This window comes from Molossus molossus, unplaced genomic scaffold (genome assembly GCF_014108415.1).
Source record: "Molossus molossus isolate mMolMol1 unplaced genomic scaffold, mMolMol1.p scaffold_m16_p_12, whole genome shotgun sequence".
In the NCBI taxonomy this organism is placed as follows: Eukaryota; Metazoa; Chordata; class Mammalia; order Chiroptera; family Molossidae; genus Molossus; species Molossus molossus.
The window spans coordinates 36,786,229-36,921,558 of NW_023425347.1; the positions used below are offsets into that span (position 1 = coordinate 36,786,229).

The 135,330-nt window shown below is 37.5% G+C and overlaps 2 protein-coding genes and 1 non-coding gene across 5 annotated transcripts; all 3 read right to left on the reverse strand.

The window, feature by feature from the left end:
- Positions 1-13,241: 13,241 nt before the first annotated feature.
- On the reverse strand, positions 13,242-13,371 carry LOC118627418. The gene has a single exon (XR_004959163.1). It is a non-coding gene; the product is annotated as a small nucleolar RNA SNORA33 (small nucleolar RNA).
- An 11,769-nt stretch (positions 13,372-25,140) lies between these two features.
- Positions 25,141-63,520, reverse strand: SH3GLB1 (SH3 domain containing GRB2 like, endophilin B1). Of its 3 annotated transcripts, none has more exons than XM_036255861.1 (11): positions 63,265-63,520; positions 51,300-51,441; positions 48,322-48,450; positions 46,122-46,255; positions 44,569-44,661; positions 40,266-40,304; positions 38,636-38,659; positions 33,724-33,813; positions 33,239-33,339; positions 29,001-29,229; positions 25,141-28,623 (listed from the first exon to the last, which is right to left on the reverse strand). In XM_036255861.1, exons 1-11 carry the CDS (start codon positions 63,334-63,336, stop codon positions 28,516-28,518), a joined length of 1,161 nt encoding a protein of 386 aa, XP_036111754.1. In that variant the 5' UTR covers positions 63,337-63,520; the 3' UTR covers positions 25,141-28,515. The 3 variants fall into 3 exon arrangements, with proteins under 3 accessions (XP_036111754.1, XP_036111753.1, XP_036111755.1); XM_036255860.1 differs by having other exon boundaries at positions 40,218-40,304; positions 63,265-63,392; XM_036255862.1 differs by lacking the exons at positions 38,636-38,659; positions 40,266-40,304 and having other exon boundaries at positions 28,433-28,623.
- Positions 63,521-63,659: 139 nt separating this feature from the next.
- On the reverse strand, positions 63,660-120,661 carry LOC118626730 (calcium-activated chloride channel regulator 1-like). The gene is given in 11 exon segments (XM_036256774.1): positions 63,660-63,865; positions 101,714-101,953; positions 105,189-105,366; positions 108,193-108,290; positions 108,293-108,416; positions 115,447-115,674; positions 118,393-118,493; positions 118,854-118,914; positions 118,916-119,002; positions 119,204-119,344; positions 120,503-120,661. Coding segments are annotated over 11 exon segments (1,623 nt in total).
- Positions 120,662-135,330: the final 14,669 nt, after the last annotated feature.

Sequence of the window (135,330 nt, forward strand, 5' to 3'; positions counted from 1 at the left end):
CAGTATTTATTCATTTACTCTATCCATTTACAAATGCACGAACACTGCATGCCTACATATGTTGTTATTTCAGGAGCGACACTAGGGACTGGAGATAAAGAAATGAATAGAACGCAGTATTTTTGTTGTTGTTAATCTAACAGTCTAATAGAGAAGACTGAACAGGCAGACGACAGTGGAAGGTAACAGAGGCTTTGATGAGCTATGGAATGAACAGCAGTCAGGAAAGGTCATTGGTGGGGTCTTGGATGAGGAGTAGAAATTTGACTTCCCATTCTAATATAACTATGCCTTTTATTTTACTTTTTATGTTTCTGTGTCTTATCTCCCTTCCCACTACATGTGTGCATGTGGCAAGCCCTCAAATTGTTGTTGAATGAAAGCTTTGAACAGGACTGTGCCGGTAATGTTATAAAGTATCCGTACTTAATTCTTACATAAAAATCTCAGTAGTCAAACAGATGGTTGTTCATTACTCATACCAGAATACTCCTCAGTATAATATATTTCCTCCCTGTTTGGTAAGGGAAGAAATTATGGGGCATTGAAGGTGAGTGACTTTTGCAAGGTCGCTCAGTGCCAGAAACCCGAGCAGGGTCTGCTCCCGGGTGCTCACCTTTGTAGCAATCAATATCTGAGAGTCCCCATCCCTTCAGGAGCAGCTGGAGACGGGCTGAGCTGAAACAGATGTGTATTTCATCACTGTGGGCAAGACAAGGGTCCACAAAAGTGCATCCAGGGTAGAGATGCTAATGGCTTATTAGGATCTCGCAATTCAGCCAATTTCTTACCACCTGGATGTTAATGGCTGCAATTAGTTATCCACCTTGGTCTGACCCTGGGAAAACCTGCCAGGTGCTGTCCTGCCCTATAGAAACCACTTTGCTGCCAAAGAGAAAAGGCCCTCCTTCTTTTCTTTAGCCACTGTATTTATACGGGGTTGGGGGGGAGGCAGTTCGTTCTCATAGGTCTGGAACCTGAAGTTTCATAAAGAGCAGCTTATCCCCCAGCTTTCTCATATGTCTTCATCTGTTCCGTTGACTCTCTTTGATGGAATATACCAGCAGGTGCTACAAAGTGCTTTTTAATACTTTAGTAAACAGCTGGGAGAGGAACCTCATTACGGATAAAGTGAGAAGTGAAGTCGGGCAGCCCATCCGTCTTGCTCAAGATGAAATAAGGGCTATTGTTCAATTAGGCTCATAGAAAGTCTCTCATGTTTCCCTCTTAATGTCTTCTTCTGGGGGCAGAGGAATGGGGCTGGAGGAAGCAAGTGGCAGGATGAGTAAGCTTCTGAAATATTGCCCAAGAATGTGACAACAGAAAAATATCCTCTTTTGAGGAGGGGTGACGGGCTCTGGCAGGAGGGGAATGGGCCCTGGCAGCTGCTCCTACAAAAGTTGCTTTGCATTGATCTCTGCCGGCATGTCCAATTAGGAAACAGGGGCTGGAGGTCGTTAAGGACCATCAGAGAGAGCCAGCTCCAGTCCCTTTTCAGTCCTGGCCATGGAACTTTAATTAGCATGACTGGGAAAGGGACAGGGAGGAGGGAGGCAGATGACACAGGATTATCATTCAGCTTTAGGAAGAGCAGTTAAGAAGAGTCAGTTTCATCCAAACTTAAAATGTATGAAGATTGTACATCTGCTCTAATCCTTTAGCCATTAATCATAGCAAATTTTTTATTTTTCATTTTTAATGGGGATGGAGTGGGGAAGAGGGTTGGGGTGGAGGGTGGGGTGCAGGACTTGGGAAAGCCTGGTGGTAGGGGAGGAGAGAAATAAAGCTCACTTCGTTGGCGAAGCTTGCACCTGGCCCGCTCAGCTGCTGTGTTGGTAAGGAGAATGCTTTCGTTTTTTTCTCCCTCGGATAAACATGTTTATACTAAAAAATTGGGGGTTGGTGGGTGGATCTCATTTTTGCTTCCAGACTGTTCATCTGGTGGAAGGCTAAGAACTTTCCTAGGTGATACCTTTCCCCTCTAACTTTTTCACTTTGCTTCAATCAGATCAAATTTAGCATAAGATATATGATACATTAAGAAAGAAAGAAAGAAAGAAAGAAAGAAAGAAAGAAAGGAAGGAAGGAAGGAAGGAAGGAAGGAAGGAAGGAAGGAAGGAAGGAAGGAAGGGCAGCCAGAATAAGGCCCAAGTTCTGGCTCATTCACTTGATGTTTCAGAACTTTCAGGTACAAAAACCCTTTCCTGCTCTCAGCAGTAATCTTTTAAGTATGATATCTAGGGCCATAAGCACTTCCATTCCGTTGATTATAACTCCAGCATTTTTAAAAGTATATTTTTTATTGGTTTTTTTTCTAGAGAGACAGGAAGGGAGAGAGAGAGAGAAACATCCATGTGAGAGGGAGGAACATCAACTGGTTGCTTCCTACACCCCCCTACTGGAGATGGAGCCCACAACCCAGGCATGTGCCCTGACTGGGAATCGAACCAGGACCTCTTGGTCCATGGGACAACCCTCAATCCACTGAGCCACACTGGCTGGGCCAGTATTTTTTAAAAAAAATTTATCTAGATAGGAAATGCAAATTCATTACCTATTTCATCAAAACTTTTTTGTTAGCCTTAGAGAATTACACATGAAGGTATTGCCAAATGGTATTCTGATTCAGTTCCTGATTAAATTCTTAAAATAAGAGGATTTTACTTCAAAACTTCCTCTCCTTCAAAGGATAACCAGGTATTCCAGCGGGAAGGACAGCAACATCCCCGTGAGCTGGCCCACAGGAGAGTGAAAACCACAGCAACTGTCACTACACCAAACCCTGTCTGGGAGCTCCTGCGTGTCCCAGAAGCTCCAGATTCATGTCCCAAAGCAAAGTCTCGCGAGCCCTCAGGAAAGAGAAAACACTTCAGAAATCACTTAGAATGCTTGACTCATCATATTATCTATAGCACAGGCTGGGAAACCTGGATTGGGTGTACAGAATGGTAAAGAAATAGTATCTTGTTATCAGGATACTATTTTGAGATTAATTTACCAGGAATGTGCCACGAAGCAACACTAAAGAACCAGTGGGAAGTTCTTCGTGAAGTTATTCACTTTTGAGGGGAGAATTAAACTCGGATACTGATTGGGATAGGTAGAACTGGGCAAGAACCAGGAGAGGCCCAGATCGTGGAGCCAAGTGGCCAACTTCCAATGCCTCTTGAAAACCATTTTGAAGCAGCCCTTGGGTAGGTGGTTAGAGTAACAGCCGTTGTAACTGCAGTTGTATGTATAAACCTCAGCCTCACCGATGATCTGTGAGCTCCTTCAGGGCAGAAATCCTGTCTCTTTCATTTTATTAGCGGGCACACAGAGTGTATACATGTGTCTACACTGAATTAGACCCGGTGGACAGCTTGACATGTCTGGCTACTGTAGACTACAGCAAATACAGCATTTTCTACCTTTCTAGCAAGTCCAGTAGGAAATCTTTATAAAGCGGAAGGCTGAAATCTCCCTGGAATAGGAAGCATGTTTTGCTACAAACACTCCTATCTCTCCAGAGGGGCTTGTGGTCTGGGTTGGGCAGGGGGCGTGGCTCAGGCTTTACCCCAGCTGCGTCCAGTAACTTCAGGTCCGTAAGGTATTTGACTGTGATTCATATAAGACCATCGAACTCCAAATTCAGCGTCTCCATTCACCAACCCATCCCTAAATTACTAAGGTAGTTTTTCAGATAATTTTCAACCAAGAAAAAGATGCCTCGGCCAGAATATTCTTTTCAGAGAAAGGAGAAGAAAAGCTGAAATAAGTTTTCACAACCTCTTCATTTGAGGAGTTTTAACCTCCATCCAGGAAACAAAATGAAAATGAGTCATAGTTAATGGACAACAGAAAATGTGGAGGAATTAAGTGTATAACCATAAGAGAGTTTCTTAAAACCAAGATATGGGTCCAAAATCTGGCGAGCTTTATAATGCTCTAACACGCCCAAATCCACGTGTGGGTTAGACCGGAGCCTCTTCATGGGACGTCAGGCTGGTGGTGCACAACCCAGGGAATGCCTACCCGTTGGAGGAGAACAAGTGACTCTCCATGGGGCCCTGAAAGTAATTTTAAGGGACTCAATTTCTAGATCCTCAATTTCCAACTGTACTTTTTCCTGCTGAGTCTGTGATCTGTTGGTTCTTTTCACCTTTGTTAAATCTCCTTCTTTACAAATGAAAAACATTCTAAGTCTTATGAATGTGATTGACCCCGGGCACCAACAAAGGGGCAATTACTGGGTGCCTTGCTCCTAAGGGGAGTCCTGTGAGCATCAGCAGAAAATATTGAAGCGGGTAGGCCCTTATTTCAGCGAAGAGACAAACTCTTGTTAAGACTCTGAGGGCTTGTTTATCCATCCATCCATCCATCCATCCATCCATTCATCCATCCATCCATTTGCCTCCTAATTAGATTTCAAAAGTGAGATGGTTTTCACAGCGGTTGGCCTTCACATGCTTGTTTGAATTGAAAAGTGAAGTAAGACTTTTTCTGACAGAAAGTGGTTCTGATTGAGATGATTGACTTGACAATGAAAACTGGGCTTGCCAAGTTATGTGGTGGATACTGTCTATAAATTGAATAAACTAAGTATGCAGCTCCAAGATTTTGACAAAAAATATATTCAGAGCTTATAGGCATCATGGAATACGTTGGAAATTAGATATATGATGAAAAAAAATTTTTTAATGGGGGAAAAGCACATTTTTTTTTATTATTGACAGTATTACAAATGTCCCCCATTTCCCCCCAATTTTGCCTTCTTCTACCAAGCCCCACTCCCCCCGCCCCCAGCCTTCACCACATTGTTGTCTGTGTCCATTGGCTATGCATATATGTTCTTTGATTAAAATTTTTTGATGTCAGTTTAAAATTATGTAGGGTGCACATAGATTTTTTTTTTTTTTTTTAAGTTATAAGGGAATATGCAGGAAAATTTGAAGAGAACTGTTTTTGGGGTTCAGCGTGGACCAGATGAGTCTGGAGCAATCTGAGAAGATTTGGAGGAGGCTGGGCTGGGCGTCCGAGCACGCTAGACTGGCTCAGAGTGAAGAGGCAGGTGAAGGATATCTGGTCATTTGTTCCGTGTTGGTAGCATGTACCAGGACTTCGAGATTATACCAAATGTGTCCATTGGGAGAATGGTAATGGTAAGCCTTGTCTTAGGGCAGGAATCAATGGCATGGCAGGAATCTGAAAAGATCTGATATGTTTCTTACTGGGGAGCAGAAGGAGGGCAGATTGGACAGCAGGGAAGATTGAAAGAGGCGTTGAAAGCCCCGTGAAGAAATTTGGATTTTAAGCCAGGTGAACAAAGCAGGATTTAATCAGTGTTAATCTGTCACCTTTTAAAATTCTCCTAAAATTATTTCAGATTTTCTATTATGGGATGTTTCTCATGCCATGGCAATTCTTTGTTTACATGTTGGTCTCTTCCATTATTAGTGAGTCCACTCTTCAAAAACATGCATTTTTCTTTTATATTTTTCCAACACTCATTAGTGCCTAGCACATCTCTCAAGTGACAGGATCTTAATACATTAAAAAATAAATAAGTGAAATAATAAACAAAGGAAATTCAAAAGTAAGGCCAAGAGGGATGAGATAGGAAAAGAAGACTAATACTACGATAGTCCTGTGTACCAGGGACTGTGCCAGTCCTCCCAAATCTCCCCAGCTGGAAATAGACACTTTCTCCTCTGACCAGCTGTTGACCTTTGTCCATAGCTTTGCACTTTCAACCTGTTGCATAATCACTTATTTGTCACAAATTATCACTATGTTGTTGGGTATATGAAGTCTGATACATGTAACTTACACATAGATGGCATGCAGTAGTTAAAAAGCTACACTTTAAGGAAACAACTAGGTTTAAAAATTAATTTTTCCTGTAATCATTGGGTCATTGCAGCTGACAGAACAGCCTTAAAGAGCAACCCTAGAAAAGTAATTTGTTTCCTTTTTTTAAATTTAGTACTTAAGTTATTTTCACCTTAAAAGTTCTGTCAAATCTTTCATAATAGACACTACTGGTTCCTTGCTTCTTTGCTAAGAAAATCTTGGTTTTCTTTTCAGTTACCTACTCTTGCCCTGTACGACTCAGGGAACTGCCTCCCCAGCTTTTAGGATAGATCGTGTAGGTGTGAGCCAATTATCAAAATTCCATTCCCCTTACAAGTGCTTGGTTCAGAAATGGCTAGAGAACACTGAACAGAAGCATCCTTGTGGAATGAAGCTTACTGCAGGAAAAAACCTAATCTCTTCAGCCTAAATACAATTTTAAGGGAAGGAGGAAGATTCTCTTTAGGACATTGACCAGACGTTAGGTAAGAGCAGAGCATTTTTTTTTTTTTTTTAAGTTGGTGAGGTCAGCAAGGATCTTAATTTATTTCTCATGCTTTGCTTAGACAAGAAAATGCACTTAGTACTGCTTGGTTGGTCTCAAAGTCTTGGCCAACTCTCAAAGAGCATTTGATTTGGGGAAAGGATAAAACAGGGCGTTCCCAGCCAGCCTTATCAGGACCAGACAGTACTTAGAACTGCAGCCTTGATTATGTGCCCTTTTGTGAATCTGTAAAAGGCTGTATCTGCTTACAGGGCCATTAACCATGGGGTCCCCAAAGTCACCTTACAGGAATGGTTGAGTAACCGTCTCCTGAGTGCACACCAATCATCAAGCAGGAGCCTCTCTTAACCATTTTCAACCCAATGCATACTTAATAGATGCAGGGAGAGTCACCAGATCTGTGTGGAAATAATAAGTTTTGTTAATCCTGTTAACATATTAACTGACCCTGAAATGGGATGGCCAGAGAAGGCAGCTTGGAAGAAGTGGGATTTTTTTTTTTTTATTCTCACCCAAGGATATTTTTCCATTTTTTGTACAGATAGAGTGGGAGGGAGAGAGAGGAAGAGAGAGAGAGAGAAACATCGATGTGAAGGGACACATCGAGTGGCTGCCACCCGCACGACCAACCAGGGCCGGGGACAAACTGCAACCGAGGTACATGCCCTTAGCGGGAACCGAACCCAGGTCTCTCCGGACCGCAGGCCGACGCTCTAACCGTTGAGCCAAACTGGCCAGGGCAAGAAGTGGGATTTTTATCCATTCATCCATTCTCAATCAGACTTCCTCATCTAAACCACAGCACACAGAAAGTGATTTGATTGATTGATTGATATTTTCTCCTTCCAAGAATGGGGCATAAGCAGTGTCATTCTTTTTGTTGTTGTTGATCCCCGCCCGAGGATATTTTTCCATTGATTTTTAGAGAGAGTGGAGGGGAGGAAGGGAGAGAGAGAAACATTGATGTGAGTGGGACACAGTGATATTGGTTGCCTCTCACTCCACTCAGACTGGGGCCAGGGATCAAACCCAAAGCCCAGGCACATGCTATTGACTGGGAATTGAACCCGAGACACTTAGGTCCATGTACTGACTCTCCAACCTTTGAGCCAAACTGGCCAGGTCAGCAGTGCCAGTCTCGATGCATGGGAGATAAGTTAATTCACGCAGTGGGTGACGGGCATTATGACCTAATTCTCTCATGAAACTACAATTTGTTTAGTCAATATATTTATTGAGGGCCTACTATGTGCCAGACACTCTTATAGGTGCTGGTTATACAGCAGTGAACGAAACAGATCCCTGCCCTCATGGAGCTTACACTCTAATGGAGAATTCAGATTCAGGATGGATATATGTGTGTATCTATATCTATCTATCTATCTATCTATCTATCTATCTATCTATCTATCTATCTACCTACCTATCATCCATCTATCGAGAGACAGAGACAGAGACCCAGTAGACCCTTAAGTCAACCCTCTGCAAACTCAGATTCCCAACCTCCAGCTGCCCGTCAAACAGCAGGTTTAAACTGCACATGTGGGTTTGAACTTCGCAGGTCAACTGAAAAAAATCACCGTGTATGTGAATTTGTGAATCTGTGCAGTTCAAACCCATGTTGTGTAAGGGTCAGCTGAATAAACAGTAAGTGTGCTATATACCTGGGCCTTTTTTTCCCATTTAATTTTTAAAATCACAGTTGACATAAATATTATATTAGTTTTAGGTGTACTGTATACCTCAGTCTTAAAGACAGAGATGGATCTGGATCGTGGAAGGAAAAGGACGGCTATTTAACATGGTCTGGGAAGATCAGGCTATATGGAAATGAATCCAGGACCTGCCTGGTTTCTGCTCATTTACCCCAACAAGAAGGGCTTAAATGGAAGGTTCCCCCCATCTCTAACCCACTGAACCTCCTAATCCCTAAGCACATGTGTCCACAGGGCTATGACCAGGCTACACTTTTAGGGGGCAAATGGTCCTGGAGTCAGGAATTTGTTGAGAACTGGACATCTTGAGTGGATCCCCACCGACGTGGTGTGTCTTAGGTCTCCCGAAAGGGTCCTTCTCCCCACACGTACCTCTCCTCAGAGGTTTCTAAGGTTCTCCAAATGTTACCTGTAGCTACTTCTTTGGCCTAAGGTAGAATTTCCCAAACTTTCTCAGTTCATTCACATTTCTTTCTTTCATGGTTCTTATAGGGTGAAAGAAACATCTGACAGTTCTGTTTATTAAGTAGTAAAGTCCAAATAACTCAATTTGTAGTACTTTGGAAAGACTCTCATAGACGTCTCTGTGTTTTCCTCTAAAATTCAAAATATCCCACAGTACCCCTGTGAATTCACTATGGAAATCTTAGCATGTACTTGTCATTGTAGACTTAAGGTACACAAAGTCCTTATTAAGATATAAATGATCCTTATCTCTGCGAAAGCCAGATGCATCCTCTGGTTTGTTGGAGAGTTGCTCTGAGCTCACAGAGATGGGACACAGGGTGGTTATAATTGGATGGAGAGAAAAGGAGGTAAAGGTTGGGTTATGAAGTGCAATGGGAGTCAGATAGACCTGTGCAGGTGGTGGGGTGGGTGAGAAGGCTGCATTCAAGGAGGGAAAAAAGAGGGCACTGAGAACCCTGTGTGGAGAGACCTTAGGGCCACAAGAAGTGTAGGTAAGTAGGTCTGCAACGAAGTAGATGCAAATTACCTACCCCCTGGAGGGTCTGCATTCTTTTAAGCCACTAAATTTTGGCATAATTTGTTATGCAGCAGTAGCCACTTAGTCATCTTGCCCCACTCTCTCAGGTCAATTCTGACAATAGGCAGAAAAGGATTAAGTAGTTCTGGTCTACCACTGTGTAGTGGCTGATGGTCTGGCCCTGTAGATCCTGAAGAAAAGGGTTCTGTGTTCATCCCTGTAATAGTTATTGCCACATCCCTTGTCAGAGGGTTAGGTATATTTCATTCCACAAATATTTCCTAAGGACCTACTCTATGCTAGGACTGTGCTCAAATTAAATGATGTTGAAGGATCCTTGCTGTCAAGGACTGCAAGCTAGTGGAAATGACAAACAATAAACATATCAGTTGCAGTAAGGTCAATGAAGGAAAATAACCAGGTGTGTTTAGAAAGAATTAACAGAGATATAATTCAGATTGATGGAGAGTCAGGGCAGGGGTCTCTGAGAAAGTGGCATTGAAGTTGAGACTGGAAGGATGAGAAGGCATGAACCTTCTACTGGAAGAATCCAGGCAAGAGCAATGCCAGCATAGGAGATAGCACTTGTGAAGGCCGTGAAGCCCCCAAGAACTTGCTATGGATAATATACTCAAGTTGCTATGGATAATATACTTGCTGTGCATAGTGTAATATACTATGTGTGGCTGCCCAGGCTTGCTCAGAGCTGTAGGTGTGGTCCAGGTAGGACCCATCATGTCTCTTCCTGTTTGAACTAGTGCTAGCAGGGCAGGCTCTTCTCATGGTGCTGGCACAGGCCCAGCTGTGTGAGCCTGTGACAAGCCTCTGCTCATCTGCCTGCTAGCAGCCATCAGACAAAGCAGGTCACATGACCAAGGTCCACATTAATGGGGTGGGGCAGTCCACGGAGGTAAGGGAAAGGAATATGCTCACTCTTGGGGACAATCCTCTGCATCTGTAAACGCTCTGTATCAACTGTTGTAACTGTTGTCTGGGTTCTCCCTTTCCATCTGTGCCACCATGTTTGTAGATTGTACTGACACCACTAGACTGTTCTTCCTGACACTTCCATCTGGGTCGCGCCCCTCGCCTGGCCCCTGCAGCCATCCACAGTGGCCCATGGCAATGCCTTGTTCCCGTCTCCCTTCTCCTCGGTCTGCCCCACTCGGCGGCTTGTGCCAGCTGCGTCCTGCGAGGACGAGAAGGTCTGATGAAAATGTAGGTGCTGGTAAAAATCATTTCATGGAGATAGATTAAAATTAAATTGCCTAGGCTGATTAAAACACTAAAGAAGAATTGAATTGGAACAGGATAATACAACTCACTTATCTTATAGAGGTGCCACGAAAATTAGCTAGTCAGTATTCATGGTTTGAACACAAAAGAAAAATTGTTATTGATTTACATATAATGTCTCTTGTGTCTTCTAAAAGCCTCCTCCGCGAATACATACAGGGGGAGGCGGCACCAAAAGTTAACTTTAGGAGCCATCCATCGTGCCTCTATTTTTTTTGCCATCAAAGAATAACATCAGTGGCAAAGACAGCAATGCTTCTCTCGGCAGCAGGACGGGAGCGAGCAGAGAAAGCTGGCTCTGGACCTAGACATTGTTTTTTTTAACATTTCAAATTTATTGTTCATTATTGTGAAAAGCACCCTGAAGCTGCCCAGGAAATAGAAATTGAGCTAGAACTTAATAAAGAGATGGTCAGTCACCCTGGCCAGTTTGTCTCAGCGGTTAGAGCGTTGGCCCGCAGACCAGCGAGTCCCGGGTTCGGTTCCCGCTAAGGGCACGTACCTCGATTGCAGTTTGTCCCCGGGCCCCGGTTGGGGTCCTGTGGGTGGCAACTGGTTGATGTGTCTCTCTCACATCGATATTTCTCTCTCTCTCTCTTCCTCCCTCTCTCCCTCTTGCTCTATCTGAGGATAAAGGCAAAAATATCCTTGGGTGAGGATAAAAAAAAAAAAGAGAGAGATGGCGAGTCTTCTTCCAACAGAAATGAAGAGATCAGTTTCAAAGATGACCCTGAATTAATAATCCTCATTTATAATAAAAGAAAATGTACAGTATTGAAGAGATTTTTTCCCCTTAGTCAAAGGGGCCTAATTCAGTGTGATACTTACTTTGATTTTATTTTTAAAAGTATGTTTTTATTAATTTTATGGAGAGAGGAAGGAAGAAGGAGAGAGAGAGAAACATCGATTGTTTGCCTCCCAACTGGGGACGGAACCAGCAACGGGCATATGCTGACTGGGAATTGAACTGGTGACCTTCAGCCAGACCAGCCGGGGCCCATTGTGATACTTAGTTTTATAGCCAGATGAGTGCAGTTTGAACTTGAGATACAGTCAGATCAATTGAATCTTTGCTAGGGCCTTAATCAACATAAAGACAATAATTTTTTTTTTATCCTCACCAGAGGTCTTTTTTTTTTGCATTTATCTTCAGATAGAGTGGGAGGGAGAAAGGGAGGAAAAGAGAGAGATATCAATGTGAGAGAGGCACATCAAGTGGTTGCCACCCACACGACCCCAACTGGGGCTGGGGATAAACTGCAACCAAGGTCCATACCCTTAGCGGGAACCGAACCTGGGACCCTCTGGTCCGCGGGCCGACACTCTAGGCGCTGAGCCAAACCGGCCCGGGCAACAATTAATAATTTTTACCTAATTATATAAATTGCCTTTTTAAAGTGACATGTGATTGGCATTTTAAATTGCTTGTTTGCTATTTAAATATAAACTTTTCCTGCCTCAGTTTCTAAAGAAAGGGTCTTTTTATTTAGCACTTGATGGGTTCTTCACGAGGAAAAGTGCTGGGTGATGTACCTGGTAGACAAGCCTGTTAATCTATTAAAATTGCAAAGGTAACTTCCTATCATTATTCTTTCTCAACTGTTTACTTTCCTAAATTCCCAAAGAAATCTTTCCTTCTTGAAAATATTTTAAAAATAAATTATATTGTTGTAAAGTATTATAGTTTGTCTCATTTATAGGAAATGTAATAAACTGACTTGTTTCACTAATAAAATCTTCTATGTACTATTTGGTTTTCTTGTAAGAATTGAATTTTTAAAAAATATGTTTTTATAAAAAAAATCTTCACTCAAGGATACTTTTTTTTTTTTTTTTTAATTGATTTTAGAGAGAGAAGAAGGGGCGGGGAGAGAAACATCAATCTGTCGCCTCCCATGTGCCCTGACCGTGTATTGAACCTGTGCCCTTTGGTGTATGAGATGACGCTCCCACCAACCACAGCCACCCAGTCATGACAAGAATTGATTTTTGATACTTCAAAGATACAGTGCCTTATTTGAAGCCAAAGAACAATATTTGTTCAATAACATTGCACAGATACAAAACATTGAAATCTCCGTTATTGAATAAATATTTATTGAGATACTACCGTGTGCCAGAATACTCTTAATTGACTACAGTTTCCCATCAGGGGATCCTGGTATATTTATAAACCTTTAAGCACTGGTGGAAAAGGATCTGTACTTCAGAATACCATTGTTAATACACGTTAGTCATTTTAAGAAAAGCAGAATTGAAATGGAGTCTCTTTCCAGTGCAAAAATAAACATCAGTTGTAAAATTTGGTACAGAGAATAGCTCTGTATGTTGGCTTGCCTATTAATTTGCTTTGGAAAGCTTAGGACTATATCCCCTGTAAGATTCTGTAGCATTTATATATGTGTGATAAATACCTTGCTTTAAAAAGATCTTTGAGTGTAACAGCAGTGTTTAATTCAATCAATATTTAATATTTATTAAATGTCTATCATGGGGCAGGCACTGTTCTCACTTTTCAAAGTGTAGAAGATACAGTCATGCCCTGGCCGATTTGGCTCAGAGGTTAGAGCATCGGCCCGTGGACTAAAGAAGATACAGTCATTAACAAGATAAACAAAGTCCTGCTCTCACGGAGGAAGTAAACAAGTAAGAAAGATGATTTCAGCTCATGGGTGTTATTCAGAAAGGAACTAGACTGATATGGTAAACATGTAATAAAAAGGGGTGCTATTTTAGCTGCAGTGATCTGGACAGGCCTGGGGGTCGACACTGAGCTGAGAACTGGGTGGGAAAAAAGGCAGCAGAGTAAAGATCTTGTAGCTGTGTATTGCAGAGAACGTTAGCCCCTCAGGCTGGAACAAGCTTTGGAGAGTGTTGGGTATTTTATGTTTATTTTATTGTTGTTGTTTTTTATAGCCATTTTCAGGGACCTTAATGACTTCAATGTCTTTAAGGCTCGTAACATGGCTTTACTATTGCCAGCTTTCTCTAAATTTTTGTGGAAACACACTCAGGTAAGCAGACTCACTGGCTGGTTTTGGACCTGGACGTTTTAAAGAATTGCAGAACAGATCATAAGTCACCATTGCGTTCATGAAGTATGGCTCATTAGCTTTTGAAGAAAAACTTCAAGGGGCATCCGTTTTCCCTTCCCTTTACCATGACCATTTACCACGAGAGACCATTTCGGAGCCAGTTATGCCTGTTCTCCAGCCTGATCGTTCTGAGTCTGCTTGGCTGGACGGCCTGCTTGGCTGGACGGCCTGCTTGGCTGGACGGCCTTCTTCCCCCTGCCAACCTGTGCTCCTCCATCTCATAGCTTCTTAGCCCTACATCTGAGGGCGCAGGAGGAACGAAGAGGAAGGACTCAAGCCAGTTCACGGTGCATCTTGTGGTGCTGCTGGTAGGAGGTTTGCTGGGAAGGGAGACAGGTTTGAGGGTGCCGGGCTGTGGTGCTATTCGGGCAGAACCTCCTTCCCCTCAGGCTTGCCTTAGCCCAGTCTATTGGGGCTTTCCAGAGGGGCTTGGCCTTTTCCAGAGTCCAATGACATCATGCTGTAATGACAACGGTCAAATTATTAGGGATGTGTTCAGTGAAAGGTGCCAGGCCCAGAGCAGCGCACTCCAGGTGAAGTATACGGTACCGAGCTGGCACGAACTTGCCCAAAGGCTCGGCTCAGAGCAGCGGTGGAAGCTGTAGAGAAGAGCAGCCTGTTCTCCACTACCAGCAACTCCATCACCTCTGGGGCTGCCACACTGACCCCTCCTCTCCCTGAGGCACAGAAGCCTGTGTGGCAGTCACATGGCGAGGGGGTCACCACGGGGCTCCCTCCCAGTCACTTCCTACCGGCTTGTTCATGTGATTTCCCCACACATCATGGCAGAGCCTCTGCGGGTCCCTTCCCCAACCCTCAGATTGCAAAAACGGCCCAGTGAGGTAACGTACAACACCCTGGTTAGTCACATGGTTTTAGATCCACACGACCTGGGCTTCGTTCCTACCTCTACTGTGACCCTTATCTCCCCTGTGACCTTGGGAAGTCACTTACCTCCTCTGTGCCTCAGTTAGTTGAACCTCATCACATCCGCTTTCTAGAATTGCTATGAAGGTCAAATGTATGTACAACAGTTGTCAAGCACTTGGTAAATGCTCAATAAATGCTAGCTGTTATTTACTACATTCTTGTCATTCTCCTGGGACTATGGGCCATGAAAAAGCCTGGGCTCAGAGAAATTTAGGGGTCTTCAGCAGCCCTACATTCTTCTGGGCTGCTCTAACTATTAACACTATTTCAGGCACATTACCGGTTAAATGGATTTTGGTGCCCGGACTTGGGAGCCTTGTCATCATTTGTAGATGTGCTCTGAGTTCCAAGCAACTGACTTTCAAAAGCCCCTTTGGAAAGCTCAGGTACTGGAATGAGCTGAGTGGACTGCAGACAGGATAGGAGAGGTGCTCCTTTCCCGCGCGAGTGATGAGCCAGCAAGGTCCTGCTTGCCCTGGGAGAGGGGCTTTCTCAGCGCATGGAGGCCCCAACATAGTGGGCTCCACGTGGGGTCAAGAAACAAGAGGAAAGGGAAGCCGTTCCCTGGAATAGCACCCATTGGGCAGGGCCCATCCAACTGGTTGAGGACTCTGCACTCTATCTTGATTATAGAAAGAGTAAGTCTCTGCTGCCATTTGTTTTAAACACTGGTTAGGCTGAATGGTATAATCGTGCCTTGGGGGAACCCTCAGTGTAGAAATCAAGAGCAAGGCAAAGCTTTTGGAATTAGGGAGCCCTGGGTCAAAGCCAAGCTTGGCTGCTCTGTTGGCTGTGTGATTCAAGAGCCTTCATTTCCCCCTTTGTGAAACAGGAAGCGTGGTACCCACCTCACAGGGGGTTAGAAGTAGGTAATGGGTATAAATCACGTTTAGCACAATGCCTGGCATGCAGGCAGCTTTTAAATCATTGTAGCGATTACTATTTCTCTTCTCTCTTTTTCTCTAAAGTTGCAAGGTCTCTGTTGATAAGACTTTTGAGACAAAGTGGAAAAGGGATAGGGAAGACAGAGAAAGGAGTCCCTGCCCGCCGCCTGCCCAGGACTGTGGTGCCGGGACAGTGAGGTGAAGCTGTTACAGAACAGCAGGCGTTCATCCAAGCAGAGCTAGCAGAGCCGAACACCGGCCACCGAGGACTGCAGTGGAGAAGTATTGGCTCTTTTATTATGAATGGTGCCATCCAGGAGAACGGGATGCCAATGCTCAAAAGCTGGAACTCTCCAGTGGCATGTAGGTTACAGATTATGTGGGGCGAAATCATAAGACATCATGGGTTAGGGGTTCAGGGTCGTGCTGGGAGCTGATTGGCTGGAGGTGAGGTGAGGTAAGGATAATAAATCATTTCTTCAGGTCCTGAGGACAGCTCTGAGGTCTGTTCTGGTTTCATGGGAAAGTAGCCAGGGGATGGTTCCACCTCAGGGCTCAGGAGCTGAAACATAACTTGGGTGAGGATGTCATCTTTAGCCTGCCAAGGGTCCCAACCCTGTGACCCAGTCAGGTTTGGGCTACTGTCTTCTGCTGCCTTGGGGGTAGTTGATTATCCAGGAGGAAAGCTAGGTCTCTGAGGGGTGTAGATAGAAGGAGAGAGAGAGTATTTCTAGAGCAAGGATTTAAAACAAAATTTAATCAAAGTTAAAAGGGCTCTTGGTTCCAAAGCAAAGCTATCACAGACAAACAAGTGAGTACGTGCAATAGAAGGGGGTCTCCTTCCCGCAGCTGGGTGGGTTTCCGAGGTAGACCCCTGGCTGCTAAGAGCTTAACAAGGTTCTGGATCAGCACCAATATCTGTCCATAACAAAACTAAGGGGATTTTTTCTCTCACATTTTTGCCTTGGAAGTATGCACCGTTGATGGATATGTGTTTTCTAATTTACGAAAATAAAGATATGACCAGCGGTTCTTCCAGCTTCAAAGTAGTGAGCAGGCAGCTGGGCTATGTGTTCAGCACACTCAAGTGTGGCACTGTCACAGTGGTAAAGGCCTCACTATTCCAACAAAACAATGCATGAACTTATTCTAACCCGTTTAATAATTTGCACACTAGCTGCTTTGCTATATGGTAGTGAAGTACATACATATGGTAACCTGTTCATAAAAATGACCATACACTCCATGATTTCCCTACTGACCACTCATATTTTCCATTGTCTCTTTGCTAGTTGTTTAGTATCTCTCTGTTCAGTATCACCGTTGATGCATTCTCCCACATTGTACTAGCCATGTCTCCTGCTACTATTGCTGCTCTTCTTTCTTCCCCCTCCCAGGGGACAATCCTTGTCCCCCAGCCTTCCTGGGGCTTTGAGTCTCAGCAGCCCTTCCAGATCGGCTGTCTGGGAGTTCGAAGGCTGGAGTTTGCAGGAATTGGGCTTCAGATGAACCACGGTGGGCGCCATGTGGAGGCAAAGCAAGCGTGGGATGGAAGGCCTGGAGCACTGGCTTCCAGGGCCTGGCCGTCTGGGGACTGAAGGAATGGGAGGGATCCCTGTTAGAGAAGGGACAGGAAGGCTTAGACAGTTTACTGTCTCAGAGACTCCAGACCTTGACATGAGCAGAGCAGTTTCACCACTTAGTGGTTTTCTCTAAGCTGCAGTTGTCTCGTCCGCCTTGTGAGGACAACAATCTCTACCCCATGGTGTTGTAAGAACGAAATTAGAGCATGTATATAGAGTACTCTGTACAGTGACTGGCATATTGTAAATGCTAGTGACTGGCACCTTTTTTTTTTTTTTTAATGAGATAGTGCTCTAACCCCTGAACTACGGAGCCTCCTGTGTTTTTTTTTTAAATGGTGTTCTCTTGTCCTACCAAACAGGGCATATAAGCCCATCAGTGGAAATTAAGACTCTGGCTAGAAAGAACAACAACGATTATATAGATTTGTTACCTTAAAACCAAAGAACTTACATGCATATAGACACAAGCAATCTACACGGACAGGCAGGAGGGGGTGGGAGTGGGAAGGAGGGGGTCCATGGGGAAAAATGGGGGACATCTGTAATTCTTTCAACAATAAAAAAGTAAATAAATAAAAGAGACAAATTTATACAGCATATATGCCCTTACAGCTGGAATTTGGAACCAACGCTTCCAATCCATGGGTTCTTTTCCTTCTTCCTGGCAAAACTATATTCTAAACATTTTCACATGCTCATCAAATTACTTGTTAGCAATGCCCTGTTTAATCAACAGAATCAGTGAAGTGGTATTCAAGTTCAGCTTACTTTAATAGCTCGTGGCAATATTTTGGGGTCTGTCATTCTCTTTTATTGTTTCTGTAGGTAAATCGGCGTTAAAGCGAAAGACAAAAAGGTGGTTTTTCATCTCTGTGTTTTTTTTTTTTTTAAAACAGGTGGTTCTCAAAGGTGCATCAGAGGCAACTGGCGGACTTGACACACAAGACGGCTGGGTCCCACCCCCAGAGATTCCGGACCACACGTGGGCACCGCTGCTTTAAGCCAAGGCTGATCTCTGCACTTTCAGCTGTGGTGGGAATGGGGCTGAAGATCCCTATTTGGCTTCAATGAACTTTTTTTTTTTTTCCTTTACTGATTTTAGAGAGAGAGGAAGGGAGAGGGAGAGATAGAAATATTGATGAGAGAGAACATGGATTGGCCACCTCCTGCATGCCCCCCACTGGGGATTTGGCCCACAACCCGGGCATGTGCCCTGACCGGGAATCGAACCGGCAACCTCTTGGTGCATGGGTCGATGCTCAACCACTGAGCCACACCTGCCAGACTTTAATGAACTCTGTAGATTTTTTTTTCAGTTGGCTAAGCAATAGTTTACAGACACTTTATGTTAAAAAATTTTTTTCTGACTCCAAGAGAAATTACTAGCCCAGAAGTACAGGAAATAACAGGCCACTGACCATATTTTGGGGGCAAGTATAAAAAATTGGTGTCTGTGTTAGACACAGATTAAGAGCTTGGGTTTTGGAATTGGGACGATAAGGAACGAGACCTCGCTCTGCCACTTTCTGCCTCCCTAAACTCTGTTTCCTTGTCTGTAATAGGGTCTCAAGCACACTTACCTTCTCACCAGGTTTAAAGAAGGTAACAAGCCCTGGCCGGTTTGGCTCAGCGGTTAGAGCATTGGCCTGCGGTCCAGAGAGACCCGGGTTCGGTTCCCACTAAGGGCATATACATCGGTTGCAGTTTGTCCCCGGCCCTGGTTGGGTCGTGCGGGTGGCAGCCACTCAATGTGTCCCTTTCACATCGATGTTTCTCTCTCTCTCTCTCTCTCTCTCTCTCTCTCTCTCTCCCCCTTTCTCTCCCTCCCACTTTATCTGAACAAAAAATTGGAAAAATGTCCTCGGGTGAGGATTAAAAAAAACAACAGAAAAAAAGAAGGTGACAAACATAAACTGCTTAATCAATGTTAGCAATTTTTTCAAGGAGATGTAAGCACTCAAGAGTGTCTAAGATTGTGAGTGTCACTGTTCATATGTGCTCATTAGAACCCTTTAGAAAGTCCGAGCACAAAGTACCTCCTCTGAGGTCCAGGGAGAGGGGGATTTCCAAAGGAATCTCTCACAAGTTAGCAGTCATTTTCTTCTAGAACATATAGACTGAAGAATCTTTGTTATCTGAAATTAAATATAAAGAAAACGGTCCCATCAACTACATACTAAACGGTGCATGCTTTTTAAGTTAATTAAGAACTTAGGGTTTAGTCTGGCTGGTGTGGCTCAGTGATTGAGCCTGGACCCATGGCACTAAGAGGTCACCGGTTCGATTCTCGGTCCGGACGCATGCCCAGATTGTGGGCCCAATCCCCAGTGGGGGGCATGCAGGAGGTGGCCAGTCAATGTTCTCTCTCATTGATGTTTCTATCTCTCCCTCTCCCTTCCTCTCTCTCTAAAATCAATAAAGGAAAAAAAATTTAAAAGAACTTAGGGTTTAGTATTTGTGAACAACTTTACCTTGTTTAGAGCATCTTAGGATGCAAAAGTTAGAAAGACCTTAGAGATCATCTGGTTTAGTCCTTTCACTTTACAGATTAGAAGTCTGTGAGCCTTCAAGATTAAGTGAATAATTTGCCTGAGGCTACATAACCACAAATTTAATTTCTACTGGACTTGCTATCTAAATGCTCTGAGAAAGAATGGCTTATGACAAACTATTCTAAAACCACAATTATTTTAATTGTCTCTTGCAACATGTAATTGGTTTATATCCAAGCACATAAAGGTAAACTCATTTAGTTTCCTAGGGTTACATTATGAAACAAATTTATCTAGAGGCACTCATCAGGGAATAAAGTTAGTCATTTTATGAGTGCACGATTGAAACTGTTTTGTAACCACAGCATGCGATTAGTAACATATGCTCTGGAAAACTTCAGGTCCAAAAGGTCGTGTGTGTATTTAGGTACAGGACATGAAAGTTTCTGTGTCTCATTTTCCCACATGTATAAGCATACTCTGACTGTTTTCTGAGAAAAATCTTAACCCTTTCTCCAAGTGCTGTTTTGCAGAGATAGGATGACTGTTTATATGGATTTTAGTTGATTCATTTTTGGTAAAAATTATTTCAATTCATTTTCTACATGATGGACTAAAGTATAGGGATTTGTACTTTATATTCTCATTATAGAACTTCAAACCTTCAGCTGCCAAACTCTTACAAAATGATGGGTGATGAGAAATATATTTGAAACTTTTTGCCTGAAGGGTGTGTAGTTCATTCATTACTTCAGACATTCTGAGAGTCAGGATAATAATAAAAATTGTTAGGTGTTTATGATGTGCTAATTACTGAGTCAAGCCCTATCATGCTTTGTTTTACTTAATCCTCACAGCCAGTAGTTCCCCAAACTCAGCATCAAACTACCTGAAGGCTTGTGGAAACACAAACTGTTTCAGATTCACTAGGGGGCTGAGAGTTCGCATTTCCAATAAATTCCTTAGGTGATGCTGACATTGCTGGTCGGGGGACCATGTTTTGAGACCTACTGCTTGCCACACACCTAGGAGGCAGGTATTTCAATCTGTGTTTTGCAGGTGAAGACACAGGAATTGAAGTTAAATCATCTGGTCAACCCACAGCTAATCATTAGCAAAGTGGGGATTTGAAAATTTGCTTCTTTGATTTCAGTATGATTCTGTCTGGGCAGAGGAATATTTTATAGCCGAGAGGATTCTTATTGCTCTCAACATCAAGGTTCAAATATGATAAAAAGTGTGGATGTTGTGAGATGGTTGTGATCAAAGCCAGACTGTTGGATAGAATAATACGGCCCCTAGAAGGAACTTACGGTGAAGGTAGAAGTAGACTAGACTGGTGAGCAGCTTCCCCACACCGGAGGCTACGGGATGAAGGGGAGCCTTGGTTCCAGGTCTGCACAGTGTCCAGTACTGGAATTTGTCTTCCACCGCTGTCCTCATCGGGACGTGTTCCTGAAAGAATTGGCTGTGTGTGTAAACGGGAAAAGCCCCTCACGTAGGGGGTTGTGCTCTGAGAGACCCTCAGCTGAGCGTAAGAGGGAGGGAGGAAATGACGTCTCCTGATGCCGCAGTGCCCTGATTCCCTCTGTCCGAAGGAGCCGTGATCCAGGCACTGGGGACTGTAGATGGCACCGAGGAAGGGGTGGGTTAGGGTTAGCGAGAAGCACAGGTGTCTGGGGAAGATCCCTGTCCCCGGGAGGTGGTAGATCCCCATGAGACTGTAGGAGAGGAAAATAATTCTATCATGTAATTACTATAAGACTTTGAGTCATAGTGAGCGACCTTGCTGCCTGTAATTAAACTGCATTTATTAAAACAGCATTCCATACCCACCTGTGTAGAATGCTGCATCAGAGACCAGCGGTGACTCCCGCTTTTAACCGGTTTACAGCCTGCTACACCCAGCCTCACTGGCAGTGGCCACGGCAACTGGGGTGGCAGTGTGGGAGGGGAGGAGGCCAAGCTGTCCTGGAGTGAGGCAGGAGGGTGGCCCTTGAGTTTCCTCTCCATCAGTAGGTAGGAGGGGGAGAATTGGTTTGTGGACATAAGTATCCCTGGAGATTGTTAGTCAATTGTAGGGAAGGAGAATCCTTCACTTCCTCGTGATCTGACAAAGGAAGCCTCAGAGCCATTGTATTTCAGGGTGTTCAAGGGAGGCATTTTGTGCTCATTTGTACTCCCAGGGTGATGAACACTGCAATGCAGCCGTCATGTCCCATTTAATCCTGAATCAGGGCCAGAGGCGTAGTCTCCTAAGTCAGCTGTGCTTTGGCGCGCGTGTCTTCAGTGTCCGCTGTAGTGCGCGGCCCTCTGCTGAGAACCAGCGTGGTTCTCTGTGTGAGCAGTTTGAAGTCTCATCACACTTTGCTTCCTTCTCTGCTTTGGCTGCCAGACCCCGAGTCAGACCTGGCGCTCACGCGTAGCGACTGAGCAAGATTGGTCGTGCATTTTTGGGCTGTTTTATCATTTTTCCTTTGCACATGTACCTTTCCCCTGTGATATGGTATATCTTTTTCTAACTATCTATCTTTTTTGAAAGAAGAAAGAGGAAGTATGTCCAAAAATGTAAAAAAGGAAGGCTGGAAAAGAGGTAGAGAGGAGAAAGGAAGGAAAGTTAACCCTTTTTACAGACATTTACATAGAACAGCTTTAACAATGTAAATAGCCCAATCCTGACTTTATAGAGGTGCCTGATCCTAAATTAACTTGGAGTATAACTATAACCAGCAAAAAAGTCCATCCCCTAATAAATTACTGTTCTGCAAAATACAAGTCAGTGATGAGCACTGTGTGAAACGAACCAGGGTCAACGGGAGGTAATGATGAGGGGCTGGGATTTACTTGCCATGAGAAGCAAACGTGTGTTTTCTATCACATTGCTGTCCAAAAGGGGCTGTTTCTTAAGGGCAACACACAATACAGCACCAAGTCTGAATCATTAATAGATGGTTGGTAGAAATCAGAATGCTGCAAGCAGCTACGGGAATCGCTGCAACTCCTTTCAGTATACTAGCAGTCAGGGGACACAAAGTTCCTGTCCTTGAGCTCTGCTAGGTTAGCAATTGCAATTCAAATGTATAAATGTATATGTTCATGAATAATTAATTCTGCCTGAGGGGGTCCAGGTTACCTTCAGAGAGGAGCTTTTGAGCTTACTCTGAAGAGAGGAAATGCATACAGAAGGCAAGGAAGCGTCAAGTGGGCGGATGTCTGGGACTGCCCATTATAGCTCGTTTCTCTAGAACGTGGGACTAGACAGAAACACGTGCCCTAAACCATAGTCATCAGGCTTCCAGAGAAGTTGCTTAGTATAGTATCCCATCTTTTTTCACCTCTTAGTCACTTAATTTGTTTATTCTCACAAACCTGAAGCCTTCCTTATTTTCAGCCCTTTGAAGTTCTTACTACTCACTTTTTATTGGCTGAGTAGTTCCGAGTTAGAATCAACAAACCAGATGCTAATAGAAACTTAGCAGCGTTCATCCCAATGTAGAAATGGGTTTGTATCTGGGGTTTTGTCTATCATTGATAGCTGGTAAGCCTGAACGTCTATCTTTTGGAAGTACTGCTGAGCAAATGTTAGAATTCGGATACTTCTCTGAACAAGCTTCTTTCATAGTGGACGAATCCATTATGTTCTCTGGTTCTGGAGATGCTATTGGGACTTAGCTAATCACTATTTCCATGACTGAGCTGAGCCCCAAGTCAGGCCCTCACAGTCAGAGACAAGCCCCCCAAAGCACAAAGGTCCGCTGTGGGCCGATGCAGACAATTTCAATGCCAAGGGGGAGGTTTGGCATGACTGACACACCCAGCTGACCATTTCAGAACGATGACCACTTTGATATACTACCATAAAAGCATACTAGTTGAATTCTTCCATTAGCCACCTTGTTGGAGAGTTTTGTCTGGTTAGTTTAATTCTGGAGTGTGGAAAGATGAGACACAATCTTGAAGAACTATATTTTTCAGGTCCAGGATGTAGGAGGCACTGTCCATTTATTGGGACAGCTCCCAAGGCAGATTTCACTTGGCAATGGCAATGGCATTTACTCCAGAGGCTGATAATAGAAACTGCTCTAACATACTAACCTTTTCAACCCTAAGTTATTACCTACTAGGTGCCAGGCACTGTGTCCATAACATGGCTAACCTTTTCAACCCTACAAGGTAGGCTTATGATATTCTTTCCAGAGATAAGCAAACAGGCTCAAAGAGGCTGACTGACACGAAGCCAGAAACCAAGTGGGAAAGCCAGTGTTCTGCCTGCCCTCCAAAATTCCTCCTTGCCCTATTATGGCCACACTCCCCCAAACCAACAGTCAGCCTGCATCAAAATTACAAGATTTAAGATTGTACTCGTACTATTTCAGCAGAAGTCAGAAAGGTGCTAGTGCTTCCAGGAAACTGAATAAAAGAGGCAAGCTAATAATACAAACATTCCCAAAGACAAAATACAAAATTGAGGCAGACCAGTAAACCATGTCGTGTCAGAATGATTTATGATTGATCTCGGTTTTAATTTTGCAGGGTCTTTTTATCTTACTGGTAGCCTTTATTTTTAAACAGAAGGCTGTAAGAACATTCAATTGGAAGCCCTTCAAAAAGAAGCAATTTCATACACTGCTGATAAAAGTGTAAGTTGATGAGTTTCCTAGGGGGTCAAAGTGGCAGTAACAAGTGCTTTTAAAAACTGGCATACTGTCTGCACTAGCAATTCCACATCCATCTTAAGGAAATATTAAGAACACGTAAAAGATTAGTAACACAATGTTCTTTAAAGCAGTTTATTAGTGAAAAATTAGAAACAAACTGGAAATCAACAGTTTAATAAAATGTGGCACATATGACGGAATACCATGCAGCCCTTAAGAACGATGCAGTAATACATTGGACACGGCAGGAGTCATGGTGTTGTCAAGTGAAAAAGTTACAAAACAGTATGTACAATTTGATCCCACTTAAAAAACCTATAAAAGCATGGAAAAGTCTGGAAAGTTATACACCTAAATAACAGTTCTCCCTGAATGGTGGTATTATAGGTGATTTTTACCTTTTAAACTATATTTTCATGTTTTTTCCTTTTTACCAACACATCTGACTTGTATTATTAAGCATTAACAATTCTTTAACAAGTGTCTTTTGAAGTGGAATTAGAGCAGAACTTAGTAACCAGAGTCACAGGGACATACACGTCAGCCTGATGCCACTTGAATGGTTTGTCAGGGTGCTTTGATGTCAAATTGTCACTGTACTGAGTGGAAATGTGGGTGGTAGAGCTTACCCTTCTTCAGACCATTCTAGTACCCCCCCCCAATCAAGTACTGGCATTCCAACCAATACTTCCCGAACACTTGGCTAACCACACCCTCTGCCTTCAACCCACTCACAGCCCAGCAAGGCTCCCCTGCAGTTAAGACAGCATTGCTGTTGGTGCAGGGCGGAAGGCAGCCATCTCTCAGGTCACGCCAGATGATAGGTCTGAAGGTGAGGGCACGTTTGCTTTGTTCTACTGAAGTGGCTCTCTACCTTCACAGTGGAACAATCACCCATATGGTTTGTAAAAACAGACTGCTAGGTCCTACACCCAGAGTCTGATTCAGTAAAGCTCAGAAAAGGCTTAGGAATAGCTTTTTTTTTTTTTCACTCAACAAATATTTATTGAGTCCATACTATGTCCTAGGTCTCATGCTAATAAGTGTGATCAAAAGATTTATGATCTGTATCTCAGAATGCCTACATTCTGAAGTGATCAATATACACTAAACAAATAAATTATAAAAGTAACTATATAATTATAATTTTGATTAATGCTAGAACAGGGTAAAGACAATTTTTGTCTTAAAATATTTAAAAAAATGTTACATGAAGAACTATGACTAGTTCTACAGCCCCTTGAAGACCAAAAAAGAAAGAAAAAAAAATCAAGGTAGAAAGTACTCAGAAACATGAATGAGCATTTCTAACGAGTTCCCAGGTGATGCTGCTGTTGCCCGTCCTGGGGTCTCACACTGAGGACTCGGCCCTGCTGAGCAGACGTTCTAATTAGGACACTGGGAAAAGGGCTGGTTGCTCTGAATATCCCTCCTCCTCTTCTGAGTGTCATGAGGTGGAGAGGCTGAGACAAAGCTGGCTGCAGGTCAAACTTGAAAACCATCTATCTATAATGGCTCCTCATCCAGGCTTGACGTGCTACATACTAGGGCTACATATTTCATAATTTCAGGCATTTGGGAGGCACAGTAAATGTTTTAGGAATTCTGTCAGCTTCTTGTCCAGCACTCCATCACCTCCCCCACAGTTCATCTCAGAAATGTTCTCCCAACACCAGCTCCTACATTCACCTTCTGTCCGCTTATTTGGGTGGAGGGTAACAGCAGACTGTGAGGATGGACTCTAACCCACGGATTCAGGTTCTTATTGCTCGTTACCCGGGGTGAGGCACATTCCCATTGCAGACCGAACCTACAATATGAATTCTTCTAATTAGCACCACAAAAATGATTTAACACCACAGCCTTTTAGGTTAGATTACTGTGAGGACAAATGTAGAGAATCCAATCACTTATTTTGCTGTGTGTAAAAGAGCCTACAGTTACTCCCTTTACTTTATTCGTATGTGTCCTTCACATGTTACTATACCTAACCTCGGGGGCACAGAGTTTATTTAAATAATTCTGAATTGCACCATGAATTAATAGGCTTCCCAAGCTTTTCTTTCAGGCCTAAGAACCTTTATGGGCCTTTACCTGAGTAAAACTTAAACCTATGACTTTATAAAATAAGCCACAACCAAAATAAAACCAACCAAAAAAAAACCCCAACCAACCAATCGCACAAAACCCAACTAAAATAAAAAGCAATAAAAAGAAAAACAAATCCACGTGTGGTAGATTTGTGGTAGACAAAGGCACAAGGAGCCTTTGAACCGTAACATTATTAAAGGCTAATGTACATTACTGGGTTACTATAATCAATATTCATTTAGAAGGCGGAAGATTCTGATAAAAGTTTACAGACTGTGGTGAGGTTAAACCTGGATCTGATTTAAAGAGGGTGGAGGACAGGAGTAGAACAGAGCAGATCATGTGTATAAAAGAGGTATCTCTGGTACAGTCATAAACGAGGTCTTACAGTCTCTGCAGGTCAGGAAGCTCCTTGTAGCTAATGAGGGGAAACTGGTATTTAGAGAATGTTTCTATTACATGCCAAAACTTCCCTAAAAATTGCCTAACATGCAAGATAATCATCATCTTAAGGCAGCACAATTATCTCCATTTTACTAATAAGGAAATGACAGTTTATGCATCATCTGAGTCGAAGTTCAAACAGCACAGTGAGACTGGATTTGAATCCAGGACCATTCCATTCCAGTGTCCATAGTCTTTCCCCTTTACCACGCTTCCTATAAACCTTATTTATAGTTGCTGTTTAAGTTGACCTGAATTTCTTTGTATGACCTTTAAAGCCTAAATCTTGACTTCTATAACCTAATAGATATTACTCTAGGCTGTCTGTAGAACTTCCTTTCAGGGGGGAAAAAAGTTTTGCTCACTTGGTTCTACAGCTAACCAGCCTGAGTAGTTTTGGGGGTTAAGAGTATGGCGATTCACAGTGTAAATCAAAGCGACCTGTACAACTTTAAAACGTAGAGGAATATGTCTCATAGCACCGAAATTAAAGGGTAAAAACTGTTGAAGTTTAGACTGTGAGCTAAATTATCAACATGTTTACCATTTTCAAATATCCTTTTGTGTTAAGTATTTATCATTTTTTAAAGTACCAAAAATATCATTTTGATACATTAACATTCCCTGAAGAAATGGCTACACCTTTGCACTTCACCTGTAAGTCAGCCTGAACTACTTTGTTGTCAGCATGAGCTATGTACGCTCTTTTGGCTCCAGGCCTTTTCCCAGCTGAAGCACTTCCTCTTCAAACCAGCTCCCACATACCAAATGAGAAATCAGGTGACCCCAAAGCCCCGAGACACAGTACCCTGTATTTCTTCTATCATGACACTGACACTGATTCTGCATCTTGTTCAGGGTAGTATCCCCAGATGATCAACACAGTACCAGGACCTCAACAAATGCTTAATGAATGAATGAAGAAGACAGCAGAAGTTCTAACATGGAAACAATCTGTTGACTCAACAATGATCCGCATAACAATTTTCTGACTCAAAATGTGTCACTAATGATTTCATTAGTGTGTGTTTCATAACAACAGATCTCGATCAAGATGACCTAAGTTCATTAAGACATTTTCAAAATTTTATTAGTAGGCTCAGAGTAACCAAAAGTGGATTGTTTGTATATACTTTACTGTGATGAACGTAGCTGCACTAGTCTGTATTTCTATAAAGATTTGTTGCTCATTAACAACAAAGTCTCTTCACTGTACTGCAGTATGTTCTTAATGAGTCCAATTCTGATATGCATTAAACTGTGCCAACTGAACAATCTTAAAACATTGCTTAGTGAACTGAACTTGTCACAGATGTTTCAGAACCTTCACTGCAAACATACCAGAGAAATATGATAGTACTTTTAAAGACTAGTTTTTCTTAAATTTAAAAGAAATCATTCAGTAGTGTTTAATAAACATTCCTTACCCCAAATAACCCATTAAAATATGGTACTGAAATCATTCAATTTCTGTTGGAAAACAAGGTAAACATGGTATAACTGCATTTCTGTTCATGAAAACATTCAAAAACATATTCTTCACAAAAGAGGTTTATATCCTAGATCTTTTTAAAACCAACAGTTAAAATCAAATTTTAATTTTATTCTTTGGCTATACCTAATAAATGAGTCACTGGTATCAATCCACAATAAATTTATTTTACATAAAAGAAAAAGCTTGCCATTAATGAAAATTTCAGTAGAAAACAGTTCTCCTGCTTTAAGTTGGGGCTCAAAAGTAGAAGCTGCTTATTATTAGTGAAACCTCAGTAGAAAGAGAATTTTGTAAGAAAACATTCTTGGCATGAAAGCTCTAACATAAATTCTGTAATGAAATAGTTACCATGCAATTTTATTGGCAGAAAGCTGGTTTCTGATGGCTGGTATTTTCTTTTCAGTCTCTTTAAGACATTAACATGGAAGATACTAAACTTGCTGTATTTAGAGTTAATTGTATATAAATACGGTGTCATGATGGATAATCTTTCCATAGTCCACCTATTTAATTGAGCAGTTCTAAGTAGGTAATTGGCACCCTGCCCTTCTGATTTCCTCTCTCCCCCATTAGCCAGTCTGAATCCATTCCAACGACACTGAACACAGTGATCACCTACAAAATAAAAATACTTTCAGTTACTATGTTAAAAAATAAACACATTAGAAAACTAATCAGATTTGTATTTATTCACTATCAAAGCACTTTAAACATAATTGTCAATTTTGCTGAAAGTTAAAGGATTTTGTTAGAGGCAGTTTTAGAAACCTTCTAGTTATTTAGCAGTCAAAAGCTTTAACTATTTCTGAGATGTTATTTTGTTAAAGCATAGTAGTTAAAATTCTATAGAATGTTATTATAATCATCTGAAATCTATGAAAGCATTCATGATAAACTATTTCCACATAGGTAACGAGGAATTTGCATTTTGTTACAATACCAGAAGCTATGTCAATCTATGACACAGTTTCTTCTTACACCCACCTACTTACCTCATCTGCCAGAAGTGATAATTCAGTACTGTTTGCAGCATCATAATCGTATAGAACCCTGGCCTTCCTGCTGCCACTGCCCTCCTTAAGGTCAATAAGGTTGGAAGGAGAGGTCATTACTAGGCCACTTGTTGAAGTCAAGGCAGAAGAACCAATTATATTTGATGAAGCAGATGGTACAGGTGGCACAGAAGTTTGATTGTTGTTACAATGATAATTGGATGGAAAACTGTTGGGGGAAAAAAAAGGCTAATTACCTATTTCCAAGTGACCAAAGCTCCTGAATACCACCACTTGATGGCAGTGTTTACTTTCTACCAACCTCCACTGTGAATCAAGATTTACAGATGTTAATAATATTTTAATGACAGAATGTGCTGTCTAGTTCACCCTTCTTGCAGTAATTCTTGACTCCTCTAAGCCTCATACACATGAATTCTGTCAACAAATCCTACTGGCTCTACGTCTAAAATACACACCCAGGGTCTGACCACTTCTACCCCATCTACCACAATCACCCTGACCCAAGCCTCCATCACCTCCTGAGTGACTAAATCATTCCAAAAGGTTCCAAACAAGTCCATCAGATTCCATTCCATGCCCTCCAACACCTATCCTCAACAGAGCAGCAAGAACGATCCTGTAAAAAGCTCAAATCAAATCATTTCACTCTTAGCCCTGGCCAATTTGGCTCAATGGTCCAAGCATCAGCCTGCGAATCAAAGATTTGCAGGTTTGATTCCGGTCAAGGGCATGTTGCAGTTTGATCTCTGGTTGGGGTCCTGCAGGAGAGGCAGCCAATTGATGTGTCTTTCTCACATCGATGTTTCCTTCTTTCTCCCTCTCTTTCCCTCCCACTCTATCTGAAAATCAATGGAAAAATATCCTTGAGTGTAGATTTAAAAAAAAAAAAAAAAAGTAACTAGCTCAAAACCCTCCAAAGGGTCCTCATCTCTGAGTAATGGCCTAAGTCCAAACAGTGGCTTCCAAAGCCCTGTGTTCCAGCTGTCTCCTCGATTCATCTCCACCCAAGCCCTCCTTGTTGTTGCCTGAATATAACAGCTATGTTCCTGCTTCAGAGTTTGTGTACTTGCTGTAACCCTCCTGCAGCATCTTCCCTCAGATGCTGCATACTTTGCTTTCTTCTATCTTCTAAGTCTCTGTCTTTCCTGATTACTGCAAACCTACCCCTAACCAAGGTACTACCTTGCTATATTTTTTCCTATAGCATTTATCATCTTCTAATATACTACATAATTCATATATATATGTGTGTGTATATATATATGTATGTGTACACACACACACACACACACACTGATTTTCTACTCTCCAAGAAGGAAGGAATTTGGTCTGTTTTGTTTATATTATATACTTATGCTTAGAATAGTGCATTTAAAAAAATTAAAAGCAAGTATTTCTTTGACGAATAAAAGGATTTTAATGATAAAAGGAATGCATTTCTAATTCAGGTTTTCCTGTAAAGAATACATTTCCTAGCATGCCTTCCTAAGTGAACTCACTCCTCAAAAGTGATTAAATATACACGTTTCTGAAGACAGAAATTAAGCCCTCTCTCCTCACACATGGGGTTTTAAAAGTCTCTAACCATGAAATTTTACTTTCAAATTTACTAGTGGTTTAGCCTTTGTTTAGCTGCTAAGTTCTATCTATGCCAATTTTTGGAAATTAATGGAAAATCAAACAAACAAACAATCACAAAAAACACTAACCATCCAAAAAACCTGAAAGGCCATTTTTACCTTCTAAGAACATGTATTACTAACACATTAAAAAAACTACAGACTTCCTGGTGTAACTTGATATGTTAAAACCTCCCAAGTATTTAAGAGTAAAATACATTTACTAATCTTGTGACTAGTGCTTCTGTTTTCTCTCCTGTAAAATGTAGATATAACAGTACCTACCTCAGTGGTGTGAGGATGGTAACATCATTACATAGGAGGTGTCTAAAAGAGAGCCTGGGGACACAGGCCCTTCCTGAGTGACTGCTGTTAGTCAGTTACTACTACAAACAACAATGCTACTTTAGCCATTAACATAATCTGGTTCTGCTCTTCAGAAACAACTTTTGAATTTGTTACTGTGGATCTGGATGATTTTTAAGTTCTGCGTTTGAATATTTTAATATTCTGTCTTGAAAAGGATAACCTGTAACAAATTAAAGGCCTAAAATTTCTCCCGGTCTCTATCATTGGTCATTACCAGTAATAATAGTCTTTGAGGGCAGAGAGACAGCTACACATTCTTTCCCAGAATAATAGCACTAGTTTCACATTGTAATGTCGGAGCTTATCTTAAAGTGCAGCAATAACCAGTTTTGTTTGAATGGCTGAGTTTGTGTGGCCTTAAGCAGAAAGCAGGTATGAATAGTAACAATAGCAACCCCTTTGATGCACTCCCAGAGTATTAGGACAAAGAGAATAGGAAGCACTAAAGCTTTTCAGGCTTAAAATGGTTGTAAATATGTGGGGAAGAAAGTGGTATTCTGCTTTCAGATATTAATGCCACTAACAAAACCTCAAATATAATAGTAAACCCTTCTGCAAATCCTATTAGAATAACTAATGGTATTAGGCTACAGCTAATTTTTAAAAAAATATATATATTATCCTCACCTGAGGACATTTTTGCATTTATTTTCAGATAGAGGAGGAGGGAGAGAGAGAGAGAAACATCGACATGACAGAGCCACATTGAGTGGCCACCACCCACACTACCCTAACCAGGGCCAGGGATAAACTGCAACCAAGGTACGTGCTCTTAGCGGGAACCGAACCCAGGTCTCTCTGGTCCGTGGTCCGACACTCTAACTGCTGAGCCAAACTGGCCAGGGCTACAACTAATTTTAAGATCTAAAATTGGTTTTGTAAATGTGCTTAATTTTTATCTAAGTCTAATTTTGAAAGATTAATATGAGAAAGGAACATTAAAGTGATGAGGGCATTTTTTGCCTTATTCTTTGAATAACTTTTCTTGATATTCCTCCTTCAAATGTTATACATCATTTCCCTGCTTTCATAGTTTCTCACTGTATAAATCTTAAACTCTTTACCACTTATAAGGCAGAGCTCAGTGGTTAAACAAAGGGCACTCATAACATGACCCTGCTTCACTCTTCTAGCCTCTTCTACATCCCGTTCTTAACTTGAACATCACGCTCCAACCAGAATAAACTACTCTTGGTTCCCTGACCTCGTCACACTCCCCTTCCTCTGGCCCTTTTATACACATACAGAGTGGGCAAAAGTAGCTAACAGTTTTGAGTACGCAGAACAGTTTATTGGTATATTATTATTATCGTATTATTTTCCATCTACTTTTACCCTCCCCTGTATTCTTCTTTTGCCTGGAATATACATTCCTGTCCCTTTGTTTATCCAGATTATTCCTACGAAAATAATTTAATCTGTGATACTCTGCTAAACCCACCCGAGTCATAGTTAGATGTCCCTCACTGTAACCTGTACTTCTACCTTGCCACGTATCACATGGCCTGTCCACCCATGTCCTGTGTCGTGAGAGCAGAGACCATGTTTGTCTTGTACATCATTTTATTTCGTGTCACATTACAACATAAAGAGCTGCGTAAGGGTAAGCAATTTTGACATATAATACTAAATTTGCTCATATATTACTAAAGTATAAAACAGTTCAATAATATTTAAACTTTAAATATTGAATGAATATTTGGCAGGTATTCAATAAGTATCTAAATAAATGACAGCCTATATGTTTTATTATTTTGCATTAAAGTATATCAGCACACTCAAATAATATCAATGGGCTTAAAATCTTACATAATATTCTAAAACCATTTTGTGTTTTTTTTTTAAACAACAGTGAACAAGTAAGTAATGAATAAGTATTAATTTGTTTATCTCTAGGGGCAGCTGTCAATTTACTTATCTCCTTCAATCAACTGCAAAGATACTCAAGAGAAAAGTGAACTTCAAACATTTTTAAAGCTTTCTTTATACGGCACTAAAAAGGTATTCACTTAAATTATCCTCTCATCCATTAACATTCTTCTGTGCCAGAAGAGCTCAAAATGTTTTTATAACCTCAGAAGTCTGATACTTATTTTTCTTTTAAAAAATCTGATGTTAACCAAGCTAATAAAAGCCTTAATTTTTCTAATCTTCGCCTCTATTATTAGTTTATATGCAAAAACTTAATTTCTTCTGGAATTTCATGTGTGAAAAGGAAATTACCACCTTCCCAGTTGTTTCTGGAGGTCTAACATGTACTGGTAACATTGTGCATAGTAAGTCATCTGGGCTTCTACAAAGTCATTCAGACAGCGGAGGTGATGGGCCTGTAAAGGAAAGTTACAGTCACATCTTAGCTCTATAATCTACTCACACTGGTAAATCATAGAGGGAAACAGAATACAACACTGTACTCAGGGAGAATCACTGGAATCTAGCATCTTACTCTAAGGCTTACTAAGATTGACCTTGATCAACAGTGTATTAACTACTTAGCCAACAAAAACCAACAAATGGTTGTTTATGGTGGGAGAATTAGGTGATGAGGTGTAAACAAAAATTTAAAATATTTGTTCAAATATCTTAAAATGTTATCAGTTTAAATGTCCCTGATAAATGACTCAAAAGGAAGTTCAGGTTTATTCCCCAAACTGCTTTAGGACCATTAAAGTCTTTTGCTCCAAACAGATTTCCAGTAAGAGAACACTCACGTGTGTACTGCTGATTCCTTCTAGCAGAAGTCTGGTAATCTCTGCCTGACGATCGAATTCACTTTGAGTTATTCTTAATTCCTGTTCAGACTTAAATTGGGACATAGTTTTAATACCTCATTAAGAGGACTTAGTCCATTTCACATACACTCATGTTAAAAATATCCCCCAAACGTCAAATAAGAATCTGCCAATTCTCTGATTCTGCTTTGTATCTAAAGTGATCCCTCCCTGGTTCCTAGACATTAGTTTTTTTCTATATTACTCAATCTAGACAGAACCGATGCTTTCCCAGTACTTGACTCAAAACAATCTATTAACGCCAAAGTTAAATGGCATATACATAAAAGCCTAGAAAAACTACTATGGGACAATCAATATATTTCCAAGTATAGATTTTGCTAAATTTTACCATTTTATAAAATCTTAAAACCACCAGTTTACATGTACAAATATGTTTTTAAAAAACTCATTACTACAGGGACTTTACTTTGAAGTTAAAGACAACCTTGAATCTCAAACGAGCTACTTAGAAATGAAACCATAGGATTTTAGTCTCTTGTGTTTAGTTACCAAACTTATATTTGTTTCTACAAACATAGTTTTTAGCTTCCTTCAAAGGATTTTTTTTTCTACATAAATGTCTTTTACGTTTTCTTTCCAAACTTTGCATGAAATGTTTTAAGCAGAAATATTATCCATAAGATATACTAGGGTTTTTCTGCAAGTTATAGGTGACCTTTAATCAGTGGTGTGTTGGGGTAAACTAGCTTTCTGGGGGGGGGGGAGCACAAATGTATTGATTTTCATGGTATAAATACTCCAACAGCAATTGATTTCAAGCTACCAAGGTGACGTCCCTGAACTTGGAGCCTGAAAAGGTGTGTGTATAATAGTATATCACTCCTAGCTTCAACCACTGATACAGGTTTAGTGCAGAACAAAACAGAAAACAGTTCACCAAAAAAACAAACAAAAAAAACAAACAAAATCCATGATGTAAAAATAGTAAATACTGGCAAAAACCATCTTGTCAAACCTTTAACAAGAGTTGGTTGGTAGAAAGTGAGGAGGTCACTCAAATAGTTAGCTTTCTCTCATTGGGAATAATCATTGATAATAATATCATTATAATGATATTTTCGACCTCTCTAGAATAAATAGCTTCCCGCCCCCAGCTAAATAATTACAATACTTTCAAGACTGTAAAAAAGTACAGTTAAGTATAAAAACAAGCAAGTATAAAAATAAGGTCTGCAATTTTTCCTTTCATACCATCTCTTTCTCTTTCACCCTTGGTGGCAATAGTTAACCTAGTGAATCACTCCACAAGGAAGTAGCAGCAAAATAGAAAATAAGTTGCTATAATTACTGTCATTTTATTGGCAACAGGGATTAAGAATTGACCACTAGATTGGATTTATAGAAATAAGCTTAAATTACTCAATAAGTCAAGTGTTAAAATTAAATTTACTTGACTAAAACCAGAATGAATACATGGTGCTTTGATAACAGGGTTGAAGTAAGCCTCATTTGGAAGCTAGTAAGAAGTAGAAAAAAAGTCCCAGGAGAAGAATCAATGTTCTTCCTAAGAAAAAGATTAAAGAAAACCAATCACTTCAGTGTTACATTTGCACTATTTACTGTTCTATTTGCTTGAACGTGAAAAGTTTTGATTAACAGAAGTAAAAATAACAAACCAAAACAAAGTAAACGAGGCTAGTTCCATGTAGATCTTTGATTGTGCAAGTATAACTTATTTTTTAAATATGTTTTTATTAATTTTTTAGAGAGAAGAAGGGAGAGAGGTAGAAACATCAATATGAGAGAGAAACATTGCTCAGCTGCCTCTTGCACACTCCCTACTTGGGATCTAGTCTAAAACCCAGGTATGTACCCTGACTGGGAAAGGAACCAGGGCTCTCAGTCCATGGGACGACGATCAATCCACTAAACCACACCGGCTGGGCAAAATAATTGATTTAATAGCCCTTAGAAGAAATGGCAGAAAGCCCACGAAATGACAATACTTCTGTACAAGGTATAAGCAAGTATGCTAAGTAGAAGATTAAAAGTGGCCTGTAAGCTTGAGTCTGAAGTGGAAATAATGTGGTTTTTCTTTTCCTCTTTCAAATAATTTTAACTTGGCAGTGAGTTAAAATATGAAAAGAAGACTCAAATTTGTTCCCTTGAAGGGTGATGCTACCATTACTGCTTCGCACAAGCATGATCAAAGCAATGACGACGCTGGACTCCAAAGAGCAAGGGTGCCGAGAAGGCTTCAAGGCCCACAGATTGAAGAGCTTGGTTTCTGGGAGATCTCAGAGGGGTAGCAGCTGGCTGGACAGATATGAGATTTAAGAAACCTTCAGGGTACAGGGTGTGGTGGCTTGGTCATCAGCACGTTGAAATATTTTCTGATGATGATTTGGTGTTGAGATGTGGAAATAATGTTTTAAAGCTAAAACACGGAATAAAAAAGTATATAAAATGATCTTAAGAACAAGGGATCATCTTCCATGTTTGAGCAAAGTTTAATTAACTGTGAAGAAAGGTACCATGTTACACAGCTTAGGAAGTCATTCTTCTGTAAAATCTAGACTTTATATTTAGAAAAGTAAATGACAGGAAGTAAGCAAATCTCATTTTTTTTTAAAAACAAGTTTCAGTGTATGACTCGGGTAGTTGCAAACAGATTAAAGTCCTAAATCATTTCTACTTTGACACATATAACTGACCATAATAATTAATCTGAGAGGCTGAAGTTAACTGAAATTAGGTTCAACATAATCAATTTACTTAGGAAGAAAATGATCCATATTAGATAGGTAAAAAGGGTTTGAAGAAAGACAATAAACTTAAAGGGTTTTTATTCTGTCCTCCAGAAGAAATCATTCCCTGACTTACTTTGTATGTAGAGTTCTAGGGAAAAGACCTGCCACCTAGAATTACTATTACTGGGCTAACTGATCTAGAGTATATGATAGCATAGCTTGGATTAGGAAAGCAAGAAGAGTTCTTTTCAGATGTAACTTGGAAAGGGGCAAGAATTTGTTGGTCTGTGATATCAGCTAGATTTTTAGGTCATGCACTTGCTATGACAAACTTGGCCAGTGTTACTTTATCGTATGGGCTTAAATCTTAAAATATTCCAGAAATATAAATCTTCAAAATTAAACATTTTAAAATTGTGACAAAAGTGAGATTTATAGAGGAAAACTTCCCAGATCAATTTTGATATATATATTTTTACGTTCCTCTCATATATATATAAGTAATATAAATATCTGTTTCATGAATTGCTTCCCATTATATCAAATATTTCCCAAAGTTGTAGAGACTACAGAATCAAATAAAAAAAATTTGGTATACCTACATGCTACCCAAAGTGGAAGAGACTCTGGTTTTCTTGTTTAACCTATATTCTCTTCTATATTGCTCTGTCATCCTTTCATGCTAGAGGTTCAAAAATAAATCAGTGGCCAGGGTGAAACTATAACTAAATTGATGAAAAGATTCCACAAAGGAGATGGGAGCAAATTAATCACTGGATTTCCAAGTTACAGAATCAACAGCTCTATACACGGAACAGACTATATAGTCAGTGATGCTACAAAGTCAGAAAATAAAGTTAAAGTGTGTAAAACTATTAATAGTCAGGAGCCACCATTACTACCTGCCTTCAATCCTCAACAATGTCCTCATCTGAAGGTCAGATTTTGTACATGAAAAATGCTTTTCTGAAGACTTCCAATAGCATTTGAAACAAATCTGCACTAAATAGAGTCATAGTCCTATTTATTAAAATCTTGCTTATGTATGATTTTCCAGCCCAGAAAGATTAGAAATGGTAACAATCGGCTAGTAGCAGTCATATGGACAGCTTCTAAAAGTGACAATTTGGCACTAAGGGAGAAGACAACACACTTCAAAAACAAACAACAGATCCAATTTTTACACAGTACAATAATGAATATTCACATTAAAGACCCTAACTTTAATTAAACATATGCTATCCTATATTTAATGCACAGTGAAATACTTTCTAAAAAATATGTTTTTACTGATTTTTTTAGAGAGAGAAAGGAAGGGAGAGAAACATTAATGTGAGAGAGAAACATCGATCAGCTGGCTCCTGCACTGGGGACTGAGCCCAAAACCCGGTCTGTGCCCTAACTGGGAATCGAACCAGGACCTCTCAGTCTATGGGGTGATGCTCAATCCACTGAGCCACAACGGCTGGGTTGAAATACTTTTTTTTTTTTTTTATCCTCACCCGAGGACATTTTTTGTTCAGATAGAGTAGGAGGGAGAGAGAGAGAGAGAGAGAGAAACATCGATGTGAAAGGGACACATCGAGTGGCTGCCACCCGCACAACCAACCAGGGCCGGGGACAAACTGCAACCAAGGTACATGCCCTTAGCGGGAACCAAACCCGGGTCTCTCGGGACCGCAGGCTGATGCTCTAACCGCTGAGCCAAACCGGCCAGGGCTTGAAATACTTTTTTACAAATGTTTTCAACTAAAGTGACAAAAAAATTAGCTTTGGTGCTGGAGAGAACAAGCTTCATTTCTGTGACACACAACATTCAATTCTCTGAAGACAGAGAACATAGTGTTAACTCTATGTTACATAATTGCCATATGAATAAACAGGTATTTAAACTGTCTTCTGGCAAGGCACTGTAAAGATTGCCACTTAGTATAACAGGTGTCAATAGTGTGTGCAAACAATATCCTTGTTGGACTGTTCATGGCTCTGTGAACCTGAGTGTTCCATAATCATTTTCAGATTTTTTAAGATACTATAACAAAGACTGTGACTGGTCCCACAGTTATTGCCCAATGTTTTCTGAGTGAATGACAAATAAATTTTTGTTTCATAATTCTGTAGTTTAATAATTTACTTACTTTTGTCACTTCCTCTGCCCAAATCTAGCCAGCATTAAAAATCAGAGAAAAATATACAGCATGAAAGAAAGTTGGAATTGAACATTTTCTACAACTTAGTATAGAGAAATACAAATATTTTAATTCAAATGGCATACTCCTTTTCCAGAATCACATTAGCAGATTAAATACAGTAGTAACTAAATAGTACAGCTTAACATACTGTGAAAGTATGCCTTCATATGTATAATACTATCAACTTTTGAATCTTATACTAATTCTATAAATTAATAAGAATAACAGTTTTCTAAAACTGGGATTATTTAACCCTTCTTAGTTCTGTTTTCTCATCTGTAAAATGAGAAGTTTGAACCAAATGATTTCTAATTTCTCATTAGTCCTAAAATTCTACAATTTTAGGAAATTAAAATAAAGCAAAGATAATGGACACTGAACATTGATACAGTCATTGGGATGGGGGGTGGCCAATAAACTAGAGATATAATGAGCTTAAAATAACCAGAGTTAAATACATCTTCTTATAAGTAGATGGTATCAGTAATAAAACAAACTCCCAATAAATGAAACAGTCTTGCTAACTGTTTAGGATATTTTTACAAAAGAAAACCTATGATTTATATACTAAATTACCAATGACTGAAAGAAAGAGTCTCACATTTTTCATTTACCTACAGATAAGACAATGGAAATAAATGACTGCATTCTCTTGCTATCCAAGGAAAGCCCTCATTTAGCCAGGGCTTCATAGAATTTTCTCCTTGCTTTTAATTCAATGCTAATATCAGGTATAAAGCAGTCAGTTAACCGCCAATTTATTACTACTTGTACTACAGTTTCCATGTCGCTTCTATGGAAGAAATGTGTCTAGGAGTATATCAAACACTCATAAGTCTTTTTCAGCCAACATTTTAAGATTTGGGCAATGTTCAGGTTTTTCGTATTTCTATTTTGTTAAAATATAAAAAATGCCTAACATTTCTAAAATTTCTTCAAATCAAGCACAATATATACACTGGATACTATATAACATTTCGTACCCTCAATTCTTGCTCAAGGTTATCACTATGCTGCAACTTTCTTTAGTGAATTAGCACATGGGGGAATGGCTTTGCCACTGCAAAAATATATGAACTACTGGGGTTTGTCTTGGCCTGGAATTGTAAAACAAATTAATTCTATATTGTCTGGGTGAAAATTAAGGGAACATCAAAGGTACCGAGACATAAAGTAAATTTGTATATCATATGCCTTTCTCTAAGTTAAGAATATTTTGTTAATTTTCTTGGCTAAAAGTGAACACATAAAGTGCAACTAAATTAACATCTTTTATTGGGTATAAAAGGCACAATAAATTTATGTGTAAATTCAGATTCTAAAGTCTCAAGTTTGGCATAGCTAATATATTTGGCAATTAAAACACATACTTTATTGTTTTTTTGGTTGCAATTATTACTTCAGCTGGTATTCCCTAATATCTTGTTAAACTAATGAATGCTTTAAACATTTTGAAGCTTTACATGCAAATTAATAGCAAGAGAAGGCACTTGATTCAAGATGTAGAAAACACAGTAGGCCAACAAACCTTTAGCCATTTTACATGCAGGAAGTTGAGCATGTAAGAGAAATTTACCATAATGTTATCTCCTTCTAGGCGAGCTGAGTTTAGTTGCTTAAATACATAGGTAAGAGACAAAGAACACATTATACCAATGAACACAGTGAAACAAGTTATTTTGCACGATAAAGAACACACAAACAGGCATTAAAACAGCTAATAAAATCATTTTCTACTTAAAAAATAACTGTATTTGTTCTATGGAATTTCATATAGTGATGCTTATTCAATGTTTCCAAAAGATTCAAATTTTCGAAGACAAAAAACATGGTCGATGCCTGATTTTAAATGAGAATAATTTAGGGAAGATGCATCATTTTAGAAACTGCCACCATTATCTATGATTTTTATTAAATTTTCACCTATGAAAACCCTTCTGACTACCCACAGCTTTCCTATTCAAAGATCATTTCTATTTTATGAACATATGATGCCTTCAACCACATTCTCTTTCAATCAACCTCAGTCAGGTCTTAACATACCCTGAAGAAATATGAAAGGCATGTCAATCCTTATATTTTTAATAAACTTCAAATTCGCATATGTGTACCTTAAAGTTAAAGTTGTTTGCTAGTGCTATAAATTCATTCATTTTATAGATTAAAGATTTAGAGTGCTGTGGAAATGCTTAAGTGAGCAGAGGGACAGATTAGCTGTATTATGTTATTTGAAGACATATTTTCCATCACATTTGTGTACCCAAAAGTAACAGAGTTAGACATCTAAACCTCTAAATAGTAGAGAGATTTGAAACCAGGTGATTTTTACTTCCCATTAAGAACTCAAAAGTAATGAAAAAAACTTTATATAAGACTAAGCTTAGATTAATAAATGTCAGTGCCTTAAAATTTAAATGTAAAAGTTCTATTTGTCTGATACACATTTTATACTATTTTTTTCTTTAAAAAAGTTTTTTAAAAATGTACTGAGAGAGAGACATCTATTTGTTGTTCCACTTATTTATATATTCATTGGTTGATTCTTGTATGTGTTGTATGTGCCCTGACCAGGGATTGAACTCACAACTTTGGCGTATCTGGTAGATGCTCTAACCAACTGAGCTACTTGGCCAGGGCTAAATTTTGTACTATATTCAAAACTGTATTTTTGCTCATTGTGAAACATTCAAGCAGGTTTTCTCTTTCCTACTCAATTGGTATATTTCAGAAATGCCTTTGATGTTGCTTTATCATTCTTCATTAGTAATTAGTAACCATTAATTACTAATGCTAATAAAAACGTTAGTAGAGTAGCAATATTGGATACAAGCACAAATATTTTACGGATAGGGCTAAATCATCAAAATGTTCAATCTGTTATATGAAATTGTGTATCAAGAATGGCAGAGATTTTGCATTATTTATCTATGAATACACCTCCTCAGCCAAGTACATTGTACAAAATTAGCATTCAGTAAATATAAAATTTAAAAAGAGTCACAAGCCTGGCCAGTGGGCCCAATCCCCACTTGGGGGCATCCAGGAGGCGGCCAATCGATGTTCTCTCTCATTGATGTTTCTATCTCTCGCTCCTCTCCCTTCCTCTCTCTCTAAAAATCAATAAAGAAAAAAACATATATTTTTAAATAAAAAAATAAATAAAAATTAAAAAGAGGTCACCAGAGCCTGGCTGGTGTGGCTCAGTGGTTGAGTGTCGACCCAAGCACCAGGAGGTTGATGGGTCAATTCCCAGTCGGGGCATATGCCTTGGTTGTGGGCCCAATCCCCCCTGGGAGGCATGGAGGAGGCAACCAATGGATGTTCTCTCTCATCAGTGTTTCTCTCTTTCTCTAAAATCAATAAAATAAACAAACAAATAAATAAATAAAAAGAGGTCACGAGAAATTAGTAAATGAATTTTCAAAAAGTAATGATATGTACACATCTCAAACTTTACTTGCAAAATCCCAAAACAATCCATGGAAATTTATAAATAAGTGAAATCAAAGAAAGTCTGAGGTTAGAGTAACCTCTTCTGCTGCCAATTAGTAACCAGGAAATGTGTCAAAGAAGAAAACAATAAAGCAAACCCAAACTTCTGGTGGTTTCTATTTTTCTGTATTCTCTACGTAAATAAAAGAGAGATACAGAAAAAAAAACAAACACACACACAATAAAGGCATGCCTCCAGTTTTTACGTAATAACAAACTAAAAGGACTTTTCCTTTCCAAAGTATTTCAGACTTACTACTATAAAATTTGAAGAAAATGAGTTGGTTATCTAGGGGAAAAGAACACAACTAAAATCACAAAATGTAAATTTTTGTCTAAACAAAAATAATTGGCTACAGTTAAATTTTGTTTCATGCAATATATAAATCTAGAAAAGCTGTGTATAAATGACATTGTTGAATAAAATCATTTGTATATTTCATTTTAAATGCAAATTTTCATTAAAAAAATTTTTGTCCTTAACAATACACAGCACAGAAAAACTGATGAGATCTTCTATGGATATATCAAAAGGTAACATCTCTCAAAATTTGTCTCAATTATTTTTAGCTCTTATATAGTTAATAGCAGTGGTAAAGTAATTTAAAATAATCAATGAAACTTTTATACTGCTAAATCTATGAGCTTCCTAACACATTTCCAGGTAAAAATGTAGACTACCATTATCCTGTAATAGTACTTGTTAAAGGCAGTTTTGTACTGACACTTGACAACAGTATTTATTCCATGATCATCACTGGGCAATGTAGGCATTTTTTTTTTTATCCTCACCTGAGGACATTTTTCCATATTTTGTTCAGATAGAGTAGGAGGGAGAAAAAAGAGAGAAACATCGACGTGAAAAGGACACATCGAGTGGTTGTCACCTGCACAACCCAACCAGGGCCGGGGACAAACTGCAACCGAGGTACATGTAGGCATTTTGAATAAAGAGATTCTGTTCTAGTTCAAACATTTATTTCCAAATGATCCTTATTTATCTTAACTTTCTTTCCTGATTAGAAAATTAGTATCTTAAAAACCAATTTATATTTTACTATATAAATTTATTACTAGCAACTAGAAATGAATATCCCGAGTCTCTTGCTAACCACAGAGTTCATTTTTAAAGTTCTGATTCGGCAAAAAGCCTGTTTAAGAAAGTTAGGCTGTTCTTGATGATGTCAAGATAATTCTGAGGGAAAATTGACAGTGAATTTGGAATTAATGTCTTGTCAAAAACAGCTCTTTTTCTGCAGTAACAAACATAGAATCTCTAAAAGGGGAACCGTCTAAAAGAAAATAATTTATTTCACTCATACAAGGCATTAGGGTAATCTCATAAGGCATCACTGTCCAACACCAAGTTATCAGTTTTAAATTTCATTCATAACCAAGTTTCCACCTTTTCTTTCCCAAAACAAGAGACCTACAACAGACTTTCACCAGTATGGTGATAATATGCTCCTTAAGGCAATGATTTTTGATGGTGGTAGTGGTAGTGAGTTGGGAACAGAAGGCAGTGGAAATGTCAGGCTCTTAACAAAACATATCTCTTAGCTCAAATTAAAAATGAACTTATTAGCTTCCTCTAATAAATCCAAACTTGTTTATATTGTACTATCTTAAAGAAGTTCCAATTAAAATATGATTAATCTCTTCAAACTTTGGAATAAAGATTTAAACAATATAAATAATATAAATTGTTAACAATATAAATGTTAGATCAAATAAAAAGCTTATAAATAAAACCTTTAAAAAAAGTAATATATATATCAATGAATTACTATGTTTAATACATACCCACTCAGTATTACCTGAGGTTGTTTTTATGAAAAAGATACCAGAATTTATTTATCCAAATAGGTTTCCTCCCCTGCAAAATAGCCACCTGTCCGTCCATGCTGCCACTGTTTGAATGTTTTGGAACTATTCTTTGTGACAATTCCTTTAGTCAATTTGAGCCACATGTGGAAAGGGAGTCGTATCCACTTTTTAAGTCACACACAAGCATTCTCAAACATGATTCTTTCTCATCTTAATTACTATTTATTTTTCTATTTCAAATGTGATAAATCTATCTCCAAAAAACCTATTTGCCATCACTGGTGACTAAAGATTTTTAAATAACATAACACAGCTTGAGGAGCTCATTTTTTTTTTTTTTTTTTAGCAATAGGGGTATTACTGAAATAAGAGTATTGTCTATTGATATGACTACTTTACACTGATTTGGATGTATTAAGTTCTGATAGACAAAACAATACCCCCTAAAGTCATATTCTAGTCTTAATGACAGATTGTAGAATGCATAGTAGATAAGTAAAATATTTTGCAAGTCTGAAAGTTACTAATCTAATTTTTTTCCATTAAGAAACACTACTTACTGAAGCTCTAGTTTCTGCAGCTTTTGCCTTTTTTAGTCTGGTTTTTGCAGCATCCAAATCCAACCTCTTATTTTGTAGCAGTTTCCTTTCTTTCTATAAGTTTAGGAAAGAAAAACATAAAGGTTAATGATGTTAACCAGTAAGAGCATACTTTTAAAGCATTATTTTCCATTAAATATGTGAATCATCTGATAAACTGATATATCTATAATTACAAAATTGGCTATAATGTGACCATTTTGGGTATTTGACTTCCTTTTCTTACTGTTCGCAATTTAAAAATAACAGACATTCTAGATATCTGGGAAAGATGGCAGATGTTGATAGAAACAAGGGAATATGAGTTTTAATATTTTGGGATTTTGCTCCATAGGGAACATTCCTTGGTTATCACAGCTAGGGGAGGAATATTACCAGCATCCACTGGGTAGAAGCCAGAGACACTGCTAAACATCCCACAATGCAATATAGCTTCCACAAGAAAGATTTATTTGGCCCAAAATGTCAGTAGTTTCCAGGATGACAAAATTTTCAAATTGTTACTGTTTATCTAGAAAGTGCCTATTATGAAGGAAGTATGGGCCTAGGGTAAAGCTGCTTGAGAGAGAGGAAGTGAGAGGGAGAGAAAGATAGGAATGTCGATGAGCAAGAACACTGATTGGCCGCCTCCTGCATGCCCTCCACTGGGGATTTGGCTCACAACCTGGGCATGTGCCATGTCTGGGAAGCAAACTGGCGATATCATGGTACATGGGTTGACACTCAGCCGCTGGGTCAGATTTCATATATTAAATTCCACCTTATTGACAATCTATTATCTTTTAAAACATATTTCAACTTGGTGACTTTTCCATTGTCGCAGATTAAATACTTTTACCCAGAGACAAATTCATTGTAAACATATTTTCCGTAATATTTTATAATAAGAAATCTTCAAATTAAATTTTGACATAGTATTTAAAATACAGCAGTATTGCAATAATCTCAGAAAAATATATCCACCTAAATTTCCATTGTCCATCACTTAAATTACAAATTAAATGAAAAATAACAGACGAATAGATTAGGTTTGGGAAAGTGATTATTTCTTTCTTATACATCAGCAATAAAACACAACTATGTGAAAAGAAAATAAGACTTCTAAGGATGCAAAAAGGAAGTCTAGTAGCCAGAAATATAGATTCTAATAATTAGGGTTCTGGCTCCCAGTTTAAATTAATAGTTACATGGCTATACTATGGTGATATTTTGTGCCATATTTTTATAATCATTCCAGGAACCTCTGTCTACAGATTTTAGTGCTGGTAATAAGTAAGAATGGATTTAAGGGTATCTCAATAACACTACAGGGATACAAAAGTGGAATCCATATCACAAATAGTTCTTTATTTTGGTTAGTTTTATGTTCTGTTGAATATATACCTATCTAGATTATTTAAAATTTCTAATCTTTGTGATATTTACACAGTTGGGAAGATGGCAAATTATTCATTAAAAACTGTAAATATATATCTAAATATTTTATTAAAAAATGGAAACACTTTTCAACTCACAGCAATTGTTTTGTAATCTCCTTCTATAAAGTTTCTTAATGGAGTGAGAAAATTTAAAGCTGATGTCTGAATCAGTTCTCTGTCTGCGGTTCCAATTCGTTTTTGTGTTTCTCCACATTTAATAAGAGCATTACCTGAAAAGAAAAAAACGTGTTTTTTTTTTAAATCACTGTCTGGTAATGTCAGAAAACAGAAACATGTTAAGATAAATCAGCAATTTGATCTGTCTCATAGTTGTCATTTGTCTACTTAAGTAAAAATCAAATAGAATTAACTGTAGTTAAGGCCGTTTTATTTAAAAAGTAGTAAGATTATAAATATCTAAATAAAAATGACGAAGATAAACTCCTTATCATATCATACTAATTCTACCAAAGGGACAAAAGAGGATACACTAAAATGTATGTACAGTAACAGTTCAAATAGTGTAGATATGTTTAGAAAAGTATAATGCTTAAAATATTTTAATAAGTAGATCAAGTAAAAATTTGACTTCTGTTTCTATATTTATGCACTTATATCAGGAATCTATAAATAACAGTATATATTTGTATTTTAAGTTAAAGAAAAAAAATCCATGTTTTGATAGAAAAGCACTATGGAAAATAGAGTGAAAGAAAAGGGAACCACAAGACCAAGATTCTACTCCCAGTTCTATCTCTAATAAGCTTTAATTCTGTGGATCTTAATTCCTTCATGTTAGGATGAGATTAGATTTGACTGGTAAGGAAGTTAGTAATATAACAGTAATTAAGAGCTCAATTTCTGGATACAGATTTACATTTAAATTACTAGCTGTGTGATCATGGATGAATTATGTAACCTCTCTAAGACTCAATTTCCTTTCTTTAAAATGGAGAAAGAATTTATATAAGTAGGATATAAAGTGAGGACTTAATGAAATAATACAGTATTCCAATGCCTGGAATACTCAATTGTTAACTATTATCAATTAATAATATAGATTTACAAAGCCCAATTCCAATAATCAGGGTACATTCAATGGAATTATTAGAGATGCAAACAGATTAAGTGAATTAAAAAAGAAAAATATAACAGAAGCATTTCAAATGATCATGCTCCACTAGGCCTTCAATTTGGTGAAGGAAAGCGTTGGGTCTCCTTCTTATACCTTTATGACTCCAGCATCTAACTATATCAGGCACAAGCAGGCAATAAAAAAATCTGTTTAACGTATAAAGTTTTTCTAAAATGTAGAAATAAAACTATAAAAATTTAAAGTATTTCCCAACTTCTGAAAACAATTATAGTTTGAAGAACACAATGTAAAAAATTTAAAATTGTACATCTAGATGGATTAAATGCACTCATTACACAGTAGTTAGGTTATTTCCTTCTGACATAAAGACACCTTTAAGTTCATTTAGTTCCAGAATTTATGAGCTATTTCATAAATCAGGACTATATGTAAAAAAGCATTTAATTTACCTATCATTTCATATCCATTTAAGAACCAATTTCTTGCAGAAGTCTTAATAAAGAGAATTATTAGACATGAACAATAGGAAAAAAGCTATAGCAACCCCAAATAGTCTTATGTTCTGAGAAAATTAGATTTGAAGGACAATGGTGTATAATGTTGAGCTTCAGAGTTATACAATAAAAAAGTGAGTACAACAGCTAACAAAGCTAGAGAAACTATAAAACATAATTATAAAAAAATTAAACTATATGAAGAAAACAGAAATAAAAAGCAATCCAAATATCCAGAGATAACCATTGTTAACATTTCTGTATTAATGACATTATGTATACTAATGAAAGCACTAGTGATTTGTTCAAACACTTATTATGTGCCAGATACTTTTCTACAGAAATAAATAAGCCGCCAAGAAAGCTTAAAAAGAAAAAAAATAGAGAAGACATGTAAACAAAAACTGCAATATATCATAAGTACCACAACAGATGAGGGTACAAGTGAAGAATTCATTCAAGTTTTTAAACCTAGAAAGATCATATCAAAATCTCACAACAATATAGGCTTAAATAAATTATTAAATTGAACAGTACATATTTATTTGTAACTGATAATTCTTACTTCATCCAAAATTTTAACATAAAAATTTGAAGTTAAAAGTGATTACACTAATATTAGGTAAATGTTAATACTGTCTCTAAGTAGTTAAAATCTAAAAGTAAAGGTATTTGTTAATATGTAGATCTTTTGCCTCTTGCTTACCATAAGCTGTTCCTGGGCCAAACTCAGTTCCTGCATCAATCATATATTGTCCCAAAAGTTCTGGGTTGTTTATACGACTTGGAGCTTTTCTATCCAATTTCTCATAAACAAATTCTTCTATCCTGGCATCTACAAAAAAAGTTTAAAATTAAAATAGCAAAACTATTTTTTATTTTACTTTTTAATATGTTTTATTGATTTTAGAGAGGGAGGGAGAGGGAGAGGGAAAGGAAGAAAAACATTGATGTGAGAGAAAACCATCAATGGGCTGCCTGCCTCCTGCTCACCTCATACTGGAGATTGAGCCAGAAACCTGGGCATATGCTCTGACCAGGAATCGAACTGCCATGGGACAACCCTCAACCAACTGTGCCACACTGGCCAGTGCATAAAACTATTTAATAGAATTTTTTGTTCCACTACCAGCCATTTATCACCTTGTAAAAATTAACATAAAATTAGCATGTTTCCAAGTACTTTTCTTAATATATAATTTTTAATTTATATGTTAGAAAATTATAAAGCTCTAAGAAACTATTTTAAAAATATGAAAAACGTTTTAGAAAAAAAATATTTTAAAATAAAGTAAAACTATTACAAGAGTATTTTATGTGATTCTAAGTTCCCCGAAATGGCTGGTATTCACTTTAAAGTTAGTGAAATTGCATTTGCCCCATTCATATCATGTCTAACTTTTAACTTTGAATATATGTTTTTAATTTTAAAAGCAGGGATTTCCAACTATGAAAATAAGGATATAAAGTACCTAGAAGAACCAGAGTCACATACTTCTGTCATCTTTTTTGGCCTTTTGCTTGCTCAAAAGCTTTCTCTCCCTCTTAATAGTTTAAATATAGGCATAGTGGTTTAAGAATAGAGTAATCCAGGCTTGGAACAGTCTACAGACAGAGATCAGCAATATGATGCCTTGGCTTACTTTTTAATGATATTTAATTATATTAAAGTATATAGATACCTCTGAGTATATATTCACTCAAAAGATTCCACCATTAAAAATAAGATTAAAACACAAGACAAAAATTTAGAGACAATTATACAACATTAGTATAGATGGAAAGAAAAGAAAAATGAATAAACATTTTAGTGTAATATTCAAGAAACTCACATTTACATTGCTATCTAACAGTGAGGTATTTCAGAGACAAATGAGAAAAAGTCCAAATTTCCAGAAACAATAATTAAATATAAATTAAAATTATAATCCAAAAAGAAGTTAAATATGTTCCCTTCAAAAAAGAAGTTAAATGTGTTCCCTTTAAGGGAACATAACTCCTCCAGTGGAAGTTCTATACAGTGCACTGAAATTTCAAAAATGAGCTGAACCAACACAGAAATACTTCAGGAGATGGCAAAAGTGTTAATTATAGAAACATAAAATAGGCTGTTGGTATAATACTTGCTTTTGTGGTAGACAATGGTGCAGCATCAGAAGAGTTTTTAGGCAGGGATTTAATAACCATTAAATTAGTTAAAACCAAAATGAGTCAGTTTAAAACTAATCATTTAGATGATGTTACCTAAATTTCAGAATCTCACTTTATGACTATGAGAGTAATTCTTAGCTTTGTTGCTTTCTACCTATTTGGTCAAAAGTATAAATCCCATGTTGATTTCATTCAGTTAATAAAACATTTGATATATTTTAAATAAATGTTTCATTTCAATAAGTCTTAAAAAATATGTAGGCAACTCCGCTATAATTCAATAAACATTTCTGAAAAACCCTATATTCTGAAAAATCATACACTAAAAATGACAGGGCTTACAGGAAAAGAGTTGTGTTTGACCATTCACAATCTAAGTAACTTTATAACCAGAGCACAAACAAAAAGCAAAAAGAATTCTGTTACTACTTCTGATTTAGAACCCTAATATAAAATTGTATTTATTAGCCATTATAACTTCTTTATATTAACATCATTACCATTTACCAGCTGTACACAACTGTATTTGCCATTCTGGAAAATATGTTTTAGAACAGACTATGTACATGGGGAACTCTGGATAGAGCAAGGAAGAAGAGAAAAAATGTCTACTACTTTTTTTTTAGATGGATAATTTAGGTATATAATTTAAGTAACCTTAAAAGAATAACAAATGTCACATGTATCCAAAAATGAGGCCTCAAAGTATAAAAGGCATAGTTTAGAAAGTCACTGCAATTTAAATAAAACAGCAAAGAATTACTAATAATTTGTGTAGTGCTAGAGTTTTATGTAATAGCAACAAAGTTGGAATTTTAAGTATCTAAAAGTAAGTTTATGGCACTCACAACACGGTCACAACAACAGGAAAAGGGGAAGGAAAGCATGCACTGCTGCCTTTGTCCTTCAGTTTTAATATATAAAGCTGGCAGTGAAAAGACTGGGTGTCAATACACTTGGTTCTAGTTCAAGTTCAAGTTCCCCTTCTAATTAGCTATGCTACATTGGACAAAATGCTAACTTGTGAGTTTCAATGAATAAACAATTATTATACACCTTATTTACAAGGTTATTTAGTTGAGTGATCTGCTTAGAATTGTCAAAAAATCAAATGGAATAATTTATGTAAAAACATAAAACTTAACATGAACATAAATAATTGGTAACGAAATAACTTTTCACCTTAATTATTTAGGGACAATTCTCCCCTGGATGAAAGAGGAAGATTAATTTAATTTATTTTCATAGCCCTTCATAACTCTTAAAATTCAGTCACAGCACGAAATTGAGTTTTCATGAGGATTCTACAAAAGCCCAAAAAGTTATTTGTCAGTTTATTAGGGGATACAAAAAGATGTGTTTATCACCCTCTTCTTCACCGAAATTGTATTTAATAACCACAAACCTCAAAGCCACAAACCAAAAAATTCTGTTTTCCAATAGTAATTAAACTTTTTTTAAAACATTAAAAACCCTAACAAGAAACTTTTAATAAGGTTAGTCAGTCAATAAGTCAGACATAAAGTTTCTTACTTGGATTTGGCTGCAATAACACTTCAGTTTGTTTCATTATTTTCTCTGTCCATATTTTGGTACATTCAGCTTTGCTAAGGAGGTTCTCTAAGTGAGCGTCCAATTCTGTCTTCTCTGCCTGGCCAAGCTTTTCTTCTGTGAACTGTTATTGATTATTAAAAAAAAATTTAAATATACCTCAAATACATTTTAGGAATCTATATCAATAATTAAAAACAAAACTCAAATCCAAACAATCCCAAACATACAAACAATTGTTTGTAAACCACTGCATATGAATGCTGCATTTTTTGCCCCTATGGTAATTTTGCCCTTATCTAGACCTCTTTTGTAGCACTTTTTATGATTCTATCTTATAGTTAATACATTCTTAGTTCTGCTAAAATGTATGGTGTGAATTCTGTAGAAAATTTAGCACACTGTCTGGTATATAAAGTATATAAATATTTTTGACTTATAAAGATAGGATAGCATAGTGCCAAGGAGTAAGAGCTCTGAGTCAGTTGGATATGAATTCATATCCTGACTGCAATGTTAACTGTGTGACCTGAGTAAGCTTTTGAATATTTTTTTCTTAGGTATCCTCTATCATAAAAGAGAGCCAATATATATCTTACAGTACTTTGAGAATTAATTAAGAGTATATATGTAAATCACTTTGTTCAGTGCTTGATAATTATTATTTTGAATTTAAAAAGGGCTGTTTATGTTTAATGTGGCATTGTATTACTGGCACTTTAATCACACCTAGTTAGATAGGCTTTTATGAGATGTTCTGGGAAACTATCATTTAAGTTGTTTCTTCAGGATATGTTCCAGCAATTGATTTATGACTAACTTTTGGAATACATCCTATTCATACTAGGATGAAGGCTCTTTTTTTTTTTTTAATCCTCGCCCGAGGACATTTTTTGACATTTTGTTCAGATAGAGTAGGAGGGAAAGAGAGAGAGAGAAACATCGACGTGAAAGGGACACATCGAGTGTTGCCACCCGCAAGACCCAACCAGGGCTGGGGACAAACTGCAACTGAGGTATGCGCCCCTAGTGGAACCGAACCCGGGTCTCTCCAGACCGTAGGCCAATGCTTTAACCGCTGAGCCAAACTGGCCAGGGCTACGAAGGCTCTTTTAAAGGTCATAAAATGTAGTTAAATGCACTCAATGTAGCCTGGCCAGTGTGGCTCAGTAGTTGAGCGTCAACCCATTCACTAAGAGTCTCTGGTTCAATTCCCAGTCAGGGCACATGCCCAGGTGTGGGTCCAATCCCCAGTGGGGGGCATGCAGGAGGCAGCCAATTAATGTTTTTTCTCATCAATGTTTCTCTCTCTCTCTCCCTCTGTCTGTAAACTCAATAAACAATAAAAACAAACTATATATATATACACATACATATATTCAACCTATATTATCTTGTGTTGGTTTTTGAGGAAAGGCAGCATTGCCCATACAGTAACAAAGAAGTAAAAATATTTCCGTGTAGATTTTATGGAGACTTCTGGATACTTTTAATTAAATACTAGGAGTGATGACTCAGGCTGCTTATCATGCATGTTTTTCTAGAATATGTGGCTTTTACCCATCATAACACAGGTATATCACTAGCACTAATGCTTATTAGTCAATACTCATTTCTGGCTAACAAAATGTAATGTTTACCTTGCCCTTTCTCCCCTCTCATTTCTTAAAATATCTTCTGCTGCTCTACTTTTCTGAGTTTTATTATGTTTCCTCCAGCATTCTTGTTTTTGGTCTAATACTTTCAACTGATTATCACTTAGCACTTTTAGCCGAAAGGTTATCCAGAATAACAACCAAAAGTCTATTTTTAGACTTCTGGTTACAACCCCCACCAAAGGTCTTGTTCAGGAGCTAGAAATAACAGCTTTAATAGTTTTTGTAAAGTCTTAGGTCTTACTGAGACTGGCCTTAGCCGAGCCCTGACCCAATGGGTGGAACTGAGAAAAGCAGTTCCAAAGCTACTGCTTAAGCCCATAAACTTGAGTGCACTATAACTGAACATAGGAGAGGCACTGGGCAAAAGATCAAAACCTCGATCCCAAGGTCAGTTGGGTAACTATGCAATCTCAATCTCAAGAGAGACCTCTGGTCTTCCCTTCAGATCCCTGAGATTTTAAGCAATAGACCTACTGTAGAGGTATAGATTAGAATTGTACTTGTTTTGAAGTCTGTCTCCAATAGTTAGATCATCTCCCAAATAAAGCAATACACCCAGGTGGACATTATCTATAAAGAATGGTCTACCAGTAGAGCAAAATTCTTCACTTAGCACCTTAAAAAGCAAATGTATCTATTTGTTCACTGCATTCATTCCTTCAACAAATAATATTTATTAAGCATCTACATATGTACTAGGCACTATTATAAGCACATTGGTTTCAGCAGCCAAAAAACACAAGGTTTCTGCTCTTAGGAAGCTTACATTATAATGGGGAAGACAGACAATAAATAAGTAAATACTTTGATAATAAGGATACAAAGATAAAAAGAAGGTGGAAAGAGGAACAACATAGGTGGTCCTATTGTTTCTTGAGTGAATTACTAAGTGATTAACTGCTTGAACTAATGAAGTCAGGTGTAGAGGACAGAAGAATTCATTCCACACAGAGAGGCTGTGGTACAGCAGAATATGAAGGCTTCAAAGGTGGAAGGATATGCAAAGCTGGGTCTGGAAGAGAGCAGGAGTTTGAAGATTGCCAGATGAGAGCAGTAAGAAAATAGCCTCTCTGAGCAGGTAACAATTAACCTGAGATGCAATGGTAAGAAATGAGCTATGTAAAGATTCAAGGGAAGAGTACAGAGTCCTCTGATGATTTATCTTCCTCTTGCATTTCTGGAGGATCATCAGCACCACTTTTAACCATGCTAAATACTACTTTTTGATGGAAATTTATATTTTATATTAATTTATATTTTAAAACCAAGAACAGATTAATACAACAATAAATAGATTAATAATTTAAAAATCAGTATGTATCAGGTCAGTCTTCCTGCAAGGCACTCTAAGAACTAGAAGACATGGTCTCTGTTACAGGAGAGCTAAATGAAAAATATTATCCAAATAGTATAAACCTGCAGGCCTTCTTTTTTCAGTACATAAAATCGTGTAAACTTTAATAGTTGTTTTATAGAAACACACTGGAATTAAATAAATAGGCTAGAACTTACTAAAAAATGTTCATAAATAGTGATTTAAGAACTAGTCTTTGAGTTTATCTGATAATGATTAGGTTTCAGGGCAAGTTTTTTCCCCAATAATATTACAGAGAACCAACAATTAGAAAGTTAATTATCGGGAAAACAAAACATTTCAATCTTCAGGTCAAAAGGTTTGTTTGTTTAATTATTTAATATTTTCTTTGTCATTCTCATGACACTACCTTACAGGCATCTCTCATTAAATATACTTTTTTTTTAGTGTAAAAGTGTAATAGAGCAAAGATGAGTATTTGTAACAAGTCATTTATTTGTATGAGTCTGACTTACAAAGTAAGATTATACAAACATAGTGAGCAGATTTTTTACTATTTCAGTTCAGAAGGGTAAAAAACAATAAATAAAACAAAAACTAAAAACAGTATAAGGAATGCTTAAGGTATGAGTAAGATAGAGTCTGATTACAGAAAACCTGTTTATAAAAAAGCAATTTTGTAGAGGCCCACATGAGCAATGTATTTAAGTAACAGTAGTAAAACTCTCTCTGATGTTTATTTATTTGCTTTTTTTTTTTTACTCTAACTACATCTGCTTCATATTTCAGTACATTATATGTGGTCATTTATCATCTAATTTGTTTAAAAATAATTTTTTTTTCTCAAGATCATTTACAAGACCCTTTTTATATTTCTGTATTCTTAACAGGGTTAGGGCTTTCGTATATGTTAGAAAATGCCACATACTAAGCTGTGCATTTTATATCAAATACTCTAAACATCATTATATAAGTGAGAATCATAATTTCAGTGATGAAATTGAGGATCAGAACTATGTAACATTATGCCAAGGTGCCAGTGTTGACATTCAATCTTACATCTGTTTGAATCATAATTACATTATACTACCTTTACAATAAGTACTTGCTATAAAAAACAGTTAATTCTTTAAATTAATACTTTCTATCACCATTATCCAAACATATTCTGTGCTTCCCCTGCCCCTGTGTCTTTCACAGCACTCTGGTCAGCTGAATCCTACAGTTTACCTCTGCTTCCTACATGATTGTCAATAATCAAATTACGGGTAACCTTCATCTTATGCAGAATAAACAAACAAACAAAAAGGGTAGAATGAAAAGGGAACTCACCGTATGGAAAAACATATTTGCCAATGACACACTGGATAAGGGGTTTACTTTCCTAAATATATAGAGTACTCAATACTACTCAACAACAGGAAGACAAACAATCCAATTAAAAAATGGGCAGAGCCCGGCCACTGTGGCTCAGTGGTTGAGCATTGACCCATGTGATCACCAGTTCGATTCCCGGTCAGGGCACATGCCCAGGTTGTGGGCCAAATCCCCAGTGGGGGACATGCAGGAGGCAGCCAATCGATGTTCTCTCTCACTGATGTTTCTATCTCTCTCCCTCTCCCTTCCTCTCTCTCTAAAATCAATAAAGAAAAAAATTTTTTTTTTTAAATGGGCAGAGGACCTGAATAGACACTTCTCCAAACAGGACATACAAATGGCCCAGAGACATATGAAAAAAATGCTCAACGCCACTAATCATCAGAGAGATGCAAATTAAAACAACTATGAGGTATCACCTCATACCTGCAAGAATGGCTACCATCAACAAATCATCAAACAAGTGCTTGTGAGGATGTGGAGAGAAGGATATTCTAGTACACTGATGGTGGCAATGCAAACTGGTACAGCCACTATGGAAAACACTATGGTGTTTCCTAGAAAAATTCAAAATAAAACTGCCATTTGACCCAGTGATCCCACTTCTAGGAATATATCCTAAGAAACCTGAAACAACAATCAGAAAGAATATACGCACCCTTATGTTCATAGCAGCGCTATTTACAAAAGCTAAGATCTGGAAACAGCCTAAGAGTCCATCAGTAGATGAGTGCATAAAAAAGCTGTGGTACATTTACACAATGGAATACTATGCAGCAGTAAGAAAGAAAGATCTCTCACCCTTTGAGATGATATGGAGGGACTTTATGACAAGCAAAATAATCTAATCAGAGAAAGACAAATATCACATGATCTCACTTATTTGTGGAATATAATGAACAAAATAACCTGATGAACAAAATAGCTCCAGAGACATGGAAATAGGGAACAGATTGACAAACCTCAGAAGGAAGGAGGTGGGGCAGGAAGAGATAAACCAAAGAACTTATATGCATAACCAATGGACAAAGACAACAGTACGGTGGGAGGGTGGGGGGTAGCAGGAGGAAGGTGTCAAAGGGGGAAAAAGGAGGGACATCTCTAATAAAAATTAAGTACTAAAAAATAAAATTAAGTATTAATAAATTATTTAAAAATTAAAATAAAATAGATATAAAAAAGGGTGGAGAGTGACATAAGCATATTGCTAATGTTATATGTTTAAGCTGAAATTATAAATTTAAATTATTATTACTTAAATGTGTAACTGTAGAAGGCTTAATAATTCCCATGATTTTTTATTATTGAGAGGACTTAAGGATTTTTTCCATTGTTAATCAGAAGGTACGACATATTAAGATAATAACACAGTACAATATTTAATAGATACAGTTTTGTCTAAAACATTTTTAAGAATGCATCTACTGCAGAAAATGATGAGTTATAGCACATAAATTAAAGAGGTTTAGATTAATAAAAATATTTATGGTGAATACAGTATGTCTTTTCTTCTACTGTATGTGATGCATAATCAACATATGACATGGTTCTTGCCCTCAAGGCTTTTATGATCTTAACAATACTGCCTAAAGATAAAAATAAATTTATAATAATGATATCCTTTTCAGGATGACAAAAAAACCTATTACTTCTTAAAAAGATTCTTTTCCTAATTACCAAAAATTTTAAATTTTACCTTAAAAATTTCAGTTTTCAACATCTTTTGGTTCATAATAATTACTAACTTTGTAGTCTCTTGATGATCATAGTTGTTGATTGGAAACTACAGTTGACATTAAGCATGTATTTTAATGAATAGTATAACAGTACCATTTAATAACAAATTTTCTCTTAATATTTCATTACTAATACAGTAAAATGACATGAGAACAGCAAGTTTAATTCTCTCTTTATATATTTTCTCTAAACATTGCTTTAAGTAAAGAATTGTCTTTGAGTCAGCCATATTTTGCCAAGCACTGTAATCCTTGCTTTACTATAGGAGAGGAATGTAGTATATAGTATGACATAAGGATCCTGGATTCCCTACCCTGCTTTACTAGAAAGAAAAAAGGACCACAAGTAAAAAGGCTATGTGAGCAAGGACATCTATTTCATATAAACTCTAACCATCAATTCTCTGGGTAAATATTTTAAAAGTAACACAAACTTCTTGGGGGAAAATGTGTAACAAATTCTAAACATAATGTATTAGTAAACTGTAAAGTAGATTCTTCCCAAATGGTACTCAATTCGGCCTGCTTTTTGGAATTACTTGGGGGAGCTTTCAAAAACATTGATGCCAAGTCTAACCCCAAGGATTCTAATTTAATTGGACTGGGGTGTAGCCTGTCCAGATTCCTCAGGTACTTCTAAGTGCAGCTAAGGCTCGAGACCCACTGTTTTAAGCTCATACATAATTATTTTTACATCAGATTAACAGATCATCTTCTATTTAGTAGTCTATTAAGTTAATGCCAATAGCACCACATGATGTGAACAGTTTTGGGTAGCACTAAATACACAGAGTTTTTACATAATGAGTAAATGTATAGACTTTGAATGTCACATGTATTATTTATTAGAATTTGAGAGACACGGTGAAGTTATTTGCAGTTTAAATTGTATAAAAGAAATGAATTTCAGAAGGGCTTGAGAGAAAGTATTTGGCCAAGTTGGAATTCCATTCAAATAGCACCTGACAGGAGCTGGTTGAGGGCAGCATCTCATTCATCTGTACATCCCAAGCTTAGGCACACCATTAATGCTTGCTAAGTTAAGCATTAAGGCCAAGCTTGCAACTAAATTTTATACACATTTTCTTCCCTCAGAAAATAATACCTGGCAGTCATGAATTTCACAGTGTAACTTCAGCAGTCAGTTCAAAGGAAATTTTAGAATATTAAAATAAGTCCCCTCTCTAAGTAATTTAGAGAATTTTTTTTGAAAGTATATTCTCTGATTTTAAAGATGGTGAGCAATATTTTGCTTCAATATCAATTCTGAATTTAAAATGTGCCCACTTGAAATATTAAGCCAAGAGAAGTAATTCACAAAGTGGATATTTACTAAAACAAGTAAAATATCTAATTATGACAAATTAGGACTAGACTATGAAGTCCTTGAGGGAAGCAACTAGGTCTCATTCATCTTTGAATTCTTCAAAGTCAAGCACTCTAGGAGGTATTCAGTAAATATAAGTTGAATTAAACAGTTTAATATTTTAGACTTGCATCAATCAACTTCAAGGTCAGCAGATATACTGTTAAAAAATAATAAAAACAACAAAGTTATTTAACATGTTAAATGATTCAAAGAATAAACTTTACTTATGGTTAGTTACTACCTTGCTTGGAGAAAATAATACAAAAAATTAAAAACCATGTTGGATGTTTTGTGAAGGAAATGAGAAACACAACTGATTCTTTAGGACAAATTTTTTTTGTGTGTTAATCTTCACCTGAGTATATTTTTTTCATTGATTTTTAAAGAAAGAGTGTGTGTGTGTGTGTCTCCCCCCCCCCCCCCACACACACACACATTGACTGGTTGCCTCCCTCATGCACCCTGGTATCCGGGTGACGCTTTAACCACTAAGCAATGCTGGCCAGAGCAGGACACTCTTATTAAAGATGTAAAAGTCACAGAATAAAAGAATTTTAGAGCTCCAAGGGACCTTACACTATTGTTCATTAGGAGAAAACTGCCACAGATGTAAGTGATAAATGACACAGTATTTCACACCAAGCATCTATGGTCTGAGATGGACTTGAAGTTATATCTCAAGAGCAAGAAACACTACACAGAGAGGCAGCAGAGAGCATTCAAGATGAGTTTAACTTAGGAACAAAAGCCTAGAGTTATAGAAGTACAAGATATTTTTGAAATTAAAAAATCATTTGATAGGAATGGTGTTTATATATGAATGAGAAAAAGACAAGGCTGGAAGGGAGTATTTAATACTCAACAAAGGAGTTTGGACTGAAAAGAAAAATTCCATGAACAAATGGTATTTAAGACACTAATAAAGTAACAATTGATCGAAGATAAGTATCTTGTATTTGATTGTTTTGAGGGAGTTAAGAACAAAACCACCCAAATGGACTGTTAAGGAATGAATACTCCTATCCATTTATGCATTTTACCTTAACATACTTTTTAAAGTACCAAGGCACATAAACAAATTTTAGAAGGGTGAGAACAGAGTGATGAGATCCATGTATATGCTTTAATAGTTTGATTTTACTTTTTATAAAACGGGAGACATTTTCAATTTTTAATTAAAAAATTTTTAAAAGGAAATGAAAAAAATGTATGGCAGTTGGCCAACCAGAGACTGGCCTATTCTTTAAGGTAAAAAGGGGAACTCTGAATTCCATTCCTATTGTTCTTATTATTTATAATGAATAAAATGGCAGACAGCTCTTACTCTATTCTTAGCATGAAATTTGGCACGTTAGCACTATACTGATGTCAACTCAATTTAGAGTAGGAACTCAGTTCCTAAATACTGAAATAAAAAAGCAGTGTTGTGTTGAAAATTGTCAGACAGCATTCTAAATTTTACATTACATTTTGGAACTATCTTTTTTTTCTTATATATTTTATTTTTAAAAAGTACTGTAAAAAATGTCAAACATATACAGAAGCATAATCGTATAATGACACCTCATGAACTTATAACCCAGCTTCAAACTATCACCATTCTGCCAATGTTGTTTTATCTACCCCCACCTTTTTCTTCTGAAATATTTTAAAGCAATTCTCAGACATGACATAGCTTAGACATAAATATTTCAGAATGTATCTCTAACAGATACACTTAATATAAAGATACAATAAAGGAGCCTGCTCCTCCTGAAATATTTCCTTTCTTAGTAAATGGCTCAAGCCAAAACATTGGAGTCATCCTTGACTCATTTTTCTGACATAGCTCAAAGCCAATCTAACAAGCAATACTGGATAGATTCTGAACCTCCCCTGCTATTACTCTTATGTCACATCACCTTTTACTTTTTGCCTATGTCCACAGCTCCCTAACTGGTCTCCCTAGTATCCCTTGCAACCTCAGTCTTTACACTTGTTCCTGATGACTGAAATGTTTTCTCTTCAAAAACAATGGAAACTGTCACTTTCTTGAGGCCTTAGAATTTGATCCTATTAGAAAGGCTTGCCCTAACCATCATGTCTATACAACATGGAAACCACCACCACTTCCGCCATTAAGTTATCCCTGCTGGCCTTTTGCTCTATCACCAATGGACAAAGACAACAGTACGGTGAAGGTGGGGGGTGGGGGTGGTATATTTATATATTTACTAGTTTGCTAGAGGAGGGCAGACGTTTTCTTGATTTTATTCATTACTATATCACCAGTGTTCAAAATAGTAATTATAGGCAGTCATGGAGTAGGCAGTTAAGTATTTAAGACTGAAAATTATTTGATAGCTAACTGAGTGGAACAGAATTTAAAAACTCTTTCCTAAAGAATATGAAACAATCGGTAATTAAAATTCATTTGGAAAGTAGTACATCTTTTGAGAGCCTTGACAAACTTTAAAAATTGATTCTACTGATAATATTCAAATCAAATTCTAGTATGTGTCCTATATTTAAGCAGTATGGATTATGTACCTGAAAATATATCTAACTGTATTTAAAACAGTGGCATTATATAGTATAATATCTACATTCAGCATCTAGATAGGGAATCAGCACTGAATCCATACCAAAGTCTCTGTCTCTTTTGCAGTCAACAGTAAATCTCACAAATCAAACTTAATTTTAGACCCTCACATTCCTTCTTTTGCACCTTGTCTTTGAACTATTAGAACTAGGCTAATTTAAACTTAAAATATTTTAACTATAAGGTTCAATGTCTTTACAATATATGTCATATTTTAGTGGAGGAAAGGAAGAGGGTTAAGGCAGCTAGCTTATTACTCACCAGGCTGATTGTGGAACTTTGAAATCAAGATCTATAAGGAATTTCCCATCTCTTAGATGTTACTTGCCTAAGTGTTATTGAAATGCTCGGATTGTACAAGGTGATGTTCAAGCCCTCTCTAGGCTGTAACATTCTATTATTCTATATATCCTAAAGCTGCAATGCTTATCCAGGAAGAGAGCTTGCAATAAGTAGTAGGTCAGACAGCACTTGCTATTTACTAGCTATGCAAGTTAAGCAAGTTACTCACCTCTTTGAGGCTGCTGCCTCATATATAAAGGGGGCTAATAACATCTGTCTGGCAAAGACAGAAAGGACTGGAGATAATCTGTCAAATGTCCAGCGAAATGTTTGACATAGTTTATTCACAATATAAGGCAGCTATTACCTTGTTCTAGTTCTACCTTTTTTTTTAATCCTCACTGGAGGATATTTTTCTATTTATCTTCAGATAGAGTGGGAGGGAGAGAGAAACACTGACTTGAGAGGGACAGATCCGACTGGATGCCTCCCACCCTACCTCCACCGGGTACATGCCCTTGGGGCCCTTGACCGGAATCCAACCCTAGGGTCCACCGGCCAGGCTGCTGCTCTGACCACTGAGCCACCGGCCAGGGCTAGTCCTACTATTCTTTTGCTAAGAACGGTGCAATGTAAGATCGACTACGCTAAAAAAAATTGGGGTAAAGTAGTAAAGCAATACAACTGTTTTACATTTCAGGATCAACTTGGTATGCATATTAGAAAGCTATTTTTGTTTTCTCTTTACAAAAGAGCATGTTGTCATTACTGTGACTATGTCATTAACTTAAACACCAGACTGTTTATAACCCGTGCTGTGAAATTTACATCTGTTCACAGATTTAACCGAGCTGCCGTCCTGTGGGTGATGACTGCCGAACACCGTCCAGGTCTCCCAGCTCTGACGTTTGCTTGACTGGGGAGTAAGGACCAGGAGATGATTTCCTTTCCCCTTCAAGGGTATGTGAAGCAACCTCTGTGACTACAGGCACAACAGGAATCTCTCCCCGCGCTCTCCTGCCCACAGCCGGTGCTTCCCATTTTGAGAATGTGCGGGAACCCCCAAACCCCAGGCTTCCTGCGGCCTCAGCACAGCCCGGACGACCTCCATTTCCCCGGCGGACTGCCCAGTCCAGGAACCGTGTTGGCAGCTCTCTGGGTTGAAGGGCAGGAAAAGGAAACTTCCTTCTGAGACTTGGCGAGGAGGGTGCGGGAGAGGAGAGGAGAGGGGAGGGGAGGAAAGGGTGGGGGTGGTGCAAGAATCGTCTGGCTCCGTGTTACCCCGCGGGGCTCGCCAGGCCTCCGCCCGCCCGGGAGGGAGGTCACCCCGTCGTGGGTCAGAAAGGCGGGCGGTGCTGTCTGCGCCTCGGCTCGTGGCCGGACTCCAGGTGTCCTCCGGGGCGAGGAAGCCCCGGGCCCCGTCGCCACCCCGCCTCACCTCCCGGGGAGCGGCGGTGGGCTGGAGGGGACGGGAGGCGGCTGCCAGGCCCGCAGGGGCGCCAGGCCGCGCCATCGCCCGGGCCTCCGGCCGCCGCAGGCCCGCCGAGCGGTCGGGAGGCCGGGGCGGGGCGCTCCAGCCGCTCCTCCGTGGCCCTCGGGACCCCGCCACCCCTTCCGCCAGCGCAGTACCTGCACGGCACGGCTGAGGAAAGTGCCCGCGTCGGCCGCCAACTTCTTCACGTTGAAGTCCATAATGTTCATCCTGGGAGGCAGCCGGGCGGAGCTGCCGGCCGACCGAGCGGGTGGGCGGAGGCGCCGCGGCGGGCTGGGGCGCCGGCCGGGAGTGGCGGGGGCAGACGTGGTAGGTGGAGGGAGGCGGCGCCAGCCCCGCTGCCGCAGCTGTCGTTTCCGCCCAGGCGGGGAGAGGGTGGGGCGAGGCGGGAACGAGCGCCTCCCAGCGGGCCACGCGTGCGGGCGGCCGCGGCCGAGGCGCCGGCCCGTCCTTCCGGAGAGCGCTGGCCAGCGTGGGCGTCGGCCGCGGTGGGCGAGCAGGAAGCAAGCGGGGTGGCGTTCTGGCCTCTGGGTCAGGCTCCCCCGCCGAGGAAGCCTGCGACGCCGCGAGGCGGAGCCAGAAGGGAGGAGACCGCGGGAACAGCGACCCCTTCAGGCTCGCCGCGGTGCAGCCGCCGGGCGCCCGCGAGCTCGGCCCGCTCGGCCCGAGGGAAGGTCGCGCTCGCTGCGCCGGGCGCGCCGCGGGTCCGCGGCACCGCTGCACGTTTGTACTTGGTCCCTGAGAACAAGAGCAGAGACGACTCAGACCCCCTTTTTGTTTGGAGAAACATATGGGTATTGGAGCACAGAATTGCGTATCCGTGTCATTAGCATCAACAGGTCCCTGTCATCTTGCATACCCAGCCCTCTGGTCTCCGAGGCCGGGATGGCGCGGGGGCAAAGGTTGCCGACCAGGTTGGATGTAGTGCCGGCCCCAGCCGGTTTCCATTCATTCAGCGTTACTGCGTGACTACTGTGTGTCAGGACTCAATCAGGTGCTGGAGATACCCTGCTGAAAAAGACTGTCCTTGCTGTCAAGACACTCTCAGTTCTTTAACTTGACAACTTTAAGGGACTGAACCCCAACTAGAAGCTCTGTAAGGACTTTGTGACTTGCTTTAAGGCAGCATGCACATGTTGGATTACAGGATCAACCCTAGGTGCCCACTGTGTGCAAAACATGATGCCCGGACACAGAGTGCCGAGTGGAGGACGCAAAAAAGTATAAAATAGTGAGACAGAATATAACCCTTATATATAAGATTCAACGTGGCGAATTTATTTTTTATTTTTTTCTTCTTTCCCTGGATCTCTGTCAATTCATTTTATTTTATTTATTTATTTATTTATCCTCACCCGAGGACATTTTTTGATATTTTGTTCAATAGAGTGGGAGGGAGGGAGAGAGAGAGAGAGAGAAAGAGAGAGAGAGAGAAACATCGACGTGAAGGGACACATTGAGTGGCTGCCACCCACACGACCCAACCAGGGCCAGGGACAAACTGCAACCGAGGTACATGCCCTTAGCGGGAACCAAACCCGGGTCTCTCCAGACCGCAGGCCAGCGCTCTAACCGCTGAGCCAAACTGGCCAGGGCAATTCAGTTTATTTTTTAAACTTATCTTTATTGTTAAATGTATTACAGATGTCCCCCCTTTTTGACCCCATTGACCCCCCTCCTTCCCGCTCCCACGCCCCTCTTGCCTTCCCCACACTATTGTCTGTGTCCATTGGTTATGCATATATGCATATATATGTTCTTTGGTTTATTGCTTCCCTCCCTGTTCCCACTTCCTTTTAGGTTCCTCAGTCTAACAACCAATTAGTACTTAATTAATCCCTTCACCTTTTTCACCCATCCCCTCAAAACCCGCCCATCTGGCAACCAACAAAAAGTTCTCTGTATCTATGAGTCTGTTTCTGTTCTACTTATCCATTTGGTTTGTAGATTCAAGTGCTGATAGATATGTATTTATTGCCATTTTATTGTTCATGTTTTTTATCTTCTTCAAGAAGACCCTTCAACATTTCATGTAATACTGGTTTGGTGGTGATGAACTCCTTTAGCTTTTTTTTGTCTGGGAGACTATATGGCCATTGATTCTAAATGATAGCTTTGCAGGATAGAGTAATCTTGGTTGTAGGTCATTGCTTTTCATCACTTTGAATATCTCTTGCCGCTCCCTTCTTGCCTGTAAAATTTCTTTTGAGAAATTTTAGACTGACAGTCTTATGAGAAAGCCCTTGTAGGTAACTAACTGCTTTTCTCTTGCTGCTTTTAAGATTCTCTCTTTGTATTTAAATTTTTGCATTTTGATTATGATGTGTCTTGGTGTGGATCTCTTTGGGCTCATCTTGTTTGGGACTGTCTGTGCTTCCTGGACTTGTATGTCTGTTTCCTTCACCAAGTTAGGGAAGTTTTCTGTCATTATTTTTTCAAATAGGTTCTTAATTTCTTGATCTCTCTCTTCTCCTTCTGGCACCCCCATGTAGCAAATATTATTACACTTGAAGCTGTCCCAGAGGCTTCTTACACTATCCTCATTTTTTGGATTCTTTTTTCTTTTTGCTGTTCTCATTGGGTGTTTTTAGCTTCTTTATATCCCAAATCGATGGTTTGCTTCTTGGCTTCACCTACTCTACTATTGATTCCCTGTAAATTATTCTTTATTTCAGTTAGAGCATCCTTCATTTCTGACTTGTCCTTTTTAATGTTGTTGATATTCTCACTAAAGTCCTTGAAATTTTCATTAACTTCCTTGAAGTTCTTACTAAGTTCCTTGAGCATCCAATGTTTTGAACTCTTATCTGATTGATTGCTTATCTCCATTTTGTTTAATTCTTTTCCTGGAGTTTTGTTCTGTTCTTTCATTTGGGACATGTTTCTTTGTCTCATTTTGGTTGCTTCCCTGTATTTGTTTCTATGTATTAGGTAGAGTTGCTAGGTCTCCTAGGCTTCATAGGGTGGCCTATTGTAGTAGATGTCCTGTAGGGTCCAGCGGCACAGCCTCCCTGATCACCCCAGCTAGGCTTGAGGTGCACACCTTGTATGGACTGTCCACGCTTCTTTTGTAAATGAGTCTTAATTGCTGTTGGCACATCAATGGGAGGAATTTACTCAGGCTGATCAGCTGCAAGGACTGGCTGTACCCACTCACCATTGGCCTCTGAATACCTTGGAGGATCAGCTGTGTAGGAGCCCACTACAAAGAGAAAGACTTACTTCAGCAGGGCTCTGGTACCCACTGAGCCCACTCCTTGAGTGTGTCGCTTGTGGAGGTAGATGGGTGGTGGTGCTTCGATGTGGTCTGAAGCTGTCCACTGGTTGCGCTGGCTCTGGGGCAAGGTTAGCCACTGCCTGTGTCCTACCCAGGGCCACCTGGCATAAGCTACAAAGCAATCTGCCAATGGCTGCTTCTTGTGCTGGGCCTGGAGGTGCCCAGGCAAAGCCAAGTTGTGAACCAAGGCTGGCTGCTTCTAGTGCCAGGCCTGGGGCCACTTAATGAGAGGTATGGGGCTTGCTGAGGTCAGATGCTGCTAGCTTGAGAGAATCTAGGAAAATCTGAAGCAGGATCCAAGACAGGCCAACCCTATGGTAAAGCCACTGGAAACAACTGAGGTAGGCCTGAAATTTGTGTTGAACAGGGCCTCAGAGAATCACCAGGGTGGGGAAATCAGTGTGAGCCAGTTTGCTGGAGTCCCAGATATGACTGCTGTCTGCCTGCCCTATTGTGGAAGGGCTCACCAAAGGAACAATGGCCTCCACCAGCATGTCTGTCCAGGAGAAAGCTGCCCCTCCAGCTCTTGCCCCAATGCCACACAACTCAGTTCTTCCCCATATGTCTCTGGTGCCTTTCAAGCTGGCTTCCCCACGCTGGAGCCCAGAAGGAGCGAGTTCAAGTACGTCCATGCACGGGCCCTTTAAGAGGAACTGCCTGGGACTCTAGAAGCCTCAGCCTCCCTCAGCCTCAATTCCTGCTGGTTTTTACAGCCAGGCGTTATGAGGACTTCTCTTCCTGGCACTGGAACCCTGAGCTGGGTGCCTGGTGTGGGAAGGGGATACCTCGCACCTCATGGAGGACCTTCACAGCCAAGGTCTCTCTCCTCATTTTTATCTGCCACATGTAGGTGTGGGATCAACCTGTCTGCACCTCCATCCTTCTTACCAGTCTCGATGTGGCTTCTTCATTAATTTCACAGTTGTAGGACTTCCATTCAGCTCCATTTCAGGCAGTTCTGAATGATGGTTTTTCTGTAGTTTAGTTGTAGTTTTGTTGTCAGCATGGTGAATTTTAATAAGTGAAGATATGATGTGAAATCTGTTTAAAAAAAAAAATGACACACACACACACACACAGCATAATTCCGAGTAATTTCTTAAGCAGTCTTTGTGACACAGTCTGTGTTTGAACGAAGTTAAAACAGGTGAATGCAAGGAAAGAGAGACATAAGTATTTCAAGAAAACTATATATATATATATATATATATTCCTCACCCAAGAATGTTCTTCTATTTATCTTCAGATAGAGTGGGAGGGAGGGAGAGAGAAAGTGAGAGAGAAACATCGATGTGACAGAGACTCATCAACCGAAACCGAGGTATATGCCCCTGAGTGGAATCGAACCTGTGACTCATTGGTCTAAGAGCTGCTGCTCTAAATGCTGAGCAAAACTGTCCAGGCCTAAAGCAGTATGTGTTTTTTGTGTGAGCTGTGCCCTTTTGTTACATTAGGGCTGGGAAATGTGGGCTCCTCAGGCAACGCAATAAGCTCACATACGTGCTTCAATGTTTTACTGAAACAGCAGTAACAGAGGCAGTGGCTGTTGTTAAAGGCTGAACGATTAGTTCCTAAAGGCATTATAGGGAACAGCAGATAACAAAGATTTGTTTGTGTTCGTGCATTCTTTGTGGTGGTGACAGAAACAACCACTTCTTTCTAATATAACTCCAATAGAGTGAATCTTCTAGACCAAAAATACTCCAGGTATCTTTCATCTCAACCTATTTTTCCAGAAATATGGAAATGGAAATATATAATTAGAAATTTTGCTTTCATTTATTGGCCATATTGAGATTTTTAAGCACTTACTGTCTTTGTAGATGTCTATCTTCACAATAATTATATTTGCCATAATCTGTGTCCATTTCTACAAAAGGCTCACAACACGACATCCACCACTAGAGGGAAAAACTCTGGATCCTCTTCCTCAAGGGTGTAGATCTATCGAACTTGAAAAAAATTTTGACTTCTTTCTGTTGAGCCCTCTATAGCTATAATACTGTTTCTCTTGTTTCACTGATAAATTCATAAGACTAGTGTATTGCCTTTATTTTGTTGCCATCAGTTTCCTGTCTAATTCCATACAGTTGACTTCTACTTCTATAACTATACCTAAACAGCATTTTTGAGGTTGCCAGTTATCTTCTTGATAAATCAAATGTCCTTTTCGCAGACTTCTACAGTATCTCTACCCTCCCCCTTCCCAAGAACACACCCCCAGTTTTCCTGCTACCTCCTGGACTTTCTTATTCTATACTGCTGGCATTTCTGCTGGCTTTACTTTAGGTATTTTACAAAGCTCAATGCTTAGCACTTTTTTTTTTGTTTCTATTTCCATTGATTAATTTCTTACTCATAACTTCAATTATACTACTTCATTCATTCATTCATTCATTCATTCATTCATTCATTCAATGTCTTTTGAACATCTATTCTGTGCCACATGGCACTGTTCTTGTGGCTAGGAATATTGCGGACAACAAGACAGTTCTTGCTGTCATGAGAAATTATAACTAATATGATAAGACAGACATTGAATTAGTAGTTATAAGTGTGATAAAATGCCAAGGAGGAATCTGGAGTACTCTTAAAGGCTTATTTCCAGCCTGTGCCTAGTAACCTGGATTCTAATTTGGAGTCTTGGTCTTTCTACAAGAGTTCCAAGTCACCTTTTAATGTTTTCTTTTTCTCTCCCCTATATTACTTTCTTATTCCATTAGTACACAGTGTTAGGAAAGCAATCTTTTAAAGCTCAAAGTGCTGAGTATCTGAAATCCTCCTTAAAGTTTTTAGCTTAAAAAATAAACAAAATTTTTATTAAAATGTCATTTAGGTAATATAATATGTATTTTAATTTTTTTCGGTAGTGGCAGATAAGGAGTTCATTGCCTCAAGTTTAGACCAATGATATGTAAAGTGAGGGTATATATACTTCATGGGATATGCAAGATGATCCTCTGGGATGCAGAAAAAAATATTAGAAGTTTGATTTGTATTTATTTTTTCTAACAAATATAATTTTTTTTCTTGTATGAATTAAAAAACATGGATTGACACTGGTGTCCTCACCTCTCACCAGATGGACACGTCACAGACAGTAAATGAGGTATCCCAAGGAAGGAGTGGGAATTCTACAGCTTGGAAGAGTGGAAAGTACTTTTCTTTATTTTCTTCAGCATATGATCACAATACAGTGTGGCTGATTAAGTCTATTTGTAGATTATATTATTTTTCTAGTTTTGTCTAAGTAAATCTTCACAAAAATGGACAAGGAGCCTAGAGTTTTCACCAAAGAAACAGTCATTAAAGGTAATAATACAAGCATCAAGAAACCAGAAATGCCAAAGCTGAGACTTCTAATTGTTGAATTTATCAGGAAGACTGTTGAAGTATGGATTTACAGATTATTAAAACTTGGTTCCAGCTTTCAGGGAACTCAGAATCTAATGTGGGAAACAGACTTGTAAAGTAAAACACAGTGTGAGAACTGTAACTAGCAAAGCTTGCATAAGATTGGGCCAGAGTGAGAGTGTAGAGGAATCGGTACAGTCGTTCCTCGCCACTTCGCCTTCGGCTTTGCGGCTTCATTCTCTCGCATTTTTTCCGAATGCTATACTATATTTGAAAAACCCAGGATAGAGTGAAGCTGAGAAGTCAAAGGGCGAAGTGGCGAGGGACAGCTGTGTATAAATAAAGAATCCTACTTAGCGGAAATTCATTTATCGCGGTAGAATCTGGGACTGGTTAACCGCCATAAACGAGGGCCGACTGTATCAGGATAGGGGAGGTGATAATTAAGATTTTTTTGAGCTGGCTTCTGATTGAATTCATTTGTCAGATTGAAGTTTTAGGGTGGGGAGAGATATCAGCTTTAATTTTGAAAGATCAAATTTTGGGCAGTGTGGATAATGAATGGAGAGGGGCAAAGACAGGGAGAAAGACTGATTAGGAGTCTTGCTATAACTCATTCTGTACTCTATCTTGATATCTAAAAATTGGAAATTTCATTTTGATCAAAATTTCCTCTCATTGGATCTCTCTTTCTCTTTTACTCGCTTAGTGTATTCTTATCATCATCAGGGCCTGTAACCCCATGCCTCATTCTTACTCCCCCCGCCCCCCCTTTAAACCCTCATCAGCATTCTCAGCTGCCTCCATCCTTCTGACCCATTAGTCTACATTCCCAGATGAATGTTTTCTTTTCTACTCTCAAATTCCCAGCATTGTTAGGGAAAACTGCACAACCTTGTAGATGAATGCTACTACTTAATAATGAATGATCGCCTACTTACACTGAACCTTTATAACTACCTAGAAATGCTTTTACTTCTTCCTAATCAAATCCTTTTCATACTCTCTGCTGTGCCTTCTTCAAAACATTGCCACTTTCTTTAACTTGCCTACCTTATTCTCATACACTGTTGTTCTTAGCCACTGATACTTTTTCTTTACAGAGGAATGATAAATCATCAAACTATTAGACAGGAGCTCCTTCAACCAAACTTCTTTATTTTTACCTCTTGTCCTTTTCCACACTGTTCTCCACATTATCACCAAATGTTTCAAAGGAAGGGGTGTCCCAGGTGTTCTCTTCTGAGTCGAGATACTACTCTTTTGCTCTTGGCTGCACATTGGCATCGCCTGGAGAGTTTAAGCAACCTCCGATGCCTAGATTCCGCCCTCAGAGTGTGGACTGGGCACTGGGATGTTTAGAAGTTCCTCCAGGTGATACTAATGTGTGGCCAAGGTTGAGAATGAACCCATCATCCTCTGAGAACTTGCTCACCAGTCTCTACTCTTTGCCTACAGGTAAATTCCATTTCTCTTACTGGATTCAGTTCCTCAACGATAGTGACCATTTCTTATTCATTTTAATAATTTAATGGTCTCCATTCCTGGCAACTTTAGAGGATTCTCAAATAACTTTTTAAATGAAAAGTAATCAAACCAAGATGTATACTGTTCATTTGTAACCCCTCCTCTCCAACTGACGTTTCCAACTACAGATTCAACGTTTCCAACTACAGATCCAGTGCTGAGCCTATTGTTTGTTTTCACTGAAAGTTGCTTTTCTTTTTTGGTTTCCTATAATGGTAAATTGAATTATATATACCAAATCACCTAAGCTAGAAATCTGAGTCCCCTTTGATGATTTCTTCTTATTTCTCATGCCAATTGATCAAGTCTTGGGAGTTATTTTCTCTGACCTCTTCCTCCTATTTTTTTTTTTCTTTTAAATTGAGGTGTAATTGACATGTGACATTATATTAGTTTCAAGTGTGCAACATAATGAGTTACTAGTTGTATACATTGTCAAATGAACACCACAATAAGTCTAGTTGACATCTGTCACCTTGCAGTTACAAAAATAATTTTTCTTATAATGAGAACTTTTAAGATTTACTCTCTTTGTAACTTTCAAATATGCAACATAGTATTCTTAACTACAGTCACAATGATATACATTACATTCCCATAACTTTTAAAAGATGGATATTTTTACTTTTTTGACCCCCTTCACCCATTTCTATATCCCACTCCCACCTCTGGCAACCACCAATCAGCTCTCTGTATATATGAGCTTTACTTTATCTGTTTTTTTTGTTTTTTGTTTTTGCTTTGTTTTTAGATTCTACATATTAATGAGATCATACATGTTTGTCTTTTCCTGCTGACTTATTTCACTTAGGGTAACACCCTCAAGGTCCATATTGTCACAAATGGAAGACTTTATTCTTTTTATGGCTGAATAATATTCCAGTGTGTGTGTATCACATTTTTTTTTTTTTTAATTTAGGGGATGTTTTGAATTAGTGTTTTGGTTTCCTTGGGTAAGTATCCAGAGTAAAATTACTGGATCATATGGTAGTTCCATTTTTATTTTTTTTTTTTTTTTTTTTTATGTCAGAGAAAGGAAGGGTGACAGAGAGAGAGGGAGGGAGGGGAGAGAAGGAGAGATGAGAGAGAAATATCTATCAGTTGCCTCTTGCACCCACTCCAACTGGGGATTGAATCTGCAACCTAGGTATGTGCCCTGACCAGGGATTGAACTCACAACCCTCAGTGCATGGGACGATGCTCCAACCAACTGAGCCACACCAACCAGGACCCCATTTTGAATTTATAGTGCCACAAGCAATGTACAAAGTTTCCTTTCCTTTTCTCCACATTCTAGCCACCACCTGCTTATTGTATTTTTGATGATAGCTATTCTAATAGGTGTGTGGGACCTTGTGATTTTGATTTGCATTTCCCTGATGATTAGTGATAATGAACATATTTTTCTGTACATTTGGCTATCGGTATGTCTTGTTTGGAAAAAAATGTCTATTCAGATTTCTGCTGATTTAAAAAAATTGTTTTTTCTTTATTGATTTTAGAGGAAAAGGAAGGGAGAGGGAGAGAGAGATAGAAACATCAATGAGAGAGAACATCGATTGGCCACCTCCTGCATGCCCCTTACTGGGGATTGGGCCCACAATGTGGGCATGTGCCCTAATCAGGAATTGAACCAGCAACCTCTTGGTGCATGGGTCGATGCTTAACCAGTGAGCCACACTGGCTGGGCTTAAAAAACTTTTTTTTTTTTTTTAAATAGTGGTCCAGATTCATTTTTTGCAAGTGGCTGTCCAATTATTCCAAAACCATTTATTGAAGAAATTTTCCTTTCTTTGTTCCTTTGTCATAAGTTACTTGACTATATATATATGTGGATTTATTTCTGGACTTTCAATTCTGTTCTGTTGATCTGTGTATCTGTTTTTATGCAGTATACGATACTGTATTACTGTAGCTTTATAACATACTTTGAAATCAAGGAGTGTGATACCTTTAGCTTTGTTCTTCCTTCTCAAGATTGCTTTGGTTATTCAGGATCTTTTGTGGTTTCATATAAATTTTAGGATTGTTTATTCTATTTCTGTGAAAAATGCCACTGGAATTTTGATAGGGATTACACTGAATCTGTGCATTGCTTTACGTAGTATGGACATTTTTACAATATTGCTTCTTTCAATTAATGAGCATAGAATATCTTTCTATTTATTTGTGTCTTTTTTAGTTTCTTTCATTAATGTTTTATAGTTTTCTTTATGCAGGTCTTTCTCCTTCTTGGTTAATTTATTCCTAGATATTTTATTCTGTTTGGTGTAATTGTAAATTGGATTGTTTTCTTAATTTTTGTTTCTGATAGTTTGTTTTCAGTGTATAGAAATGCAACAGATTTTTAAATATTAATTTCATAACCTGCAGCTTTACTGAATTTTTAAGTTAGTTCTAAGATTATTTTTGGTGGAGTCTTTAAGGTATTTTATATATGATATGTCATCAGCAAATAGTGACAGTTTCATGTTTTACTTTCCAACTTGGATTTTTTATTGAATTTTTTTTTGGAGGGGGGGGAAGAGAGAGATAGAAACATCAATGTGAGAAAGAAACATCGATTGGCTGCCTCCTGCACGACCCACAGTGGGGATCGAGCCTGCAACCTGGGCATGTGCCCTGACCAGGAATTGAACTGGGACCTCTCAGTCCATGGGAAGATGCTCAATCCACTAAGCCACACTGGCTGGGCACCAATTTGGATTTTTAAAATGTCTTTTTCTTGCCTACTTTCTGTGACTAAGACTTTCAATATTATGTCTAATAAAAGTGGCAGAGTGAACATCATTGCCTTTTTCCTGATATTAGAGAAAAATCTTTCATGGTGTCACCACTGAGTATGATGTCATTTATGGGCTTGTCATATATATGGCCTTTATTATATTGAGGTATATCCCTCAATACCTCCTTTTTAAAAAAATAATAAATGGGTGTTGAAATTTGGGAAATGCGCCCTGGCTGGTTTGGCTCAGCGGTTAGAGCGTCGGCCTGCGGTACGGAGAGATGCGGGTTCGGTTCCCGCTAAGGGCACGTACTTTGGTTGCTGTTTGTCCCTGGCTCTGGTTGGTCGTGCGGGTGGCAGCCACTCGATGTGTCCCTTTCACGTCGACGTTTCTCTCTCTCTCTCTCTCTCCCTCCCACTCTATCTGTACAAAAAGTGGAAAAATGTCCTCAGGTGAGGATGAAAAATAAAAAAAAAAAGAAATTTGGGAAATGCTATTTCTGCATCTATTGAAATGATCATATGATGTTTATATTTTATTTAGTTAACATGATGTATCCTGTTGATTCACTTGTGGATATTGAACCATTCTTCCATCTCTTTAACAAATTTCACTTGATCATGGTATATTATCTTTTTAATGTATTGTTTAATTGGGTTTGCAACTGTCTTGTTGAGGATCTTTGTATCTGTGTTCATTAGGGATATAGGTCTGTGATTTTTTTGTTTCTTATGGCATCCTTCACTGATTTTGGTATTAGGGTAATACTGGTCAGGTAAAATGAGTTTGAAAGTGTTCTGTTCTGTTTTTTTTTTTTTGGAAGAGTTTGAGAAGTATTGGTATTAATTCTTTTTTGAATGTTTGGTAGAATTCACTAGCAAAGTTATCTGGTTCTGGACTTTCGTTTGTTGGGAAGTTGTTGGACACGATTCAGTCTCCTTACTAGTAACCCATGTGTTCCCATTTTCTATTTCCTTATGATTCAACCTTGGTCGGTTGTATGTTTCTATGAATTTATCCATTTCTTCTAGGTTGCCCACTTTCTTGGTGTATAATTATTCACACTAGTCTGTTATGATTCTTTGTATTTCTGTGGTATCAGTTTAAAATTTCCTTGTTTTCATAGCTGATTTTATTCTTTGAGGCATCTTTTTTTTCTTCATGAGTCTAGCTATTGGTCGGCCATTTTTGTTTATTGAAAGCCCCAGAACTTAGTTTTATTGATCTTTTCTTTCTGGTCTCCATTTTACTTATTTCCACTTTGGTCTTTGTTATTTCCTTTCTTCTACTAACTTGGGCTTTGTTTGTTCTTCTTTTTTTCCCCTAGTTTCTAGAGGTGTAAAGTTAGAGTACTTATTTAAAAATTTTCTCATTTCTTGAAGTAGTGCATTTACTGCTTTGAAATTTCCTCTTAGAGCAACTTTTGCTGCATGCCACAAATTTTGTATGTTGTGTTTCCATTTTTATTTTTCTCAAGTTATTTTTTAAAATTTCTCCTTTGATTTCTTCTTTGATTCATTGGTTTTTCAGTAGCATTTTTAATCTTCCAATATTTGTGAAATTTTCCATTTTTTTCTTGTAGTGGATATCTAGTTTCATACCATTGTGGTTGGAAAAAATGCTTCATATGATTTTAGTCCTCTAAAATGTATTAAAACTTGCTTTGCAGTCTACTATATGATATATACTTGAGAATGTTCCAAGTGCACTTGGGAAGACAGTGTATTCTGTTGCTTTTGAATGGAATGTTCTGTATATATCTATTAAATTCATCTTGTTTAATGTGTTGTTTAGGGCTGATATTTCCTTATTGATTTTCTGTCTGGATGATTTGTCCATTTATTTAAGTGGGGGTATTAAAGTCCCCTGCAATTATTTTATTGCTGTGTATTTCTTCCTTTACACATATAAATTTTTTTCTTTTTTTTTTTTTAATGTTTTTATTTATTTATTTATTTATTTATTTATTTTTAGAGAGCAAGGAAGGGAGAGGGAGAGATAGATAGAAACATTGATGAGAGAGAACATCGATTGGCTGCCTTCTGCATGCCCCCCACTGGGGGTTTGGCCCACAACCTGGGCATGTGTCCTGACTAGGAATCAAACCTCTTGGTCCATGGGTTGACGCCTAATCAGTGAGCACCGGCTGGGCTTAACATTTTCTTTATATATTTAGATACCTCTATATTGGGTAAATAAATACTTATAAATGTTATATCTTGTTGGATTTATCCTTTTATCATTATGTAATACCCTTCTTTGTCTCTCTTTATAGTATTTATTTTGAAGCCTGTTTTGTCTGATATAAGTATAGCAATCCCAACTTTTTTTTGGTTATCATTTGCATGCATGGACTATTGCTTTACATACCTTTACTTTCTGTCTGTGTGTGTCTCCATGTCTAACCTGAGTCTCTTGTAGGCAGAAAATGGAAAGGTCTTTTTTTTTTTTTTAAGCCATCCAGCCACTGTTTTGTTTTTGTTTTTAATTGTAGAATTTATTCCATTTACATTTAAAGTAATTATTGATAGGTATGTGGTTATTGACACTTTGGTAATTTTTTGTCTGGCTGCTATGTAGTTTCTCTGTGTTTCTTCTTTTTCTTTCTTTGTGGTTTGATGATTTTCTTTAGAAGTGTGCTTGGATTCCTTTCACTTTATCTTTTGTAGACCTACTATAGTAATTTGCTTTATGGTTATTATGAGGCTTACATACAACTTACATTTATGACAATCTATTTAAAGTTTATAGCAACTTAAATTAGATTACATTCTAAAGCTCTACAGTTTTACTCTGCCAGTCCAACCCCATTTTATGGTTTTGATGTCATATTTTTTTTAATCTTCACGCGAGGATATTTTTTCATTTTTGTTCAGATAGAGTGGGAGGGAGGGAGAGAGAAAAGGAGAGGGAGAGAGAGAAATATTGCTGTGAGAGAGATACATCAACTGGTTGCCTCCTGCACTATCCCGACCAGGGCTGGGGACAAACCGCAACTGAGGTATGTGCCCTTGACCAGAGTTGAACCTGCAACTCATTGGTCCGAGGGCTGACACTCTAACCACTGAGTCAAACCAGTCAGGTCTGATGTCATATTTTGCATCTGTTTACCTTATGCATTCTTTAACTATTAATTATTGCAGTTATAGTTATTTTTATTACCTTTGTCTTTTAACTTTCATATTGGCTTTATAAGTGATTAATTCACTATCTTTACATTTACCTTTTCAATCTTATTCTTTCATCTGTTTTCTTTTTACTAATTAGCACCTTTTTTATTTCAGCTTAAAGAAGTCTCTAACATTTCATGTAAAGCTGGTTTACTGATGATTAACTCCTTTAACTTTTGCTTATCTGGAAAACAATTTATCTCTTCGGTTTTGAATGACAATTTTGCCTGGCTTGGTATTCTTGGTTGGAAGCATTTATTTTCCATCACTTTGAATTCATTATTTCACTCCCTTCTCACCTGCAAAGTTTCTGCTGAAAAATCTATTGCTAAGCTTATTGGGGTTTTCTTGTATGTAACAAGTTCTATTTCTCTTGCTGTTTTTAAGTTTCTTTCCTTGTCTTTAGCTTTTGACATTTTGATTATAATGTGCCTTGGTGTGGATTCCTTTGGGTTCTTCATTTTGGAACTCTGGGCTTTTTGGATCTGGATGTCTGTTTCTTTCTCCAGGTTAGGGAAGTTTTCAGCCATTATTTTTCAAATAATTTTTCTGTGGTTTTATCTTATTCTTTTGTTTGAAACATATCCTTTGTTTGTTTATTTTGTTTGATATTATGTTGGTTTTTATGCTTTAGATGAAACAATCACCTCTCCCATTCTTGAAGAGTTGCTCTTGTGTAGTAGATGCATCTTATTGTTCAGCCCTGTCCTAACTCCTTGTTGTCTCTCAAACTGTTGCAATTTATCCAAGCAACCTTTTTTATTTTTAATAGCTCCTGGTAGTTGAGGGTGTGCTAAGACCTGTTAGTGTCCTGAAGGGGAGGATCTCAGTCAGCACCTAGACTGAAGCTGATTGGAAAACGCTCAAGCAGCACTTTTAAAATACATAAGTGTGTGTAAATGTGTGTGTGTGTGTGTGTGTGTGTGTGTGTGTAGTCCCATGGGACTGCAAGCATAATTCCCACTGGCCACAAGAGCTAATAAGCCTATTTCACAGAAAGAATGGGTGTGTGTATTAGTCTGTCGTCCGTGCAATGCCCAGGGGTGGTAGCTTATCAGGAACGGTCTCTCTGATTGTTACCATCCCATGGCACCCAATGGGGTGCCCTTCTTACCTGCAAATTTGCCTCACTGGAGGTGGGGTTTATGGTGAGATCATGGCCTAGCTTCTCCTACCCACTTCGATGTGGTTTTCTTCTTATTTGCCTGATGTGTAGTCATTGTTCAGCTAGCAATGTTTTTTTTTTTTTTTTTTTTTCAAGAGGAAATTGTTCCCTATGTAGCTATAAACTTGGTGTGTCCATGAGAGGAGGAGAGTTAAAGATTTTCCTAAGTTGCCCTCTTGGACTAGAACTTACCCTCTTCCTTTTAAAAACAATTTTTTATATTGATATAATTTCATACTAACAAAATTTTTTCAAGAGTAGTACAAAACTTATGTATATTTTTGCCCAGATATTTCATTCAAGCTTTGCCGATTATTCTAATAATGCCTTTAAAGCAAAAACATCCAAGCTAAGATCAGGTGGTATACCCAGTGGTCATATTGCTTAATTTTCCTTAATTCTGAATTATTTCTTCGGTCCCTTTTTAAAAATTGATATTTAGAGAGAAAGGGAGATGGAGAAAGAGAGAGAAACATTGATATGAGTGCGAAACATTGATTGGCCTTCTCCTTCATACCCTCTACTGGGGATTGAGCCCACAACCTGGACATGTGCCCTGACCTAGAATAAAAGCGGCAGCCTTTTGGTGCATGGGACGATGCCCAACCAGCTGAGCCACACTGGCCAGGGCAGTCCTTCAGTTTTTTTTGTTTTTTTTTTTTTATCCTCACCCGAGGATATTTTTCCATTTTCTGTACAGATAGAGTAGGAGGGAGAGAAAGGAAGGGAGAGAGAGAGAGAAACATCGACGTGAAGGGAATATCGAGTGGCTGCCACCCGCACGACCAACCAGGGCCGGGGACAAACTGCAACCGAAGTACGTGCCCTTAGCGGGAACCGAACCCGGATCTCTCCGGACCACAGGCCGACGCTCTAACCGCTGAGCCAAACCGGCCAGGGCCTTCAGTCTTTTTTTTTTTTTTTTTTAATGTCATTTCTTCCTCTTTTTTCTCCTGAAAGTTAACTATCATTATATTGGTATGATTAATTTCTATTATGATTTTGTACATTTACTGATTATATATATCTATAAATGATATTATTTTATATTTTTAAATTACGTAAAAGGTATATAGATGTATCCTTTTGCAATTAGGATTAATATCTAATTATTTTTTTGTTGTGTCTGTTGACTCCCATTGTTTTTGGATTGTTTCCTTTTTGATCTTGTAGCTTTTTAAAAAATTGACTTACTTTAATAACTGTTAAAACATGTTTTTGTCAGAGATCCTAAGGTTATCACTGGCCAGTGACCATTTTTTATATGAATTTCTTTCTGGGCTTGAAAGTTCCAAGGTCATTCAGGTGTTGTAAACTTGAAACCTTCATCAGCAAGAGCACAAATCATGATTACAAATTCTCTTGGCGACCATCTCCCCCCCCCCCCCCCCCCTTTTCAAGCTCATGCCTTGACAGAAAAGCTTCCTAGTCATCTTACTGTGCTAGGGGGTAAATTTTATTTAGTTTACCCTCTAACTGAGGCTACAGAACTTCTCAGATTTTTAATTTATGTATGTGGGGAAGGGCATGAGGAAGGACTCATAGTTTCTAATTTCTGCTTGCACCAAGGGCCCAAAGTCTTATCTCTGGTTACCACATGAGTTTAAAATTCAAGTACCTTTTTCATCCAAACTCCTCCTTACTTGACAGGGTCATATTGTGTGCTTCTGACTGATTTTCAGTTCCTTTTTAATTTCTACCACCTAAGTATTTCCCTGTCTTATAAAAAAAGCCCAAGTATACTTAAAAACTATATGTTTTGGCCCGGCCGGTGGATTGAGCATCATCCCATGGACTGAGAAGTTCTGGTTCAATTCCCAGTTGGGGCACATGCCTGGGTTGCAGGCTCGATCCCCATTTGGGGGTGTATGGGAGGAAGCCAATTGATATTTCTCTCTCACATTGATGTTTCTATCTTTCTTTCCCTTCCTCTTTCTCTAAAAAATCAATAAAAACATATTTAAAAATATATATATATATTTTACACGCGGCATTACTAGGTGTTTGTAGTGTTATCTAGTCTGCCTGTATTAGTTGGGGATTGATTATATTCAGTTCAAGTAAAAGAAACCTGTGTACAGTGATTTACCCAAATTGGGATATATTTTTTCACCTATCAGAAAGTTCAGAGGTAGACAGACTTCTGTGTTTCTTTTTCCTGTTCTTAGCATGTAGCTTTCATTCTCATATCTCAAGATGGTGCCTGCACTTCTAGGCATCACAGATATTTCCACAACAGAAAGGGCTGAGAGATAAAGGCAAAAGATGTTTGCCGCCCGAGTCTGCTTTCTTTCTTTTTATTTTTAAGTCAAGAAAAGAGTTCTTTTGTAATCCCCACAGAGCAACTTTTATTTACCTCTCATTGGCCAGACCTGGGTCATTTATATCCTTGTAAATGCAACAGAGTTTGATAAATGCAATGTGCCTTGTTCAAAAAACACTCGTTTTTTTTTCAACAAGGTACATTGTCATCCTGAATAAAATGAAGCTACTGTTAGCAAGGAAGAAGGAGGGAATAGTTATAGAATAAGTAATTATCAGTATCTGCCATGCAGGAACTGAAAGTCTTCTGTGCTCTTTCTACTGTACTGCAACTTCCTTTCAGTTTTTAGACTGATAATCAGGGCTGACTCATAACTTGCAGGGCTCAGTGCAAAATGAAAGTATAGAGCCCCTTGTAAAAGAAGCAGGAGAAAGTGCCATGAAAAAGTACTAAATAAAATCAACAACTTTTTCCTTACTTTTGTGTTCTCTCAACTTTTATAATATTTTTATTTGCTACTTAATGTCATTGACAGAAAAGAAAATATAAAAATTTAAGTTATTAACCTGAATTTTGCCATGCATCTTTATATTTTACAATGCCAGTTTTATTTTATTTATTTTTTTATCCTCACCCGAGGACACTTTTCCATTTTTTGTACAGATAGAGTGGGAGGGAGAGAGAGGAACAGAGAGAGAGAGTGAGAGAAACATCGACGTGAAGGGACACATCGAGTGGCTGCCACCCGCACGACCAACCAGGGCCGGGGACAAACTGCAACCGAAGTACGCGCCCTTAGCGGGAACCGAACCCGGGTCTCTCCGGACTGCAGGCCGACGCTCCAACCGCCGAGCCAAACCGGCCAGGGCCAATGCCAGTTTTAAAATGCAAATATAAGAGCATTTAACATGTATGCATAACCATCAAAATAATACAATTTATATTTCACAGTGTGCACATTTATCTTTATTTTGTTCTTACCAAAATAGTGGACAGGCTGCACAAGTCTAACTCAGTTTTTAAAATTTCATTTTTTGATATATGTACATTCAACAATATTTTCTACCTTTGGCTTACTGATGAGGAAGACTGAAAGGAAGAGGAACTTTGCTTTGCCTTTTCCTTCTGTCATCATTTTAAGTATAAGTGGTTGACAGCTTCCATACCACATACCATGTACTCTTATTGGTATGCTGGAATTCTTTATTCATAGGGTATTGTGAACTCTATATGAGTGGGGTAGCAAGGACTAACAGTGAGCACACATATCTGAAAATGCTTATATGGAAAGATCTCCATGATATATTAATAAAAAATGAAAAGTATAGAATAGTGTGTGGGTCCTTTTTTTTTAATCCTCAACCAAGGGTATTTTTCTATTTATCTTCAGATGGAGTGGGAGAGAGAGAGGGAGAGAAAGGGAGAGAGAGAGAAACATACATGTGAGAGACACATCGATTGGTTGCCTCCTGCACGACCCGACCAGGGCCAGGGACAAACCGCAACCGAGGTATGTGCCCTTGACCAGAATTGAACCCGCAACTCACTTGTCCTTGGGCCGACACTCTATCGCTGAGAAAAGGAATGTTTGGGTATGTATATATAAGTATAGTGCATTGTATATGCATAACTTTTTACAGGAAAATAATTTTTAGAAACTACAGGGGTTATCGTTGAGGAAAAGTTTCAGTAGCATGAGGAGAGGGAAGAGTTGGATGTTTTCACTTTTTATTTTATTATTTTTACTGCTTGGATTTTTAATCTGTATTCAAACAGCATATAAATGGATGAAGAAGAAAGCAACCAGCAACCCATGTACTACCACCAAGAAGTAGCCAGTGTTAACAATTGGTGAGGATCTCTTTTTATGTAAATACAGAGGAAGAATGAGTAAGAAAGAGATACAGAAAAAGAAATAGCAAGTTATAAAAGGTATTATATTAAATTTACTGGACTTTAACAAAAACAAAAAACTGGAGTGAAAAATGAACAGCTAAACCTCATATTATTTCTTCTCCACAAGAAGTATTAGGTCCTAAAAGATCCCTCTTGGAGTCATTGGAGTCATTTTGCATGAGGTTTCCCCCGCCCCTGTTTTTTCCCTAAACTACCTGTTTCAATCTTAGACATTATTAACTTGTTATATTAAAGGTGAGATAGTGACAAATCATTTTTTACCTTTTCTTTGCCTCCTTGTGAACTTATGTTGGTTTTATTATTTTTAATATTTAAAATGAAAGTATTTTCAGTAAGGAGTTAAACAGAGTCAGCATTAATGCCCAGGGTTATTGGAGAATGTAGGAAAACAAGCACTCTTATACGCTGTTGGGAAAATATACACTGAAAAATGCATTTGGAGTGGTCATTTGCATATTTATACAAACTTTAAATCTATGTTTTTCAACCCAGTGATTCTACTTATACAAAGATAATTATACAAAGATATTTTTTGTAACACTAATTTTAATACTGAAGAGCTGGAAATAACTTAAATGTTAATCAGTAAGGCAATGGTGTTGTGACTTATAGTGCATTTATAATGTTGAATACTATACAATTGTTAAAAGAATTATGGAGGCAAATATGTACTAAAATGGAAAAAATATCTAAATTATATTAAGAGAAAAAAAGCAAGTCATATAACATATCTACAGTATGATTTCACTTATTTATTTTAAAAGAATATATATGTATACATATTCATACACTCACATTGGTACAAAATGAATCATATAGAGGAGACAGAGAGGAAGGGGAGTGGGAAGATGAAGAAGAATTTATACATGTAAACTTAAAAACTGCTCTTATCTACAAAAGGAAGGTATACATTGTATAAAAGAGAAAGGGAGAGAAAAAAAGAAAATGACTTCATTGTCTTCTCAAATATTTATTATCAAGAGTAAGAAAGCTAATTTTGTCTAGTATTTCATGTTTAAGGATTAATATAATGACTAAATCTTCATTACATTGCAAATAAAAAAACAAACCAGCTTTTGACACCATCCACATTTCTTGCCATAGATATTAGCCAACAAGCTGCAATTTTCCCTCACCTCAGCAAGACATAATTTCATTCTTATTATGCTTAGAATCTTGGAATAATTTAGTTCACCAAACTCTTTGATCCTGAGTAAATGTACTAGGTTACTGGCAATGTTATCCTCTTTTAAAGTTTTCAAAACTGTCTTGCCTTTTATGCCCATGTTTTCTCTGGAGTACTAAATCCACTATAAAATAAAGCTTGATTATAATTTTATTTTATATTTTCGATAGTCATATTACTTTGTGACTTGAGATGAAGACAATAAGGAAGCGTCATGTAATAGGTTAGCCCACATTGTTATAATTTAATATATAACTTATACTAGCAATAAGCTTTCTATATTGAAAGGTACATATCAGTTATTCATTGATGGTTTGAAGTAGGTAAGTAAGGAGACAAGATCACCAAATGAAGTGGTATGTTTAAACTCTTAAGTTCCTAAGGAAAACTTCAAAAGGGACCACTTACGTGTTACTTATCAATTAGATCAGCAATCAAATACCTATTATGAGCAATCCCTATGGTAAATTTGATGGAGGACATCAACTAATGTAAGACTGTCCCTTCTGTTAAATGACACATATGATATTGTGGAAAGTCAAATCTGAGAAAGTGTAGCTTTGAAGGCATTCAAGTGGTTGTGGTCAAGTTAAGGCTATTCAGTCTTGCTAAGAAGCACAAAACATGATCCTTGTTCTCTGAGGGCATATAATCTAGTTTTATTCATATGCAGAGAAAACCAACTTGAGGCTGTGTATTGCTAAGTATTGATTGAGTAGAACAAATAAGTACTATAGAAAGTCACAGAAAGGACACATTATTACTCATGGAGTAGTCAGGTAGACCTTACAGCATAAGACATGAGACATTTGATAATGTCTAGAAGGTAATTGGAAATATGTCATTAAAGCTTGGGAGAGAATACTGGGTTAAAAATAGACCTTGGAGTCATTTGCATAAATATAATAGATAAGATTTTCATCGGGAGATATACAGAGTGAGAAGGAAAGGAAAATTAAAATCTGAAGAAAATAGTAAGACACTGTGAAAGTAAGAACAGACCTATTTAAAAAAAAATTTAAATACAGTCATTAAAATAAAAATCATATGGTCTTATTAATAGTTTATTAGATACAGATGAAAGATGGAAATGGAAAGTAGTTCTGAGAGAATTATACAGAAAGCAGCATGGAGAAAAAGGAGAGGAAAAGCATGAATTCAGAAAAATGAAGATAGAGAAAGTTTAATATATTATCCAACAAGATTTCCAGAAAACACGATAAGAAAGAAAAACAGGGTCAAATTTGATGAGATCATGGTTGACAATTTTCCAGAATTGATAAAATAATGTCTCAAAGTCAATAATCAGGAATCTCCAGCAGGATAAATAAAAAGAAGTACATGCTTGGCACATTACAGTGAAATTGTAGTACTGCAAAGACAAAGATAAAATCTAGAAAGGAATAAAATATAAAAAAAAAGATTACCTACAAATAAATAACTATTAAACAGAGCAGCAACAGAATTCTCAAGAACAATAGTAGAAGCCAGAAGTCAATTAAACAGTGTCTTCAAAGAGCTGAGAAAAAAAAAAAAAAGTTTAGAATTTAACATACAACTAAACTATCCCTTAAGGGTTCCCAAAATGGTACTTTTTGGATAGACTGAAAGCATTTACCTCTCACAGACTGTCTTTGAAAGACAAAAATATTCACAACAACCCTATACATTGTTTAAAGATGTATTCATACATATTATACATGTATTCATATAATACCTATACAATACACATAAGTGGTAAAATAATAAAAACAAGCATGATAAAGAGAAACACCTAACAGAAAACAGTGATTATCTTTGGGATAAGGGAAGAGAATGGATTTGGAGCTTTATTTGTATTACTTAAGCTAGTGTGCATGGGCATTTATTATATTATTTTTTAGACTTGTTTTGTCTACTTTTAAAAGGGACTAGAGAGTTTTAAGAAAAAAATAAACTACAGTATTAAATAATGCACCAGCAAATGAGAACAGGAAATCCCACAGATTTGGATACTCACCACCAAATGTGCTCCAGACTATTGTTTTCCTAGAGAAGGGAGAATGGAAACATCCTTTCCAGCCTGCCTACATCTGCTTCTATCATTTCTCCTGTCCTGTCCAAAGAAAGAGATGTTCTTCTGCTCACCAAAGATCAGTCCTTTCTCTGTATGTTCTGGATTCTCTGTCTCCTACCTTTTTAGGACCCATATAGTTATCCCTTCTTTCCTATACTATATATTTTTCTCTCTTTCTACAAGTTCCTTACCGGCATTTAACATGCTTAAGTCTCTCCTTATTTTCAAACTCCTCTTTCCCTAAATTGCTACATAACCAAATACTGCCCCTATTAACTCTCACAACCCTAGTCCAACCACTGCTGTATTTATCTTCTTCCCATGTCAGATATCTTTAAAGAAACATCTCCAATTAGTGTCTCAATATCTGCACCTCCCATTTACCTCTGAAACCAGCATTGCTTGTTCCCCTCACTCCACAAAAATCATTCTCCTTAAGATCACCAGTGATTTCTCTTCCTTGACCTTTTACCATTAATTAGTATTGTGCATCACTTCCTCCTCATCCATAATCATAATAAATACAGCATTTATTGATCATTTATTATATGCCAGGCACTGAATTGAGCATTTTATGTGCATTATTTCCTTCTTGAAACATCTTCCTTTGGCTTCCATGACATAACACTCCTCTGATTTTCTTTCTACTTCTCAAGTAGATATTCTAATTTCTTTGTTCATCTTTATCTCTTTGGCCATTATAATAGATGAAATTCCTCAAGGTATCTTTATTCCTCCACGCTTCTCACTTCATAGATAATTACATCTATTCATATATATCTATCTATATACAGACTCCCAATTTTATTTTCATCTCATCTATTACTATTTCAGCATGTAAATCTTTAAAAGAGAAAAACTCTTTTTTGAATAAATCTTATCACAATATAATTATCATACATAAAACAAAATTAAAAATAATTTCTTAATATTAGCAAATACCCAGTTAGTGAGAAACTTTCCACTTGTCTCATATATATCATGAAATTGTCTAAATTTTAAAAATTCAGGTTCAAATTAAGTTTCTCTTTTGATTGTAAACCTTTAGTTGTTTCTCAATATTCTTAGAATAAAAAACAAAATCTGTAACTTGTCTTATAGACTCTGCATTATTTTCCTGGCTTATCTAGTCAGGCCAATAGAATCAAATCTAGAGAGTAAATTGTTTCACATTCATTATCTTGAGTTGACATCTGATTGATAAACTAAGTCAAACAGGGAACCGAAACAATTACGATGAAATTTACATCTTTTGGTTTTTTTCTTTATATCTTCACTCGAGGACATTTTTCCATTTTTTGTTCAGATAGAGTGGGAGGGAGAGAGAGAGGAAGAGAGAGAAACATCGACGTGAAAGGGACACATCGAGTGGTTGCCACCCACACGACCCTACCAGGGCTGGGGACAAACCGCAACTGAGGTATGTGCCCTTAGCGGGAACCGAACCTGGGTCTCTTCAGACTGCAGGCCAACGCTCTAACTGCTGAGCCAAACTGGCCAGGGCCTTTTGGGTTTTGTTTTAACCAAAAGGAGGGAAGTGATACAGACCTGATTCAGTTAAGGTGTAGATGCTAACGGAAGAACCTTGATAGACACTATTACCCTTGGCCAGCCTGCCATGTATGTTCCATGATGAACTGTCAGGGTTTGGGAAAAATTAACCGTGTTAATTGTACTGGACAACCTTCAGAAGGACAGACTGCCTAAACTGACATCATTGCTGTTAGCTAATTAGTTTACCTGTAAAGATGCACAGACGAAACACATCTCCCTAGGCTGCCCTCACAAGTACAGTTTTTTCCTTTGTCCCTCAGCAATAGTCATCTCCCTATATGTGAAACACTTTGTTTGCAGATAAATAACTAAATGTCTCTAAGTTATTTTTTGATAATAAAAGCTTGGTCTTACTCTCACATCTGTTCTTCCTCTACTCTTTTTCACATTAATGCCTCTACCTGCTCTGTTGTTGAAGATAGAAATCTGGGAATATTTTCAATGCTTTTTGTCCCTTATCCCTAGCTCCCTTCCAATATCTCATTTATCACCAATTTCTGAATCTGCTTTCAATATCTTGACAAACCTTCAGAGTAGTCTTTCTTGAGTGCAACATAGGTCTGTCTTAGTGGGTTCAAGAAAACTTTACTTTTAATGAAATTAAACTATCTTGAACAATTTTTTTCTTAAGTCACATGTAGCTAATGCTTTCTCTTTGATTATGAGAAAGACTGCCTCTAATTTGTACAAACTATGAACATATTGGGGAAAATCATGTAAGAACCAACATGATTTCCTCTGTATATTGATATTATTCCCTTTATCAGTATATGATACAACAACAACAAAAGCATGGTAGCAAAACAGACTGGATTGCTAATAATTAGAACTGAGGAAATGAGTTTCCTTAAGACCCATAAAGTGAATTAGAGACCTACCGAACTTTGTCACTTGCTAGTTGTGTGGCCATGGTCTCATAACTTAATTTTTCTGAGCCTCAGTTTTTTAAATTTATAAAACCAAGATATTAACAATGTTTGCTTCATGTGGTTGCTGTGAGGATTAAAAGAGATAATGCATGTGAATACCTAGCACACATTCAAAAGTGCCAATTAGTAGTATCATAAAATACAGGGTAGGGCAAACGTAGGTTTACAGTTGCTCATATGAAAAATAATACAATAATTAATAAATAATAATAGAATAATGAACTGTGTTTCATGTATTCACAACTGTAAACATGTTCTCCCGATTGGTCCTAATTGTTCTCCCTACATTCACATTCATCTACTTTCAATTCATTTCACCATAGGAGTCAGAGTATTCTTTGAAAACCATATATTTCCTCATATATCTCCCCGTTTAAATACTTCAAATGGCTTCCATTATACCTATGATGAAATGATAAATCCTGAGTTCTTAACATTGACCTACTTTTTAAAAATAGTAATCTTCACCTGAGGATATTTTTTATTGATTTTAGAGAGAGAGGAAGGGAGAGAGAAAGAAACATTGATTGGTTGCCTCCCATATGCAGCCTGACTGGGGATCAAACCCACAACCCACAGCTATGTACTTTGATGGGGGATTGAACCCATAATTTTTTGATGCATGGGATGATGCTCCAACCAACCGAGCCATCTGCACTATTGACGTACTTTTGTAAATGGACCTGCCTATACCTCTCTTAACTCATTTGGTACTACTGTCTGCCTTATAACTATAGCCCCATCGTTCTTTTAATTCTTTGGTCAACAAATTTTTTCCAGCTCAAGACCTTCATATGTGCTGTTCCCGTTGTCTTAAATCCCTGTTCCTGCCCTGGCCCATTTGGCTCACCGGTAGAGCATCAGACCAAAGACCAGTGAGTTCAGGGTTTGATTCCGGTCAAGGGCACGTACCTTGGTTGCAGTTCGTCTCCAGCCCTGGTTGGGGTCATGCTGGAGGCAGCCAGTCCATGTGTCCCTCTCACGTTGATGTTTCTCTCTCTCTCCCTTTGTCTCCCTCTCTCTCCCTCCCACTCTGTCTAAAGATAAATAGAAAAATATCCTGGGTGAGGATTAAAAACAAACAAACTATCCCTGTTCCTGTTTATTCTTTAAATATTGGTTAACACATCACTTCTTCAGAGAGGCCCTTCCTAAACTCTCTAGTCAATTTAGGATTCTATGCTAAAGTGCTTCATAGATCTAAACACAATTTATAATTTTATTAATTTATAGAATGATTAGTTTAATAACTTATTCCCCACTAATCTATGAACTCCAAAAGGACAGGGATCATACCTGCTTTTAAAAAATTCTAAGTGCTTAGCACATAGCAGGCACTAAACACTTATTTTGAACAAATAAATGAGTGAGATAAGGTGTATGGAAGTATTTAATACAGTGCCTGACATAAACAATACTCAAGTTGATTTTACTCTTTTATTTTAAACATTACATAAGATACTGCTCTTTCATTTAATGGAACGTTACTCGGTTTTTAAAAAAGTATGTATTTTAAATCTTTTGGATGGCTACGGTCATTCCACTAGATGTCAGGCTAACCTAAAAAATTAATTACTATAAAATTAAAATACTCTATGATTCCAGTGTTCAGTTGAGCTGTTAGATGATTTCTTATTTTTAATTTAACGGAGAGAAATCATTAGAATGTTTAGATACCTTTGAAATTAATGGGTGCTCCATGATTATATATTGAATATGAAGGACATAATTCTCATGTGCTGTAGAAGTTAATAGAGATCTTGGGTTCCAGGTCAAAGAATTGGACTCTATCAGTAATAAAGTATTCATGAATTATACATACTAGACACTTTGTTAAATGCTTAAATGTTTGATCTGATTTAATCTCAATTAATAAGTTAGGACAGTAACCAAAAGTATCTCAATTAATAAAATAATCTGGTGAGATAAATAGTATTACTAACCTCATTTCTAAAAGCTGGGTTTAAAGAGGTTAGATATTATTAAAAACTCTAAAAGAAATAACATAACATATCATTATTTATTTATGAAAATAAAAATATTTAATAATGGGGAACTTGTTAACATTCACTACCACTTGGAACTTAGGATTTTGTTTATGTGACAACTACATAAATGATGTTGTTTAGTAGAAGAGACTAGGATGGTAGTGGGAAGAGCATCGATTTGGAATTAGGGAGACCTTGGTTTGCATCTCAGAATCACCATTTACTAGCTCCAGTCTGATTAGAGGCAAATTATTTCATATCTTTGAGCCTCAGTTCCTTTATTAGTTAAGTGGAGAGGTAATAAAATTCTGCTTTATAGTGATGAAGTAAAGGTTAAATGGGAAAATAAATGGAAAGTGCCTACTATAGTGACTGACATATAAATAAATCATTGTTTATATTATTTTTATTATAAATGTCTCAAACTAAGAAAAACATATTAATTTTGTGGATACTATATATAAAAAATTTCTTATATTTTGATCATGGTAGATGAATATGCAAAATAGCAATGTCACATTCATAACTCAATGACTTAAATTTTCTCTGTAGACAGTTTACATACAGCCCAGCTGGTGTGGCTCAGTGGTTGAGCATGGACCCCAGCACCAAGAGGTCACCAGTTCAATTCCTGGTCAGGGCACATGCCCAGGTTGTGGGCCAAATTTCCAGTGGGGGCATGCAGGAGGTGGCCAATCGTTGTTCTCTCTCATCGATGTTTCTATCTCTCTCTCCTTCTCCCTTCCTCTCTCTCTAAAATCAAAACAGAAAAAAAAAAAAGACAGTTTAACTTTCAAAATTTCATAGGCTAATTCCATTGAGGAACTAAGAATTAAGACTATATATCTTGTTCTCAGTCAACATTTTGAAGTACCTTTGGTACTTGGCTATGATAATAAAGAAGTAGAGAGAGATGAGTTTCACTCTTTCCATGTTTATTAGTACTTAACATTCATTAACACTAATACATTACTTCTTGCAAAGATCCTTTTAATAGCCTCCAAAATCATGCTCTGTTTCAGTCTCTTTTACACAAGTTTGAAAGATGAATACTTTTAAGAGTACACTCAAACCGTATCATGACTTGTTCAAGCAGTTTCAGTTTCTATTGCCTACCAAAGTAAGTATAAACTAATCTTGGTTAGAGTCATGTTGTAGACTAGTTCTCCCATTTTTAATATGGTATGTCCTTGTATATATCCAGAGCTGGCATACAAACTAAAGTCCCTAATTCAACTTTATAATTTAAAAATATTTATAAATTTATTTAATGGGTCTGGAGTGAGTGTATTTTTCTTTTACACGTTAAGAAATTTTTATAATTCAGGAAAATACAAAGATGAGTATAACAATAATCTTTTTCCTCTGATATAGAATTAACCAATGTTAATTTTTATCCTATCTTGAATTTTTTAAATTTAAATTTTATTTTTAAAAATATTTTTTCTTTATTGGTTTTTAGAGAGAGAAGAAGGGAGAGAGTGATAGAGACATCAATGACAGAGAACATTGATTGGCTGCCTCCTGCATGCCCCTCACTGGGGATATTGCCCACAACCTGAGCATGAGCCCTGACCTGGATTCGAACCGTCAACTTCTTGGTGCATGGGTCAACACTCAACCAGTGAGTCACACTGGCCGGGCAATATCTTGCATTTTTAAAAAGGGCTGAAACATTACTATTTAAGTTTAAGCCCTAGAGAAGTAGACCAATATCCCCAAGTCCCATTCACCTTTCTACCCGCCTCTGAAGCTTCCTCTATGAAGAGTTTAATATGTCTTCTGCCCAAATGATTTTATTTTACTTTTTTGTTAATTGTCACCTGAGGATATTTTTTTCCATAAATTTTTAGAGAGGATGAAAGGGAGGGAGGTGTGCATGTGTGTGTTTGTGGGGGGGGGGGGGGAGAAAGAGAGAGAGAGAGAACATTGATGTGAGAGAGACACATTGATTAGCTGCTTTGTGCATGTTCCCTGACCAGGGCGAGGGATCGAACCTGCAACCCAGGTACCTGCCCTTGACCAGAATTGAATCCATGACCTTTTCATTCATGGGCTGTCTCTCTAATTAATGAGCCACACTGGCCAGGGCCCACATAATTTTTAAAATAGTTTTACTTATCTATGCTTACAAAAGTTTTGTTTATTTTATGTGGTTTTAATTTATATACATAATATCATACTGTATCTAGCATCTGCAGTTTTCCTTAATATTATATATTTAAAATCGGTTTATTATAGATAGATATAATCTGTTTCTTTTAGCTGTTGTAGTGGCCCATCTCATCAATATGCTACATTTTATTTATCAAGTCCCCTACTGCTGGACACTTAGATTATTTCCTGTTTTCACTCTTAAAAACTGTGCTGTAGTGAATGTCTTCAGATATCTTCAAACACAAATATAAGTTCCTCTAAGGGATCTACCTATAAGTGCACGAATATAAATATTTTTTATTTAACTAAATACAACCAAATTGCTTTCAGCAGAAAGTCCCTATTTTCTTTCATTTTCACCAAACCTTGGTAGATATTATCTTTTTAAAAGAATCTGCTTTTTTTTCTGGTTACTTTCAAGATTAAGAATATTTTCCTAATGTGATTGGTCTTTTCATTTTTCTTCTCTGTACATTGGCTGTTAATGTTCTTTGCCCATTTTTTTTGATGTTGAGTTGTTGATATTTATCTTTCTTCCCTCCTTCTTTATTAAGTCTGAAAATATCTTCTTCCTATTTGTCATAAACTTTTAGTATCTTTAAATCATTTTCATTAAACTATCTTGAATTTATATGTAATCAAAATTCAAAGGTTTGAAATAATAATATTGAGTATTTAAATACATGAATGTGATGAATTTTTCATTTACTTTGATCTTTTAAAATGTTCTTTAGTGATACTTACAGTTTTCTGCATATTTGGTTAGATTTTTTTTCCTTACATATTTTATGGTTTTATTCCTATTGTGAATGAGAATTTAAAAAATGACTATTTCTAATTTATTTGCTTATAAATAGGAACATTGTTGAATTTCATATTCATATCGTTTTGCTTACACTTCTCAAGATTTTCTATGAGGATGATTATGGTTTGCAAATAAAAACAGTTTTGTCACTTTGTATTATTCATACTTATTATCTTGTCTTTTTACATTGGTTAGGACGGCCTCCAGTATAATATTGGCTAGTAGCAGGTATCTTGGTGCATTCCTGACTTTAATGGAAATGCTTCTAATATTTTCTATAAATTGTGATGATTGGTGTAGAATTGTCTAGGTACTCCTTAAAGTTTCATTCAAATCCCAGTTCTCCACATTTTTCTTTTTTAAAAAATATGGTGAATAGGTACATGAATATATCAAATGACTTCTACCTCTATTGAGATACTCATTTTCTCCTTTTTTTTTATCCTCACTCGAGGACATTTTTCCATTTTTTGTTCAGATAGAGTGGGAGGGAGAGAGAGGAAAAGAGAGAGAGAGAGAGAGAGAAACATCGACGTGAAAGGGACACATCGAGTGGCCGCCACCCACATGACCAACAGGTCCGGGGACAAACTGCAACCCATGTATGCGCCCTTAGTGGGAACTGAACCCGGGTCTCTCTGGACCGCAGGCCGACGCTCTAACCACTGAGCCAAACTGGCCAGGGCTTGTTTTCTCCTTTAATTTGTTAATGCAGTGAATTGCATTGGTAGGGTTCCTTTTTTGTTATTGTTATTAATTTTAGGTGTTTATTATCATTAGTTGTTCATTTCACTTGAAACTCAGGTATAGAATTCGATTAATAATTCTCCTCAGTTAATGGTACACTGGCATCATTGGTCCTTGGCTCCTCTGTTGTACCATTTTACTTATTTTTACTTTTACTATCCACAATTTGATTCCATTTCTCCTACCCTCAAAGGCTTTTACTTTAATGTGTTTGTTATGTGTCTTGGTAAAATAAAGTGTCATTTTTTGTATGTCTGTATTAGTTTATATAAATGGTGTCTTACAGATCTTACTTTGTTTCAACCTTTTTTACTCAACACTACATGTTCAAGATCTATTTTATTGCTGTGTATGTATGTACCGTATTGTTTCTAAGTGTATTTTAGTATTTCATATTGTATACCCACTGCATTTACTTATCTATTTATCTTTTCCCTCATTTTTATTTAGATGTTCTCAGATTATTGTTCAGCTATGTAGAGGATTACAAACTAGTTATGAAAAAACCCTACTACAGTCAGTAGAATTAGTGCTTAAAATTCCCATCGGTGTTCTCTCTCTGGAGTGTCAAGAAAGCGCTGTGCCCTGTGGAATGAGTCCCTCACAGCACATGTTGCTTTTCATGGTCAGCCTGAGTTTTTGTTGGACTGTACTGTAACCCAACCATATTAACAGTTTTTATTGAATTTATTGCGGTGACTTTGGTAATAAAATTATATAGGTTTCAGGTATACAATTCTATAATACATCTGTATATTGTATTGTGTGTTTACCACCCTAAGTCAAGCCTCCTTCCATCACCATTTATCCCACCTTTATCCTTTTCTGCTTATCTCGTTCTGTGGCTGTGGAGACCCAAAGTAAATTTCAGCTTCCTGCAACTACAAATAACATGGTGATAAATACCCTCATTTAAGTTGCTTTTTGATTTGTGTGCTAGTTTCTTTGATGTTTATCCCCAAGTGTGCGATTGTTGGAGCATGGGATAATGTGTATGTTGAATTAATTAAATACCATCAAATTATTTCCCATAGTACTGCTTCAGTTGCACTCCTGCCAGTGGAGGGTAAGAAGTGTTTCTCTACATTTTTATCTACAGTTGGTGTTATCTGATATTTAAGTTTTATTGATCTGATGGATGTTAAGGTGCATCTCAGTGCTGTGGCAATTGGCATTTCTCTGATTGTGGTGCACATCACTGATTTCTACACTTACTTGCCAGTGGGCCTCCCTTTAAATGATTTGCCTACTTATATCCTTTGCCTATTTTTCTATTATTTCCTGTGTTTTTAAAAAATTTTATTAATTTGCCGCTGTTCTTTATACATGCCATATATTGACCCCTTAGCTGGTTTTAAACATTGCAAATATCTTCTCTGGTCTGTCAATTGTTGATTTTACCTGTGATTTTCTGTGCGAACAGAAGTTCTCAATTACGATGTATACAAACACAGAGGAATTGGTGATTTTCTTTCAACACTTTAAATATGTCACTCCACCCTCTTCTGGCTTGCATGGTTTCTGAAGAGAAGTTTGCTGTAATTCTTATTTTTTCCTGGAGTTTTTACTCTCAAGCTCAGCCACACTGAGCCTCTGGCAAATCATCATTTATAGTTGCGCTCCTACTGGCACTGGCTTCGTTAGCAGACTTCTGCTCCTGGTAAGCTATGATTCTCTATATTTGCCTGTCCCTCTAATTTTGGAGGCAGCAGGTTGTGGTGTGACCTTAAGTCTCTGATGGATCCAAAAAGAATTGTTGATATTCAGTTAATTCAGATTTTTTTCCTTGTTGTGAGGGTGGGAGAGATGACTCAGGCTCTATCTATCAGACTGGCCATCCTGATTTTTGTAAATTGAGCTTGTGTCTGATAACTTTGCCGGAACTCTTTTCCCCCTGATTTTAATTATTTGCTAATTCTATTGCATTTTCTATGTCATCTGCAAATAGTTACAGTTTTGTACCATTCTTTCTAATTATTGTATCTTCTATTTTTGTTTTCTTACTGCATAGGAATCTTACTTTCCTCAGTGACTGTTAACATTCTATAGATCATTTCTCAGTATAGTGACCATGTAGATGAGAATAAATTATCTTCTGACCTTTTGAGATTTTCATAATCAACAACATTAAAAAAATAGACTCTTAAGTGATTTCTTTTCATAAGAATTTTGAATTCTTCTCTGGTGTCCAATTTTTTATCCCTACTTGAAGATTTAATGTCCCCTTTTCATTTTTAAATGACAGGGTTTAGACATTAAGGTTCATAATATCAGGATAATAATGTTTTCAAAAGTTTCATTTTGAATGAAGAATGGTGGTTGAATTGTAACATACTTTTATACATGAATTGAGATGATAATATAATTTTTTAAAAATCTGTGAATATGGTGAATTACATCAACTTTCTAATATTAAACCATCTTTGGATTCCTGGAATAAATCCAACTTGGTCAAAATATATTATTTTTTAAATATATGTTCTTCTGGGTTTGATTTACTAAAGTTTTATGATATATTTCTGACTATAAAGATATAACATGTAAGTTCCTCTTTTCAGACATTTAGAGAGTTTTTTTTTTTTTATCCTCATCCGAGGACATTTTTCCATTTTTTGTTCAGATAGAGCGGGAGGGAGAGAGAGGAAGAGAGAGAGAGAGAAACATCGACGTGAAGGGACACATTGAGTGGCTGCCACCCGCACGACCAACCAGGGCCGGGGACAAACTGCAACTGAGGTACATGCCCTTAGCGGGAACCGAACCCTGGTCTCTCTGTACCGCAGGCCGATGCTCCAACCACTGAGCCAAACCGGCCAGGGCCATTCAGAGAGTTTTTAAATCTTCTTGCCTATAAACAAATGATTTTCCTCTAATATAACTGTCACTGTCTGTTCCTCTGTCTCTCTCAGGGAAAAAAAAATCACACTATTACTATGTTAATAGCTTAATATACATTTTATTCAATGGTTTACAAATTCTGTTGACATGATACAGTTAATTTAGTTGATTCAGATCACTGTTATTAAGTGGCTCATTTTCACTGTTTCAAGTCCTCATAATATCATAATTTGTGGATATTTTTAAAGTAACGGATCACATTTGGATTTCTTTGATGGTATTAAAATAGTCATTACTTAGTTTAACAAAATTTATTGAATATCTACAATGCTTCGAGTACTATTTTAGATACTGAGGCTACAGCAGTAAAAAAAAGTTTCTGCCTGGATGGAGCATCTTGTTGATATTCTTAGGACCTAATAATGATCTCAGCATATAAATAGGATTTCTTGTGATGTTACACAACTTATACAAAAACGCATTCTTGCTATCTAATAGTCATTTCATACCTATAGTCAAAACTTTGATATACCACTTTTAATCAATGATACAAAGCACATTTGACCTCCTTACTGCTTTAAAGCATTTCTCATTGAAAAGTTATCTTCATAATCCTTTTTTGATTACAGTTTACATAAACATGAAATATTCATTCAGAATCAAGAATAAAACCTAAATAATTCTACCATGAAATTATTTCTATTGTGGATACATAAATGTATTTCAAATAGCTCAGATAAATTCTGATTTTGTTACTATACCAAATGAATTTGTAGCACACTCAAAAAATTGATCTTAAAACACCTGCATGTACAAATATGCATCTTTTTATATTGAGGTAATACATTTATTTTAAAAGATAAGAGATACAGTTCTGGACGGTTTGGCTCAGCGGTTACAGCATCAGCCTGCGGTCCAGAGAGACTTGGGTTCGGTTCCTGCTAGGGCTACCTATCTCAGTTACAGTTTGTCCCCGGCCCTGGTTGGGTCGTGTGGGTGGCAGCCACTCAATGTGTCCCTTTCATGTCGATGTTTCTCTCTCTCTCTCTCTCTCTCTCTCTCTCTCTCTCTCTCTCTCTCTCTCCCACTCTATCTGAACAAAATATCAAAAAATATCCTCGGGTGAGGATAAAAAAAAGATAAGAAATGCACTTATTTTGAAATATATTTAGTAACTAATTAGTATTAATGAACTCAAGTAATTAGGAAATTTACTTTTGTCAATTCACTGAAAAAAATTTTTTTCTTTATTGAAATTTAGAGAGAGAGGGAGAGGGAGATAGAAACATCGCTGAGAGAGAACATCAATTGGCTCCCTCCTGCATGTCTCCTACTGGGGATGGAACCCTCAACCTGGGCATGTGCCCTGACCAGGAATGGAACCGGAACCTCTCAGTCCATGGAATGACCCTTAATCCTCTCAGCAACACTGGCCAGGCTTGAACTCTTTTTTTTTTTTATCTACATCCAGAGAATATGTTTTCTTAATTGATTTTAGAGAGAGAGGAAGGGAGGGAGGGAGATAGAGAGAGAAACATTGCTGGGTTGCCTCCTGAATGTACTCCAACTGAGGATCAAATCTGAAACTTAGGTATGTGCCCTGACTGGGAATCAAATCGGCAACCTATAGGTACAAGGCATGACACTCCAACCAACTGAGCCACACTGGCCTGGTGTCTTCCATGAATCCTTTTTTTAAAAATTCTCACCTGAGGAAAAATCTATATATCTTCCAATAGAGTGGGAGGGGGAGGGGAGAGAGAGAGAGAAAGAGAGAAAAAGAGAGAGAGAGAGACAGAGAGACAGAGAGAAATATTGATGTGAGAGAGACACATTGACTGGTTGCCTTCCGCATGACTAAAGCTGGGGACCAAACCGCAACCAGGGTATGTACCCTTGACCGGAATTGAACCTGTGACTCTTTGGTCTGGGGGAAGATGCTCTAACCACTGAGCAAAATTTGCCATGGCATCTTCCATGATCTCTTATTGCACAAAATGAAGTTTTCCAGATTGTTTTATGGAGGTTCAATTTATCATTTTTTTTAGGTCATATCATTGGGTGCAAAAACTTGTTTTCAATGTTTTTGGTATCAACTGGAGTATGTGGTACTGTTTTGGGTACATATTTGACCTATATAATTACATGTTGGTCAACAATACAGTTATTAAGTTGATGTGCCAAATGATGGAATTAGAAAATCACGAAATATTAGAATTACCTCTGTTTTAGTAATTCTAGGTCATCTAGTCTAATTTGCATACTTAACAGGTATGGAAATTGGGTTACAGAGAATTTAAGTACTTCATTTGAGATTATATAGATATTCATTTATTCTTTAGGATACTGCTACTACCTACTTTTGCAATACTTGAGTGCAGCATTTCATGGCAAATACAATCTCTTCTTATTTGTCACAGAGGAAAGGAGATTAGATCCTACCTATTTTAGGCATTTGTGGTTAAATACTGTGAAATTCTTTCTCTCTGAGTGTCCATTTATAATGCATTCTAACTTTTTTAGTTTCTATAATCAGCCCGAGGGACATTTACTATGAACCCAATCTTGAACTGAAGGGTTGGTCCTGACTGAATGATTTGAGAACTAAGCATTTGGTCAGGTAATTTCATTTGAGCCTTTTCAAGTGGAAAAAATTATCTATCTATCTATCTATCTATCTATCTATCTATCTATCATCTATCTATCTAAATTCTACCACATATTTAAGGGTCTTAGCATAGAAAAATAATGTATTTCAGAAGCTGTCATGATGTTTTCTACATTTAAATAAAAAATAACTCTTCATAGGTATTCTATGTTTTCTTAGATTTTAGAATTATTATTTTTCTTATATAATGATGATAAAAGATATAGCTTTGAAAAATGCTATATAGGAAATGAAAGATTAAAAAGTATCTCTTCTATTGAGAGTATACACTGAGGAGTGTATCGTAAATCAGGAGAAAGAGTGCTGAATGTGTGGTTTTTCAGCCCTGGCAACCCCTGAGGCATGCTGTTGAGCTTCCTCAAGATCAGGGCTCTGAACTCTACCTCCGATAACTTGCTTAACTGCATTTCATTTATCTCATCTTTGGTAAAGGTCTCTTGTTCTTTCATTTGAGGTTTGTTTCTTTGTTTCATCATTTTGGCTATCTCAAGTGGGTTTTGGAGCCTGCCTGATTTTCCCTGTGGGTGTTGGTGTTCTGCTGTTTGTGGCTCCCTCTACTGGGTTTGGATAACCATGGGAGGACCCATGTTAAACACCACTGTCAAGTCTTACTTTCCTGGGTAGAACTGCAAGCCGAGGAATGGTTCAGTTATCTTCCAGCTTTTTGCCTGAAGGCTATTAGTCTCAGTTACTTGAAGAGCCTTGGGTTTTCAGTTGAATGAAAAACTCCCTCAGGTGTTCAGCGTAAGAGGATCTCCTGAAGGTGGGGCAGATGCTGGTTGTTAATGAGCCTCAATTTGCATTTCTTTGGCCCACCCAGGTGGTGTTGAATCTCTGAGGGAGGGGCTGCTGCTTCTCCCCAGAGTCCTGGGAAGGAGTAAGATGGTCACCGTCCTGCGTGGCTGCAACTCAGCAAAAGCTCTGAGCATCCTCCAAATTTTGAGTGTACCAACACAGTTCCAGGGCAGTCCCCACTCCCTCTGCCAGAGCCCAAGGTGAGTGGCTGTGGCTATTTTAGTGCTCTGTCCCAGTTCTCTGTGCTGTGGAGTGGGCTTGGGGGTTTAACTCCGAGGGCACTGTCCACAGCTAAGACTGCTGCGTCTGTGGGCTCACAGCCCCCATCTCGTGCCTTCACAATCCTACCAGGATTGATTCAGTGTCCCTGGTTATATGGTCCTTGCAAGCTGCTTTTCTGTTGCTTTTTCCCAACAATTTGTCTTTATTTTAGTTGTAATTCCAGTTTGGTCCTGGGAGAATGTCTGTGTAGCTTCCATTCACTCTGCCACCATTTTGGAATCTCTCAATGCGTGCTGTTTTCATTTTTTCACCTTTAAAGGAAAATTGCAAGGTTGGTTTTGTCTTATAAGAACCTACTAGTCTAGCACAATATTGGAAAATATGGTAAGCATTCAATACATACTAATGAAACTCAGGTAAATTCAAAGCAAAGATAAAAGTGATTTAAATTTCTGGAAGAGAGCAGTGTATTGTAAGAAACTTTGAATGAATGAGATATTTTGGCCTTGAACTTTATTCACACTCCATAGCCAAATCTCTCAAACTAGTTGAGTTTCTCTCCCCATGAACCTCTCTCTTCATGGGATACCTTCAATTAACTTGGCTAACTTCTCTCATTCTTCAAGATTTAGGCCAGGGACAGACTTCCTCTGAAAGCCTGTGAAGATATACCCTGTGGTTCTAATTCACAACCAGGAATTCGTGGCCTTCCAATGTGCTGCCATATCACTGTGCTTATAACAACATATCTCTTATCTCATTCTGTAAAATTATCTGTTTACTTGCATAAATTGTCTTCTGCACTCAACTGAATGCTAAGAGCAGGGATCATTTCTTAGGAAGCTACTATGTTTGAAAATTCAAAGAAAGTCACCGAATGTATGACATTGTGCAAGTACAGAAATACTTATAAAAGTTTTCCTTGTTAGGGAGAAAAGAATGCAACAGAAAGCTATTAACTATCTAAAGTAATTTCTAAGATGGTTCATATTGTGAGAAGTAGTTTCGCCCAATAGAATTTGACAAGAGTGGGTTAGACTTGTGAATTATTAAATATAGAAATAATTTGGGGCAGTTAATTATCTCTTTGAGCTTCAGTTTTCACATCTGAAAAACAGGTAAATAATGGCCCATAGTAGACACTCCACACATGTTATTTATAAATAGTACATTAGAAAATTCTTAGCAAATGGAAACCAGTAGGATTTCTTTCAGTATGTTTTAAAATAATATCAAACTTACCTTTTTCTTTATCGAGGACATTGCCAGGGGCAGTCCATGAAAATTGAATATAGTCTTCTTTAAACTCAGCCTTGAGGTCTGTAATTTTACCTGGTGGGAACACCTGAGTATGATCTCTAAAAGGAGGAACTTCTGATACAGTAATTGACCCTCCAGAGATTAGTCTGCTGAAGTCTTTTATTTCAGCTTCTGCCATGTCATGTATGTCTTCATGTCTGGGTGGGTTTAGTGTAATTGTAACTAACAAAAAAGTAACTTGTCATATTGCAATATCTATTTTTATCTTGTAATCTCATTTTGAGCTGTAGAGGTTTAATATTGATTGACAGCAGACATTGAAAAAGTAATAGGTTTCAGTGAAAAAAAGGCTTGCTTTATTGGTGTCATGTTAAAATTGGTGAGGAGACATTATACAATGTTAGAATTATCCTTTAACATATCTTTACTAGCTACATGCAAAAAAATGAAACTAGACCATCAACTTACACCATACACAAAAATAAACTCAAAATGGATAAAAGACTTAAATGTGACCCGTGAATCCATAAAAATTCTAGAAGAAAATGTAGGCAACAAAATTTCGGACATCATACGGAGCAGAATTTTCAGATACATCACCTAAGGCAACAGAAATAAAGGAGAAAATGAACACATGGGACTACATCAAACTAAAAAGCTTCTGCACAGCAAAAGAAACAATCACCAAAATGGAAAGGCAACCCACTGTATGGGAGAACATCATTGCCAATGATGTATCAGATAAGGGGTTAATTTCCAATATATATAGAGTGCTCATACAACTCCACAAAAGGAAGACAAAGAACCCAATTAAAAAATGGGCAGAGGAGCTGAATAGACACCTCTCCAAACAGGACATACAAATGGCTAAGAGACATATGAAGAAATGCTCAACATCACTAATCATTAGAGAGATGCAAATTAAAACAACAATGAGGTATCACCTCACACCTGTCAGAATGGCCACCATCAACAAATCATCAAACAACAAGTGTTGGCGAGGGTGTGGAGAAAAGGGGACTCTAATACACTGCTGGTGGGAATGCAGACTGGTGCAGCCGCTATGGAAAACAATATGGTGCTACCTCAAAAAATTAAAAATTGAACTTCCATTTAACCCAGTGATCCCACTGCTGGGAATATACCCTAAGAAGCCTGAAACACCAATCAGGAAGAATATATGTACCCCCATGTTCATAGCAGCACTATTTACAATAGCTAAGATCTGGAAACAGCCCAAGTGTCCACCAGTAGACGAATGGATAAAAAAGCAGTGGTACATATACACAATGGAGTACTATGCAGCGGTAAGAAAGAACGGTCTCTTATCCTTTGAGACGACATGGAGGGACCTGGAAAGTATTATCCTAAGTGAAAGAAGCCAAGCAGAAAAAGACAAATACCACATGATCTCACTTATATACGGAATATAATGAACATAACAGTCTGAGGAATACAGTAGACCCAGACACATGGAAGTAGGGCACAGACTGACATCCCTCAGAAGAGGGGATGGGGGTGGGGGGGTGGGAAGAGATAAACCACAGAACTTATATGCATGTATGCATGACCAATGGACATGGACAACTAAGCCGGGGACAGGGTGGGGGGGTGGTGGGGGGTGCCAATGGGGTAAAAAGGTAAAATATCTGTAACAAAAAAATAAATAAAAATTTATAAAAAAAGAAAAAAACAAACAAACATATCTTTACTACTTCACTGTAAATTTTTTTAGGACAAGGATGGTGTCTTATTTACTACCTTTGTAGCTCTAGCATCTAGTACAATGCTTGCTACATAGGAGGTACTCAGTGCATTTTTTTCAATGTACATGAATTGAACTGAGGGGGATGTAAACAAAACATTTTGGAAGCATAGCCCAATGGTCTATTATATAAATATGGTTTTAAAACATGTAGATGATTTTATAACTATTACTTAGGTTTGCCATAATACATTATATTTTCAATGCTTGACACATGTAATTTACCTTAACAAATGACACATTTCTATTTTAAGGCCACTTACCATTTTCTATGTAGCCTGGTATATATAGAGCTTGGTTCTGTCATTGTCTTAAACTTAGTCTAGCCATGTTTTCTCTTGCCTGGGCATGTACTTTTAAACTGTATCTACCATTTCCATGGTAATCGGTAAAATATCTTGAGTAGATGCCATTATTTTTGACAGTGTCAGCACCTTGATATTAAAATGCAATAATTAGCCATCCAACAAAGTAAAAATGTCAATCCTAACTGCTCAAGAATACTAATGATGGCAACCATTTTGGCCAATGTACAGAACAGTGTTCTAAGTACATAAACCCTGGAATCAGATTGCTTAGGTTTAAAGTCTGGCTTGGCCACTTGCTAACCCTTGACTTTAGAAAACAATAATTCATGGTAAAAATTCAAATAATATTATCTTTTATTATTAATGGAAGATTCATAATGGAATCTTAACAAAAATAAATTAATAAAAATTTAAAAAATAAAATATATTATTGGATTCGACTTTAAACTTATGAAAGATGAATTTCTCAGAACCTTAGGAACTTGTAGCATATCAGTGTCCAAGATGTTATCCTATAATGACTAAAACCTTGCTCAAAATAATTTAGAATGAAGAAAATTTAAGGAACTGGTCAAATATTATTGTTTTTATATCAATCATTAGATGCAAGTGTCTGCCACATCAGTAAAGCTAATCTAATCACTAAATAATATTATAAAAATAAAATGTAAGACAATTTTGTTCTTTTGGATTTTATTTACTTATTTTTTTCCAACACCATTTATCTGTTCTATGCCTTCTTCCACCTCCATCCACCCACCGAAGACAATTTTTTGAATCAGTGGCTTATTTTCTAGTGTGTCTAAGATATACCAAAACAATTAGAGAAGACAGTTTAGAATCAAGTAATAATTAAGTACAGAAAACATAAAATAGGAGTTAAGGAAGAGAGAGATTACTTAGGTGTGAGGAGCTGGGGAAGAGTGGCAAGAAGAGGGCAAGAAGTATTCAGGACTTTACCCATAACCTTGTACACTCTAGTCTCCTTTTCTTCCTCTGTGAAACATGGCTATCTGAATTTTTACTGTAGCATTGAGCAGGACAGATATTGAAGAAGAATTTTGGAATTGCAGTTCAGTAAGTCATTAGGAAACATTCAGAAAGAATTTTCAATTTGGATGGGTAAAAAGTGGTGAGCAATGAGTAAAGACAACAAATGTTGACTGATATTTGAAGAACTCTGTATAGGTCGAAATGGAGAGACGAGAGGGGGTGAAAAGGAAATACATCAATTTGAGAAACAAGGACAAGGTAACCACAAAGGTTAATTTTTAGGATAGGAAATTTTTGAGCAGTTTTGTAGTTTAAAGAGAAAGAACTCCTTGAATAGGAGAGACTGAAAATGTATGGTGTTTTCTATTCAAATGATGTTCCAAAGGTTTACCTGTCATATTTGACAGGGTCTCCAGTTCCTTGGCAGCAGAAGGCCCCAGAGCAATGGTGTGGATGATCGCCCCACTTGGTTTGACCTCTTCAAAGCATGAGCTTATTTCATCATCTTCCCCATCTGTTAGTAACATGATTTCAGAACCAGAAGTTCTCTGGTTACTTTGGATAATTGCCTGATAGTGAAAAACCAAACTATTAATTACAGAGTATCATATCTAAATGAATTCAAACTAAGATTAAACTTCCTCTTTAGTCTCAGTGAAGTCTTTAGACCTATGCATCAAAGTAGGACTTTTTTGCATTGTCATTCCAGGCTGAGTTGGCACGGAGGAGAGTGTAATGTACAATGGTCTTACTTCCTTTCAAAGATAAGGTATTGGCAGTTCTATTCCTTTCAAATATAGTCAAACTACTGAAGAAAGGAAGGATAAAATATTTAGAACAATGCCTAACACATAGTAATTACTCCGTGAATGTGTGCTATTATTATCCCAGCAGATTCTTGGGGTGGAGGTATATAACCCAGGCAGTTTTAGAAGGCTGCTGACTAGATAGCATTTGCAAATTCATGACTAAGGGCATGTGTGCAAGGTTAAATGATGTGGCATGTGCCTTTTAGATATTTTAATTGATCATTGAGGAATCCTATGATTTCCTGGAAAAAACATTGACCTGCCACGAAGAAGGAAGTTCATAAATTTATCAAGTATTAATTGTTTTTTGTCTTTTCCTGAATTCTACCAAGAGTATTGGCTAAGATCTTTAGTCAGACAAATTGAGACTAAATTCCAAATTCCAACTTGGCCATTTACTGATAGAATAGCTAGTGTTAGTCTTTCTGTCTCTTTCTCATACATAATGCAGTTCTATAAATAGCTCTGTGTAGTGATTAATTTTTTGGACTTTGGAGTAAGAAAGACCAGCTTTTGAATCCTAGAACTGCCAATTACTGACTATATGATCTTGAGAAACATATCTAATTACCCTGAACCTTAGTTTCCTTATGTACAAAATGGGCATAATAATAGTACCCAACTAAAAGAATAATGGTGAGGTAAAATCAGATCATGCATATAAAGCATTTAATATAGTTAATAATGTAGTATATAATTAATATATTTTAGTTATTACTGTAATGATTATATAAGTAAAATGCTTATATATTGATATGTTTCATTACATAAGTATAAAGGTATTTATAGTTTTGAATGTGATTTGAAAGAATCTATTCAGCAATAGACTTTGTGGTCAAAATATATATATAAAGATATATATATGTATATATATATATGAAAATATCTTAAGAAAAATATGTGTGGACCAATATATGACACATTCCCAGTATATAGTACTGTCATATTTTAGAAGTGAATAGACAGAATGTATGTAATAAAAATTATGGTTGTTATAATATTAGCAATCATTTCTTGAGCACTTACATAATTCTCACAATTAAATGAGATAGGAACTATTATTTTCTTTTTCTTTCTTTTTTAAAAAATCCTCACCCAAAGATATTTTTTTCATTTATTTTCAGATAGAGTGGGAGGGAGAGAGGAAGAGAGAGAAACACTGATGTGAGAGACACATTGATTGGTCACTTCCCACATGACCCCGACCAAGGCTGGGGACCAAACCCAAACTGAGGTATATGCCCTTGACAAGAATCGAACCCGAGACTCTTTGGTCCGAGGGCCAATACTCTAACTGCTGAGCCAAACCAGCCAGGGTGGTACTATTATTTTCCACATTTCCTTGGTTGAAGTAACAGAGTTTCTGAGATGAGAAACTTATTTAAGGTTATTTAGTGAATAAATAATAGAGTCAAAATCACAGATTTGTCTGAATCCAGAGCCTGTGTGCATTCTTAAGCTAATATGCTTTACAACAAATAGACATCATGAAGAAAGCTAAGAAACAGTATTAATTAGTGGTCTGGATATGGGTAACAGTCTCTACATTTTAGCTGATGCAATGAAAGGATCAGTAAAGAAAAGCAGTTTCCTATTATTCTGACTTAAAGAATGACAATAAATAGGCTTAAATATAGGCTAACTTTATGTTTGAAGAAATTCAAATGAGTGCCAGAGGCTCAAAAGTCACTCCCAATTTTTTTATTTCACAATTTTGTTTCATTAAACTTCCACCAGTATGCCTTGGGTTTGGTACTACACTGCTTAAGGAACTCTGTCTGTCTTTGTGATTGGTAAATATCAATTTAACTTGAAGAACTGGGTTTTCTTTATCCCATAATCCAGAAATATTACTAATTTTTTTCTTTCACAATCCCCTCAATAGCATTATTTTCTACTCGTGGAAACTCCAACTATGAGAATGATAAAGAAATAAAGGGCTCCTCAATAAAATTATGGTGATTATGTACACACCAAATTTTTCTTCCTTTATGGCCAGGGTGGGAAACCTTTTTTCTGCCAAGGGCCATTTAGATATTTATAACATCATTCGAGAGCCATACAAAATTATCAACTTAAAAATCTAATATTTGGTCAGGCTAATTTGATGAGGTGTGCGATGTTAGCTGGTATTGATTTCACAGGCCGTTCCCTACCCCTGAACTGCTGCCCAGTGCAATGCAGAGAAGCTCCAGCTTTCAACAACAGACAGAGGAGAGTCTTTTGATTTTTATTTAAATAAAGGATCGGTGAGATCTTTTTTTGTTTTGTTTTGTTAATCTTCCCCTGAGGATATTTTTCCATTAATTTTTAGATAGAATGGAAGGGAGGAAGAGGGAGAGAGAGAGGGGGAGAAACATTGATGTGAGAGAGACACATCGATTGGTTGCCTCTCCACACGACCCCGACCAGGGCCAGGGATGAAACCTGCAACTGTTGGGTCTGGGGGCCGACACTCTAACAGCTGAGCCAAACTGGCCAAGTCGGACCTGTGAGCTCTTGACACTTGTTCAAATACGGTTGGACAAAATTAAAAGCAATGGCAAATGATAAATGATATTTAGAAAAGCATTTTAAAAATTTTACCTGGAATCCTTCTTTGAGTCCATTGCAAATTCAAGTTCCACCATTAGCTACTTGAGGTGGATTTGCAGTGATACTTTGGTAAGCATTGTCATCAGTATTTTTGTAAGATAATTTTTGATTTTAGCCCAACTATCAAATGTGACCATCCCAACCAATGATCCCATTTCAATAATTTGAATCAAGTAGAGTTCTGCTGCTTGATTCATTAGAAAGAGACAGTCTTCCTATAAGAAAAAGATATATGAACAATTTCTGAGTCTCCTCAAATCTTGACCTATTGGTGAAAGAAAGTTGTTTATGGGCCAGAGATCATGATAATAATTGACTACTATATTTTGGAATTGAATTCCTTCATTTTATTAAAATTAAATAATATTAAAGAAAATTAAAAAACCGGGCATGTTCTACTTGGAAAAGCCTTAAAAACTATACCTTTTTATTTAACCATTTTATATTCAGGAATTTCTACTAAGGAAATATTTTATTTTTATGTTGCTTTTTCTTTTTATTTATTAATTAATTTTTGTTACAGATGTTTCTCTTTTTCCCCCCACTGATTCTCCCCTCCCCCTCCCTCCCTGCCCTGTCCCCAGTTTGTTGTCCATGTTCACTGTTCATGTATACATGCATATAAGTTCTGTGGTTTATCTCCCCCCCACCACCCCCTCTTCTGGGGATTGTCAGTCTGTACCCCACCTCCACGTCTCAGGGACTACCCCATTCCTCAGACTGTTATGTTCATTATATTCCACAAATAAGTGAGATCATATGATACTTTTCTTTCTCTGTTTGGCTTGTTTCACTTAGGATGATACTTTCCAGGTCCCTCCATTTTGTCTCAAAGGGTAAGAGGTCTTTCTTTCTTACAGCTGCGTAGTACTCCATTGTGTATATGTACCACTGCTTTTTTATCCATTCGTCTACTGATGGATACTTGGGCTGTTTCCAGATCTTAGCTATTGTAAATAGTGCTGCTACAAACATGGGGGTACATATATTCTTTCTGGTTGGTGTTTCAGGCTTCTTAGGGTATATTCCTAGAAGTGGGATCACTGGGTCAAATGGAAGTTCAATTTTTAATTTTTTGAGGTAACACCATACTGTTTTCCATAGTGGCTGCACCAGTTTGCATTCCCACCAGCAGTGTACTAGAGTCCCCTTTTCTCCACAGCCTCGCCAACACTTGTTGCTTGATGTTTTGTTGATGGCGGCCATTCTGACAGGTGTGAGGTGATACCTCATTGTTGTTTTAATTTGCATCTCTCTGATGATTAGTGATGATGAGCATTTCTTCATATGTTTCTTAGCCATTTGTATGTCCTGTTTGGAGAGATGTCTATTTAGTTCCTCTGCCCATTTTTTTTTTTTTTATCCTCACCCGAGGACATTTTTTTCCATTTTTTTGTTCAGATAGAGCGGGAGGGAGAGAGAGGAAGAGAGAGAGAGAGAGAGAGAAACATCGACGTGAAGGGACACATCAAGTGGCTGCCACCCACACGACCAACCAGGGCCGGGGACAAACTGCAACCGAGGTACGCGCCCTTAGTGGGAACCGAACCCTGGTCTCTCTATACCGCAGGCCGACCCTTTAACCGCTGAGCCAAACCGGCCAGGGCCCTCTGTCCATTTTTTAATTGGATTCTTTGTCTTCCTTTTGTGGAGTTGTATGAGCACTCTCTATATATGGGAAATTAACCCCTTATCTGATTTATCATTGGCAATTATGTTCTCCCATACAGTGGGTAGCCTTTCCGTTTTGATGATTGTATCTTTCGCTGTGCAGAAGCTTTTGAGTTTGATGTAGTCCCATGTGTTCATTTTCTCCTTTGTTTCTTTTGCCTTAGGTGATGAATCAGGGAAAATTCTGCTGCATATAATGTCTGAAATTTTGTTGCCTACAGTTTCTTCTAGGATTTTTATGGATTCATGAGTCACATTTAAGTCTTTTATCCATTTTGAGTTTATTCTTGTGTAAGGTGTAAGTTGATGGTCTAGTTTCATTTTTCTGCATATAGCTGTCCAATTTTCCCAGCACCATTTATTAAAGAGGCTGTCCTTACTCCACTGTATGCTCTTGCCACCTTTGTCAAATATTAATTGAGCATATTGCCGTGGGTCCATTTCTGGGTTCTCTGTTCTGTTCCACTGGTCTATATGCCTGTTCTTGTGCCAGTACCAGGCTGTTTTGATTACGGTGGCTTTGTAGTATAACCTGAAATCTGGTAATGTGATTCCTCCAACTTTGCTCTTTCTTTTCAAGATTGCTGTGGCTATTAGAGGTTTTTTTTGGCTCCATATGAACTTTTGAAGTATTTGTTCTAGTTCTGTGAAGTTTGCCATTGGTATTTTGATGGGGATTGCATTGAATCTATAGATTGCTTCGGGTAATATGGACATTTTAATAATGTTAATTCTCCCAATTCATGAACAGGGTATGTGCTTCCACTTTTTTATGTCTTCCACTATTTCTTTTTTCAATGACCTGTAGTTTTCTGCGAATAGGTCCTTTATTTCTTTGGTTAAGTTTATTCCTAGGTATCTTAAATTTTTTGCTGCAATGGTAAATGGGATTGTTTTCTTAGTTTCTCTTTCTGTGAGTTCATCCTTGGTGTATAAGAATGCCATCGATTTCTTGACATTAATTTTGTATCCTGCTACTTTTCCAAATTCATTTATTAAGTCTAGTAAATTTTTGATGGAGTCTTTGGGGTTTTCTATGTATAGTGTCATGTCATCTGCAAATAATGACAGTTTCACTTCCTCCTTTCCAATTTGGGTCCCTTTTATTTTTTCTTCCTGTCTGATTGCTGTGGCTAAGACTTCCAGTACTATGTTAAATAAGAGTGGCGAAAGTGGGCATCCTTGCCTTGTTCCTGTTCTTAAGGGAAATGCTTTTAGTTTTTGCTCATTGAGTATGATGTTGGCTGTAGGTCTTTCATATATGACCTTTATTATGTCTAGATATGATCCCTCTATTCCCACATTGATGAGCGTTTTTATGAGTAATTGATGTTGGATTTTGTCGAAGGCTTTATTGGCATCTATTGATATGATCATGTGGTTTTTATTCTTCATTTTATTTATGTGGTGTATCACATTTATTGATTTGCGAATATTGTACCAGCCTTGCATCCCTGGGATGAATCCCACTTGGTCATGGTAGATAATTTTTTTGGTGTATTGCTGGAGCCGATTTGCTAGTATTTTGTTCAGGATTTTGGCGTCTATGTTCATCAGGGATATTGGCCTGTAGTTTTCTTTCTTTGTAGTGTCTTTTTCTGGTTTTGGGATTAGAATTATGCTGGCTTCATAAAACGAGTTTGGAAGTCTTCCTTGTTCTTGAATTTTTTGAAATAGTTTGAGGAGAATTGGTGTTGGTTCTTCTTTGAATGTTTGGTAAAACTCCCCCGTGAAGCCATCCAGGCCTGGGCTTTTGTTTGCTGGGAGAGTCTTGATTACATCTTCAATTTCTTCTGTTGATATTGGTCTGTTCAAGTTTTCTATTTCTTCTTGGTCCAGTTTTGGGAGACTGTGTTTCTAGAAATTGGTCCATTTCGCTTAGATTGTCTAATTTGTTGCCATATAATTGTTCATAGTAGTTGTTAATGATCTTTTGTATTTCTGTGGTGTCAGTTGTTACTTCTCCTCTTTCATTTCTGATTTTGTGTATTTGGGTTCTCTCTCTTTGTTTCTTGGTGAGTCTAGCTAAGGGTCCATCAATCTTGTTTATCTTTTGGAAAAACCAGCTCTTTGTTTCATTGATTCTTTGAATTGTTTTTTTGGTCTCTATGTTGTTTATTTCTGCTCTGATCTTTACTATTTTCTTCCTTCTACTTGCTCTGGGGTTTTCTTTTTGTTTGCTCTCTAGTTCTTTAAGTTGTGAGGTTAGATAGTCTATTAGAGATTTTTCTTGTTTTTTGAGGTAGGCCTGTAGTGCTATGAACTTCCCTCTCAGAAATGCTTTTGCTGCATCCCATAGATTTTGTGTTGTTGTGTCTTCATTTTCATTGGTTTCCATGAAGTCTTTGATTTCTTCCTTGATCTCCTCAGTGACCCATTCGTTGTTTAATAACATGCTATTTAGCTTCCATGTGTTCAATTGTCTTTGTATGTTCTTCTTGCTATTGATTTCTAGTTTCATGCCATTGTGATCTGAGAAGATGCTTGATATGATTTCAATCTTCTTGAACTTGTAGAAACTTAGTTTGTGCCCTAACATGTGGTCTATCTTTGAGAATGTCCCATGTGCACTTGAGAAGAATGTGAATTCTGTAGTTTTGGGGTGTAATTCTCTGTAGATATCTATTAAATCCATTTGGTCTAGTGCTTCATTTAGAATCTCTGTTTCCTTGCTAATTTTTTGTCTAGAGGATCTATCCAGTGATGTGAGCGGGGTGTTGAAGTCCCCTGCTATGATTGTATTGCTATCGATTTCTGCTTTGAAGTCCTTCAGAAGATTTTTAATATATTTTGGTGCTCCTATATTGGGTGCATATATGTTTATCAAGGTTATATCTTCCTGTTGGATAGATCCTTTCAATATTATGTAGTGGCCTTCTTTGTCTCTAGTTATGGTCTTCATTTTGAAGTCTATTTTATCAGATATGAGTATTGCTACCCCAGCTTTTTTTCCTTTCCGTTTGCTTGGAAGATTTTTTCCCATCCCTTCACTTTCAATCTATGTGAGTCTTCTCTTGTGAGGTGGGTCTCTTGTAAACAACATAAAGATGAGTCATGCTTTCTTATCCAATCAGCTACTCTGTGTCTTTTTACGGGAGCATTCAATCCATTTACATTTAAGGTGATTATTGATATGTTCTTATTTATTGCCATTTTTGTTTAGTGTGGTTCTATTTTTCTTCCCATTTCTCCTGCTAATTACAGCAGTCCTTTTACCATTTCTTGCAGTGCTGGTTTGGTGCTAATGTATTCCCTTAGCCTTTTTTATTTTTTTTGTCTGGGAAGCTCTTTATTTGACCTTCCATTTTGAATGATAGCCTTGCTGGGTAGAGTAGTCTGGAATCAGATCCTTGTTTTTCATGACCTTGATTACTTCATGCCATTCCCGTCTGGCCTATAGTGTTTCTTGTGAGAAGTCAGCTAGAGCCTTATGGGGTTTCTTTTGTAGGTAACATGTTGCGTATCTCTTGCGGCTTTTAGGATTCTCTCTTTGTCTTTAATTTTTGGCAGTTTGATTACTATGTGTCTTGGTGTGGGCCTGTTTGGGTTCTTCTTACTTGGGGCTCTCTGTGCTTCTTGAACTTGAATGCCTTCTTCCTTCACCAAATTAGGAAAGTTTTCTGTCACTATTTCTTGAAATATATTCTCTAACCCTTGCTCATTTTCTTCTTCTTCGGGGACTCCTATGATGTGAATATTATTACGTTTCCAGTTTTCCCACAGTTCTCTTAAGCTATCTTCCTGTTTTTTAATAGTTTTTTCCTTTTGGTTTTCTGATTGTTTCATTTTTTCTACCCTGTCTTCTAATTCACTGATCCGGTCCTCAGCTTCTTCTACTCTGCTTTTTAGACCTTCCAATGTCTTTTTCATTTCTGATATGTCGTTTTTAATTTCCAACTGGTTGATTTTCAACATTTCTATGTCTTTACTCATGGTGCTCATGTCCTTACACATGCTGTTGAGCTTCGTCAAGATCATGGCTCTGAATTCTAGTTCCGTTAACTTGCTTAACTGCACCTCATTTATCTCATTTTCGTTAGAGGTCTCTTGTTCTTTCATTTAGCTCTTGTTTCTGTTTTTCACCATTTTGGCTATCACAGTAGGCTTTGGAGTCTGCCAAATTTTCCCTGTGGATGTTGGTGTTCTGCTGTTTGTGGCTCCCTCTCCTGGGTTTGGATGAGGCAGGGAGGACCCACTTTAACCACCACTGTCAAGTCTTAACTTTCCTCTAGCTTTTTAATATTTGCCTGGAGGCTATTAGTAGAGGTCACCTGAAGAACCTTGGTTTCTGAGTTGCCTGAAAAACTCCCTCAGGTGTTCAGTGTAAGAGGATTTCCTGAGGGTAGGGCAGCTGCTGGTTGTTAATGGGCTTCAATTAGCATTTCAATGGCCACCAGGTGGGGTTGAATCTCTGAGGGAGTGGCCGCCACCTTTCCCCAGGGCCCTGGGAAGGAGTAAGAGGACCACAGTCCTGTGTGGCTGCACTCAGCAAAAGCTCTTAGCACCCTTCAAATCCCGAGTGTCCCCATACAGTTCCAGTCCAGTCTACCTTCCCTCTGCCGGAGCCCAAGGTGAGTCCTGCTGCCAATTTGGCCTCTGTCCAGACTCTGCGTCGTGGAGCCGCCTGGGACTTTTAACCTGAGGGCACTGCTCCCAGCTAAGGGCGGCAGAGTCTGTGGCACCAGCCAAGGGTGTAGCACTCAGCAGGTTCGTAGGACTTAGCTGCGGTCGTAGGCGGTAGCAGCTTCCCACCCAGCCCCCTGGTCCCAGCCGAGTTCGCTGGATCCAGCCCAGGCTGCTGTGGACCGTGGGCTCCCGGCCCCCTCTCGCGTCCTCGCAAGCCTACCAGGATTAAGTCAGTGTCCCTGGTTATGTGGTCCTCCAGGCTGCCTTTCAGTTGCTCCTTCCCGACGGTTGGTCTTTATTTTTGTTGTAATTCCAGTTTGGTCCTGGGAGATGGTCTGTGTAGCTCCATTTACTCCGCCGCCATTTTTTCTTCTCCTCTACTAAGGAAATATTTTAAAAACGCATGCAAAAATGTTCATTGCAACATAATTTTTAGTAATAATTTGAAAATCTCAAAAGTTTTCAATAACAGGGAGTTATTTGACTAAATTATGATATGTGCATATGATACAACCATTAAAATTGTGTCATGGAATCATTTTTTTCATGGGGAGTGTTTAAGCGATAGTAACTAAATAATTCATATTATAAAGCATTGTATAACATGTAGTCACATTTTTGAGGAGGAAAAATAAATACACGAACAGAAAAAACTGGAATGACATGCTCAGTGGTGTAATTATGGATAATTTTTTTCTTTTTGTTCAGTAATATTATTTCTAATTTGCTAGAATTAAAATTAAAAGTAAACATTATCCATAACTCAATAACCTTAATTTAACAATTACTTTTATTTAAATATATTTTAGTACTTGTCCATATAAACTACTATGCTAACATTTATTAGAATAATAAATGTATTTTAATTTTAAATATAATTTAAGATTAAATTATATTTCTATTAGCTTAAATACTTAACTTAAAATAGCTAACAAATAAATGTCTTACTGAAGCCATGCTTCCAGATTTATCGAGCACCAAACAGACTACTTGGTTCTTGGCCTTGAGCAAAGAAAATGTAGGATGAGGTGGTGGATTTGTCCCTGTCATGGGAGCCACATTCTGAAAATCATAAGATTCCCTGATTATATCCCATGTGCTTCTGTGACTGCCCATTTTATTTTGTGGGGTTGGAGCTTCTGTACTGTGTGTTCCTGTTGCAGTAAATTCAGTCACCTGGAAAAAATCAATTAAAAGATGATATCATGATAACTAGTGAGGCATTACTTTTCTTTCCCACTGTGCAGTTTGCTGCCATATACATACTCCATGAACTTTATCTCCTGAAAATTAAAAATAATTTTATAATCTAACATTCTGACATCCATTTTGCATACTTAAGTGGTGTGGAAACAAGGTGAAACCATTGCTATGCACTGGAAAGCGTTTTGGTCATTCTTTTGAGTATGGGTAGATTATAGCAGCGTGGATGGTGGTGGCTGGCCCAACTGCTTAAGTTAACGTCTTACTTTCCTTTCTAGGCTCTTGGGGGACTAGAGCCTTGAATTAAATTTAATGGAAAAGAGACAGGGTTTGCAGTAATTTCTAGCTGCACCCTAAAAGTATGGTAAAAAATGGCCTTTAATTGCCTAAGTATTTTTGTTGTTGTTGTTGTTAATCCTCACCAGAGGATATTTTTCCATTGATTTGAGAGAGAGACAGTGATGTGAGAGAGACACATTGATTGGTTGCCTCCTGCATTGGCCTTGACCAGGAATCAAACCCGAGACCCTTTGAGGACTGAAGCTTTAACTGCCGAGCCACATTGGCCAGGGCTGCCTAAATATTTTCTAGTTGATCGAGAAACTTGAGAACAGATACTCTAACAGTGGGGATTGTTATTGGCTCTGGTGGATGCTGACACAAATCAAATAATACTCCTATAAAAGTAATAAAAATGTAGAAAAAATGAGGAAATATGGTTGTTTCTTTCAGTTGCAAATGGTGAGTTTTATCTAGTAATTCTACTAAATGTCTCACTACTATAGAATCTGTGAAAATCCTACAAGTTTAAAAAACATTACAACTTAGGAAAATGCTCCCATAAACTAGTACAGCATTCAGGAAGGAATTCATTGAACAGTAAGCTTCAGCTCCTAAGAAATTCTTTTATAAGTGTCATTTCATTTTTTAAAATGTCCTCCCAATACTAAGTCTTCAAATGTAAGCTCATACTTAGAACTAACTTATTACATGTGGATACCTTTTCTTTAAGTTTCCAGAGTTTGTTTTCCTGTTGATATAGTTCCAATTTACATTTTCTAGCAAAGGTGATATTAGAAGTGGGTGTGTGGAATACAGTTTTCAATCAGAATAGTGATTGCTACTCAAGTCCGTCTGATATAAAATGCCTATCAAGTCTGGTTTCTTTTTCCTCTACCACTGTGACTGCCTTTATTCAGGGCCTTCATGTCTCTTATCTGCTTATTGCCACGGCCTTCAAGTGGGTCCCCCTACTTCCACTGTTTTCCCACTCCATTTTGTCATTCACAGTTAGTAGGATTATCTTCCTGAAAGAATTCAGCTGATTACATTCCCAGTCTGAAGCTGACAAATAAAAATCTGATCCCTTAGTTCCATTTTTAATTTTTTGAAGAAACACCATTATGTTTTCCATAGTAATCCGCAAGGATCTTCAAGTCAACTGAAGAAAATAAAATTTCACAGACAATTCCTGCCCAGTGTGAGAGAAGCTCACGCATATTCCTTTGGGAATACTCTCAAGGATATCTAAACCCAAATGGAGGGAGAGAAAAGACACATTTAAACTGAGTCTTGAAGGCTGCACAATATTGTTTGGATAAGGGAGGTGGTGCCGGGAGAAGTTGTGTGGGATGAGGTCAGAGTAAGGAGCGTTCTGGGTTGAGAGCCCAGTCCACCTGAGACTCTAAGCAGCTCAGTAGAGGTAAAGCAAGCAACACAAAGGAGATGGGGAGAGGCATTTTTCTATCACAGCTCTTTCCTCTACTAATTGTGAATGAGATTATATATAATTATATTATTTATATAATTATATTATAATATAATTATATATATAATCTCGGCAGCTTATTTACTATTATACTGATTTCTACTGTTCTTCAATACTCTTTAAATACTCCAGTGTTTGCTATTTTTATTTAAATGTCTCATCGATTCATAAATAAGACCTGCCTAAATCTACCCAGAATTATATTTCTTAAAAAATCAATTTGCTTACTTATCCTTTTAAGAAGTACTTTTTTTCTTTAAGCTCAAGGTTAAATGAAAATTAAAATATCTTTAACATGAAGCTCTAGTAGTTCAGTTGATTTTAATGGAACAGATTCACCTTGAAGAGTTAGGAATCAAATGGAATAAAAGTTTGAGTAGGAACCTGAACCTCTATTCTTAGATATCTTTTTTGTTTTATCCTCACCTGAGGACATTTTTCCATATTTTATTCAGATAGAGTGGGAGGGAGAGAGAGAGAGAGAGAGAGAGAAGGATCGACATGAAAGGGACCCATTGAGTGGTTGCCACCCACACGACCCAACCAGGGCTGGGGACAAACTGCAACCAAGGCATGTGCCCCTAGCGGGAACCGAACCCCAGGCCGATGCTCTAACCGCTGAGCCAAACCGGCCAGGGCCATTCTTAAATATCTTAAGGTGTAGGCTACAGCTTTTTTCTTTCTCCTCTGACAGTAACAATTTAGTACAAACTCCATGAATATTAAAATGATTGCCAATTCCTGATTGATCTTGATTCCAAGGTGGAATCCCCAGTAGTTGGATATATACTTAAATGGGATATGTTGGATATTGCAATTAACTGTATGAGCATTCAGCCATTAAAATTGCCTTTCTTTGCCTAGTATAAAAAAGTAAAAAGTCATAGGTCAAAATTTTAAGAACAGATTTGTTCAATTGTTGCTTCAATAGTGTTTTTGCTTGAAATATAGAATGGCTGTTCCACATCGTACTCATCAAAAACTCCCCATTGGAGATGGGCCCACTCATGGACAAATACTCTGCCTATGAGAGAATATTTGCACTTACCAATTTATATTTACAATGTTTTAATTCAGTTTTCTTAAGTTTTAAGGCTCCCTGCCCCTTATTCCTAACCTAATTGAGTCAAGGAACTCTAGAAATTGACAACTTTCATTAAGCTAAAAAAGCTAAAATGGGTTAGTATCAATAAATGACTAATATCTTTATACACACATTGAAAAGAAATATAATTAAGTTGAACATAACCAGTATATTTCCAAACAAAGTTATTAATTAGTACCTATTTTTCTCTTTTTAAAATCTTTAAAAATACCTTTATTCACAGTGTTAAATTTGTTTCCAGTGGAAATAAAAATAAAAGTATAAAATAGATCTCCTTACCCTGAGATCCATAGATATGCAAATTATTATTCAATAAAAAGTTTGGAGTAAAATGTATGTATTATCTTTTTTTCTCCACATTGTTCATATTGAAGTGTATAAGGATCATCTCCATATTTTAAGTAAGGATTAGCAACTATGACATCTGCCTAAAATGCAGAACAAACAAACCAAAGCGGATCTCAAGAGCAATATAAATAAAGAATTCTTCATCTGAAGTGAGAGAAGTAATATATCTAATTTAATATCTAAAACAGTGATTAGTAACTGCTAAGGAAGTATGAATATTAATTTTTAAAAAGCACAGGAAGAAGAAAGCAACAGTTTAGGAAGTAGGTAAAATACCTTACCTGGTCATATGATTCTTGTTTTGACATTAAGTACTCTGATTTTGACTTCCACGTCACTGGAATTAAAATGCTTACATTCCTGATATAAATTCTTCCTTTGGTTGCATGAAACAGGTAAGTAGAAGCTTCAGTTACCATTTCCTGACAAATTTTAAGATATCTTGTGGCAACAATTTCACAATGAAATGAGTATAAAAGTGTATGTACATATAAGATGTAGCAAATCCGAGCTCCCTTTCCCCAAATATTTTGGCAAAGACTAATGGAAAAATATGTTGAATTTTACCCTATCTCTCTAGTCTGTGAGCATCTCATTTTCAAATATTCAAAAATCAACTCTATTTTTTCCCTTATACAGACCTGCATTCAGCATTATGGTGTGGAGAGGGCGGTGAGGCTGAGGCGTGAGCTGGAAAGGTGACTAAGACTGGGAGCCTGTTGGCAAATTGCCTATTTAATCCAACGAAGGTACTTATAATCGGATTGGGAGTTTAAAGTTTCATAGATTTTATACTGTTATTTGAAAAAATTTTTTTTCTAGATTTATTTTGAGTTATATTCTCATATGGAGTGTGTTCATAAAAGGCAAAGTTTTACCAAGTAGTAATGGAAATAAAAATATATACGTCTCATTGGTTTCAAGTCCCAGTTTTGGCATTTATTGTATTAGGACCATATAAATCACCTCTCATTTATACAACAAGGGTAATAATCTCTGTTCTTGATCAACTCATAGGGCTTTTGAGAGGATCAAAGAAGAGTATATATTATGTGCTATATATACAAAGTTTTAAAAAATTATACTACTAACAAAAGGAGGAAGTCAATTTAAACATATGTAATATTTCTTTAAGATCAAATACAAAAGAGTTTTGAGTGTTTCATAGTTGAAAAAGTATGAACAACTGAAAAAATGTATAAGATACTTAACCTCTAGGGCTTACGTGTTAGTTATTTAAACATTATAATAGTAACTTAATATAGATTTTGAAAATAATACTACACTAGCTCAAAGGTCTTTCTGTTTGTTAAATGAGTTGAAAAAACTATTAGTATTTTGGTCTTTTAAATAATTAATTAGGGAATGACTATTACTGTTAATATATGATTAAATCATACTTTAAGCAGATAATAATCTTGACAGTTGAGATACATACTATGTAAATGATATATATTGTCAAAGCAATTTTGGAGAGTTATAACTCTATGTGAGTATGGGTATGTGACTAGACAGCCAACATGAGTTTAAAAATACTTATTGAAATAAAAATAAGAGGATAATAAAATTTATTTTCTAACCTTTGTGTTTTGAATGAGTTTTTCATCTTCTGGTACACTGGAGTTAATTGCAATGACTATGCCATCATATCCATTATTATTCAAATTTACCATGGAAGTTTTCACTCCAGGCAAGAGGTGTAAAACTAGGAACAGAATAACAGTCAGACTGAGCACCATTTTTGCTCATGTTACAATAAACTTTTTGAAATGTAAGGGGAGAATTCATGTGTCTGCTTAACTTTGGAATTTATATCTAGATTAAAATATTTGCACTGACATAACAAATTATTAACATATTTTGATGAACTTCCTTATGCTTATTCTAAAGATTTAGCTGTTATGTAGCAATGAGTATTATGAATCATACTTTCTAAGACAAAGAAGATGTTAAATATCATTGGATTGAATAATCCTTTTAGATGTTTTGTGTAGTCTTCTTCCTCATTCCAGTGGCCAGACATCCTCTTCTTCCTCCTTGATCTATTTACAGAAAGCACTCTAGGAAGAATGAAGAATTAAAATGAAAAGCACCAGGAAATAGCAGATGAAAAAAGGCACATTAAAAAACCAAAATAAAACAAAAATAAAATGAATAAAGAAAATGGAGTGAGAGTGGCAGTGAATTATAGGGTTTATATTCTTCCTTTAGAATGGAAGTAATATAAGCACAGTGTTCCAGGATAGCTATGGTTCAAGGAGAAATGATTTTTTTTGTTACCTTTTATGATGACTACTTGTGCATTTCAGTTTACAAACAGCATTGAATGTTTTAAGTCTTTGCATAACTTGGAAAAATAGGCTGCAATTAAAAATTTCTTTTTTGGCCATGGCCAGTTTGGCTCAGCAGTTAGAGTGATCACCTTAGGATGCAAGAGTCTCAGGTTTGATTATGGTCAAGGGCATGACCTGGGTTGCAGATTCAATCCCTGGCCCTGGTCAGGGTCATGGGGAAGGCAACCAGTCAATGTATCTCTCTCACATCAATGTTTCTCTCTCTTTCTCTCCCTCCCTCGCTCCCTCCCTTCTACTCTCTCTAAAAATCAATGGAAAAATATCCTCAGGTGAGGATTAACTAAAAAAATAAATGAGTAAAATAAAATTTTATTTTTGGATTGAGCAAAACCTGCCAATGTTTCTTAGTTTGAAATAGTTGTACACATAGCATTCTGAACTGGCCTTGGAGTCAGATGAATCAAAACCTGAACCTTGCTTTGGTCACTTAACAGTCACATGATTTTTACTAAGAGTTGTGTGGTTCTTAGGTCTAGTTTTTCTTCTGTAATATTGGAATAATTATGGATGTTTAAATGTTATAATCTATGGAAAGCACTTCATACACGACTCCTGGCACCCAATAAGCACTCACTAAATGTTATCCATTATTAAATATTATGTATTATGAATACAATGCTTGTTGTAAGTTTTTGCCTATTACATCCTACATTTTCATTGATTTCTTTTGTAAAACTTGAAATATAGTCTTCCATTGTTCAACTGGGGAATGAGGAGTCTGAACCTGCCCGAAAAAGATCAGAGGAGGAAGTGAAACTATAATCTCTGTGATTATTTCATCTGTTGACAGTATCTTCTTCTTTCCAGTCCAGTTTAGGTGTGGCTCACCCACAAAAATCTTCTCGAATATCCATGCTTTCAGTTCATGTGAAAAAATATATGAATGCTTGTACATGCCAGGTTCAGTGCTCTGCTGTTTGAGGAACAGACATGAGTAAAACACAAGCACTGCCTCCCAAGAACTTGCAAACTCTGCAGGACTTACATTAGAATAAGCAAGAGTGAAGTACAAGGTAAAGTAAGAAAAGTTCTATAAGAGAGTTGCAGACAGAGTGCTAGAGAGCCAAGACTTGGGGAATGGATTCTCTGTGATGGAGAGCATCAGAAAAAATTTTAGAGGAAGGCCGTTGTTCAGGAAATGGACATAAAGTTCATTCATTTGCCTTCCATCACACTTTCAGGAGGGGCAATTTAGGATTTGAACTCAACTCATCTAGTTTCAGAGTCTATGTTTTTCACGTATATGTGATATATATTACTCTTTAAAAAATTCTTACCTGAAGATATGTTTTTTTAATTGATTTGAGAAAAAGAGAGAGTGGGAGAGAGACAGAGACAGAGAGAGACAGACAGACAGACAGACAGACAGACAGACATTAATTGGTTGCCCCAACCAGGATTGAACCCGAAACCTAGGTGTGTGCCCTGATGGGAATCGAACCTGCAGCCTTTTGGTGTATAGGATGACACTCAAACCAACTGAACCACCCAGCCAGGGCACACTGCTTAAAAGAGTGAATCTGATTGCTATGATCAATTTGTACAAAGCAATATCATTTTTAAAATCTTGTTTCAATTGTAGGTTAAATAATGAAATTTTCTTTTGGCTGTCTAGCCATGAAAACTTAGGGGTAAGTATAATACAGGTCTTTTAGAATGTAATTACTATTCATTTTTTGATAATTTTGAGGACAGAAAACCTTACAGTAAATCATTCTTAGGTTGTTCTGAAAGTGAAGTGGACAGCAGAAGTAAAACTGATATTGTCATAGAATTTCAGAAACTTCGTCACTAACCAACTTCCGTTAAATTAGCTTTACTAAAAGTGATTTTGTTATGCTTTTCCTGCTGCCTCTTTCTCCTGAAAGATATTTTTCTGGGTGCTTCATGGAAAGATGTAAGATTGGAAGAGTTCAAGGGTTGAGGTGATAGCAAATCAGTTTTTATATGGTTACACTGCCTGTCAAAGAGTTACATAAAATGAATTAAAAGCAAATGCCATTCTTTGTAACGTGAGATATAAAGAAGGAAACATTGCCCTGGCTGGTGTGGCTCAGTTGGATGAGCGTTGTTCCATACACCAAAGGCTCGCTGGTTCATTCCCAGTTGGGGCATGTGCCCACGTTGTGGGTTCAATCCCTGCTTGGGTGCGTACAGGAGGAAACCAATAGAAGTTTCTCTCACATTGATGTTTCTTTCTCCCTTCCTCTCTCTCTACATCCAAATATGTGTCCATCTATCTGTCTATCTATCTATCTATCTATCTATCTATCTATCTATCATCTATCTATCTAATCTATCATCTAATTATCTATCTATCTAATTGTTTTAAAGAAGGAAATGTTTAAAAACTCACTTTTGAATACAGTGCCCTGATTCAGAGATTCATGAACCATCAAAACAGCACACACCCACTCATGCTCCAGTACTATCATTCTTAGATGTCATAGTTAATTCCTGTAGCGATTATGCTGGAATTAACCAACTGTTACACAGACTTGAAATTGAAGAACAACTCTCAACTGGTAGCTTAATTTCCATGTAGATACTCTCTCAGGATTTTCCTTATTAGCTTTTCTTCTTTATGCCATCACTGTTGGAAAGTCATTCTACATTCATGCTCTACATTTATGAGTATGCTCCTCATTCATCTAATTTATTACTCTATTTATTTATTCATTTATTCAACAGACTAATGACCGGATACTTGTGACTTGTCAGGCACTCTGCTAGGCAGGGGTACATAATATTAAGTTATGATCCCTACCTCCTTTGAAGTGCTTCCTCAGTCACTAGAGGTGAGCTTCATTGCGACCACTGTTGCCAATGGGTTGTCTCCTGATGTTGTCAAACTCTTGAAGTGACAGGAGTGTATATATTCTAAGACCAAACTTTGATCTCTTCTGTTTCCTTACCCCATTTATGAAAAGTAGGCTGTGCCTTGAGAGATTTTTTAAGATATTCCATTTCTCTGTTGAAATTCTCCACTTTTTCATTTATTTAATGTATTTGTAATTTTTTCTCTCTTAGCTGTGGTTCACATTTTCCTGATTCTTTGCCTCTCTCACAATTCTTCTTACGTGATTGGCACTGTGCTTAAAAGCACTACCGAGACTGGAATAAGTATTGTTTTCCCCCAGAGAAGGCATGACCCTTTCTCTTGTCAGGAGTCCAGCTGAATCAGGGCTGGGTTGTAGCTTTAGGTAGTTTTAGTTCACCTCTCGTTTCAAATATCTTGAGGTCTGTTCTCTGTGTATTATAGGCCTCTTTCTCTCAAAGGATTTTGGAATCGAAGTATCATGTGATCTTTTACATTTTAGCCCAGCCACCAGCTTCTTGTGCTGCTGCATATTCAGTGAGAGTCCCACAGGGGAGAATTGGTGGGTAAGAATTGCCTCTATATTTGTGCTCCTACAGATTCCAAAGGATCACACCAGCCTGCCTGGTTGTTAAAAGCTCTGTTGGCCTCTCCCTACCCCAGCAGACTCCCTCTGCCTGAAACAGGAAGAATTTTTTTCTCTGCAATTTAGTTCCTTTATACGTTTTGTATCTACAGCTTTCTGAATTCTAATATATGTATATATCACCCCATATGTTGTATATTTAAATACTAAAATGTGTGATTTAGACAGTAAGTGATTTTGTGTTCAAAGAAGGGAGAGAGATGAATTTGGACTCAGGGATGCAGTAAGAAGATATGACTGAAATTAATGTTTGAAAGACAGATACCTAATTTTGTGCTATGACAATAGTACGAGGAGGGAATAGAGGTAGATAAGATAGACATTGCATGAGGAGTTTGAATTTCATCCTATAGAAAGGGGAAGCCTGCTGATTTTAAAAGAAAATATGTTTTTATTGATTTTTTTCGGGAGAGAGAGATTGAAACATCAATGTGAGAGAAACATCAATCGGCTGCCTCCTGCACATCCCCTACTGGGGATCCAGGCCACAACCCAGGCATGTGTCCTGACTGAAAATCGAACCAGGACCTCTCAGTCTGTGGGACGATGCTCAATCCACTGAGCCACCCTGGCTGGGAGAAGCCTGCTGATTTTAAGCAGAGATGCGACATGATAAAAATCATGTTTTAGGAAAGATATATAAACTTTAATGTAGACGTGGAGTATTAGGAGACGGAAACATCAGATATGAGCCTATTGTAATCAGTCAGGTGTAAATGAACTAAAGTGATAAGAAAGGAATACAAGAGGTAGATATGGGAGAATCTGAGGAAGAATAAAGAGAAGTGATGAGCCCTGGCCGGTTTGGCTCAGCGGTTAGAGCGTCGGCCTGCAGTCCCGAGAGACCCGGGTTCGGTTCCCGTTAAGGGCATGTACCTCGGTTGCAGTTTGTCCCCGGCCCTGGTTGGTCGTGCGGGTGGCAGCCACTCGATGTGTCCCTTCACGTCGATGTTTCTCTCTCTCTCTCTTCCTCTCTCTCCCTCCCTCTCTATCTGAACAACAACAAAAAAATGTCCTCGGGTGAGGATAAAAAAAAAGAGAAGTGATGAAAGAAATCATGATATTGTTAGACTTTAATATAGAAAACCAAATAATTGGATTTGCATAGTAAGAATTAGTTTAGATACTGTGCAAGACTAAGATTCCAGTGGGCCTAATGCCACTCAAGAGCAGTTTTTATTTTTACATTTAATAAACAGTTTCACAAACTTTTCAGTCATTTACATCCGTATCTGATTACTCACGTCAGATCTGCAGTGATTACTGGAATTATTTGAAAAAAAAAAAAAAACACAAACCAAACAAAGAAACATCTAGCTCTAGAACCCAGCAGTTGACTGTTAATCCTTGTTATCTGGCGAGATTTATGTCATTTTCTTAGTCATGAGGTTAATGAACTTTGGATTTAGAACTGGATGCCTTGACTAAGTTCCCATTAAGAGACCATAATACTTAGTCTGTTAAGTGTAAATAAAGGCCTATATGAAAGTAAATTTACCATATTTATTTACACTATACAACCTCTCATTCACCATATTTTGAATACGATGGTATAGAGAGAGAACAAATTTTATGTAATAGTTTGTTAGCATGATTTTTAACTTTTAAATATTTAAACATATGGTTTTTGTTCCATATTGTACCATTTATACATATATGTTAGGGATGTACTTCTTAGCCTTATTTTTCACTGTCTTCTCTTTGCTTTCTGCCACTGCACTTCATGGTTGCTTCCTGTTTCCCTGCATGCCCAGCTGTTTTTATATGCTGGTACCTTTGCTGTTATTCCCTCTTTTTGGAATGACCTTTCTCTTTTGCTGCCTGGTAGAATCTCTCCTGTTCTTCAAAGTTCAACTCAAATGTTTCTTCTCTGGGAAGGCTACCAGATTAGCTGGTCTTTCCCTTTTCAGTGATTCCGCAGACACTTTTTTAAAAAAATTTCTTACCCAAGGATACTTTCCCATTTATCATCAGAGAGAGTGGGAGGGAGGGGAGAGAGAGAGAGAGAGAGAGAGAGAGAGAGAGAGAGAGAGAGAGATGTGATAGAGCCACATCAACTGGTTGCCTCCTGCACGACCCAACCAGAGCCAGGGACTAATCGCAACTCAGGTATGTGCCCTTGACCGGAATTGAACCTGTGACTCATTGGTCCACAAGTCAGTGCTCTAACCGCTGAGCAAAACTGGCCAGGACCACAGACACTTTTATTTAAAATTGATTTTAGAGAGAGAGAAGAGGAAAGGGAGAGAGAAACATTGATTGGTTGCCTCCCATAGGCACCCCTACCAGGGATTGAACCCACAACCTGGGTACGTGCCCTGACTGGGAATTGAACCAATGACCTTGCGGGCATGGGATGACACTCAACCAACTGAGCCACACTGGCCAGGGTCACTTTTATTTATATATTAAATCACCTACAATAGCAAGCTTTTGAAAACAAGTTCTGATTGTGTTATTCCCACTTTGTGATAAAGTCCAAAATCCTTAGTGAGGCTTGTAAAGTCCCCGTCCCACTTAAACCCACATACTTAGTTCTTTAGCCTCATCTCCCACTCAGATCGGACTAGTCTCTCTGTTTCTCAGTGGCCTGAGGCTCTTCTCCCAGACCTTTTCATGTTCTGTCCCCTTTGCCTTGGAGGCTACTTTCTACCCTTTTGGTGAATTTCTACTCACCTCTTAAGTTTTAGGCAAAACTTTACTTTCTCAGACTTTCTATGACCCTTAGATTAGGTTAGTTCTGCCTGATATAAGTACACAAAACACTATACACTAAAATGGTGTGTTGCATGCTGTCTTTTCCATCAGACTTCATGAGTATGTCTGTCTTGCTCACAGTTGTATCTCTCTTAATTAAGCATGTGTCAGGTACCTAATGGCTTTTGCTAAGTATTTCTTGATAGAATGAATGGAAGAATGAATTCAAAGCTTCAATTTGAGAGAAACTTTCTTACTCATCTCACTCTTCCAGTGCTTATATAAGCCAGACATGGAGGGGGCACTCAATGATATCGTTAAAATTCATTTTTATTTTTTTTATTTTTATTTATTTTATTTTTTTATCCTCATCCGAGGGCATTTTTCCATTTTTTGTACAGACAGAGTGGGAGGGAGAGAGAGGAAGAGAGAGAGAGGGAAACATCGCTGTGAAAGGGACACATCGAGTGGCTGCCACCCGCACGACCAACCAGGGCCGGGGACAAACTGCAACCGAGGTACATGCCCTTAGTGGGAACCGAACACGGGTCTCTCCGGACCGCAGGTGGACGCTCTAACCGCTGAGCCAAACCGGCCAGGGCTAAAATTCATTTTTATAAACATTTTCTTTATGACAAATTTGCAATTGAATACAGAGAATTTTTAAAAGTACTTGAATATTTTCTATAAATATCTTGTAGACTATTTAGGGAATTTGTTCAAACTTCCTGGTCAATCCTTCTTAAACTCCTTTGTTGTCTCCTCCTACTCTGCCTGATCTCTGAAGTTTCTGGAGACCCCTCCCCACCCAGGGTTCTCTCTCCAGCTATATTCCCTGCCTAAGGTGATCTTATCCAGTCTTGTAGGTATAAATACCATTTATAGGCTGATGACTCTCGACTTGATGGGTACGTCATCATACTGGAAATCCAAACTGATGTAAACCTAATATTTTCTTGACATGTTTTTTGGGATGGCTAATAAGTATCTCAAACCTGACATGTCTTAAACAGAGTTTTAAAATTTTCTCTCTTTCTTGAGAAACAACAGATTCTTCTTTTTTTTTTTCGGGAGACATGAAATAATTTTTGGTCACAACAGAACAGATTTTATACTCATCCCAACAGATCAATGACAACTTTCTGCTAGGACATATGCCTCTAAAAGCCAGCTGAGCAGCAACAGCCTCACTCTAATGATGAAGCTTGCATAATTTTAAGTCAATCAATCCTTAAAAACTCCCTGCTGTGATATTCCACGTATTCCTAAACTTTATGCTCCAGAAACCCAACGTGACATCAGTAGTTTTTTTAAATTTCCTTTATTTAAGAAGTGTCTATGATATGTTCTATGATAGAAAATTCTAGACATGGTACATTTAAAAACAGCATAATGGAAAATATAAATATTGATTTCTTTCTTGTGTATATCTTTTGTGTATTTACTGTCTTTTGCTAGGTTTGCATTTTTGTTTTCTTTTTAAAAATTTATTTTTTCAATATAATTTTGTATTAATTTCAAGTGTATATCATAATGGTTAGACAATTGTATAATTTACAAAGTGATCCCCCTGATATTTCAGGTACCCACCTGGCACCATATACAGCTATTACAATAATATTGACTGTATTCCCTAGGCTGTATTTTACATCTCTGTGACTGTTTTGTAACTACCAATTTATACTTCTTAATCCCTTTACCTTTTTCACCCAACCTTCCAACTCTCTTCTCCTCTGACAACCACCAGTCGGTTCTCTGTATCTATAAGTCTGTTTCTGTTTCACTTGTTCATTTATTTTGTTCTTTACATTCCACATAGAAGTGACATCATATGGCATTTATATTTTTCTGACTGACTTATTTCACTTAGCATAATACCCTCTAGGACCATTCATACTGTTGCAAATGGTAAGATTTCACTCTTTTTTTATGGCTGAGTAATATTCCATTGTGTGTGTGTGTGTGTGTGTGTGTGTGTGTGTATACATATACCACCACTTCTTTACCCACTTGTTTATTGATGGGCACTTAGTTGCTTACATATCTTGGCTATTATAAATAACACTGCAACGAATATAGGGTTGCATATGTTTGAATTACTGTTTTGGTTTCTTTGGATATTTACCCAGAAGTAGAATCACTGGGTCATAAGGCAGTCCCCTTTTTAAGTTTTCCAGTACCTTCATACTGTTTTTTATAGTGGTTGCACCAATCTGCATTTCCACCAACAGTTCATGAGGGTTCCCTTTTCTCCACATCCTTGCCAGCACTTGTTGCTTGTTTTATTAATGATAACCATTCTGACAGGTGTGAGGTGATATCTCATTGTGGTTTTAATTTGTATTTCTTTGAGGTTTAGTGACATTGAGCATTTTTTCATATGTCTATTAGCCATCTGTATGTTCTCTTTGGAAAACTGTCTATTCAGGTCCTCTGCTCATTTATTAATTGGCTTCTTTTTATGTTGAATTGTATGAGTTCTTTATAAATTTTGGAGAGTAACCCTTTATCAGATGTATCATTGGTGAAAATCTTCTCTCATTCAGTAGGTTGTCTTTTTGTTCTTTTAATGGTTTGCATTGTTTTGCAAAACCTTTTTAGTTTGATGTAGTTCTATTACTTTATTATTTTCTTTTGTTTTCCTTCCCCAAGGAGATACATGAGAAAAAGTATAGCTAAGAGAAATGTCAGAGAGTTTACTGCCTATGTTTTCTTCTAGGAGTTTTATGGTTTTGAGTCTTATATTTAAGTCGTTAATCCATTTTGAGTTTATCTTATATATCGTGTAAGAAGGTGGTCTGGTATTTATTTATTTATTTATTTATTTATTTATTTATTTATTTATTTATGTGTTTTTGCATGTATCTGTCCATTTTTTCCAATACAATTTATTGATTAGATTGTCTTTATTCTATGGTATGTTCTTGCCTCTTTTGTCAAATATTAATTGACTATGTAGGCGTGGGTTTATTTCTGGACTCTCTGTTCTGTTCCACTGATCTATGTGTTTGTTTATAGAATAGTACCATGCTGTTTTAATTACTACAGCCTTGTAGTATGGTTTGATATCAGAAATCATGATACCTACAACTTTGTTCTTCTTTCTCAAGATTGCTATGGCTATTTGGGGTTTTGTGGTTCAATAAAAATGTTTGAATTATTAGTTCTAGTTCTGTGAAAAACATCCCTGGTATTTTGATAAGGATTGCATTGAATCTTTAGTTAGCTTTGGGTGGGTATGGACATTTTAGCAATGTTAATTCTACCTTTTCATGAGGTAGAAACAGCATATGCTTCTATTTATTTGTATCTTCATTAATTGCTTTCTTCAGTGTCTTATAATTTTCTGAGTACAGGTTTTTTACTTTTTAGGTACATTTATTCCTGGGTAGTTTGTTTCTTGATACAATTGTAAATGGGATTATATTTTTAGTTTCTTTTTCTGATAGTTCATCATTGGTATATAAAAATGCAACTCATTTCTGAATATTTATTTTGTATTTGACTACTTTGCTGAATTTATTTATCAGTTCTGCTAGTATTTCCTCTTCATTGGGTCATATTCTGTTGCCAAGAATGGTAATGCTACCCTCTACATGAATTATAGTAAACAACCATTTACCATTCAGAATTTGGAAATGTTACTGTTGCCACAGCAAAATAGTCATTGACAGACATTCATCTGTTTCTGAGCCAAGAAGGATAAAAACTACACAGAAAAAATAGAACCCACATGATAGATGGGACTGAGGGGTGGTCAGGACCTCACTGACATACCTGTGAGCATACTGTAAATTGGCTTTCCTAATTAATTTTTCAAAGTAAATCGAAACAAGTATATATAACCTTTGTATTCCCAGTGCCTAGCACTGAATTGGCAGAGTTAAAAGCTGAACTGATAATAAGGCTTTGCTCTTCACCATCTCTAACCATTTGATTGTAATTCATTAATTAATCTGACTTCTCAACATTAGATTATAAATTGTGTAGGATAAGGATCACATTTGTCTTGTTTACCCTCATTGCTCAGGATCCAGTGCACAAAGCAGATGCTTAGCAAATATTGTTGAGATGGAAATGAAATGATAGGAAATCAGGAGAGAATGGAAGAATTGATTGAACTCCTACTATGTGCCAGATATTTTGATAGGTATTTATATGTTACAGTAGGTACTTCACTTTTATTCTCCATGACATCTCTTGGGATATGGATTATTATTTTAATTTTACCATTAAGAAAACTTATGTTGTTGAGTATCTACTGTTTGTTGTGTTTTATGCAAGGACATTTACATGTGTTATCTATATGAAGGTCTTCAAAATCCCATGGATTGTTTTTCTCCTTACTGTACAAATATACAGAAAAGGCTGGCATATGATTAATAAGAATTGATGCTAAGAGTTAAATCCATATCTTCTTTTTACAAATTAGGTGCAATTAATTAAATGTTCACTGAGTGAATTAGTGGTTATTTTTAATAGTTTGATTCATAGATTTTTATTTTCCCATAAAATTCTTAAGAAAAGCAACTTTCTCCAGTAGCACTTATCCTAAACAAAAATAACTTTAAGATGGTTTTCACCTGAAAAATCAAATTTTGTACTGGAAAATTTCTTCTAAAAGTTACTCCAACCTCTACTTATAGCTTGTATCATATTTAAATAATCTGACATAAATTTTAAAATCAAAATACAAGAAAATTCTTCATAAGATCTTCAAGTAATATATTCTAATATTTAAAAAAACAAATTTTTTTGGTAAATATATTCTCACTGAAATACATTTTCTTTTTCTCCTTTTCATAATGGAAAACACAATTATAATAAATTTAAAATATCTTATTTCTTATTTTACAGAATAGAATTCTGCCTCTCTGTTCACTGTTATTTTGTAAGTAAAGCTGGACTTTTGATGAGTGATTTTAATAGCAACAATACTGTTTATGACATACTTTTTGTTTCTTGGCCTTAGGAAAATATTTTAGTAATTTAGCACTCCAAAATTGCACACCCTTTTATTTCCTGGACCCAAGTTCTAAAGCCTTCCTTGCTTTTTATTTATCCCACCAGTTAGCCTCCTTCACTGACAGTTACAGCTCATTTATTTTCTACCAGAGTCTGCAATAAGAAGGTCTTACTTTTCAATAGAGATGAGTTTTGAAAGCTGTGGCTACAAAATGCTTGTATGGGCCTTTGGATGAGCTGAATAAAAATAAAAAGGTAATGAGCCAGCCCAGTTGGTGTGGCTTGGTGATGAAGCACTGACCCATGCACCAAAAGGTCGCTGGTTTGATTCCCGGTCAGGGCACATGCCCAGGTGCCCTGTGGGGGCCAAATCCCCAGTGGGGGCATGCAGGAGGCAGCCAATGGATGTTTTTGCTCATTGATGTTTCTGTCTCTCCCTCTCTCTCTAAAATTAAAAACAAAACAAAACAAAACAAAAGATAATGAAAGTGACATATTTGCAAACAGGGCTCTCAATCCATATAGAATTTTCTAAATTCTTTATCGAAGTTCAAAAGATAAAATTTGATTACAGAATGTATTTCATATATATATGCAAACACTTATATCCTTGTTAATTATATATGTAAGATATAAGACAACTTCAAAAATTAATGTCAGATTTAGAGCAGAATTTTAAAATGTTGCTAATCTTCTTTAACATGTAAATGAATTAGTCATTAAAAGAATGCAAATTAAAATCATGAGATCTCCATACATATCCATTAAAAAAATTCTCAATGAAATGGACAATTTTCTAGGCAAATAAAAATAATCAAAATATAATCAATTATAGGAAACCTGAATAGGTCAAGGGTTAACTTTCAATCAACTAATCAACAAAAAAAGATAATCCACTTAAATGAGTTAAAGAATAGTTTTTGTCAGGTTGACAAAAACTTTAAAAGGTTAGTAATGTTGACTTTTGGTGAGAGTTTGGGGAACTCTCCCCAAAACTCTGTATACTTCCATATACAGCTGATAATAAAAAGAGTTGCTAATAAGTTATTATGGTTAAATTTCCAATGTGAATAAAAACATTGGCAAAAGTTATTTTTGTTTCTGAAAATTTGCTTTTAGAGTAACAAACTAGTTAAAAATATAAATTAAGAGTTAGCTATAATAATGTTCATCACAAGGAACATTATTTTAAGAGTGAAAAATTGGAAAGATTCTAGGTTTCCTTGTATAAATTCTGTTACATGCATATTTGATCATTAAAAATGAATGTATATATTTATTCTTATTTCAATATGTTAATGATAGGATGTTGAATTTAAAAATCTTGTATACAATGGAATCAACAAAATACATACAATAATATAGATGAATCTCACATACATAATTGAGTAAAAGAAGTCAGTCACAAAAATATGTACTATATGATTGTATTTAGAGTAGGCAGGAAGGATCACTACCCAGGAAAGCATAAAAACAGCAGGGGGAATTCCTCTGCTGGGTGCATGCCCAGTAGAAGCCAGGATGGTGCAGGGGGTGGTGCTTCTACTATGAGGCACGATTGGGAACATAGAGTCTGCCAGTCTAGCTTGGGAAAAGGATCAGATTGGATAAGGGACACAAAACCCTGAAGATCTAGGAAATAGATTGGTTAGGAGGTGGACCCATCAGAAGCCTGGGAAAGATTGGGAAGTTGATTGGTTAGTGTCCGGTCTTTCCCAAGCCTAAGATAATATCACCCAAGCTTAACAAATCTCTCTCTCTTTCTCTGGCTTGGTAACATGTGCTAGCACCTTCCCTTGGGCATTTTTTTTTCTCTCTGTAGCAGTCATGTGGCCCTAGCAGCCACCTTGGACCCCTGTAGACCACCACACAGTCAGCAGGAGCATAGCGGGGAACCCAGTCTAAGCTAGCTGGATGAGGACAGACATGGACTGAACAAATGGCACAAAGTGTCTGGACATTGGTCCTATGTCTGGGCCTGATGAAGACAAGGCAGATTTTTTCCAGGATTAATGGAGATAGGACACGGGGAATCCCGGGGCAGTCCTTTGATTTTGCTTCTACAATGAGTCTTACCATGAAACCTCAATCTCCCATGTGTGAGTCTCCCAAAATGCTTTTTTAGAGACCCCATGAAAAGGACCCCATTTCTACTGGCAACATTGTGGAAGGCATTTAACCTGGTCAGAGGGGGACTGGAGGTGTTAAGGAATGCCTCCCAGGGGGTGACACCTATTCTAAGGACTGAAGGATGAACATGAATCATCCACGTTCATGACTGTAGGGCTTGAAAGTGGAGTGGGTGGCAAGGGGCTTTCCTGGAAATGAAAAACACCTCCCAGTGTAGGAATGAGAGCTCCTGTGATATAGTGAGAGAGGGTGACTTAGTGGGTATAATCTATGCATTTGTACAGACCCCTGTACTTAGAAGGTCCCTGTACTTAATTTAATAATTTGCTGTTGCTATCTTGAAATGCTTACTGATTTTTGAACATGGAGTCTCATTTGAACAGGGTCTACAACAATGATCATTTTTCAGTTATTTTTCTGAATCTAATTCACAATTAGCTACTGAATGCAGTCCTGGAAATAGATCTAAAGCAATGCCTGACCTGGAAGAAGAAAACCCACTACTGAGACCCACCTGAGCATAACTATTGCACTACAGCATCTGAGAGGGTAATACTAACTAGGCTGCTAGAGCTGTAGGGTGGTGGGTAGGTGGGAAGGACATAGGGAAAGTCTAGCTGTTGTATATCATTTCTGTTGGCATCACAGAATTTCAGGTTTTTATTTCCCTCTCAGTAAAAGGCCAGGTGTCCTACACCCTTTTCTATATTTTCTCCATGTTCACTTGTACATACATAGCCACTAGGACCAGCTGAGTAGACACCAGCCCACTAAAGGAACTAATGTGCTAATAGACCT

Bases quoted from the DNA above. Each gene is read 5' to 3' on its own strand.
- SH3GLB1 (XM_036255860.1), bottom strand. From the start codon at position 63,336: ATGAACATTATGGACTTCAACGTGAAGAAGTTGGCGGCCGACGCGGGC. The intron at 51,442-63,264 runs GTACTGCGCTGG...AATCAATAACAG, and splicing joins TCCTCAGCCGTGCCGTGCAG to TTCACAGAAGAAAAGCTTGG. The intron at 28,624-29,000 runs GTAAGTAGGTGG...TTTATTTTGTAG, and splicing joins TATCACTTCTGGCAGATGAG to GTGATCACTGTGTTCAGTGT.